Below are 144,179 nucleotides of genomic sequence, written 5' to 3'. Positions count from 1 at the left end.
CAATCTACAAATGAAGAGTGATCCTGGAAGAGCTGGGGCACATGCTGGTGACCTCGACAACTGCAAGACACCCTTGTCCCTGATTCTCAGCCACTTCTGACATTGATATCAAGACACAGTAGTCTGAACCAGAGTGTGACCCACACCCCACCAACAAAATGAGAAGAAGGTGCAAAAGGCGCACCTCCAGGACTGGAACAGCAGCCCCTCAGGTGTAGAAAGTGTGCCTACAAAAACCACTCTACTGTGGTTAGCACATCTTGCTGCTATTGAGGATGCACACAGAAGCACACAGATACTGGAATATAAATTTTGATCATTTTTGTGGTCATTTCAGTGGTTATTTGGTCATTAAATTGCCTTTCTGGCCACTAGCACACCATGTGTGATTTTCTTTTTGGCCATTCATCCAAAAAAATTAAATAAAGTAAAGTAAAAATAAATCACTGTTACTGTTACTGGTACTGCCCTGCAATGATGATAAAAAAAAAAATATAGGTTTCATCATTCATATGCTGAAAAAATGTGAACTTTATTGCTATTTCCCCCCCCCAAATGTAGGGAAAATAGCAATAATCTGACTGGTATTCAAAGGGTATAATTTCTGAATTTGAATTATATTTTGATTTTCATGACTAGGACCAGTGTTAATTTAAAAAATCAAGTCAATGAAAGTAGAAAAATATTTTAATATATATTAATTTTATAGCATTTTGTAAACATAAAAAGGGGGTGGCCATTTTTGGCCACGAACAAGCTGAGAGGGAGTTTTTTTGTTTTTCTGTCACTGCACAAAAAATAATGATGCATATATAATCATTGATACTTTTAATTATTGCTATGCATCTAACCTCCATCATGCAAGCAAGCAAGCAAGCAATTTATTTATATAGCACTTTCGGATCAGCCCCCAGCTGAACACAAAGTGCTGTACACTTGACATGCCAGAGTGATACATTGAACATGTTAAAAAATAAGAAAAATAATAATATTACCAAAAAAAAAAATAATAATAATAATAATATATATAATAATTATATATATATATATATATATATATATATATATATATATATATATATATATATAAAAAATGATTATTAAAATGACATTAAAATAAATAAAATTAGCACAAATAGCAAAGACAATAATAAAATAGTATAAAAAATGATGATGAGAATTACATTTAAAACAATAAAATCAGCACATTAGATCAAAACAATAAAATCAATAAAATTGGGTCAGACTGTGTCATATGCCAAGGAATAAAAATGGGTTTTAAGATGTGTTTTAAAATCATGGTTAGGAAATAAATCAGTTTGCATGTATTATTTAGAAAAAAATGGGGATTTAATGCTTTTATCCCTTTGTAAATCATTATATTATGTGATTTACCTGGTATTTAAAGGGTTAAAATTCTGAATTTGAATGAAATTTTGATTTTCATGAACAGCACTGATGCTAATCTAAAAAACCAAGTCAATGAAAGTGGAAATTTTTCTTAATATATATGACTTTTATAGCATTTTGTAAACATAAACAGGGGGTGGCCATTTTTGGCCACGAACAAGCTGAGAGGGAGTTTTTATGTTTTTCCGTCACTGCACAAAAAAACAAAGATGCATAGACCTCATTGATACTGTTAATTATTGCTATGCATCTAACCTCCACCATGGTTAGAAAATACATCAGATGGCATGTATTATTTGGGAAAAAATTGGGGTTTTATGATTTTTTCCATTTATGAGTTCCTAGGATTATGTGCTCTAACTGGTATTTAAAGGGTTAAAATTCTGAATTTGAATGAAATTTTGATTTTCATGAACAGCACTGCTGCCAATTTAAAAAATTAAGTCAATGAAACTGGAAATTATTTTTAATATATATTAATTTTATAGCATTTTGTAAATGTAAACAAGGGGTGACCATTTTTGGCCACGAACAAGCTGAGAGGGAGTTTTTATGTTTTTACTCTCCCTGCACAAAAATAACAATGCATTATAATCAATGTTGATGTGAATTAATTACATGTCCCAGACTCTACTATTAATAATACAAGAAATTCCAGTAGCACTGCAATTACATAAAATTGTGAGATTTGAGGTTGTCTCCCAGCTAGTGCAGTGGACAAACAAACTGGTGTTTAAAGGGTTAAAAATTTAAAAAGTCATAATTATTTTATATTTATGAAAAGAACTGAAGTTACTTAAAAGCTTTATGCAGAAAAAAATGGCAAAAAAACCATAAAAATAATAAAAATTACAGACCTAATCTGTTGGCCACTTTTGGCCACGAACAAGCTGAAAGGGTAGTGATTTTGAACAAACCCAGAGGGTTAAATGGTTGAGTAAATACTTGAGGCCAGCCATTCCCCAAGTCAAGACTGCTGTGGCTCACTAAGAAATTAGAACATCCCGTGGGACTCACCCAATCTTAAATCTTTACTCTAATCAAAATGCAATGGAAAATGGTATAATTCTTTAAAAATTTTATTTAAAAAACATAAATAATGCAGGCTGTTGGCTCTAAACTACCTAGTCATATACAAAGTGTTAAGGTCAGTGAGTGACTCACCTCCCAGTGGGACTCAAACTACAATACAAGAGCAATAAATTTAGGTCAAGGTGATGAGTAATAACACAAACTAACCACCTCCTACTATAAGTTTGAAATTACCTTTTATATAAAATAACTAAAAACTAAATAATTTATATAAATATATGTGACTTAGAAATTCAGTTTGAAATAGAAAGCATCCTGTTATGACTAAGGCCCACCCACAGTGCCTCTGTGCCTTTGTGACTAACCCACACTTTGGGAATCGCTGCTTTAGGCAATATAGTGTACATTTGCCGTAATGTAATGTGATTGTGATCTTATACAATGGTTAGGACCATATGTATTACCCCACCTTTGTTCTTTCTCTCATCAAACAAACAAGCCCATTATTTTAATTATAAAGGTCTTATCAGTCTATATGTGATTCCTTTTTATCTGTGAACTTGGTGATGAAATTAAATCTTTTTAGTTTAGGTACGACCATATTCGTATTAAATATTTATATTTTAAATATGTGCATTAAATGTTTTAACTGTTGCTCCTTTACAAACACAACTGACAAAAAGGAAAGACATCTGGTAAGAGGTTTGCATTTGGCACATGTCAAATTTACACACATATAAAATGGTAAACACCCTGTAAGACTGGACAGACAAAAGCTGCTCATTGCCCTTCCTATTACAGCTGCATGAAAGATGCAATTCATACAAATATCACCCACAAAGTAAGCTTTAATCAAGGATTTTCTCTCCTATGAAAATAATCAGCCTATATACATTAATGTTAAAATACCCCAGCCACAGAAACCTCCTATAGAGGACTGGATAAGAAGATGGAGAATTAATTGCTCTTATCTTTACTGCAAATGGAGCTTTGTAAGGACCTGTGTCTTCATGCATTTCATGGCACAAATAACTTCAGTGTTTTTGAATGCAAACATATTTATCCATGAATTCAAATGTATTTGGACATACGTGTAAATGGTAAATGGACAGGTTATTATATAGCACTTTTCTACTCCATATAAGAACTCCATCCCTCATACAGTCATTCATACAAGCAGTTTTTCTATTCACCCACTGATGACTGCATCAGGTGTTGCAGCCTGGTTTAGGGGTACAGGAGGGGAACATGTCCTCAGAATTGCAACTTCCTTACACTTGTCTCCTCTTTAAACTAGAATATGCAGAAGACGAACTATAAAACGCGCATCTTACAGATACACCCACTCAAAATTGCTGCTTTCAGCCCGAGGTCAGCCGGCTGACAGTTAACTGACAGCCAGCTGTCAGCAGACAGTCAGCCACTGGGAGTCCCCCTTAATTCCCTTGGGGTGTATCTACTTTCCATTATAAACCTTCTTTCACTCAGTTGCAGAGTGCCACCAAGAGATGGCGCTCTCTTCAACAGTGGCAGTTAGCTATAGATGATTTTCTCAGTATTATCCTAGGGTCTTTGCCTTATAGTCTAATAAATAGATACTATTTAAAAGAAAATTAAATACCGAAAAATGATATTCTTGCAGACAAGCTTCCTCATAGATCCCAAACCAGATCTGGAGGTTGTGTCTGACACTGGTAGAACTTACATTTTTATTTAGCCTGTTGTTTGTTACTTTCTCAGAACACAGTTTTACAGTATGCTTTTTCTCCTTTGTTGCTGATAGCAAACATAGGCACACACACACACACACACACACACACACACACACACACACACACACACACACACACATTTATTTTGTTTTGTTTTTTGTTTTTTCCCAGGAAATTGAGAGACAAAGCTCCAGGACCCCAATTGTTTTCATTTATTCTTCTTTTCAGTTTTGCTGATAATGTGCTTCTTCATTCATGATTCATTGAAATCTTAAATGTTACCTGCTCCCGTATTTTTGCCGAGTTTCATCTCAGCAAAATTCCTGAGAAGTTAAAGGACAATTATGCTCAAATTCAACACAAAATGCATTAAAAATGAACACTCTACCCTTACCCCATGTGTGTATGTAAGTCATCGTGTGCCCTGCTGTGTGCTCTGTTTTCTGTCTAGTGTCTTACTGTCAACTTCTTGGTTCATGGTTCATGCCAGAGTTTTGTGTTTTTGTCAGGGCTAGAGGGTCAGACTCAAGCGCAGGCAGCGGGTCACGTTCACAGTCTTAACTTTATTGAACACCAGGTGCTATTTGCAAAGTGAGGGATTTGGGGTAGGGCTCCAGCGGGTCCACGGGTTGATAGGGAAAGGGACGGGTGCTCCACACTCGCGGGTCTCAGCCACTCCTCACACTCCACTCTCACTCACTCACGCTTAATCCTCCAAACTGTGGGGAACGGGAAGGGTCCGGGAATCTGAAGACAGGAAGGGAAGCAATCACTAAAAGGCGCACAATATTGGACACGAATCTATAAGCTGGAATTCTGACTAACGTGGTAGTTCGATATTCCAGCGACGGGAGGCTCTGAGCTGCTGCCTTTAGTAGTGACCAGAAACAGTGGCCGTTTCTCAATTCTCAAGTACGCGAGTACGTACTCGCGTTCTCGGCGAGTACGTACTGGCTGAGAACGCACGGGAGTACGGACTCGCCGAGAACGCGAGCACGGACTCGCGATTTGTACATTTGGAACACCAGCGTACGTGATGATGTCACAGGTCCGGAGTTTCTACTGCCGTCCCCTCTTAATTTAACTGTGAGTAACATGTTATGAAGCTTAACTTTAATCACAGCCAAACCGGTTTACTCAGGAACAAATAAAACACTGAAATAAACCAAACATTAACATTTAGAAGTGATCTAAATGACTTGTATATCATTTTTAACCTCAGTAGTGAAACCTCTATTAATAAATAGTGTACATGTACATACGTGTACATACCTTAATAAAAACAAGCAGGTGAGATGTTAGAACGCTTTTATTTTTATTTTAGTGGACACTCAATACTATAGACAGCTGCTGGGGTTTCTTTAACCTGAGTAGTGAGAAGACCGCGAGCGGGGGGGGGGGGGTTGAAAACGATGTGCCAGGAGTCCGCTGTTCTGGACGAAATGCATTCTGGGATATTTAGCTGTACCAAGTCCACACAAGTCACCACCGATGCATGCTCGATAAAACGGGCGGAGCGAGAACACATCCGGGACTTTTTCGCGTTCTCGGCTTGATGCGTACTTCGAATTGGAACAGTACTTGGTCTCCGACTGATGACGTATCACGAGTACACGAGAACGCAAGTACGCACAAGTACGCATATTGAGAAAGGCCCAGAGATGAGCTACAGGTGAGTGATTAGTGGCAGGTGTGCATGCCAAAGGCAGGAGCCCGAGGAGAGCTCCGCCCCGGCTGAGTGATGCAGGAGCAGGAGGGAGGAGAAACGAGAACAAAACAAAAACACATGTAGCCTGGCAGGGCTGGCCGGGCAGACACGGGGACCATGACAGTTTTGTGTTTTAATTTGTAACTCCCAGCAATAAAACGATTTCCAAGTTTACATTTTGCCTCCAATATCCAGCACCTGGGTCCTCATTCAGCCTGCCACGCAGCCAGCACTTGACCTTAAAACCTATTAGAGCGATTAGAGCATTACAGGTACTGCGCTGCAGTGGTTTGTATCATATCTATCTAATAGACTCCAATTTGTTCATGTAAATAGAGAGTTCTCTTCACACACTAAGGTTAATATGGAGTTCCACAGGGTTCAGTGCTAGGACGAACTCTGTTTACATTATACATGCTTCACTTAGGCAGTATCATTAGAAGGCATAGTATACATTTTCACTGCTATGCAGATGACACCCAGCTCTATCTGTCCATGAAGCCAGATAACACACACCAATTAGTTAAACTGCAGGAATGTCTTAAAGACATAAAGACCTGGATGGCCTTGGAGTCATTTTTGACCAGGATATGTCCTTCAATGCACATAACAAACAAATATGTAAAAATTCTTTCTTCCATTTGCGCAACATCTCTAAAATTAGAAATATCCTGTCTCAGAGTGACGCTGAAAAACTAGTTCATGCATTTATAACTTCCAGGCTGGACTACTGTAATTCATTATTATCAGGAAGTCCTAAAAACTCCCTGAAAAGCCTTCAGTTAATCCAAAATGCTGCAGCAAGAGTACTCTATTAGAGCACTTGGCTCTCACACTGCAGGCTTACTTGTTGTTCCTAGAGTATTTAAAAGTAGAATGGGAGGCAGAGCCTTCAGTTTTCAGGCCCCTCTTCTGTGGAACCAGCTTCCAGTTTGGATTCAGGAGACAGACACTATCTCTACTTCTAAGATTAGGCTTCAAACTTTCCTTTTTGCTAAAGCATATAGTTAGGGCTGGACCAGGTGACCCTGAATCCTCCCTTAGTTATCCTGCAATAGACGTAGGCTGCTGGGGGATTCCCATGATGCATTGAGTTTTTCCTTTTCAGTCACCTTTCTCACTCACTATGTGTTAATAGACCTCTCTGCATTGAATCATACTTGTTATTAATCTCTGTCTCTCTTCCACAGCATGTCTTTATCCTGTCTTCCTTCTCTCCCCCCACAGCCGTAGTGCTACGGCTGTGGGGGGAGAGAAGTTCCGGCAGAACCAGGCTCAGGGAGGGGCGGGGCCATCTGCTCCGCCCCTCCCTGAGCCTGGTTCTGCCGGAAGTTTCTTTCTGTTAAAAGGGAGTTTTTCCTTCCCAGTGTCGCCAAAGTGCTTGCTCATAGGGGGATTGTTGGGTTTTTCTCTCTGTATGTATTATTGTAGGGTTTACCTTACAATATTAAGTGCCTTGAGGTGACTGTTGTTGTGATTTGGCGCTATATAAATAAAATTGGATTGAATTAAGATAAGATAAGATAAGATAAGATAACCTTTATTAGTCCCACACGTGGGAAATTTGTTTTGTCACAGCAGGAAGTGGACAGTGCAAAAGTTATGAAGCAAAAATTAGGATAAAATAAAATAAGAATAAATACAGTACACAACTGTACAGAATAGAATAAAATAGAATACTATATACACTAGAATAAAATGGAATAAAATATACAATAAGATAAAAATGCTATATACAACTGAGTAAAAATACAACGATGCCAGAAAGATTATTGCACATTTGTGTTATTGCACATTTGTGGATGTGTGTGTTTGATCAGTTAAAGTCTTTGTTGTGGAGTCTGACAGCAGTGGGGAGGAAAGACCTGCGAAATCTCTCCGTCCCACACCGTGGGTGCCGCAGTCTCCCACTGAAGGAGCTGCTCACTGCTGTCACAGTCTCATGCATGGGGTGGGAGATGTTGTCCAACAGGGATGACAGCTTAGCCACCATTCTCCTGTCACTCACAACCTCCACTGGGTCCAGAGGGCATCCTAGAACAGAGCTGGCCCTTCGGATCAGCCTGTTCAGTCTCTTCCTGTCCCCAGCAGAGATGCTGCCACCCCAGCAGACCACACCGTAAAAGATGGCTGAGGCCACCACAGAGTCATAGAAGGTCTTCAGGAGTGGGCCCTCCACTCCAAACGACCTGAGTCTCCGCAGCAGGTACAGTCTGCTCTGCCCTTTCCTGTAGAGGGCGTCTGAGTTATGAGTCCAGTCCAGTTTGCTGTTCAGATGAACACCAAGGTACCTGTAGCTGTCCACAGCCTCAATGTCCATACCTTGGATGTTCAGTGGTTGCAGTGGAGGATGTTTGTGCCTGCGGAAGTCTACCACCAGCTCCTTTGTTTTACTGGCATTGATCTGGAGGTAGTTCAGCTGGCACCAGTCCACAAAGTCCTGAGTCAGTCCTCTGTACTCCTTGTCGTCCCCATCAGTGATGAGGCCGACTATAGCAGAGTCATCAGAGAACTTCTGCAGGAAGCACTGGGTGGAGTTGTGGGAGAAGTCTGCAGTGTAGATGGTGAAGAGGAACGGAGCCAGAACCGTTCCCTGTGGGGCCCCCGTACTGCAGACGACCCTGTCCGACACACAGCCCTGAGTCTTCACATACTGTGGTCGGTCGGTGAGGTAGTCCAAAATCCAGGTAGTGAGGTGATGGTCCACTCCAGAGTTCTCCAGCTTGTCCTTCAGAACCGAGGGAAGAATAGTGTTGAAGGCACTGGAGAAATCAAAGAACATGATTCTCACAGTGCTTCCAGCGGTCTCCAGGTGAGCGAGGGAGCGATGTAGGAGGTGAATGACGGCATCATCCGCTCCAATGCCAGGCTGGTAGGCAAACTGAAGTGGGTCCAGTGATGAGCTCACAAGGCGCCGAAGCTGAGCCAGGACCAGCCGCTCCAGGGTCTTCATCAGGTGGGATGTCAGAGCCACCGGCCTGTAGCTGTTGAGGTCCTTGGGGCGTGAAGTCTTTGGCACTGGTACAACACAGGAGGTTTTCCAGAGCTGTGGGACTCTTCCCAGCCTCAGGCTCAGGTTGAAGAGGTGCTCCATCACCCCACACAGTTGGTCCGCGCAGGACCTGACGCCCCTCGAGCTGATGCCATCTGGGCCCGCTGCCTTCTTGCAATTAATCCTCCTCAGTTCCCTCCTAACCTGGGTGGTTGAGAGAGTCAGGTTGGAGCCTTGTGTTGATTGTGTATTGGATGCTATTGTTGGGGGTGGGGAGGAGTGAGCAGGGTGAATAGAGGAGGTGTGAAGTGTCTGAGGTGTCAGAGGTGGAACAGCAGCAGTGGGGGTGGGTGAGTCTGCAGCCGATGTTGGAGACTGCCTCATGGCTGAATCAAATCTGTTGAAGAAATGATTCAGTTCATTTGCCCACCTCACATCCCTCCCAGGCAGAGAGTTCTGATGTTTGTGGCCTGAGATGGTTCTGAGGCCTCTCCAGACTTCACCAACGTTGTTTTGCTGAAGCTGGTTCTCCATCTTCTGCCTGTAGCTGTCCTTCCCATTCCTTATCAGTCCCCTCAACTCTCTCTGCACCCTTTTCAACTCCTCTTTGTCTTTGGATTTGAAGGCCCTCCTCTTCTGCTTGAGGACGGCTTTAATTTCTGGGGTAATCCAAGGTTTGTTGTTGGAGAAACACCGTACAGTCTTGGTAGGTACGGTGTTATCCACACAGAAATTAATATAGTCAGTAATGCATGTGGTAAGGCTGTCGATGTCCTCTCCGTGGTCGTCAAGGATCACCTCCCACACAGTCGACTCAAAACAATCCTTAAGAGCCTCCTCGCTCTCCTCCGACCATCTCTGCACTGTGCGGGTGGCTGGTGGCTCCCTGCGCACTAAGGGCTCATACACAGGGACAAGGTGCACCAGGTTGTGATCAGATCTGCCCAGTGGAGGGAGAGGTGATGAACTGTATGCCTCTTCAGCATTGGCATATAGTAAGTCCAGTGTTTTATTGTCTCTGGTTGGGCAGGTCACATACTGGGTGAAGGTGGGCAGTGTGGAGTCCAGTGAGGCATGATTGAAGTCCCCTGATATTATGAGGAGGGCTCTCGGAGATTGTGTTTGCAGTCTGCTGACCACTGAGTGGAGAGTGTCACAGGCTGCATCCGCGTTGGCCGAGGGGGGGACATACGCTGTTATCGCGATAACATGCGAGAATTCCCGGGGCAGGTAGTACGGACGCATGCTAACGGCTAACAGCTCAATGTCTCTGCTGCAGAGTTGTTCTTTCACAGTAATGTGCCCAGGGTTACACCATCTGTCATTCACAAACACTGCCAGTCCCCCTCCTTTCCTCTTACCGCTCTCTCTCGTCCTGTCCGCTCGCAGCAGCTGGAATCCCGGTAGTGTCACGCTCGTGTCCGGAGTTAGCGGTGTTAGCCACGACTCCGTTAGCATCATGATGCTACATTGCCGGTACTCCCTCTGTGACCAGGTTAGCGACGTGAGCTCATCCATTTTATTGTGCAAAGACCGTACATTTCCAATAATTACAGAAGGAAGAGATGGTCGATAACGTCTCCTTCTCGGCCGACGGCGCTCCTTCCCAGCACGACACCCCCGTCTTTTCCTCCTCAGCTCGCTGGGAATGTCGAGTCTGTCCGCCAGCAGTACTGCTGTGGGACGCAGCGCTAACAGCTGATCCTTACTGTAAACAAAGGATCCCTGCTCTGGGTCCCCACACACGGGTGAAAAAAGTAGAAAAAAACTAAGAAAAACGACCAGAACTAGCACAAGCACAGAATTGAATTAAAACTTAAACATTTACCTTTAGTCCTTCACAAAGGGTTAGAAAGGAAATGTCCACAATTTAGACTTTTTTAATGCAGAAATTTTTAGTGAGGCAATTCAGCAAAAAGCAGACTCAGTTGATTGTCTTGATTCATGTTCAATCATCCAAGTAAGGAAATCCTAAAAAGTGAACTCATCCAGGGGACTCATTAAGTCTCAGCTGAATGCAAGGTTTCCCCAACTTTATAAACAATACATTTGCATAATGGCTGAATATACAAATGAGTGATGAAACATTTCTCCCATTGAAATCGCTTTGTCCAGATGAAAAGAATCAACTTTTTGGAACTCATTTGATTTATTAGAGTTATTTGATTCTGCAAAAGTTGAATCAAATAATAATAAAAACAAATCCTATCATCAAATCACTTAAATTTGTTCTAGACTTTGGAAGGACAGAGATTGGAACAAAGTACATCCAGGCCCAACAATGGACTTATCTCTGTGTTCTGTGTTGATAATAATCCAATAGGAAAGCATTATCCCTTGGAAATTCAATCCTTCAGGAATACTGTGGAAATCCAAATCTTCTCAAAGTTACCGACCACAGGGAAGTTGTAATCCAGCAGGAGGACAAAGGAAATCCCAATCCTCCTCCTTTGTAAGTTGTATTTAACATGATTTGTCAATAATTCCATCACATTTGAACATTCGGTCACATATGAATACACTCCACTTCAGGTTTTATTCAGTAATTGCAATTCCTCTTAAGGTATATCTATTATTAGCTCATTCTTACAGGAATATCCATTTCAGCATAATCTTAAACTTTGATCAGTATTAAGCATAAGTAACTATCAGCAAAATCACATATGAATTATAGTTCTGTGTTCAACAATTACAACACATAATAGCATTTCTGTTATTGAGAATCATGTATAACGATGAGTTGGCAACACATTTGTCATCTTTGACGTTCCTGTAGCCACACACAGACAGTAATCTGCCAAGGTCAAAGCTAGATCATGTCTATATACACAGAATCCAGACATTAGAGTAATCTTCATTACTCAACTCATTTCTCTTTTTCATTTACTATTAGTAAAACCACATATAGATAAACTCTGTAATAGCACTCTATTATTTTAAAATGTAAAGGCTGGATCTAAAGTCCTTGTACCCTCTCTCAGATGTAATGAAAAGTAAGCCAAGGAGACTTCACTCTCTCTCTATCCCACCTCTCCCAACAGTGGGGAGAGAGACGTTCAGCAAAGGGCTCCAGGTCAGACTCAAACCTGCTGCTTTCCAACATAACTCGAGTAACTAGAACATGAAAAAAATCAATAGATATTTTTATCTGTAAATCATGATTTAAAAACTGCAGGTTGTATTTGAATAAACTCCACATTTTTATGTTTTGATAACTTTAGGAGCCTTCTGTTTCTTCATGAATTTTGGCTTTTGTGATTTCTTGTGTTTTTGTGACTCTATTGTGCTCTAGTTTGGTTTTTGCATATTAGAATGATTGATAGTTTCCTTTAGGATTTATTATACCCTCTGTTATCTTTTTTGTAATACCTAATTATCTCCTTTTCTGCTCTCCAGTCATTTCCTGTGTCTGTCTCTGTGTCCTCTCCCCGTGGTTGTCTGGCTGTCCCAGTCTATGCATGTATGTATGTATGTATGTATGTATGTATGTGATGTATCACATACATACATACATGTATCAGTAAACTATTTGGCTATTTTATCTATCTAAACTATTTTATCTTTTTCCAGAAGACTTCATTGTATGTTTGCAGACTGTTTGGCTTCTGTTTTTGCTCTTTTAAACTTACTCTTTAAACTAACAGGCAGTAAAGTTTGCTGGTTGCAAACTGACCGAGCAACAGAGGCCAAATACCATCTGCTACCCAAACTGCACTATGCTCACACTGCTAAAATAGGCCATAGGCCTCTTGGTTGGATCCTGAGGTGACAGGGGCCAGCATCAACCTGTAAACCCTCAACATTGCAAGGCTGGTTCAGATAGGCAGAAAACACTGCATGGCATTTTACTAGTCTGAGTAATATCACATGAAACAGGTGTGTTTGCATTCAGATCAAACTGACTGTGATTTCAAGTCAGGCTTATGTACTTGTGTTAACAATGAAAATTTTATACTGAAGACCTCTCACAGATAACCAGGACCATCCATCACCAGACAAAATCCCAGTGAAAGCAGTGAGCATAAAGATTCAGAATTTTGCAATGTTCTCATAGTATGTCACAGGCGACATTAAAATGGTACATTTTGACCTTTGTTTTAAGCCATTTCAACAGTGGGGCCTCTGTTTGTTTTTTTCTGTTGCTGCTTTTTTTGTTGGTTTTGTTTTTTAGCAGCCAGTTGTGGCCTAACAGTTATTATTTATTTGTTTTAGTTAACTCAGAAAGATCAATTGGAGAAACAGACTCTAAATGAATATCAATGGTACTGAAAGTAGCTGTAGATAATGTTACATCTGTGAGAGGATTATGAGTAATTTTTTCTCTCATGGTTAAAATTTTATTTCTGAAGAAGTTCATGAAGTCATTACTGGGAGTGGTTGGTTTAGCAGTGCTCTTACTTTTTGTCAGCCTGGCTACAGTGCTGAAGAGAAACCTAGGTTTGTTCTTATTTTCTTCAATCAGTGATGAATAGTAAGATGTTCTAGCGTTACGGAGGGCTTTCTTATAAAGCAACAAACTATTTTTCCAGGCTAAATGATGATCTTCTAAATTTGTGATGTGCCATTTCCTCTCCAGCTTTCTTCATCCTTACCCCTAAATGTTTGCAGCCCTCCCTGAGCCTGGTTCTGCCGGAGGTTTATTCCTGTTAAAAGGGAGTTTTCACTTACCACTGTCGCCAAAGTGCTTGCTCATAGGAGGGTCATCAGATTGTTGGGGTTTCTCTGTTTTCTCTCAATTATTGTAGGGTTTGTTTTGTTTTTTTTTAACAATATATATAGCACCTTGAGGCAACTCTTATTTTGATTTTGTGCTAAATGAATCAAACTGAATTGAACTGGTTTGCAAAAAGTGGGATAGTCTAAAGAACTTGTTTAGCACAGAACTACTGTGCTAAACAAGTGAAGAGAGTGTGTTGTGGAATGAATAGAGTTCTCCGAGGAGCTGATGAAGAAAATGAGAATGGATGGAGGAGAGCTCAAAATTAGAGGTCAGAAGACTATTTAACCAGTTTGTTTAGCACAATTTTTAAAAGTGAGAATGCCCGAGGAATGAAGAAGAACTGATTTTCAAGAAAGGTTATGTGCATAGCTGTAGTAACTACAGAGGGATAAATCTGATGAGCCATGCCATGAAGCTATGAGAAATAGTTGTTGAAGAGAGATGACCATCAGTGAGCAGCAGTATGGTTTTATGCCGAGAAACGTCAAATCTGTAGTGCTCACATTGGAATGGAAATCCCATAGTTTTCCTCATCTCAGGGTTAACAAGCTCAGTTTTCCCTGAAGTTGTTTTCTGGAATGGGGCCCAGCAGTGACATTTGGCAGTCTGTATTTAGAGTGTCCACATGTCACTCATTGCAAGCTACACTGCATGTTACAATCTCTGTTAGTTTTTTGTTTTGAGTATCAGAAGTTATGTCCATCCTCTGTCCCATTGTCGCCCATAAATGATTAGGTGTTTGACATTAAAACACACTGTTACGCCTTGTTTTGCATTTTGTGTGCATAACACACACATCTTTATTTTTATTCAACCTCCATTCTGTTGCAACAAATACTCACAGCACAGCAGCGCCAAATAAGGATTAATCAACTGAATGAATAAATAACTGAAGGACTTGATTTTAAGATTGTGATAACCCTCTCCTCTCTATGGTGGCCCCTAGAGACAAAGCACGTACAAACTCCAAAACACTTACAAATTCCAAAGCACTTACAAAATCCAAAACACATGCAAACTCCAAAACACGTACAAAATCCAAAACACATGCAAACTCCAAAACACTTACTGTTAAGTCAAATTGTTGAATGCTGCCATTGTGTTTCTTAAATTTGTAAAGTCTTAGTTCAAACTATAGGATCAAGACATTCCTTTGTCCCCCTCCCCAGCCTCTCGAGGTTCTGGGAGGAGGCTGTAGTGTTTTATCACAAGCACATCCCTTGTGAAGATTCTGTTTGATGTTTAGTAAGCTTCCTGCTTTTATGACCCTTTTGGTGAGCAGGAGGTCACACAAACGCACCCCCATGACACACACACACAAGTTCTTGCACATACATACATACACACACACACACATAGTGCCTTGTCTTAGAACCATTGGGGGGTTTTACGGTGGGAGGTGCTTGTGTTGTGTTGTATTGTGTATTGTAACTGTTTTTCCAATAAAAGGCACCGAGCAGAGGCCGGAGTCGGGGTCATTTTGTGGTAGGATCGAAGTGCGTTCCTGAGATACCAACGAGGCCTCCCTTGCGCAAGTAAATCGATCGACAGCTGTTGCCTTGTTTTTTCCTTCACGGGAATAAGTCCCGGGGTCAGCGGGGTCTGAGTTTAGACCCGACACTTACAAACTCCAAAACACGTACAAAATACAAAACACATGCAAACTCCAAAACACTTACAAAATACAAAACACGTACAAAATCCAAAACACATGCAAACTCCAATACACAACGGAAGTGCTCCAGGACGCCAGGGGCAGTGTTGAGCTTTTGTTACCTAGTAACTACACAAGCCAGGAAGTACCAATGACCGGATTTGGTGTGTGGTAGTAACGGGTACATGAACTTTTTTTTTTTCAATTATTTGAATATATATGAGTGTGGCTGTTCTATCTTTGCAGTAGTGATGGTAAATTTGATTCTTTTTACTGAATTGAGTTTTAATGAGTCACTCACCAAAGTGAATCGGGTTTTTTGAGTCATTTGATTCACTGAGTCAGTTGACCAGAGAGTGCAAAAAATGTACATTTTCACTCAAACTTAATTTGTTTCTCTTTTCATGTATATCCTACTGCTAAGATGAGTGATTCTAAAAGAAAACAACTATTTTATAGAGCAAAAAAGAGCAAAAAAATTTCTAAAGGGAACATTTATTTTGTTTATTTTTATTTTATTAGTATTTTCCTTGAATGTGTCAAATATATATTTTCTCATCTAAATGTCCACTGAGCTGTGAGCCAGGGGGCAGTAATGCGCCTTAACATTGGTTGCCAACCAAGAAGAAGAAGAAGAAGCTGTGAGCCAGGAGGGAGGGGGTGAGTGAGTGAGTGATTCGTTCGCTCTATGATTCAGCACAGGAGGGAGGGGGTTAGCGAGTCCTGAGTGATTTGCTTACCGTACGATTCAGCACAGGAAGGGAGGAGGTGAGTAGCCAAATGTGCTGTTAGCATGTTAGCAGAGCAATGCTACTGTGAACCGAGGAGCTATTGTCTTGATGTGAGCTTCTACTCAGGGTTTTTTCTCCCAGTTCAGAGCAGAAATGTTTTTGTTAAGATACTGGATGTTGTGTTTTTCTCCATAATTTTAATTATTAGCTAGATATATTGCTGCTAACAGCAACAGGGATGAGTCAGTGAGTCAGTTGGGCTTGTGAATCATGATTCATGAGTCAGTAAAGTGATTCTCGAGTATTGAACGATTCGTTCATGATTCGCGCATCACTACTTTGCAGGTGTTTTCCGCCGGTATCCAACTCCATGGCTGTATCCCAATTCAGGGTCTGCAGCCTTAAAGGCCGCATTTTAAGGCCGATTGCGTCACAGCGACGCCACGAAGTAGTGATGGTAAATTTGATTCTTTTTACTGAATCGAGTTTTAATGAGTCACTCACCAAAGTGAATCGGGTTTTTTGAGTCATTTGATTCACTGAGTCAGTTGACCAGAGAGTGCAAAAAATGTACATTTTCACTCAAACTTAATTTCTTTTCTCTTTTCATGTAAATCCTACTGCTAAGATGAGTGATTCTAAAAGAAAACAACAATTTTATAAAGCAAAAAAGAGCAAAAAAATGTCTAAAGGGAACATTTATCTTGTTTATTTTTATTTTATTAGTATTTTCCTTAAATGTGTCAAGTATATATTTTCTCATCTAAATGTCCACTGAGCCGTGAGCCAGGGGGCAGTAATGCGCCTTAACATTGGTTGCCAACCAAGAAGAAGAAGCTGTGAGCCCGGAGGGAGGGGGTGAGTGAGTGAGTGATTCGTTCGCTCTATGATTCAGCACAGGAGGGAGGGGGTTAGCGAGTCCTGAGTGACTCGCTGGCGCTACGATTCAGCACAGGAGGGAGGGGGTGAGCGAGTCCTGAGTGACTCGCTGGCTCTATGATTCGGCACAGGAGGGAGGGGGTTAGCGAGTCCTGAGTGACTCGCTGGCTCTATGATTCAGCACAGGAGGGAGGGGGTTAGCGAGTCCTGAGTGACTCGCTGGCTCTATGATTCAGCACAGGAGGGAGGGGTTAGCGAGTACTGAGTGACTCGCTGGCTCTACGATTCAGCACAGGAGGGAGGGGGTTAGCGAGTCCTGAGTGACTCGCTGGCTCTACGATTCAGCACAGGAAAGGAGGGGGTGAGTAGCTCAAATGTGCTGTTAGCATGTTAGCAGAGCGATGCTACTGTGAACCGAGGAGCTATTGTCTTGATGTGAGCTTCTACTCAGGGTTTTTTCTTCCAGTTCAGAGCAGAAATGTTTTTGTTAAGATACTGGATGTTGTGTTTTTCTCCACAATTTTAATTATAAGCTAGATATATTGCTGCTAACAGCAACAGGGATGAGTCAGTGAGTCAGTTGGGCTTGTGAATCATGATTCATGAGTCAGTAAAGTGATTCTCGAGTATTGAACGATTCGTTCATGATTCGCGCATCACTAGCACGAAGGCTGTCCCAATTCAAAGGCTGCTCGAATTGTGGCCCTCAAATGCATCCTTCATTTCCCTGAATTTTAAGGATGGGTCAGTGTAGCCTTCATGGCCCAACATATCCCAGACTTCATAGCGCGGCAGTGGTGTGGATAATTTTGCCGAAAAAATCGGCGGAAGTGGGGCGGCCGAAGAGTAAACTTTCAAAAGTAAGTACTGAATATTATGTCACTTATTTATGCGCAAATTTTTAATAATGATGAACATTAAAACATTACTGTTGACCACATGTCGGCAAAGTTATGGGCCATTAGCGATGTTTGTACTAACTTGGTTTTAAAGCCTTTACTTCAAAATATACGTTGTTCAATAGTCGGCCTTAATCTTACAGAGAATGTGATGATTTATGGATTATTAAAGTCAGTCATATATCCACAAACACAACAAGCTGAAAGTCAGTGAATGCTGCTCGGTTTGCAGTCCTGAATATCACGGCACAAGCAGGATTCACTGCACTGTTAATGTTCGCTATGTTATATTGCTGCCTCTGTTCGGTGGTGTCGAGCCAAATGGACTTTAACGTGTGTTTGAACGAGTTGACGGTTCACTCGTTGAGCTGAAAGAAAGATGCTTTAATCACAGGAGTCACACATGTGTCCACTGCACCATCTGGGAACTCTTCTTGTTTAGCACTCGTAATAACACAAACACTAAATCCTCCTTCTCTTGTGCTGTTTTGTAGCAGTGTATACACCTGAGACTGTCACCTGTCTGTCTGTCCTGCACTCTCTCTCTGTTTCTTTCTCTCTGATTGTGTTATAAAAGTATGAACATGTATTTATAAGTTACACTTGTGTTTGAATCCTGCAGCTTATCACACATTTGATTTCCATGTGTGACAACTGCAAGTGTCCAGAGTGAGGACAGACTGAGGGACCCACTGCTGCACATCATCTGTGAGGCTTTGCACCCCTGATGATCCACCAGGACAAACTCAGCAGTGTGTGAGGAAGAGGAGGAGGAAGAGCCAGCAGCAGCTGACAGATGGAGAGAATAGACAGACTGTTCCCTGTTTGTGAAGGACTGCTAGAAAAGTTTAAAATAACTAATTGTCTGTCCTGAATCAGTCTCATTAGGTAATGTTCAAATAATTTGATCATTCCAGTGTTTTCAGTGTGGGAGAAAGTACTCAGGGCCTTCAAGTTAAACACTATGAAAGGCAGCAACAAGTTTAATATTCAGAAACCTAAAGTATGTATCAGCAGCAGAATGGAGCTAAAAATAAATGTTTGTTTCAGTTCTATGAAGCTTTGAGTATTTTGGATTAGTAGTACTGCTGTGTTTGTTGCATCATATTGCTGTAATTGTTTCTATGCTGTATATATTTTGAGGTAAGTTGATCTATAGTGTTACATCATATTCTATAAGGATGTTATGTGTTTGTATACTTTCTGCCCAGTTTGACCTATTTAGCAGAAGTCAGCCTGTTTAAGGCTCTGATATCTATTCTGTATGACTTAAAGCAGTTATGACATGGTCTGATTTTCTCACCCAATAAAGGAATATTTCATATATCAGTCTACTCTTCATTTTATCAGAAACAGTTATCACAGCTCGTACATTTTCTTTTTACACATATATGTAAGCATTGAGCCAAATTTAGTAATGCCAACATACTGAAGGAACAACATTTGTCTCTTATATATAATACATCACTGTCAAAGATACTTGTCTTTGAGTGAAGATTTAAGGTGATAGGACATATAAATAACTGCAACTTGAATCTTTACTGAAGCTCAGTATTTGACACAGAGTTCATGTTCACTGCTGTAATAGCTAATAATGATTAATATAATAACTATAATATTGGCCATATTATATTTACATTACCAAAGTGATATGACTTTAGTCTCATGAACAACATTAGCTAATTATTTACTAGCTAATCTTAAATGACTGTTCAGTACAGAAATGAAGCCCAAAAATCATGTTTTACAGTCCTGTGGTCTCAGCCTCAGATACTTATCAAATCACACAAAGCTCATGTAGAAACAAACAAACAAATGAACAAAATATGTTCTCCTTCATTTCTGTCAAACAAAGCTGTATGACACGTTTCCAGCGGTTAGTATCATGGTTGCTAGGCAACCTGGGCAGCGCGACGGAGACTAGACCGTCCCATTTCAGAAGCCTACAAGCCTCGCACTTCCGGCCTTAGCGGTCTTTGAGTACGCGGCCCTTGTGGACCATTAAGGCTGCGTACTTTAAGGCTGCAGACCCAGAATTGGGATACAGCCCATGTGTTTGCAACAAACTTGTCGTTTATTTTGCAAATCGAGCTCAACACTGCCCCTAGCGTCCTGGAGCACTTCCGTTGTGTTTTGGAGTTTGCATGTGTTTTGGATTTTGTAAGTGCTTTGGAGTTTGCATGTGTTTTGGATTTTGTAAGCGCTTTGGAATTTGTAAGTGTTTTGGAGTTTGTACATGCTTTGTCTCTAGGGGCCACCGTACCTCTCCGCCTTGCTGTCTGTTGATTTCTTACATTCCCCCAGCAAATCGTTTGCTTGCCTTTTGATCTACTATCAAAAGGTCAACAGGGTTACAAAGCTCTTTTTTACTGCCTTGCATGGAGGATTATGTAGATTGGGCTGTTGCAGCCAAGCATGGCATTGACAACAGCTGAGCCCAGTATGCCATTCCAGTATCCTGGAAAAGTTCACACAAAAATGACAAAAGTAACAGTACATCTTAAGTTAGTTAAACTGCCGGAATGTCTTCAACATATTAAGACCTGGATGACCTCTAACTTTCTGCTTGTAAATTAAGACAAAATTGAGGTAATCGTACTTAAAATTCTAGAAAATTCCTAGAAATATGTCCTTCAGTGCACATATTCCACAAATGGAAGAAAGCAGTCCTACATATTTGTGAAATATCTCTAAAATGAGAAATATCCTGTCTCAGAGTGACGCTGAAAAACTAATTCATGCATTTATTACTTCTAGGCTGGACTACTGTAATTTGGTGTCTTGATGCATGCTCAATCCTCCAGGTAAGTAAATCCCAAAAGGTTGATTCTGTTCATCTGGATGTAGCGTTTTCAGTGGGAGAAACATTTCGTCACTCATCCAAGTGACTTCTTCAGTCTCAGCTGACTGCAGGTTTCCCCAACCTTATAAACAGTACATTTGCACAATAACTGAAACCAGCCCACTGAACAAACAATGGGCTCTGAGGTCAGTTCCTCATTAATGTGCAAATTGTCCTGACAACTGATCAATGACCACCGATCAACGATCACGAATCACTGGCCGCGAATCGAGGAGCTGCTGCACTGAGTATTTCCTCTTCAGTCATCTTTCTCATTCACTGTGTTAATAGACCTCTATGCATTGAATCATTACTCATACATCATTCAAGAAGGTTCAAGATTCAAGATTCTTTATTTGTCACATGAATAGTCATGCAAGTACAACACACAGTGAAATGTGTCCTGAACTGCTGCATGACTGTGCAAAAACATAAACAATAAGTAAATTTAAATTAAAAAAAAACTTAAAATGTACATTGTGCAAATGGAATGCTAAAGTGCTTTGTGCCATATTAGCAATGTATTAACAGAGCAATTCAAGTAGAATAAACAAAATGACCAAAGTGATGTAAACAGTAATTTAACAGAGTGATGTGAACTGAATGACCAGAGTAATAATTACTTGTTATTAATCTCTTGCTCTCTTCCACAGCATGTCTTTTGTCCTGTCTTCCACCCACACTGGATGTGGCAGATGGCCGCCCCTCCCTTCTGCTGGAGGTTTCTTCCTGTTAAAAGGGAGTTTTTCCTTCCCACTGTTGCGAATGTGCTTGCTCATAGGGGGTCATATGCAGGGATGGGTACAATGTTCCCTCTAAGCTGCACACGTGTGCAATTGCGCACTGTTGGCACGGTCTCTGCGCAGAGAAAATCTGTGTTGCGCACACAAAAAGAATTCTAACCTGAATTGAAATTAAAGTAAATATGTGCCGACACCGGTGTTTTAGCTAGCAAAGCGGTGTGGCTGATGTGGAGTGAAGCCACGTTAATGACAACGTGTACAACCATTGGAGATGTGAGCAGGACAGACGGAACAATTGACGGAAAAAGTGTGGACTTCATACCAGTTTTTAAATTGTGTTGATAGGCCACGTAAAACCAGAGTTATGATAAAAATATATGCAATGTTTGGTTTTCTTCCTGAATACTATCGTTGTTTATATTTACTGGAGAAACGGTAAAAACTGTGTTTTATAAGGAAAACGCTCGAAAGCACTCTCCGCCTGTGAGCAAAGACGAAACCAAAACACCCCACCCTTTCCTATTGGTGGAAAAATGTACCATGTCGACCAATCAAAACATGGCATTTAGTTGTTAAGAAACGGGAAGAAGTTTTAGGAGTGACGGCGTGTTTTTGAGATGTGAGAGATTTGCAACGTTTAGCTCAAATCTTGTGTAGTTAGTGTGTAGTCTAGTCAATAGTTTTGTTGTGTGTGTCAGAACAATGAGGCGACTGCTGAGTGTTACAGGTGTTACAGGAGTGATACATCTCCTGTTGTCAGGCCTGCAGGTATCAGGCTGTTGTTCTCCTTTATCTCATAGTGGACACAAATTATTTTTTGGAGTGGCACAAATAATTTGTGTGGCATCAGATTTGATGTAGAACAGCTGATTGTTCTGTAAATAGTTTGAAATGTTTATTTAAAAAAACGCCTTGGCTGCATTTTTAGGTAAACAGCTGCAAAAAACTTTGTTGTTTGCATAACTCAGTTACTTTTTTGAAGACGTAACTATATAATTAATTGCCCAACATTGGTCTTTATATACTGTATTTTGCAGACAGAGAGTTACAGGACTCTCTCCCAGACCACAGACTCATACTCATAATACAAGTCAGAGCTTTATTTAAAAAAAAAAAAAAAAAAAGAAAGTTGTGTTTTCAAAATTGGAGTTCAAGTTATTTTTACTTCCAATAGTGTTAACATACTACACAGGTCATGAACAAGAGATTTTTTTTTAAATTTTCATTGTAAGTGAGCTAAAGCAGTTAATTAAAAGTAGTCTAACATAAATGCTGTAATTTGATTATTTTAATAAACCATGTAACTTGGATGGATTCGATGCTGGCGTGACCACAGTGCACACGTCTAATGTCGCTCACAGTGGTCCAAGGGACCGCTCAGGGAGTTTGTGTGTTCGCTCAGACACATGAAAAATTAGAGGGAACATTGGATGGGTATTGATAAGATTTTCACGATTCCGATTCCACTTTCGATTCTGTTTAACGATTTGATTCTTTATCGATTCTCTTATCGATTCTTTTTAAAAAGGAGAATACTAAGGTCGATTAGCTTAGAACTTTGTTTTATATCTTCTCTTTGAACAAGATAGAAATTTAGGAGGAACATGGCCTTACAAACCCAACAGTGAAATCTTAAGAGATCCACAGCCTATGGCTCTTCAATAGGGTGTCACAGGGACCCTGGGGAAAAAAATTGTAAATGTAAAATAATAAAATAAATATTGTTCTGTAGCAATAACAAAGTATAACATAAATTATTCTGTAGCAATTACACAAGAATATCCAGTAATGTCCCTGCCTACAATTAAACACATTCACTTATCGAAAATTGGGGGCATCTGCTGTGGCAAATGGGTGCAAGCCTTTTACCACAAACTCTGCTCGGTGACATTCGTCTATCCTGGCCTGAAAGGAGACGCTACCGGTAGACTGCAGCGAGAAATGCCAGCATCTGAGCCAGCCAGACTCTGTCTGTCTCTCTCATCATGGTCACCTAAATGCAGCGCACAGTAATGGCAGGTTTTGTAATAAGGCAGATCGCGCTAACATAATATGCACTGTTAGTTGATTATTTACCTGCCGCATTAACGGGAGAGGACGTGCAAACGTTACCGCTGCTGCTGGGTTGAGATTCACGAGTCCGGAGCGGAATTAAAAACACGACATTCATTTAAGGTCATCGCGTGTTTTGTGAGCAAATGCTTTTGCATATTCGTAGTGTTTCCTCCCTTAAATGAAATAGCTACATTGCAAGTATTGAAAGTTGCCCTGTTGTCATCCGTTCTCGTAAAGTATGACCAAACTTTTGAGCGTTTGAGCTGCCATGTTTCCTGCCAGGTAAATGACGCTCCGCAACGTGGTGACGTCATTCGGGGCGACTGGAATCGATAAGGGAATCGTTTGCAAAAATGGCAAACAATTCCAAGGAATTGAAACAGTGGGAACCGGTTCTCAACAAGAACCGGTTTTCGATACCCATCCCTAGTCATATGGGGGTATTGTTGGGCTTTTCTCTATGTATTATTGTAGGGTCTGCCCTGCCCTGAGGCGACTGTTCTTGTAATTTGTTTTTGTGATTTGTAAATAAAATTGAATTATAAAAATTATAAAACATATTTCAAATTTGTTATGGAAAATTATAATAAAAGGAGCAGGTTGTTCCAAACTTCAAATTACTGAGTGGATAATAAAAGATTCAAAGCTTTCTGCTCTGAAGTCAAAATCAACAATGTAATAGGATTTTAGGATTGTTTTTGTTTTGTTGATTCATTTTTTTTTATTAACCTCTGCTTTATCGATGTCATTAATCTAGTATTTAGTAAAGTGTTAATAACTGAATCCACTGCTTCTTTAGTGCTGTGTGAGATTGCACTTCAGAGTCACTGTCTGGAGAGGTGTACTTGAAGAAAGTGGGGTGATGACCCTAAGATGGGCCTTATTTAAATGAAGCTGCTACACAATGTGTAGCAGTGCAGGTTTTGTAGAATACACTCTGCTCATAGAGAGTCAAACCAGTGCGATGGATATGTCTTTTACCTTAGTGTATTGTGTTCTGACAATAGTGTATAGAGCTATTAAGTTATATAGAAAGGATAGCATCATATATGTGTTTTGTACCTTATTCCACACACAGTTAGATGTTGTAAGTTAGATGTAGACAGGCAGACCCCGGCACCATGAGACACTGGAGAAGAAGAGACCCCTCTCTGGGGAGTGAGGGCGGGGCCTCCAGGATTTACTTGGAAGGTAAATCTTCATGTGACTTATAAGTGAAGAACAGCTCTCTCTCTCTCTCTCTGGAAGGTGGGTGTGGGGGGTTTCAAGGATGCGCTGAAGGTATAGGTCCCCATGTGATGTGGCGGTAATAAAAACTGATTTTAAAGACGCTTACTCTCCCATATTGGCTTCTCTTCATTGACTCTCTGTTAAAATCCTGTTAAATCTAGAATCGAATTTAAAATCTTTCTCCTCACATACATGGTCTTGAATAATTGGACCGGATCTTTTCTTAAAGACCTCATACTGTATCACCCCAATAGAGCACATTGGAATTTCAATTTTGATAAAGCTTATAGTTAGGGCTAAATCAGGTGACCCTCAATCCAACCTTAGCCATGCTGCGAATTTAGACTGTTCGGGGCTTCCCATGATGCACAGTGTTTCTCCTTCTCTCACGCCTTTTCACTCACCATGTGTTTCTACACTGCTCTGCATTTAATTATGGGTTATTATTAATCTCTGGCTCTCTTCCACATCATGTCTTTTGTCCTTTCTCCCTCTCCTCACCCCCAACTGGTCACAGCAGATGGCTACCCCTCCTTGAGCCTGGTTCTGCTGTAGGTTTCTTCCGGTTAAAATGGAGTTTTCACCAAAGTGCTTGCTCATAGGGGGTCATCTGATTGTTGGGGCTTCTCTGTATTATTGTAGGGTTTTTACCTTGCAATATTAAGCACCTTGAGGCAACTGTTGTTGTGGTTTTTCTGCTATATAAGTAACATGTAATTGAATGGAATAGTCCAGCCGAGAAGTAATAAATACACGAACTAGTTTTTCAGCATCACTGTGAGACAGGATGATTCAGATTTTAGAGATCTTGCGTAAATGACAAAAGCAGTCTGTGACCAAAGGACCCAACATGTGCACAATATTGCCGGGTTGGTGACATTTTATTTACAGTGTTTTCCTGCTCACCTCCCAACTAATACAAAGTGATATCCCCATGCAGTCTGGTGAAATGGCCTGATGAGGTCCATACCAATGCGTTCAAATAGGACTTCCATTAATGGTAACAGGTGCAAAGACTCACCAGTGAAGACTACCCAGAGTATCACACACTGATTCCCACCATTGTGGCCCTTCTCCAATTAAATGCTTCAAAGTATTTCAAAAAATGGATACAAGGGCAGCAGAAATGTCACCTGTCCAAACGCCAGAAAGACCTGGATCCACTGTTTTATTGCTGTTAATGTAGAAAGAGTCTCTGGTTTTAGATTTCTGTTACTCAAAAGAACCAAAGAGACACAGAACAATTTAATAAACCAGCTTTTAAACAGTATTCAAATGAGTGATGTTATGGTGAATGATGCAGCATCAGCCCATTAGAATGTGCTGGATCTCTGTCAGCTGGCTGAACTCTTCATCTTGTGGCAGGGAACCTTGGCTGGATAGAACTACACCACTGGAAGGCAAAACCACATGACAGCCAGCATCTGAAGCACACACGATAAGGTTTCATTACCATAAATTTATTTTGCTCTTTTGAGGCAGCTGCTAAAACAAAAGGGCACTTGATTACTTTTTCCTTGATCAGTGTAGCATTCAATGCATCTGATTTGAAAGGGGGAGGGGAACCAGGACAATGAAATCCCTCCCAGGGAGAAGGGGGTAGCTGACATGCATACAAGGCAGGGAGGTTTGGATTCCTGAGGTGGGATCAGCCTGTCTCGTCTTCACAATAGACCCGTGAGAAAAGACAGATGCACAAAAGAGCTGAACGTGGCAGTCCATCCACTTGACCAGCTGACGTCCCCAGAGATGACGAGTTGGTTGCTTAGTCCGCCGCCTTCACAAAAGCTTCCTTCAGCATTGTACTCAATATTTGACAAAGTTGACACATCTGTTTATACTAGGAGTGAGCATAAACAGAGGAACATTTTTTTTAAAGTGGCAATAAGTTTTAAGTAGTTTTTTAAACAGCTCAAACTGCAATCTTTCCGCATCAGCACAAATGTCAAAGGTTTTTTAAATTGTCTTTTCACTCACTTTGGCCATTTGTTTGTAAGCAAGGTCTGGGGTAGTTTTACATTTGTTGGTAGAATGTAAAGTACCGAAAAATCAACTGTTCCATTTGATTTTAGGGTAGAGTGTTCAGAAAAAGAAAGGAGAAATACTGACTCATTTCAAACTAACAGTGCCTGGACCAAAGCTTCTACAGGGGCTAACATTCAGTACCAACATGGAGGCAAAACCCATTCAAATATTGTAGCAGTGTTGAGCTTTATTTCTACAGAATCAAATAAAATCTGCACATGAGGAAAAATAACAAAAACAAAAGCAAAAAATAACAATTTCAATAAAATAAGTGTTTATCTCCAATTGAGATTTTGGAGGTGTAAGGAAAATGCTCGCTGTTGAAATTTTCCATACATTTTGTTTAATTTCAGGTGAAGTTAATCAATATGATAAAATAACAGATGAATGGTGAGCCATGGTTGGAGAGAAATATTTTTGTTTTATTTTCATTCAAAGGTCTGAATAAATATCTTATTTAGAAGCAGCCTCTTGGTGCAAGTGTGTAACCTTTTAACCTCTTAGCTCTGTCTTAGTGAGCAGCACTGATTGGTTGCATGAGAGAGCTCTGATTAGGGACAACTCTCTTATGCATCTAATAATTTGAAGGCTTGGTTGATCCAAATATGAATTCAGAGTGAGGGGCAAACCCAGCTGTGTGGCTATGTCTTAATAAAACCAGACATCATATCTGGGGTTCTTATTTGTTGTATTATCTCTGTGCTTTGATAAATGAGGATTAGCATTTTGCACAGAGCTGCTCCTGAATGGAGAAACAGCAGCACAGCAGGAAGCAGAAGGCCGGGAAACTGGGGATTACAAGAGGCTTTCTGCTCCCTAATTTGCTTTTAAAAGAGTCTTACCTTTGTTCTATTAGGTTCAGTTAGGATGTGCTGGAAGCTCGAGATTAGCACAGAGAATCGAGTTTGTGACAAAGCCGATTAGCTGCTGAAACAGGGCCAACGATGCTTTTGTTTAGAGAAACTGTTCCTGTCAGGCAGAGAAATATTTCCTTTTCTGAATTTAGAAGCTAATGTAAATATAAATGTTGGTGCTATGATATCCCTTAATGCACAGCAGCTAGAACAAGTTTTAGTTGTAAAGATAGGTGGAGGTTTGGAGCTCTCAAAATGAGAGATACAAACAGCTGTTTGAGCCCTTTACATGCTAAACTGTGACAAAATCTGAAATCAGCCAAATTCAACTGCAGCTGGGTGCCGGTTGTCTACTGCCATCTGCTGGAGGATATATATCACTGCTGGTCAGAGGTTACAATTTATAAAACAAATTAAACAGCTGTTATTCAAATACAGCACCGGTCCACAACAGTAGTAGTGCTTTATGTAATAGGTAAACAACTATACTATTCATTAGACAATGTTCTGTCGTGTCTTAACCTCCTTGCTGTGATATTTCTTTGTTTGAATGCTGGCTGGGGCTTTTCTGCGTGGCACTATGGGTTTCAGCACACAGTCCAATTTAACATAATTTCTAACCAAGAAATTAGGTTAGAGAGTCATTATAAATTGGCTATAAATATAAATGTGAGGGAGACAAAGTAGAATAGCAGTAGAGTAAAACATTATTGCATGGATTTTAAACTAAAGAGGTTAGATTAGTTGGTAAGAAAATCAGATTAACTAAAGACAGGATGACTGGTCTAGGGAGCACACTGCCCTCTAGTTGAGCTTCCACACATGGTGAAGAACTATAAACTTATTGGTTAGTAGATTATTTCTTCATTGTAACAATGCTTCTTGGCAAGAAATCTTATATTGTTGGAAAGCCTTTTTATTTCCCCTTAAAAGGTACAATATTTGTGGGTTGGCCAAAGGTTGAGTATTTGGGTATGAAATACTTGTCAAATCAATGCTAATGTCAATGAGCTGTGAATGGCAACCCATTCTTCAACCGGCATTTGTCGCAAATCAGCCATTGTGGTTGCTGTTGGTCATTCTGGTATGACGTATTTATGGAGTTGAGGTTAGGGATGCAGGCAAGCCCTTCCATCTTCTGCTCTTCCAAATTCTGGAGGTAGTGTCTGATAAACCCTGCTCTGTGGGGCCAAGTGTTATCATCTTGGAGGATAGGGTTCGGTTGCACACTGTGGGGATATGGGATTGCCGCTGGTTGCTGAATCTCATCTTAAATTAAATACATTTCCTGACTTCAGATGACCTAAAAGGAAAGAAAGGAAGGAGGGAAGAAAAGAAAGCGGGACAGGACTCAGCATCTTAACTTCTCTGAGCTGTCCAAAGCTCTCCCTATGTGTTCTTAATAATTTTGTTTTCTTTCTAAATGTATTTCAGATATCTGCTGTCAGGCTTAGCTCCTTGACAAACTATGACTGGAGTTTGGTCTGCTTTAAATCATTAAGCTTTACTCATCGCCCTCATTGGAGAAATGGAGCTTGGATTTGTTTTCTAGGCAGCGCTGGAGCAGCTGCTGAGGTAGTGATGCTCATTCAGGTGGGCTGTACTTGTAGGATTTTGAATGTATCTCAGGGTTGGACATGAAACTGCAGGTTACTGGACCGTCGTGGACAACTGTACACCTAAACAACTGATGTGAATACAAGGCTTTTTAAGAACTAGCCCAAGAAACACACAGGTGTATGTGTCATAGTCAAAAGTTGACTAAAAAAGGCAAAGAAAATGAGTTCATAATTAAAAACTGTAATTTAATTTCATAGTCATTTCTGCCAGTGGGGTGTTCACTAGTTGCAATTCGACTTATATAGTGCCTCACAATATTTTCTTGGAAAACAAATTATATTTAAAATGGAATGAATAAAGTATTAATGTTTAAACTATTTGTGCATATGTTTGCCACCATCTTCATCTCTCTTTTTTAATCAAAATTTCCATCATCTTTTTTTTCAGGGTGATTGCTGCAAATATCAGACTATTTAGATACACACAAACACCTAATGACCTATACAAGACTGAGAAAAAAGAAAAAAAGTTCCTTATGTTATCAAACATTTCACAGCTGTGATGAATAAAACCCTATATGACACACAAAAATGAACAGACAAAATCCAGATTTTTTTTTTCCTTTATTGCCATTGTGCATGAACTTTGACACTACTGGTTACACAAAGAGGAGCTGATGAACACTCTGACCTGCCAGTGGTGTGCTCTGGTCATTGCTGGTTTTGTATCAGTTGATGGCTTTAACAACAAACTTCTTGCTGATTCAGCCTTCATGCTCAAAACCAAAGGAATGTGAGATGAGACATTTGTGTCAAAGAACGAAAAGACAACACCTTTTCTTTTTAAATTTTTTTCCTATTATTGCACACATCTAGGTTACCAATGCCAAGTATATGTGGAACATTGGGAAAGCTAAAATTCTTGGTAAGGTGCTGAAATGTCTTTAGAAACCACGACATTGAACCTCCTTAAAAGCCTTGTATATACAAAATAACGTATATACAAAAGGAGTGTCAATACAGGGATTCAACAAATATACCAGTTATCCAAAGAAATGAGTAAGATGAAAATGCACTGGTTATTTACACTTGGCCATGTTCATGTCTGTTTGTAACATTGCACAGAAAACATGAAATGCTATGGTACTGTAGTTTGGTGGTAGCATCAGGGTGCCTACAGCATCCCATAATAATAATAATAACAGTGAAAACGTGGCCGGCCAGTGTAATGCTTTCTCTATGCATCATACAGCAGAAGGCGCTCTTGTAGCTGCAACCAAAGGTCTGAGTACAGAAACAAAGATCAAACATAATTTAGGAATCAATCACCTCTCATGCTCATATCTCATGGAATGGATTTCATTAGAACAATAAGTTTCGAAGCTTACCAGAGTGCAGAGTGGAGGGAAAGGTTGTACAAATATTCATTTTCAACTTGCACAAGAACTGTGTCATCCCAGACCAGGCGTCATGAATAGTGAAAATCAGACTTTGATCTGTCAGTCACAATTTACCTGGATTTATATATTTATTTACGCTTTTTTCTTAATTTTGGCCACCTGGGGGCAACAAAACACCTTACTTGTTAAGGGCAAAAGCTGCCTGTCACTGGCATGTTTTGTAGCTCTTGACCTACACTTGGAAAGATTGTCAGAATTAGAACAATGCAGACCCCGTGGAAACATGCTTACCTGCAGTCCATCAACACGCCAAAAGCATGCTGCTTCTGGAAAACAGTGCTATGCATAGGTCAGTTGCTGCTTGTTTGAAAGCTTGGATTGAACTATAAATGAAGATACTACAGAGCTCACTCAGAGGAAAAACTACTTTCCAGGTTTTGGGAGTCACTGTAGCGATCCAAAAGAATGCTGCTGTCACTTCTACAGAGCGATAAAAACAGTAAGGTCACATAGCTCATGCCTGAAAAGGGCTGACGTCTTTTGGAAGTGAAGCAATCAGCAACCCATAATCATTAAGAGATATAGCTCCATACATTTAACACTGCCTCCATGTGGCGGCTGACAACTGGAACATCTCCAGAGCTCTGAATTCCCTATTTAGACATTCAGTAGATGTGGTCCACTATTTAAAGTTCTCTCTGTCTTGATCTGACAAACACAAGTCCAATAATCATTCTCTCCTGGTTTTATCCAGCTTTTTATCATCTCTGTGTCCTATGGAGTAGTGAGGTCTGTCACTTAACAGCAAGCTTGCTGTGTCAAACCTCCAGGCATGACTGAATATATTCTAAAATGTGGAAAACTAAACTTTAAAAAAAAGTTGTGGTAATGCATCTGGGTTATAAATAAAAACAAGTTTATGCTGCTCACAATATTTTGAGTGGAAACCGCAATTACCCTTTCAGCAGCGGTCCATCTGCCAATCCAGTGCCAGTTTTATTTCCTCAAAGACAGGTTGCATTTGAACATTTTCCTCATACTTTCATGTAGTGTTACTGCATTCTCATTGCTTTTGCTCCACCATCAGCCAATCACATTATCATTAAGCTTAAATAACAGGCAAGCTCAACCCCACCAGTACATCCACAACAACACATAGCAGAGGTCACAACAGCCTTCACTATTTGCAGCCATGAGCTCAGGTCTAGTCACTGAACAGAAAAGAGTGATTCGTATATGAATGAAAATGTGAGGGAATAAATGTCAGGGAATCTGTTCTGCTTTTTATGGACATACATTCCAAATTACCTGAGTATAGACTCCGATTGTGAAATACCTGAAGCAAGATCTGACACCGTGTAACCATTTGAGGCCATTTTCTCCTTTTCCTTTTCTTCCAACGTTTTCCTTGTTGCATTTAAGACAAAGCTCAACAACATGACCTGGACAGTGTAAACATAATCCTGTTCTTGTTGTCTTTCCTGTTCCATTTATAACACAGCCATAGAGTTTTAAACAAAGACTTTTCTTTCTTTTTATAGAGCTATATATGGATATACATGTTTAAAGAGCTTATTCATACTGTGAATGTTGAAACAGAACACAACACATCATTTCATCAGAAATACACTACCAGCTTAAAATGCATGCCCCTCCCCGATCCATAGTGTTCCACTCCTCACTACGCCTGCATATGAACCCTTGAACTGTCAGGTCTCTTCCTGCCAACAGCAGCTCACTTATTATGCAGGACAGGAGGTTGAGGCAGCAAATCATATTGGTTGTGGTGGATATTCTGGACACTGTTGCTACGCCATGCAAAGATAGAAGGGCAACGGAGACAGTGGGCACAGAGAGACAGAGACCCCCTGGTGGAGCAGAAGGTGGTGTTGGTGAGAAAGTCAGTGGTGGTGCTCGATGGTTGCAAGTGTACATCCCAGAGACAGAGGCCAGCTCTGCTCAGGTCTAGCTGATGGCCGGGCTGTCTGTCTGGGACTCTGATGTCTCTGAGGGTGAAGCAGGCTCCTCTGGGGGGTCATCTGTGCTGGTGCTCGTGGACACCTGAGTAGGGACACCATAGAATGACGTGGTTCCGTGTGGGTCAGAGCCAGAACCTGCTTCCCTGCTGTCCTCGTCTTCCTCGGGCTCTGACGCAAGGGTGAGTTGTAAAGAGCCAGGGAGTTTGACGGGACAGAAAGCTGAACCCGTTGGGATGAAATTCACTTTGTTTTTGTCAGGGCAGGAGAAGAGGGGTGCCGATGTGGACTGCCTGGAGCTGCACAAAAACATGTTCAGCGGAATTAAAGGGGGCAGCAGAGTACTGAGGAAATTCAGTATAAGTATCAAAGCATCTATACCTCATTTCCTCAAAAGCTTTAATCTTCTCACAGCCCTCTGGTGGTTCCCGCTTGAACATATAGCTGTTGTTGGGTTTGGGTGAGGAGGCAAACTTTGGCAGCGGTGAGCTGCTTCCATTGTCTGAAAACAGAAATATGATGCTTTTATCTTTTTTGGGATTGATTAGTAAAGACTATTCTCTGCAGTCATCTGCTCAAATGACACAGATCCACTGTGAATGCATATTTTATATAATAACTGATTAAAATTTCGATTTCTACCAAAACTCCTGAGATATTATGACATTGGTGAGCAACTTCAAGTGTCTCCTCTTAGCTTTTCAGGAGAACACAGATACTTACAGAATACAGTTCAAAGACATGTTAGGCTAATGGGTGATTCTAAATTCTCCATGGATGGTACATAAAGTGCTGAAAGTGTATAAATTAAAACACTCTACACTGAATATAAAATTGCTTAAATATGTCTGAAACTCTTTGAGGGGTCAGTAAGAAAATAAAAGCACTGCATAAATATAGGTCCATTTCCAGCACATATTTGCCCTTTTTGTGCCATGTCAATTTTGTACTGGTTTCTTTCAAAAATATTAAGATGAAAACCAGATATTTCATAAAATCAACATTTCTTAAACGGGCACAAAGGACAAGATATATACATTACAAACAAATATAAAACATCAGTATTAGACCACATTCTGAAACATGCACAAATAGGAAGCAAAAAGCACATTGAGAAGTACCCTCTGAGGATCTACTAGATGATGTGAATACAGCACTACGTACAATACCTGCTGCAACCATTTCCGAGAATAACCAGCTGATCTACACTAGGGCAGCAGTGATCAGTTAGATGCATGGCTACAAGATGAACAGCCACAAGCAGCAGTACCCTCCATGGGGAAGGAGACTAGAGGCCAAGATCAAGGTAGCATGGAAGGAGGTTAGCCAAGTATCGGAGCTGCAGAAAGGGCCAATGAAGAAGGTGCCTAAGAAGTACAGCAAGCTGTCCATACGTTGGCCTTGGAAACTGCCAAGCAAAAACTCACAGCCTTGGCCAGCTGCTTGAGGAAATACACTAGAGAGATAGAAGGCAGGAGAATAAACCAGCTGTTCTTCACAGAACCAGCCAAGGTGTACTCTCAGTGTCAAGGGAACGATATAACAATATGGAGACGGCGCAATTCTGGAAGAGCATATGGGAGAAGGACGCAACCCATAACAGCAATGCTCGGTGGCTAGTGGATCTAAGAGCAGACCACCGCAACCTTCCTGAACAGGGTCCAGTAACCACCACAGTGACACACATCCAAGAAAGGGTCTCTAGTAGGAAGAGTTGGACAGCATCCGACATGGTTCACGCCTACTGGCTGAAGGAGCTGACTGCACTCCCTGAGCATTCTAACAGTACAAATGAACCAGCTGCTAGTCCATGAGAGACATCCCGAATGGCTAACCAAAGGCCGGACAGTCCTGATCCCGAAGGATCCCCAGAAGGGACTGGTCCCATCCAACTACCAGCCAATAACCTGCCTCAGCACCACATGGAAGCTCCTGTAAGGCATCATAGCAGCTAAGATGAACAGGCACATGGCTCAGTACATGAGTGGGGCACAGAAAGGAATCGGTAAGAGTACCAGAGGAACGAAACACCAGCTACTGGAAGACAGAGCAGTCACCTGAGACTGTAAGACCAAACTGACAAATCTGTGCACTGCCTGGATTGATTACAAGAAGGACTATGACTTGATGCCTCACACCTGGATCCTGGAATGCCGAGAATTTTATAAGATCAACAGGACCCTAAGAGCCTTCATTGGGAACTGAATGGGGATGTGGAGTACAACACTAGAGGCCAAGAGGTCAAGCCTATAGCACAAGTCTCCATCAAGTGCAGGAACCTACCAAGGAGATGCTCTATCCCCACTGCTCTTCTGCATAGGCCTGAACCCCCTCCGTTAAATTACTGACAAGACTGGCTATGGATACCGACTATGGAACGGAGCAATAGTCAGCCACCTCCTCTACATTGGTATGACATCAAGCTACAGTGGCTTGTGAAAGTATTCGGCCCCCTTGAACTTTTCCACATTTTGTCACATTACAGCCACAAACATGAATCAATTTTATTGGAAAATTGAAAGACCTGAAAGACCAATACAAAGTGGTGTACACGTGAGAAGTGGAATGAAAATCATACATGATTCCAAACATTTTTTACAAATAAATAACTGAAAAGTGGGGTGTGCGTAATTATTCAATAATTTGTAGAAGCACCTTTTGCTGCAATTACAGCTGCCAGTCTTTTAGGGTATGTCTCTACCAGCTTTGCACATCTACAGACTGAAATCCTTGCCCATTCTTCTTTGCAAAACAGCTCCAGCTCAGTCAGATTAGATGGACAGCATTTGTGAACAGCAGTTTTCAGATCTTGCCACAGATTCTCGATTGGATTTAGATCTGGACTTTGACTGGGCCATTCTAACACATGGATATGTTTTGTTTTAAACCATTCCATTGTTGCCCTGGCTTTATGTTTAGGGTCGTTGTCCTGCTGGAAGGTGAACCTCCGCCCCAGTCTCAAGTCTTTTGCAGACTCCAAGAGGTTTTCTTCCAAGATTGCCCTGTATTTGGCTCCATCCATCTTCCCATCAACTCTGACCAGCTTCCCTGTCCCTGCTGAAGAGAAGCACCCCCAGAGCATGATGCTGCCACCACCATATTTGACAGTGGGGATGGTGTGTTCAGAGTGATGTGCAGTGTTAGTTTTCCACCACACATAGCGTTTTGCATTTTGGCCAAAAAGTTCCATTTTGGTCTCATCTGACCGGAGCACCTTCTTCCACATGTTTGCTGTGTCCCCCACATGGCTTGTGGCAAACTGCAAACGGGACTTCTTATGGTTTTCTGTTAACAATGGCTTTCTTCTTGCCACTCTTCCATAAATGTTATGTGCAACACATAACGTGACGTCAAAATCCATCAGCACTGTTAGACGTCTTTAATGGTCAAGACACATGTGAAGCAGAGAGTAGTAGCTCCTTTATGTAGATCACATGTGTCAAACTCAAGGCCCGCGGGCCACATATGGCCCGGCGGACATTTATATCTGGCCCACGAGATCATTTTATATAGATTTATTATTATTGTTATGCATGGCCCGGCGATATGAGGCGCTAATAACACACAAACTACAGATCCCATAATGCAGCGCTGCAGCCTCCTTGCCGAATGCTAGGCTAGCTGAGAACATTCCCGCGTCAATCAAGTCAAACTTCTGTTATTGCGAAGCTAGCCCCTCACAATGGCGAAGAGAAAAGTTGATTCTGAAAACAGAGCCTTTCAGCACCGGTGGGAGACTGAATATATGTTTACAAACATTGCCGGTAAACCCGTGCGTCTTACTAGTGGAGCTAACGTGGCTGTAATTAAGGTATTTAATTTAAGACGGTAGTACGGGACAAAACATCAGGATAAGCTGAAAAACCTAAATGCAGAGCAGAAACGACAGAAAGTAGAAGAGCTAAAGAAGAATCTGACATTTCAGCAGATGTTTTTCACCAGAGCAAAATCACAAAGTGAAGCTGTTGTGAAAGCAAGTTTTACTGTAGCAGAGGAGATAGCCAAGTCAGCCTGGCCATTTACCGAGGGAGAGTTTCTGAAGAGCTGCATGATGAAGGTGTGCGACGTCTTGTGTCCAGACAAAACGCAGATTTTGGCAAATGTGAGCACTATGTCAAAGTGTAACCGACATGAAACTGCCCTGGGACAAACTTGTTGGACTTACAACAGATGGAGCGCTGGTGTTGTGCGGTGAAAAAAAGTGGACTAGTCGGCAGGATGCGAGTAAAGATGCAGGAGAACTGTACCGGTGAGTTAACAGCATATCACTCACTGCATCATACACCAGGAAATGCTGTGTGGTAAAGTCCTAAAAATGGAGCATGTAATGAGCACCGTGACGCAAACCGTAAATTTGATCCGAACTAAAGGTTTAAATCACCGTCAATTTCGGTCTTTTATGTGGGAAATAGATTCAGAGTTTGTCGACATTCCTCATCATACAGAGGTCCGTTGGCTGAGTTGGGATAAAAATTCTCAATAGAGTTTTTGAGCTCAGCAAGGAAATCTGTCAGTTCATGGACATGGCATGTATGATGCGGTGAAGGCATTTCAAGTGAAGTTATCACTAATGCACCAGTGCAACGTGCCTCACTTTCCCTGTTGCCAAGTAATGTTGAACCAAGTCAGCGCACTTTGCTGATAAACTGAGCGCACTGAGTTCGCTCGGCGCTTTGGTGACTTTGAAGCACAAAATGAGAATTTCGAGCTGCTTCACAACCCATTTACAGTTGACGTGGAAACTGCACCTGCACAGATTCAGATGGAGCTGCATTCTAATGGGACACTCAAGGGAAAGTACGACACTGAATGGCCCGCAGAGTTTATTAGTTCCATTCCTGAAAGCAATGCCCAGCTCCGTCTACATGCGGCTCCAACCTTGTTGATGCTTTCATTTATTTTTTCTGGGGTTTTTGGCAGCATGTTCATATTTCTAACTTGCATAATTTTGACAGGATATATTTTTATGGAGAGCAAAATATTTAAAGTTAAAGTTTATTTTTTTAAGTTTATTTATTCTGGAATTATATTCCTGTCTGTTTTTATTCATATTTATGTTTAAAAAACATTGTTTTAGTGTGTTCAATAAATGTTTATCTTGTTTGGCCCACGACCTAAAGTGTGCCTTGAGGTTTGGCCCCCTGTGCAATTGAGTTTGTCACCCATGACGTAGATTATGTTGAGCAAACCTCCAACATGATTCACATGGTAAATAATGATCCGTGGAGCATCAGTCAATGGTCTTTAAGGTTCTCGGCCATCACCTGCTTGTTATTGAAAAAACCTTTTTCAACAGAGGCTTGACCACTGAACAGACCAAGGCGAGTTTTACTGGTGGTGGGGAAAGTCTGGTTTGTTGGATAAATGTTCACGGTAAAATTAATCCAACCTTCCACTTTGTGGGCTGAAGTTCCTGAAGGAATCTGGCCACTTTTATGACCACAACATGATTTTTGCGTCAAACTTTCTCAGAATTTCATCAAAGCATTTTTGTTTGATGTGGCAAACTTCCACAAGGAGAATAGTGGCAAGTTGTCAGGCACTTAACACTTTGTTCTTGAGGAGCACCCTTGGATCCAAAACTGGCAGGCTTCTCACAAGAGGATATTTAAGTGTTGCCTTTTCAAAGAGCTTGGTGACCATCGTCAACAACAACAGCTTGCAGCTGTGCCTGAACACTAGCCTCAGCATCTATATTCTTTCCTCTAGTGCTCAATCTGTGACAAATCTAACTCTCAGTTTGGTGACATTTATGTGGTTGACTGGACCAGCATATTCAATTTAAATAAACTTTATAGGGTGTTGAGAGAGGTGAGGTAGAGAAAGACTGAAATTCCCCGTCATCACATCTGAGGGGGTAAAAGCTCTTAACGTCCAGCCCTATGTGTTAAAAATGCTCTGTGTTTTTCACAGATAAGAGCAGGTTCACCCTGAGCACATGTAACAGACATGCAAAGGTCTGGAGAAGCCACGGAGAACAGAATGTTGCCCGTAACAAAGCTCTGTGTGACTGGTATGTCGGTGGGTCAGTGATGGTATGGGGCAGCATATGGATGGAGGGATGGATAAACCTTTACAGGCTTGGCAACAGCACTTTGACTGCTATTATATTGGGATGACATCTCTGGACCCATTGTCAGACCCTACATGCTAGTGCAGTTGGTTCTGGTGCACGACAATGTCCGGGCTCATGTGGTCAGAATATGCAGGTAGTTCCTGGAGGATGAAAGACTGGCTTCCATGCTCCGCTAACCTAAATGAAGAAGAAGACCACTGGCACATTATGTTTTGGTCTATCTGACGCCATCGAATTGCAGAACATCTCAGTCCAGAAACCCGGTGACGCCCTGGGTCATATCTGGGAGGAGATCCCCCCCCAGGACACCATTTGTTGACTCATTAGGAGTATGCCCCCATGCATACAAGCACATGAAGGCCATACAAACTGCTGACAACAATTTGAGTTTCTGCAATGAAATTTCACCAAATTTTGAATTCACACCTCTATAGGTTTAAGTTTCCATTATCATCAAAAGATGTTACATAGCCAATATAGGCTATGGTCTACATTTGATTTACTCCATTCCTTTGCAATACTGCAGAGTTTTAGTGATCTCCTCCAGGATCTGGTCAGGATAGAAACAAATCCATTGACCCCAGCAGCTACTTTTTGTGGACACTTCAGTAGGACCTTAGCGTTGCTTACCTTTATCTCGGTCATATAGTAGATCATCTGTGGAGTAAGGACTGCCATCATGTGATCCCAGTGGGCAGGCTGGCGAGGGGGATGGTGACAGGCTAGAGCAGCTGCTGGACCGGCCAGGAGCTGAGGGGGTCTGGGTGTCCACACTGCGGGTGCTGCTGCTGCGCTGCTGTGGAGGGAAAGGTGCTCGTCGCCCATCAGGAACCTCCAGGGACTGCAGAGAAAACAATATAAGATTCAAAGCTCAGTCAAGAGATGGCAGTGACACAAGTCACAGGTTTACTAAAATACCATGCTGAAAATGGAAACTGAGCCCCACCTTAAGTTCCTCCTTATCTCCATTGTCTTTAATGAAGACCTTCTCCAGCTCATGGTTGATGCCTTCCATGCTGCTGGGCACCCTGGAGATCGAGGGCTTTGGCACAGTGATGTTGGACAGTGGCATCTGGGCAGACTTCGACATGGAAAACTGCTGCAGCGAGCACACAAACACACACACGAACCTTCTTGAGGCACACACACTACTCCAGCTTCACTATAGCCACTTCTCAGCTCCGTAATGTCCCTTTTCCACTAGTACCTACTTGGCTTGACTTAATTCAATTTTAGGGTTTTGTATTAGGTGGGATTACCTGGTACCAGGTACTGTCTGAATAACGGTTCGGCCAGGGTTCCAAGCAAGCAACCCATTTATGAAACCCGGCAACAGGGGAAATGGCTGTACAAAACCCAACACCACAGTCCCTCTATATCAGGGGTTCTTAACCTTTGTTACCTCGGGGCCCAACTTTTCCACTACAAAGTGGCTCGGAGCCCACTCAGATATTAACACTGTATTGAATAAACTGATGTTGCTCATCAATTTATTCAGTACAGGTGATTTATATTTAATAACTAAATCAAATGTACTTCATTTTAACAGCTAAAACCTTGTCAAATAAGCATGATGATGCAATGTAAGAATCACAAAGACATTTATTTATTATGTGCAAGTGAACCTGCACATAAAACAAAATGCCAAACAGGTTAACAATACATGGAACAAATCAAACTTCAAGTAGAAACTGAAAGATTCAAGTCAGGCTTAATAACACAAAAATAATGAATAATTCAATTTTAGTCCAGCAAAAGAGACCAGAAAAAAAATGGGAAAATAGAAATTGGATAAATAATGTGTTGATAAAATAAATACATTCAAAATAATTTTCTAATTAAATGAATAAGTAAACAGTTTTAAAACTTAAATAAAGTGCAAATGAAAATATAGCCTTATAACCTATGAGTGAATCTGAAAGTTTCTTCAGCAGTAAACCTTTTTTCATTGGCAGAACCAGAAGTTACTCTTTATATTTGAGACAAATGAACAACAACAAACAGTCACAACAGCCCATTTTTATGTTCACCTCTTAATGAGACACTTGAGCCTGCCTCTGAGACCTAATCAGATCCAGTCTGGGTGAAATGGGGGAAAGGCTCACTCTCAGAGTAGCTTCCAGTGTTGCTCTGAGTTCGTTTTGGGCTTTGGTCTTGGTTGTGGCCAAGCTGTGGGAAGCTGTACTGTAATTGAGGTCTATATGACAAACACCCAGAGACTGAGCAGTAGGTATAGCATTGACTTGACATTGTCCATTGTTGTGTTGCATATAACAAAAGACACAAATGATACAAATAATGTCACTGGACTTTTGGCCACATTGCTAGAATAACCCCAAGCACACTGAGGTAATGGAAAACGGCTGAAACAGAGTGAAGTCGAGTCGAGCCGAGCAGGGCTTTCGTACCGTTTCCAACAATACCTACTCAATTTGGCTCAACGTGGCTCGACTCATTTTCTATTACAATCAAGTGCCACCTAATGTGCGTGGGGTCATTATAGCAACGTGGCCAAATGTCCTGTTACATCATTTGTATGTGACACAGATGACAAAACAAAGGAGGATGTCGAGGCAATGACATTGCTGTTGCTTGGTCTGTGGTTTTTTGTCAGCCTCAGGGACCACAGTGTTGTTTTTTGTGCAGCCATTTGTTTTGTTGTCCGGCGGTTTTGATTTTCGTGAAGGTGAGTGATGCCACTGACTAGCCAATCGGTGGCATGCAGTCTGACAAGGTCACATTTGCGGATATGTTTCACTTGTCTTTATGTACATTTTAACCGGATTTATTTCCTAACTTCTTTATTTTTTACATTCATTTAATGTATGGTCATTACAGGACACTTGGCTCATAAAATCAAAGTCTGCTTGAGAAGGTTATCAGAGATACCTGAGAGTGGATGACTGAGGTGAAGATGTGGCTGATGGTACTAGTCAGGGCAGAGTGCTGATGCTGTAATGTACTTGGAAGAGTCAGCCTTTACTGAGGTGTTCTTCTTTGCTGTGCTGGAGCTTTGCACTCTGCTGGAATTACAAAGGAAAACACAGAAGCTGTGAGAGCAGACACCATGAAATGGTGACATACAACAGTCGCAAATTTGAACACGATGTGACCTTGCACAGTAGTTACAGACTGAAACCACACAGCCAGACAAATCTCTTTACATTCACCTCAGTCAGCCACTCATCACTTCCCTTTCTGTAGTGAGCAAAGCTCCAAAATGAAGTAATATGCCAGCACTAGTCCACCAAGTAGAGCAGGGCGATATGGCCAAAAATATTTATCATGATATATATTTGAAAATTTGCGATAACGATATAACTGACGATATAATTGATGCGAGACAAAATACAACTCCACAACTTTACTAGCGCAAAATAAAACCCCATCCATTTATTTTCACTTAAACAAGCAGCTGTTTATTATGTACATTAAACCTATATAAAAATTTAACAGTGCAAATGCAAATTCCTAGCTGAAAGTTTAACCAAAAGGCATTTCCAGTAGAAATGGGCTGACATATCCTGAGCATAACCATGTATAATATCCACTGAAGCTAAAAAGAGGTGCTTTGCAACATGAAACTGCAGTGTGCCAAATAAAAAAGTCAAATACGTATTTTTCGGACCATAAAGTGCACGGGGTTATAAGACACATTAAGCGAAATAAAGCAGTCAGATAAATCAAACTTTATTCAACTCATTCTTCTTGCTTCCTCCACTTCTGTACCATTGATTCATTAATGCTGTATTCTATCACAGCTGCTCTATTCCCATGTTGTTGCAGTATATTAATGACTAACCTTCTATTGTGGATGGATTATCTCAGTTGTTCTCCTGACTGAAGTTTGGTCCGTTTACAGCATCCTGCCATGCGATTGCATTTGTCTCTAACCATCAGGAACCTTCACGTTAATATTTATCGAGTGGAAAAGTGTTAGCATTCATCCTCCAGCTTTAAACTGTTTATAACTGTTTATGTTATACTAACATAGCTGTGTCACTAGCGATCACGTAGCACATCATTACATACCAGCTAGCCCAACTTCAGTAACCTTACAAACGTCACTGCTGTTTAGTTTCCTGTCTTCATTTATGTTGGAAGTGATAGCAGAGCTGTACGTTTGAATTTTTTCAGAAATCTCTCAGTCAGAACATGGTATATCTGCTTAGGTAACTAGCAAAACTAGCGAGCTAACTTTCGCTAACTTCCTGCTAACTTCTAACTCCGTTAAAATGTAAATCTTCATGGATGCCTGGATGTCAAACTTCATAGTTACACCTGGTAAAGCAGCAACGCTGATCATTTTATTAAAGATGAAAGAATTTAGACAGTTTTTAACTCTCAGTGATGCTGCAGTGATCGTTTGACTTTGGGACCTGAAGCAGACGGAGTTTAGGACCCAGATTACTCCCAGATTTACGAGCACCTTAGTCCGACAAATACAGCAATAATGACGGCCGCTTGCATGTTCTACAAAAAAAAAAAAAGTGCTTTGGTGGGTATCTGACGGATAAACACCAAACCAGTTCCACATCACTGAAGTTGCAGCATTTTTACAAACTAATTCTGGTTCATCCGTTTCACTCAACGATCCGCTTTCTCCCTTCTCATTCTCCGTCGCTGCCATGCTTTTTCGGCATGTGCGTATGAAAACAAAGGCACTGCGCATGCGCGTTTTACCCATATTCTATCGCGAAATTCCATTTTCTTATCGTTGCCTAACATTGTACCGGTATTACCGTGAACGGTATAATATGGCCCAGCCCTACCACCAAGTCATGTAATTCAGTATCAGATGGATTAGTAGTCTAACATGTGATAATTTTATCAGAAATCAGCTTCTATAGAAAGCTAAACTCAGTCACCACAGAGAAAATCTGAAAATGTGATGGGGGCTTAAATGTTTGAGTTTTAAATGCATTTTAGTTATTTTTTTAACAGTTTCAACAGACTTACCCCACAGTCAGTCATACTAAAGTAATTAACTCAGAGATTAAACAATTAAATGACAGGAAAGTTTCTGTTTTTCAATTACAATAGACTTTTTTTTTTCAATGAGCAACTCGAAATTTTTCTGAAATGTTGCACATTTATTCCTTACAATTTAAACTCAAAAAGAGTTGTGCTGACAGATTTTTTTGACAGAAAGGGCAGTTACACTGGTTCAACCAACTTAAGATTAAAGTGGGTTATATGTAGCCCACAATGTAAAACGAGTTTGATGTTCCTGGTTTAGAGACTATATGACAGTGAGTCTTCTCTCATGAATAGCTTTTTAAAAAGGGCAATAAGGCTTGTAGACATTTGTGATTTGCTCAATTTCTCAATTTCAGCTTCATATTAAAGCTTATAGCTGATAGTTCTGCCTATCAAAGTAAGGACCGTTTCCTTTCAAGCGTTTAGTATCATACCTCTTTGAACTCGTCAGCACTGCCTCAGGATGCAGAGCAAATTGAATGGTCTTCTTTCGCGTTTCGTCACTCCAACATCCAGGTGTCTGAACGCACCAACACAGCAGCAGATTAATAGCTGTTAACTTAAAACTGTTTTCCCTACAACACCTCAATGAGTGTGTGTTATGAAATTGTTCTGACTAGCAATAACTCTCAACATCTTAGTCAAGACGTGCAATAAATAAGTAAACCTGCCTTTTCCTAAACTATAATGAATTGATCTCTTCTGGGGATAACAGATTCATAGAACATATGAAGTGTGTGGGCTCACCTGTGTGGATTTATCTTTCATATAAGATGAGTAGTGCACATGTGGATCTCAAGGTCACCGTCCAGTTATAGTGTCCAGAGAGTAAGTCCACAGAATAAAACCTAAGCTCAAAATAAAAAAGTAAAACTCATTAAAATCTCTGTAAAACATTAAAATGATATTACAGATGATTATTTGCTATCCATATTTGTTCCACTGTGCAACATGTGTTGCATTATAGTATGAAGACTTCTTGTATCTGTGCTTGCAGAGGAATTATCCATGATGCCAGAGGTAATTACATGGTCACAGCTGCTCCAAGACAAACAAATCAAATCAAACTAAAAAAATTTTTAAAATACATTTCAATACAGGAAACAAATCACCAGGCCTTTATCAATGTGCTCCAACCCATTTAGACTAAAGTTAGTCAGCCTTCAATTTTTTCTCTGAATTAAACACAGAGAAGTGTTAAAGAAACAACAAAGTTTCTTAGTAAGAAACAAAGTATCAGTGTCATCTGATGAATGCAAGCCAAACAAGCCAGGCGCATCACAAGCATTGACTTTGCCACAGTTTTTTTCTTTTTTAACTCCTGTTGCGTGGGTGCTTGTGAATGTGTGTCCATCTATGTCCACATCTCTGGGATTTCAAGAAAAACACGATGTGAAAAGAACCATAACAACACAGTAATTACAGCTTTTACCATCACTGTCATAAGGTTTATGACATTTTACTTACAAGTGAAAACCCTGAAAACTGAGGTGCTTGTCACAGGAACAGCTGTAGTTGAGGATGTGAGTGATTCGCCAACTAAGAGAGTAAACTAACCATTGTTATTAAATTACATGCCATTTTTTTCATTTTTTGGTTACACAACCACCCATCACTACTCATGACAGCCTATGCTGCTGCAAATGTATAAACATACTGGGAAAACTATTAAGGTACTTGACGTTTTTTTGTTGCAACTGTGTGGTACCTAAATGAGCTGTGGGCCACTGCTGACACTGTCATCCCATGTGAGGGCCACTTTAGCGTTCAAGTAGTAAAAAAAACAAAACAAAACAAACAAAAAAAAAAAACACGAAAACACCCACAAATATTTCTGAAAATGTAATGTTTTGTTTGTTTTTTTAAATTTCAAATATTGTATAACAAGACAAAACAGCAAACGTGAACGCAAATGTTTTTCTCACTCTTAACTAACTGAAGCCTTTCATTAAACTACCAAATAAACACATTGGTCCACTCTTTCTGACACGTGGCAGCACTTCTGCTATAACTGTGTTTGTATTTAACAAAATAAAAATGCAGACATAAGTGTATGCATTAGTTTTTGACTCTCTCACTGAAGTTTGAGACCCCTGGTCTAGAGCGACTCATTTTCAGTTATACTTTCTTCCAGTAGCAGAGCACTTTATTTTCAGTTGCTTATGTGAGCAAAGACACTGTAACTTACTGTTAAGTTGCAGGGGAAGTTGCAGAGTTTAATCATCCATCCATTCTCTTCCGTTTATCCTTATCAGGGTCACGGGGAGCTGGAGCCTATCCCAGCCACAGGTCGCCAGCCTGATGCAGGGCTAACACAGAGAGAAAGACAACCATTCATGCTCACATTCACACCCATGTTCAATTTATATTCACCAAATAACCTAACCCATCTAACGCCACGTCTTTGGGAAGAAACCAGAGTACCCGGAGAGAAGCCACACCAACACAGAGAGAACATACAGTCTCCACACGGCCAGGTGGTAGAGTTGAACTCAGGACCTTCTTGCTGTAAAGCAACAGTGCTAATCACTGTGCCACTGTGAGTTTCTTTTATTTCCACTGAACAAAAGCTGATTTTTACTTGTATATGTTTTCATAGCTCTTAGAAATAAAAACAGAACTGGCAAAAAATAAAAAATAAAATTAAAAAAAATTGCAATTGGTACATCTCCCGCTATTGTGAATGCCAACTTTAAGTCATTAAATGTATGTTGAATGTTAAAGCATTATTTATGACATTACAAATATTTGTAATACATACAAGAATATTTAATATCTCCCATGCAGCTTGTATTATTGTTAAATATGAAGGTAGGATTTTAATGAGAAATCCAACCCAATAATCTTTGTCTTTGGCTCCTCCTGCTGGAGCACTGAACCAATGTCATTAACCTGGAGAAAGTAAGCAAAAAACAAAAACCTTATGAAGTAAGAAAACTTAACTTCATCTTTATTACCACAACAAATACATATATTTGCTCAGACAGTCATAAACTTCTACTATGTGTCACTGCAACAACTTGAGCAGCTCATGTTTCCTGGTTTAGCTGTTGGGCCGGCTGTTTGTTGTTTGGGGTCAGGAAAACTGTCACTTTAATGTTGCGGATTCTTCTGTAGACTTTTTAGGTTTTTATTCAGCATCCTTTGAGTACCAAGTCTCTTTGTTATCACGTCTGACTATTGAAGTTTCTCAGGTGACATCATTCACACATTGCTCAAGAGTTGTCTGCCATAGTAGATATGAAAAATGTGTAATTCTCAATTCGTTAGGTAAAATTAGCTGCATAGATGCTGTCACATCAAAAACCTCATGATTGCCTTAGTCAGTAAGATTGCAGTTGCCTGTAGCCTACGTGGAAGACACCGACTTGTCTACAAAAACTTGCGAAGTAGGGCTGGGCCATATCATACCGTTCACGGTAATACCAGTATAATGTTGGGCAACGATAAGAAAATGAAACTTCGCGATAGAATATGGGTAAAACGCGCATGCGCAGTGCCTTTGTTTTCATACGCACATGGCTGAAAAAGCATGGCGGCGACGGAGAAAGAGAAGGGTGAAAGCAGATTGTTAAATGAAACGGATGAACCAGAATTGGTTTGTAAAAATGCTTCAACTTCAGTGGTGTGGAACTGGTTTAGCTTTCGTCAGTCAGATACACAACAAAGCACTATTTTTGGTAGAGCATGCTAGCGGGCTTTCGTTATTACCGTGTTTTTTGGAAAATACGGCACACTTAAAATCAATCCTTTGATTTTTCTGAAAATCAACAGTGCCCCTTATAATCCTGTGTGCCTTATGTATGAATTCTGGTTGTGTTTACTGACCTTGAAATGATTTTATGTGCTACACGGCGCTCGAAAATCTGTCAAATGTTTTAGTACGACTTTGCTAAACTACGAACCCGCACCGCTTGATGGATTGTCGGAGCCATTACGGCTATCGTAGGCAGGAGCCTTGCAGAGTGATACGTACTGTGCTACAACATAATATTACCGTATTGTGTGTGTATAACCTCTTTTTAAGTTTTGTGGATATTATACATGGTTATGCTTAGGATATGTCTGCCAATTTCCACTGGAAATGCCTTTTGGTTAAACTGGCAGCAAGGAATTTGCATTTGCACTGTTAAATTTTTATATAACTTTAATGCACATAAAAACAGCTGCTTGTTTAAGTGAAAATACATTGATGTTTTGGGGGTTTTTTTGCACTAATAAAGTTGTGGAGTTGTAAAGTATTTTGTCTAGTGTCAATTATATCGTCAGTTATATCGTTATTGCAAATTTTCAAATGTATATCGTGATAAATACTTTTGGTCATATCGCCCTGCTCTATTGCGAAGTACCAACAGTAGTAAAACCTTAACAAGTGCAATAGAACCTGAAAGAGAATGTTTGATGAAAAATATCAGTGACTCGCACAATATGCTAGAGACCAATGACAAGGAGATTTTTACGAACTGATCAGCCAAAACTGCAAAAATCTCTTTCTCTAGGCATCTAGATCAGTGGTCCCCAACCCCCGGGGCATGGACCGGTACCGGGCCGGGAGAGTTGAGGCTCGGGTGTCAAATTTATGGTTTTCAGGGTTTTTATCGTTAACTCGGTTTCCCTGGGTCTTTTCCCGTGTTGTAGTTGTGCGTCTTATTTTGAAAGAAATATTTACGCGTTACCATAGCAACCAGAGAGCATTAAGGGGCAGAGAGGAGGATGTTACTCTTAATGCTGTTGGCGCATTTCAGGAGGACGCTGCTAATAAAGTTACACAATTACACAGTAAATTTGCGTTTATTATTATATTTACAAAATACCACAGTTTTTGTCTTGGTCATATCATTTTATTTTGTTGTATTTATCCGCCACACCTTAAAGGCTGGTCTGTGAAAATATTGTCTGAAATTAAACTGGGCCGTGGCGCGAAAAAGGTTGGACCGCTGATCAAGATCATGTGTTCATGTCAGTCATGTCTTCACTCAACTATAAGAAAATGGTAAAAATAAATCATTAATGGCTATGCAATACGCAATAACTTTTTTGTACTCTAAAATGGCTTATGACGTTTGAACTAAAGCAGACTGTTCAGTTCAGTTGTCATAAAATGTGGATTGATCAAAACCACAGCCGTTGTTTTACATTTTGTAAGCGTTGTGGTCAGGTATCACCATAAAGCAGATAATGAAAATGTGGTGTGATATTCTGTTCTTTTTAACTGAAATTTGGAACTGGGCGATATGGGACATAAACTTATCCTGATCACTTTTTCATATCAGTCAATACTAATATGTAATACTGTATCACTACAGGTAAGTACAGGTAAGCCATCTGGGTCTTTCTTTTCTAGGTATTGGCTAATGAGTGAATGACACTCAGCTAATAAAGTTAAAAATATTTATTGAAACAAAAACAACACCACACAGCCATTTGGGATGGGGTACCGATATCCGGTGCCATTATGGCACCGGTTCTGACATAAACAGTAGTAACCAGACCGAAAAGCAGTGCACATTTCGGTGCTTTATTTCAGTGCTTTTTTTTCCTGAGATGTCATACACTTTGGATTCTAGCCAACCATTTTACCTTTCCAAGGATAGTAGGCGGGCCCAGGTACATACGTTCTTTTAGAGCAGAGCTACAGATTAAAAATGCCCAAGGCGAAGCGGTCAAAAGTCTGGCTGTACTTCACAGCAAAAGATCTCAGCAGCCTGCAACAAGTGCTTTAAGGTGATACTGTGCAAAGGAGGTAAAACCTCGAATCTGATGAAACACCTGGCGATGCATAGCGTTTTTTTAAAAGCCAAGAAATGTACCATATTTGATAGCTTGCTGCAAGACCTCACACCGAGCACATCTACTGCGGGTGTGGTGCCTGTTATCGGAACCGGAGTTAGCAACATCCCACCAAGAACCCGAAGAGTAGAGTCCTGGCCCTAGCCATGCCAGTGTAGCAGAAATGATGACGGATGATGATGGCAGCAGCAGCCGTTCTTCTCTGCGCGAGTAGCTTAATGTTGTTCCTGTGTAATTTACGTTGAGTAGGCTAACCACGTTACTAAATTAATGCATGTAAGGTGAACTAGCAAACACCGTCGTAGTTACATGCGGCTGTCTTCTTGTTTGATAGAGTGATACCATATATGCCCTACAGCTGCAAAAAAGGCTAACATTGTTATCTTTTTACAGAAAAAACAGCTAAACATGAGAGGTTTTAGGACAAAGTTTGTATTTTCCATTGTTTAAGCACCGGTTCCAACCAAAGGAGGTATGTTGTATCAACAGAAAAGGCTAACTTGGTTAGCATTTTGCAGAAAAAAAGAGACTGCTAAAAATAAAAACATAAGAGGTTTTTGGACAAAGTTTGTGTTCTCCATTCTTTAAGCACTGGTTCGAGTACCGTTTAAGCACCGGCACCGTTTCAAAAGTACCGGTTTGGCACCGGTATCAGATAAAACCTAAACGATACCCATCCCTAGTACCCAGATGGTGTATTGCTTCAGATCTGAAAAGCTTGTAATGTAGCTACAGAACCTGATAGCTACGGCTGATCCTGAATCCTGACTTGCCACATGTGGATGAATTTGTCTCAGACTTCAATAATAACAAACTTGACCTGCACAAGGGAGTGACTATTTCTGCATTAGTTTAGATTAACTTAAGGTTAGTGCACAAAGAGCTTCATGGAATGCACACATATACAGAGCGAGTAAATAAAACACTGAACATGCCTAAGTAAATATATTTTTAAAAGTGCTATTAACATGAAATTCTCACCAGATGTTGGTAACAACCCATCCAATCCACACGTGCAAAGAACAAACCACAGACATCCATAAATTATATGTAACAGTGAGAAATGACACAGCAAAAAGCTATTCAACGCGCTTACTGAAATGTATTTAAAACATTGTACAAAAACCTTTGTCGGTGATGACAGCTTTAAGATGCATCCTGTATTGCTCAGGTGTGGTTTTGGCCCATTGTTCTACACCAAGGGTGGGCAACTCCAGGCCTCAAGGGCCAGTGCCCTGCAGGTTTTAGATCTCACCCTGGGTCAACACACCTGAATCAAATGATGAGTTCATTCATTGGAGAACTTCAAGACATGTTGAGGTCATTTAGCCATTTAAATCAGCTGTGTTGGATTAAGGACACATCTAAAACCTGCAGGACACCGGCCCTCGAGGCCTGGAGTTGCCCACCCCACAAAGTCTTCAAATCTTGAAGGTTTGATGGCCCCCTTCTATGAACTCTAAGCCTTAGTTCCAGTTCCGTATGCTAAAAAACAGCCCCATGCCATGTTATTCCCATTTCCAAACTTCACTGTTTCTATGGTGTTTTGGGGGTAATGTGCAGTCAGATTTGGTCTCATCTGACCAGGCTATATTCTCCCAGAATTTCACAGGCTTGTCTAAATCTTGTTCTGTGAACTTTAAATGTACTTGTGAGCATGCTTTTTCTTCAGCATTGGAGTCCTGCGTGGTGAGCGCGGCTCAGTGCTTTACTTGTTGTTTGCTTTGAAACAATTGTACCTGCTAATTCCAGGTCTTTCTGTCTCTCTCCACAACTGTTCCTTGGCTCTTGGACAACTCCTTTGACCATTTTTTTCACTCCTCTGAAACCTTGCAAGGAGCACCAAGTCGTGTTCAGTTTATCATAAAATGATGTTCTTTCCACTTCTGGATTATGATCCCAACAGCCCTTACTGGAACGGTCAGTATTTTAAAAATTCCTGTGTAGAAGATGTCATCAATATATTTTGCAACAATAAGGCTGTGAGAGAGCTCATTGGTTTTACCCATCATGAGACATTTCTTGAGACACCTTGGTAATGGGACCGCTTTTTACAGACCATCGGTTGGGACTGAACCAGCTGATATTAGTTTGCACTAAGTGGCAGGATTGCTTTTTGACTACTGATAGATGTCATCTTGTGTGATGACTTTGAATGTCCTTTTGCACCTTACTCTCTTCGTGTGTTCAATACTTTTTCCCTGTGTCATTTCTCATGGTTACACATAATTTATGGAGATTTATGGTTTGATTTCTTTGCATGTATGGATTGGATGGGTTGTTACTAACATCCGGTGAAAATTTCATGTAAATAGCACCTTTAGAAATACATTTACGTAGAAAATTGGTCATGTGTTGAATACTTATTTTACCCACTGTGTTTGTGTTTACATTAATATATTTGAACTACATAAAAAAATAATATAATTTGTTAATGACTCTTGTTTTAAGCTTCTGGTACCCCATGTGCTGACAAATGCTCTCAATTGCTGACAACCAGGTGCTAATCAGTACTGCAGTCCTTTGCTATACAGCCGTCCTTTGAACGCCACAGGAGTCAGTTTGTGACAGTGGGATGGTGGGGCGGTGGCATCTCCTGCACTGGAAAATCGAGGCTTGGTCATTATTGTCAATCTCAATGCAGCAACATAGGAAGAAAGGGATTCTGCAACCAGTGGCATTCCTATATCTTCACAGTTTGGACCGAACTCCAAGACGACAACACATTTCCAGAATTTGGGAATGGAGAGGATTGAACGGCCTGCTTGCAGTTCTGACCTAAACCCTACCGAACACTTCCGGATATAATGATGAAATGTAAAAACTATGAAAAATTTCGTACAGGCCAGGAATTGTGTTAGTCTATGCCAACACCAATATCTCTCTGCAATATACACCACTGGTTACTAATTGCCCAGGGGTCATTTGATTTCCTTTAATCACAGAAGTAGCTAAAAATTATTTTAAAAACAAAATAAACAAAACACCCCAAAAATGTAAGTAATAACTAGAGCAATAGCTAAACAATGTCACTAAAGAAATAATGATTGTTTATGGCATATTTAGTGCCCCAGACAAAACACCCTGGATTTCAGCAGTGATATTTACGTCAAGTGTAGATAACATCATGTAATAACCCACTCCAGAGAGATTAGCCAGGCTAACTGAAATAATCATGGCATGTTTCATGTGTCTGTGTTGCACATGAGACTGATAAATACTGGCGTGTACGGACAGACAGAGACGTGGATGATATTCTTCTGTGTGCATGCAGTCTGAGAGACTAGCCTACTTGCTCATAGTTTCCGTTTGTCTCTTAGGCCCCAATTACCAAAAGACCTAAACACAGTCAGCTGACAACATATTTTATTTCCCTTCCACTGGCAGCAAACAGGTACATTTAGCAAATGAATAAAAAACTGTTTGATGTAAATCTGGATAACCATCGATAACACTCAGATCAGAGAGTCGTGTTTATCTTCGACAGAGCAGCTGCATCATCGCCACCACACTGGAGTCTACAGCCTGACGTCGTTACCTCGTCACAGTGTACTGTAGAAATCCTGTTTATCAGCTAATATCAAGTTATTGATTTTACTGTAAGTAGTTGCTATACAGTGCCCCAACAATAAAACTGAACGCATGGGCGGAGCTGAAATAATATTTAACTTCGGATGATAACAATCCAACTATGGCGAACATATGGCGATGATGTACCTCTTTGCTATTTCTAGCATCCAGCATCAGATAGGTCGACTGCATTACGACACACATAGAGCGCTAGCAACTAGCCTAGCATAGCTCCCGAGTGTGGTGAGCTCTGACTTAGCTACAAGGGGGATGGTGCGCTAAACTACAGCTAGCTATTGAAATGTGTTATAATAAATGCTATACTGGCTTTAAACAAACACTTCTGGCCTTTGTCTGAATTATGACAATGAAATCTTGAATTTGGCGCAAGTCCATTTCACATGAAATTAAGTAATTTATGAGTTGCTTCGACTGTTTGTTCCCTTTCCTCGGTATTTTGAGTCACCAAAACACAACGCGGCCCCTGCTTTTCGAACAGCATGAAAAATTAAGTATTTTATTTTCTCCGGTACTGAACAGGGGCCTACACATAGGCCGAACGCGAGGGTGGAACGTAACTATTAGGAAACAGGTTGGGTCTTTTTTTAATCAAAGGACGCATTTGTTCATTTATCGTCGAAACCATTCTATTGCCCGATTTGTCAAGCTACTTTGGTTTGGCGGTCGCTCAGTAGGTGACTGAACACCACTTAGCATAGCACGAAGCTAAACGATGATGGGTGCATTTAGGATAAACTTCATTTGCTAGACAGGAAGCGGTTACCTTTGGGAACAGGCAAGCTCCTGCTGTACAGCGGTGACACTCTCTGCCTGTGGACCAGGTTGCCGTCCGAGTCACTTCCACCCGGGTTGGCGGGACTGGAGCAACTGGACGTCGTAGGTCCTATGTTGCTCCCGGCTAGAGGAAGAGGGGGAGGAAGCGGAGCGGGTTGAGTTGTGTTGAATTCTACGCAGAAGCCGGTACGGTACCGTGACGCGGAGCGGCTGCACGCGAATCGTGGCGGTGGAGGTGTTACTGCTGCAGATAGAGATGAGGCTGTGGGAGAGACGCCGAGTTTATTCCGCTGTTGTCGCTGGGACGAACTCGCTGCTGGCTGACCTGACTACCAGCAGTTACTTCATTAGATTGTTTGTGATGTTAACATGGCGAACGTGAACAGTTCTTTTTAGAAGCTCACATTTTCACTAACGGAATTGCTTTTAACACAGTAGACAAAAGCTGTCTATGAAGTACACTTTGCCTTTCAGGTTACGAAAAATTCTCAACTTCACTTGACACGTCATGATTTCCACTTGTGCGCTGATTCTGAATAAAAATATTCTTTGGCCGAATACAAACTCATGTTGCCACGCTTGCATATTTATTTGCACCTTAAAGTCAAACTAGTCCTCCCCCCAAACCAACCACTCTTCAATACAGCAACAAGTTACCTATCACTTCATATTTTTTACGTGACGCCAGAGCCACTGAGGCACGCCCACCTGGAGGACAAAACGGTACTGCGGTCCTTTGCCCTCCCGGCTTTGATCGCTTCGAGTTTAACTCGAAGATGCCACATAGTTGCTGTGCTATTGGATGCATAGCCCAACGTTTATTTACAGCTGTCAGAAGCGTGTAGACTCTAAGGGTCTCAAATTGAAATGAGCTGTGGGCCACTGCTGGCACTGTCATCTCATGTGAGAGCTACTTTAGGGTTGAAGTAGTACAGACAAACAAGAAAACACCCACAAATAATTCTGGAAATGTAGTGTTTTGTTTGTTTTTTGTTTTTAAATTTTAAATATTGTATAACAAGACAAAACTGCAAATGTGAACACACATTTTTTTCTCACTCTTAACTAACTGAAGCCTTTTATTGGTACTTAAATCTGTACTTGGTACTTTCTTTCTGGCCAGACATGTGGCAGCACCTCTGCTATCATTTTGCTCATATTTAACAAAAATAAAAATGCAGACATAAGTGTACACATTAGTTTTTGACTGCTAGTGAAAATTGTTTTCTTTACAAATAACTCTCTCACTAAACTAACACAACCAATCCCTCAACATGTTTGTACTCTCTGCTCATATTGCCTTCATATTAAATATTTTTTTGCTTTTTAAAGAAAGCATTTTAACATTGAACTCAACAACAAACAAATCCTCCCTAACAAAAAAAAGTAACTTCGTGGGCCAAACTCCATTATATCTCTTCATGTCAATATACGTAGGGATTTAAGTAGGGATGACGTGGGCCACAAGTGGCCCCCGGGGCGTGAGTTTGAGACCCTTGGCGTAGAGTATGGCACTTACATGTGAACACACACATGAACTCTGCCTTACAGGCTAAATCGCACCAGTCTGTGCTTCTGCACAGGGACCCAGGCTGTGACGTAGCACTTACCTTTGCTTTAATGATGGGGAAATTCTTGTTGTTCACCTCCCACATGGTGGCATTATTTACCCATCCACATAAAAAATGCAGCTGTCCGTATTTTGAAAGCTTTCACTCTGTCAACAGGGTAATATGAGGGATTGTCTACAAGATACACGTAGATGTCACCGGACTGGAGCTGTGTGAGACATGTATCCACTTTTGGGGATTAAAATAAAGCTGCTGTGATAGAATGTGGGCCACAAGTTACCAGAATGCATAGTTTCTCTTCATATCTTCCTTTTGCCTCCATGGATGGATGATCCAAGTAGTCATTTAATACAAAAGTTATGTAGATGGATATATGAGGGGTTGTACAAGCCAAACTTTAGTCCCTCACTCTCACACATACATTCTTCTTTTACATCCATATATCTGGATCCTCACATACTATCTTGCAAATATATTAACACTACCTATTTTACACACACACACACACACATACAGTATTTATCATTTACTCTTACAGACATACGTTTTGACTCTCACATATATGCATTTTCTAAGCAGGAAGTCACTATTAAACCAGACAGTAATATACACTTGGAACATTTGTTTGACTAATCCAGACCTGACCAGAAGAACTAAGCAAATAAGCTATTCAAAATCATTCAGTTTTCTTTACTAGCATTGTTTTTAATTTGGGGAGTAAGTAACAATGGAAATGCCATACGATTTTTTAAATAATGTATTAGAATGTATTGAGCAAATTCAAAGAGAGACTACAGATTCTTTGTTCTTCAGAAGAACTAGTTGATCACATTCAAACCTTTTCTGGAATTTCTTTTTTCAGAACCGGTAGAATACTTATGCACTTTCACCACAAGGAGGGTAATCCTCTCTTCAGATGTGTCAGGTCATAGTCAACAATGCAGGAATGGATAACCCAGATATGAATGGTATTTGTAAAAGTGACTGTGGTACTGGTGAATACAGAGCACTATCAGTTGGAGACAATGTTGTTATACTTGATGACGAAGATGATGGCAGTCACAGTATTGTATTGCAACCTTGTTCATTTTCTTGAGAGAAAATCCTAAAATACATATTACATTAACAAAAGAGACACATTTACATCAGAAGAAGAAGGACCACAAAGGATATTTAATTTATGGTAGTTGTGATTGTGCACAGATTTTTGTTAGTCTAGTATCATTAGAAATGTTGTCACCGATTTAAACTCAAAGACAGTTTAAAGTTATCGTCCATTTCATGCATGTTGCCAGTTTGGATATTATTTTAAGACATTTATCAGTATAATTATATGAGCTCCAAACCTTTGTCTTTACATTTACAAGCACATTTCATTTTAAAATACAGTGTTAAATGACTCAGAAATCAAATACTACCTAAGTTCTAAAGTTTTTTGAATATGTAGAACTCAATAAGAAACAAAGAAATCAGTGGTCATTTTACCAACTTATGTGGCCTTTTTGACACATTAACAAGACTAAAACTGACACCATGAGTGTTAATACAATCAGTAAATACATTAAACAGTGGAATTTGTATCAAATAGAATCAAGAGGTGTATGAACAATGTTAAAGCAGAATACCAGAGAACAAAAACAACAAACAAACAAGCAAGAAAAGAAAAAACAACTTACATTTTGATTCACTGAAAAAAAAAATGCATTGATTTTGTTTTGCTTTTTGTTTTTTAAATCAAATCTAAAAAAATTGGAACATGCTTAGTTTAATCTCAGAACTAAGGTTCTCAGAAAATGTTATTGTCATCATCTCACTACAAGATTCTGGAACAAGTAAAATGCAGGAGTAAGGATGTCCTCACAGTAAAGAGGGTATCCTCAACACAGAAACAAAATGACATAGGAAATTTGATTTGTATACATTTCGCTTTAAGTTAAAGCCTGATTTGAGTGCAAGAGGAAAATCATGGTTAGTTGCACTAATATACAGTATTGGACCTGACTTGTGTAATATAATATCACTGTTAAGATCTCTTTTAGAAAGAAATGCTTTGCCCTGCAAATCTTAACCACATTCTCATTAGTTTGGCATTCAATTTATGACCATTTGCCTGCTTGTAGAAAAATAACCTACAGTAACATTTAAGCAAACAGTTGGAGCAACTGTCAAAAATGTCATTAAAAACAAAACAAAAAACACGTACTTTTAACTTAAGACTATCAATATTAACTTCTATCAATATCTCTGTTTCTACACTCATTTTATAAGAGTGTGTGATGTTTGTTGTATATTTGCTGCTATGACAACTCAGTTTCCCTCTGGGATTAATAAAGTTTCTCTGATTCTGATTGACACAACACGTCAAACCCTACATGCAACTTCTGCTTCTGTTCGGTATCTCTCCAGAAAGGAATGAAAACTTCTTTAGCATGCCTTCTATTACTCCCAACTTGAGAAAGGTGAAGAGGCTGTCAAGAAGGTCAGCTGTGAGGATTGAAGGGGGTCAAAGGTCTCTGGGTGAGCTTAGATTGTGTCCAGCACACTGAGTGTTCGTCCATCCTGAAATCTGAATCATAATCAGAATGACCTTTTAAAGTATTTTTATTGGTGTATGAACGTATTTTAAAATTTGCTATTTACATCTTTTTTTAAAAAAAGAACTGATAATATATAAAAGAAGTGTATATCCCAATCTACATTTTTCATGTGATGTAGTCACCTGTGGAGGCAGTCCTCTAGCTATACACAAAGAACTATCTCACCAAATCCCAGAAAACAAGGCAGTCTGCATGGGTTTGAGTTACTCATCAAATAAATATGTACTTGTTCCTTTGAGAGGAACCGATTGAAATAAACAAATGAAAATAAATAAAATGTTACAGAGGTCACAGTTCATGATATTTAAAAGTTGCAGTTTGCCATTTAGCCCTCTTGAACATTGTAATTGCTATTGCATATAAGATTGGAATATGATGGCAAGAGAAGTAAAAACACATAAATAGCACTCTTATAAAATACCTTTTAAAATATCTGCAAAACATGCATGAAACAGAAATGACGATTTAAATCCAATGAGGCTTGAGTAAAAATAGGCAAATCAAATAAAACTAAATGCTCCAGTTCCATGGCTAAAAATGTTTCCAACCTTTTTTTCTTGTACAAAAACTTTAAAAAACTAAAATTTAAAGCTATTCTTTCCCACGTTTTTTTTTTTTTTTTTTTAATTTTTATTCATTTATTTATTTTCTGGGCTTTTAAAACAAATATTTTAGATATTATCCGTCTCTTCTACAGTGTTGTAGATATTGACCCATTTACAACAGAGCTGGACTGATGTCTTCTAGCAAGGGGACATCGATCCAAACTTTATCCAGAAAAATTAAATAAGAACAACAAAAAGATTAAAACCAAGCTTTAGTTAAGGCTAATGTTACCACAGGCAGATTCATGTTAGTGGCATTGTGGGTTACATAAGTCATGACTGACTGAGAATCACTGAGAATCTCGGTCTCTGAGATTAAACGTGAACAACACGGGGAGCTCAAATTCCAAAAGCCAACAGAAATTAAGTGTAACAAAGTATTTCAGTATAACATAAAATAATCCAATAAAGGGAAATGAAACTTAAAAAAGTGAAAAATGAAGATATGTATAAAGCAAATTAATTAGAAGAAATGAATATTGTGATTTAATGCAGTTAGAAAAGATTCTTTTCTTATGACAAAGCAGGAATCAGGGAGAGAAAGTGTTGACAGGCAGGGATGAAAAATGATACTAATCAAACGTCTCAGTGTCAGAAGCAGATAGACCCGGACCTGGGTCAACCTTCTCCTTGAGCACAAAGGCTGGAGCAAAATGACAGACAAGCACCATCAGCACCGTCAGACTTACATCCAAGGGCAGATTTTGGTAAAAATTCCACAGCTTCACCTCAACCCCACTCTAAACCTGAAAAACAAGCTTCAACATCAACCAATCTCCCCCAGCTAGCACAATAGAGGAACTGCTCTGATTTTAATGCAGACTTTGAAGCTACTTCCTTTTCTTCCAGGAATGAATGAACCACAACACTCATTATTCCTGAAGTGGAATTTAAACCAACAGAAACTAAAATAAAGACTGATTATTTTAAAGTGGAGACACACCACCTCATCAGGAGTCAATGGCAGGTGGTCAGAAAATGGCCTCACCCTCAGCCTTACAGGGGGACCAGCAGCATATACAAATGCCAAAATCACGCTGTATAGCAACTTCACCAGCCTATGGCTACAGAGATTAAGGATTTTGGAGAGACAGACAGTTGCAGAAGGTGGAGGAAGAATGAATGAAGTCTGTTTTTAGTGTGGGCCACAAATCATTGGGTTAAAGGTTGTCCTGAAAAGCACAACACTCAGGCCGAGTGACTCGGGGCAGAACTTGAGAAAGGGAAGGGTCCTCAGCATAGCAACAAAAGGTAAAAAATGAAAATAAGACACAGACACACACACAGATAGGGAATGCATTAACAAGCCTACTAACACAGAGACACACAGAAGCAATGCAGGTTTAAACGTTCCAAGGATTTCTTAGAGGCTGACTCCGAAATGTATAAAGATGCCACAGTTCTGTCTCAAGGGATCCCTGATAAGTATAAACACGCACTCAAATTGCTGCAGGATTCACATTCTTTGGACATACGATAGAAACCAACAAAAACAGTAAATTACATCTATTATAACCAGCAAAGATTTACTAGATTCTCTTCAGTTGCATGATTGCACGGTGGCACGGTGGTTAGCACTGTTCTCAGGTTCGAGTCCACCATCTCGTGGCTCAAGAGTTGGCAGTTCGTCTTGTAATCGGAAGGTTGCTACTTCGAGCCCCGGCTCGGACAGTCTCGGTAGTTGTGTCCTTGGGCAAGACACTTCACCTACTGCCTACTGGTGTTGGCCAGAGGGGCCGATGGCGCGATATGGAAGTCTGCCCCAGGGCAGCTGTGGCTACAACTGTAGCTTGCCTCCACCAGTGTGTGAATGTGAGAGTGAATGAATAGTGGAATTGTAAAGCGCTTTGAGGGTCTCGAAAAGTGCTAAATGCAATCCATTATTATTATCTCACCGGGCCTTTCTGTGTGGAATTTGCATGTTCCCCTGTGTTTGTGTGGGTTGTCTACAGATAGTCCAGCTTCCTCTCACAGTCCAAAGACAGGCAATTAGTGGGGTGGGGTTAATTGATGATTCTTAAATGCCCAAGAGGTGAATGCAAGTGTGAATGGTTACCTGTCTCTCTGTGTATGCCCTGTGTCAGATTACCACACCTGTCCAGGATGTACCCTGCCGCTCACTCTATGGCAGCTGGGATAAGCTTCATGACCCTCATAAGGGCAAATGGAACGAATGAATGGATGGACTAGACATTCACTTGAAGCTCTGTGACAACAAATGCATCCAACTAATCTCCACAACATGGCAGAACAGAAAGGCATGTTGCTAGCTGAACAAGGAGATGTGTGTGTGATGTTTGGTGATACATGTTGTACCGTCTTCCATTCATGGCTCACAAGACGTTTTATAGAGTAAAATATGTACCAGGTCGGGAAAGGCATAAGTAAAAGGATGCACATTTAACAGAATGGACCTGAGCTTTTATTGAGTGCAGTGGCAAAGGCTGTGAATATACTTCTTATACTCTTGTTTTTAATAATTTTGCAAGAATTTTAAGCAAACCTTTTTCCCTTTGCCATTATGTTGTGTTTTTTGCAATGTAGCTATCAAGTTCCAGGTCGAGAAAGATTAGGTCCCACTTTAGCTATAGCATCCAGACCAACAAATACATACTCAATTTGAGTCAAAGACAGCAATTCCCAAGTCTCATACTAAAATCAAACAAGTAAGCAGGTCAGTATGAAGACGGGTAAAGTTCTAAGTTTATTTTTGAAACTATGACATTCCCCAAAGAAAGCAATACAAAGAGTAGCAATAAAATGTCCAGATATTTAAAAAAAGGAGACAAAATAACTATACGGACACAAGGTAAACAATGCTCAACAACAATTTATCGGTGAAAAAAAAATGTCCCCAGTCACAATCAAGGCCACACATTACCAACAGATTCCTCGAGGAATAGGATGGGCCAAAAAAAGAAAGAAAATATACAGACATTCCATCTCAGCAAACCTCAACTTAAGAGGTCAACCTAACCATTGCTACACACACACAGCACACACACACACACACACACACACACACACACACACACACACACACACAAGCCCATTCAGCTATCTTAGTGAGGACCTTCATTGACATAATGGTTTCCTTAGCCCCTTACCCTAACCCTAACCGTTAAAAATGAATGCCTAACCCTGACACTAAAACCACATTTTGAGCCTCAAAAAGGCCTTAAAATTTGTCAGGACCGGTGTGTGTGTCCTCACAAGTGACTGTTGGTTCTCAAAAGTATAGTAGAATGCAGATTTCGGTACTCACAAAGATAGCTAGACAGGAACACACACACACAGTGACGGAGTGCCACTAGTAACTGGTTAAAAAGCTTACAGGATGTTGAAATTACATCCATTGTAGAAACCCATCTGTGAATTCAGCATATTGATAATTTAATATGAATTTACCTAAAGGTAAAGTTTGAGTGTCACCCATGACTTGCATGAATCTTCATGACATCTGAAGTACAAGTATCAATATATTAATGCTGATTACAGCAGTGAATGTTTAAATGCAAAAAGTGGGATACAATTAACCCATGTATAGGTCACAAGATGCTCACAAGATGTTTTGCAGAGTAAAATGTGCACTAGCTCAGGAAAGGCAAGGTACCATTAGCATGTACATTTACTGGATTAAAAATACTGGGGGCTGCCAGTGCTACTTCTCAGCTTCCTAGTAAAAATATCCATGATAATGAAAATCCCAAGAGAGTTTCAGAAAAGTTGACCTCTGACCTTGAGGTTAAGGTCACAGAGACTCAATCTGAGACTTTTATTAGATGAATCCATGGTATGAATTTGAATTTCCCAGGTGACTTCCTTCTGGAGTTTTAGAAAACTTGACCTCTGACCTTAAGGTCAAGATCACTGAGAGCTTGACCTTAATGTCTTGAAAGTCATTCAAGATTTTTTAGTAACTGCACCTAGGGTATGAATTTCAAAATCTGTTCAAGTGACCAAGTTACTAACCAAGTCAGTGCCTTTTCAACCAAGTTCAACATCCTCACATGACGAGGGTTTACATTTCATAGTGTTCGAATTGTTGGCAAACAGACAAATACAAAAATGAGTTTTTTCTTGGAGGGAAAATCGAATTCATAACTTAGGCCATTTTTGTAACTGGGGCCACCATGCAGATGTGCAACCCCCCCCCCCCCCAAAAAAAAAACAACAACAACAACAACAACAACAAAAAACTTGACATGTTAACCTCCTAAGACCCGAACTCTTCCACGGCATGCATTTTTAATTTCTCTTTGATATTTGGGCATATTGGGGCCCGATGAATGTAAAAACAAAGAATTACCAGATTTTTTTTTTTACCTTATTTTTGTTTTTAAGAAAAATAAGGGCCACATATGAGGATATTCATTTAAAATTTCGATAGAACAGTAGCAGTATAATGTCCTCGTAAGTGGATATCAGGCCCTTGTAGAGCAAAATTGAGTATTTTGGTCTAAATAACCCAAAATGTGATGTCCACATATGTGGATGCCAGGTCCTAGGAGGTTAAAAATGGTGATGAGGAAAAATAGGGACATTAGTCTTGTGAAGCAAGAAGGCAGTTCTGGACATATCCAAAGATAATTTACTTAACTGGATGTTAAAGGCTGGATCCAGTGCCAGAAAACACACCAAGCAGCTGGCACTGGCCTGGAACCACAGAGTTGCTGAACACTAAGCTGGAATCAATGACATCAGTTGTTATGGGGATGTAAATTTACCAGTGACGTGGATTCTGCTACTATGTAACATTCAGTTCTTTCTTTATGGCACAGGAACCAGTAACAGTGGGTTTAGGTCTCAGAGCAGATGTGCTGAGACCTGAATCCAAAGTGTATCTTGATCTTTACAGAATGTCAGTCCTCACTTAGACTGTCACATATTGTCAGGCAGTTGTGCAGGAACTCTGCACATGCAATATGGTGCGAACATTCGCATTAACAGCAGCCGTTCTATTTCCATTGCAGTGGAATCCAGGCTAAAGATATAAGGTATGTAGCTATGGATCTACAGCAACCGTGAATGGGACCAAGCTGTCTGCTGCATGTCTGTTTGTTGTCTGCCTATATAATGACTTTTACATAGTTATAGACAGCAGCAGTCTGTTTTATGAGAGACTGCTGGTTTCTCAAAAATTGTGGTGGCTCTGATTTTTAAGGAATCTGTTTTGAGCCCCAGCCAGCAGGTGGCCTGGTAATGGATGCTTGGAGGTACCCACTTTATGTTATGGTTTTTCTTCCTGAAGAAGAAAAACCATAACGAAGAAATGTCCTACAGCAGCGGCTCCAACAGTCGGAATGAGCCAATGTGCCTCAAACAGATTCTCTGGTACAAAAGAAAAGAAACAAATAAAATTAGAAAAAGAAAAACAGCAGTATAGCAAAAAAAAAAAAAACCCAAACTGTTTGCTTTACTGGTTATGCAGTACAGCAAACTGCATAAACATGCACTGACCAACAAAATGGTCATTGCATGTTTATAAGGAAAACAAAATAGACAGAATCTCTTCATTTTAGAGCAGAAATTGCAACATCTTATTGTGGTGGAGGTGTTTGTATGTCGTGATCCTAGGAGCTATGTGGTTGGGCCAATTTGCCATGATACGGTTTCCCAATTGTTCCTGGGTGAGGAGACCGATAAAGAGCAATTCAGAAACCATTGGTTTCTTTGTTGTCTTAGCAAAGAAACCAAGGAACAAGTCTACACTTGGGGGGAGAGGTTTCTGGGCTCTCACCCTGAAGCCAGGCCCGGGGAGTGGCCGCTGGCTGGACCTTAGCCCGTGGGGCTGGAAACAGCTACATGGAGGTGAAAAAAACATGATCTTAACTGCTCAAAGGGATAGGTGAAGCACCAACAATGGGGCCAGAGTTGTAATAACCTGGAATTTTCATTTTGCTAATAAAAGTAACCCTATACTTGATTATATCTACAGAGTGTAACTTGAAAAAATGTCTTACCATGTTTTAGGCAATCACAACCTAAACTGTGCATCTGCGTTTAAATTAAGCAGCTTGCCAGTTAGCATTCACACCATGAGCAACACACAGAGTTTAAGAAAGCCTTTCATTTCCTATAAAACTGTGACCTTTTTGGGATCAACAGTACAATCTGACCATATATTCATTATATTTCAGTAGCCCTACATTTAAATTAATTTAATTTTGTGTCATTTAGATGAGGTTTGATTTGTTCTCTTCAATATGTTATAAAGTCAGCTATGGCAGCCTACCAGCTCTGTTCCCCATAGTGTGAACTATGGAATATTGCAGTTCAAAGAGACTAGGCGTTGTGAAGAATAGAATTCTCTAAAGTGAAGTCGTATTGAAAGCTGGCTAGATTATAATTTATGTCCCGGGACAGCAATATATCAGGGATGAGGGGGAATCCTGCCTGCATGGCCAGGACATGAGGAGCCAAAGTGAAGGGGACATCCCCGAGGAGATCTGGAAGAGTTGAATGTGCTTCCACTGCTGGAGGTCTCATCGTTGTCCCCATGTTGTGTGAAGTTGCTGGGAACTTTGTGTCATACTGCGGATCTGGAGTTGAGCAGGATGACTATGAAGAAAAGGAGAAATGTTCCTTGTGAGTGTACAATGTTGAAACCAGTTTTGTGCAACATACTGCCCGAATTCTGCCCTGAAGTTCAATTCATGTCTTATTCTGCTGGATAAGATTTAAATTACTGGGTTGTGTCAGACATTTGTGTTAATGTGGAGGCTCTGAATAGATGCATCTCACAGTTTTCTGTACAGTGTGACAATGGGGCAAATGGCGCAAACAGTAATTCACAAACATGCAGTTACAAGTATAATTAGTGTCTAAAGCAAAGTGCCTAATTAGACATAAAGTAGTCAATGCTAAAGTAGTGAGGCTTGGGAAGTAAATGTGAAATGATCAGAAGGCGAGCGGTGAGGCTTCTGCTTAAGCTCAGTGTTAAAGAGCTTGAAGAGTGATCGTGGCATGCTGCTCACCTTTGATGGTTGCACTATGACATTTGTTGAGGGCTGTGTGACGTTCATGGTTTGCAGCTTCTGCCTCTGTTCTTCAACTGTCTCGGCTGGAGATCAAACAGGACAGACAGCTTAATGTTTACTAGAAACAAATACTGAAGAAACAAGAAGAAATGAGGCTTCTCACCCAAAAATATATATATATATTCTATTCATTAATAAATATTTATTTACCTCATTTTCAAGATGCATGTAAACATGAAACATCATAATCAGCAAACACAATTAACAGCTATGGTATCAATTATAAAACAAACAAATTAATTAATTAATTAAAAAATTAAATCATACATTGCCTCGTTCTTGAGTTAACGCGTTCAGAAGATTTTCAGAAAACTTGACCTCTGATTTTGAGGTAACAAATAAGGGAATTCAGAATTTGATGGCAGCAAGAAGTCTTAAAAGTTGGCAAAACTGGGAGACCAGTGTATAGCATACAATCATGTTACAGGTCAGTAACATGATTGGGTACAAAAAGACCGTCACAGAAAAGTAAAGCTAGACAGAGATCCACCAATCTTCAAAAAACTACAATAAAGAGAAGCCAAAAGACAAATATGGCCTCTGTGTCTAGTCCCTGTCAGTGCTCTTGCTGTATCATTTTAAATTAACTAAAGGTTGCTCAGAGAGTTTATAAGGAGAGTTTTTCTTTAAAAACCAACAAACAAAAAAAGAATTACAGTAGTCCAAGCTAGAGGTAAAAATGCATGAACAGGATGATATTGTGCAAATGGAAGAAAGCAGTCCTACAAATTTGTTTAATAAGCAAATTAAAGGACTTATCCTGGTCAAAAACAACTCCAAGATGTCGCATAGTGTTACTAGAAGCCAAGGCAATGCAATACCTGGTTAGACACTGTGTTTCTGAGATTTTTAGGTCTAAATACAGTAACCTCAGTTTTATCTGAATTTATAATTTATAAATTATAAATTACTTCTAATTTATAAATTTATAATTTATAAATTAGAAGTCATCCTCTCTTTGTCTTTAAGACATTCATGCAGTGTAACTAATTGGTATATGTCATCTGAATCTGGATCCTTAGCTGGGAGAAACTGGCACTAACAGCAGCATTTCTTTGTTTATCAAATGTGAAGCTGCTGTCAAAAATCACCCGCAGGTTTTGGAATTTTCCAAAGGGCCAACTTTGGAAAAGACTGAAATCCCCCTGGCCGCCTTTACTATCAAAGCTGAGGGGATAAAAATGTGATGAAAGTGGTCAGAGTGCTAAAACAGAGCTAAGCAGATCATGATTATTCGTAATCAAAGACAAATAAAAAATACAAGTCTGATCAATTTGTTAGTAGAGAAATGTAGTCTGAGTAGAGGAAATGTCTATTCTAGTTGTCTAGACTTTGTGTGTATAGACTTGATCCATCATCAGCCCTTTTTACTCATGTCTGAGTTTGAGATGATAAGAACTGTGTGGCCAACCCATCATTATATTTTGGAACAAGAAAAACAGTGTTAAATGTTGGAAGGGTTAAACACAGAATTATGATTCATATGTGAATTTGCTGATAGTTAATTAGGCTCAGTACTGATCAGCACATAATCAGTTAAATATAAAGATGTTTGAGTTTGGCTAAAATGATGAATAAGAATAAAAGTAAGAAAATAAAATAATGATTTTTTGAGACACGCCTAACTCAGGCCTAACTGACAGCCTGTGTAGAAACAGCCTTGAGAGATGTGAGAGTGGCTGTGTGTGTGTGTGTGTGTGTGTGTGTGTGTGTGTGTGTGTGTGTGTGTGTGTGTGTGTGTGTGTGTGTGTGTGTGTGTGTGTGAGAGAGAGAGAAAGAGTGAATGAGAGCACATACAGGACACAACACTCTGATCTCTGAATGTCTGACTTTTAAAGTGTATGATTTAGTGAAAGGGGGATTGTACTCAGTATATTGTATTGAGTAAATTGTGGTTAACAAACACAGATTTTTAAAGCATTTAGACATAAAGGGAGTATGCTAAAGAACGTGCTAATAAAATCTGAACTGAATGAAATGTGAAGTAAAGCTTATTGATGTGTGACTGAATGATCAAATGTAATTAAATTTTCCATGTTAACAGAGAGAGATAGAGAGAGAGATAAGGTGGGGCTGAAGATTAGTGAATCTTATGTAAACAACTGATGGGCTAAATAGATATTAGAGAGAGAGAGAGAGAGAGAAGGGTGGGGCGAGTGGGGCACATATCAAGTATAAACTGGGATGCCTGGAGGCATTGTGGGTCAATCCCCGGAGCCCTGCGAGATGAGCAGTTCAAAGGACTGGATTCCAGAAGTTTACCGTTGGAGATTCCAACAAAGGCGCCATGGGGAGTTTGTCCACGGTGGACTCACAGATTGCATTTGGCCCTATTTCATTATTATGATCATCATCATCAGGGTTGGATTATAATTCTGAGAAGGATTTGAACTTCCATTGTTTTCTAAGTGGAAGTTGCAGCTTCTCAAGACTTCCAAGCTGTTACCTGCTTTGTTACCATCTTTGAGAAGATGTGGAATCTATCAAGGAATCCTGGTTTACTGATTATTCCCATTAACACAGAGCAATGAGGTGGAACACATCTTCAGTGCTGGAAGTGGCCACCACACCACCAACCTCTCTCCCCTCAAAGATAAGAGCAAAACATGCATATAACCTTAGAGTGAGTTAATTAAATTAATAGAATTTAAGTGATTTGATTATTTTTTTAATGTTTTTTTTATTTTATTGCTCCTGCCCAGCTGCTTTAATAAAATCTTCTGCAATTAAAGTCTAAACTGTCGACATTCCCTTTTTGACCCTTTGTGAAACAATAAAGGTATAAATCTAAGTATTAATCTATATTAGTCCAAATAGCTCTAATACGCTGCTCAAGCCTTTCCAAGTAATATTTTCTCTTGGGGCCTGTTGTATAGGCCTCTAAAACCAACTCAGATTAACAAGTGCCACAATCGACACGGGAGCTGCAATAACAGGTGTTACTTATAAGATCTGACCTGCAAGGCTACTCTGGTTTGTTCATATCAGGCCAAGCAGGGAAGACACTTGGACGTCAAGGGAGTCAGGCTGAACAAGTGGCCTCAGCCACATTGACTCCAGAAACCTGCATTATCTGGGTAAGGATAATAGGATCAGGGATTAGACTTTTTAATGAGACAGCTGGAATCAACTTTCTGTATAGGGGTTTTGTGGGTCTACTGATCAACAGGGGATGACATTTAAAAGAGGAGTGAGTGTCAGGAAGGCTAAAAGGTACCACTTCTGTTTTTTCTCTTCTTTTTTTTTTTAACTAATGGAGTATTAAGAGTTAAAAAGAGTATTGGACTTAAAAATGGATCCTTGGGGGATCCCACAAGTGAGGGGAGCAGGTGTTGAAGAAAAGTCAATTAACCTGACAGAAAGCTTCTGCCTGTTAAATAACATCTAAACCATCAAAAGCAGTGACTCAACACAGCTCTCTAGTCTAGAGATTAGGATAACTGTCTCAGCACTTAGGTCTAAAAGCGTGAGAATCGCCCAAGTCGGCAATTAATAAACGACCATGAAAAACTTTTAAAAGTGCTTATGCTGTGCTATGATGTGGTTTGAAACCAGACTGAAATGTGACACTATTAGCTTTCAGAAAAGCCTAAAGCTAGTGGAAGACAACTTTGTATAGCACCTTAGAGAGAAAGAGCAATTTAGAGATCGATCTAAAATTCAAAAGAACTGTGCGATCAAGATTCATTTCTTTTGAGACGGCTCTACTGTGGTATTTTTAAAATCAGTCGTAACAGTCCCTGTAGAAAGACAGGTGAGTGACAGCTCACAGAGGCTATAAATGTTAGATGGAAGCTGCCAGCTTTACAATCTGTTTTTAAAAACAGATGTTAGACCTCCATCATGACCAGTTTCCGATTAAAAATGACAGGGTGGACAAGCTCAGAGAATGGGCTTAATTCACGAGAATTAAGCAAAGTTTTAGTATGAATAGAATATCCAAGTCCCAGGAGATGAAGAAATCATGAAAGATGAAGGTCTTGTTAGCTAGCATGCTTTGTTAAGCACAGCCAGCCTAATCAAGACTGGGTCAGAGACTGGCTGGGAAGCCGAATGGTAATTCTGTTGGTCCACTTCTGTGTAGACGAGACACACAGTGCCTCAAGATGTGTTAAACATCAAGTACAGAAGTTTGGAAAAAAAAGAGCCAAAATGTTTACAAATCAGAATGAGATGCAGAGACAGTGGCTGCAGTGACAGATTTTTTTAAATTATAACTTCAGTCTTCTCTGCAGGTGGCTGAAAGAACAATAGCACAAGGAAGGGTATCCCGCAGTTCAGTTGTTCCATTTGTCTGTGAGGCTACTCTTTGTTCACTGGTGACAGTAAACGGCTACAACAGGGGTCTCAAACTCACAGCCTGGGGGCCACTTGCGGCCCACGTCATCCCTACTTGTATATTGACATGAAGAAATATAATGCAGTTTGGCCCTTGAAGTGACTTTTTTTGCTAGGGAGGATTTGTTTGTTGTTAAATGCAATGTTAAAATAGGTTCTTTAAAAAGCAAAACATTATTTAATATGAAGGCAATATGAGCAGAGAGTACAAACATGCTGTGTTCGTTCAGTGAGAGGGTCAAAAACTAATGTGTACACTTATGTTTGCATTTTTATTTTGTTAAATACGAACACAGTTATAGCAGAAGTGCTGCCACGTGTCAGAAAGAGAGGACCAATGTGTTTATGTGGTAGTTTAATGAAAGGCTTCAGTTAGTTAAGAGTGAGAATGTGCGTTCACATTTGCAGTTTTGTCTTGTTATGCAATATTTAAAATGTTAAAAAACAAACAAAACATGACATTTTTGGAAATATTTGTGGGTGTTTTCTTGTTTGTTTGTTTTTTGTACCACTTGAACAGTGGCCCTCACAAGAGTCAGTGCCAGCAGTGGCTCACAGCTCATTTAAGTTTGAGACACCAGTCAGTAAAACTGTGTGTAGGCTCTACATAAGAGCAATGCACAACACCACTGGTCTTTTGTCATGCAGTACATGCTACAGGGTATGAGGATGGTTGAAAGGAACAAAACACACAACTCCAACCACATTCTGGAGTTGTGAGTTCATTTTAACATTACAGTGCTTCCTGTTAGAGGTGCATACCTGTATGCGAATGTACAGATAACCATACATCACTAAGAAAAACTCTTAAAAATTACACACAATGGGTCATACTACTTGTAAACTTCAGCTTTATATATAGTTTCATTTTAACATGTTCCTTACCAACAATAACAAATCCTCCATCTACTTCCTTGTCTGGGGTTGACTTCTTTGAGTCCTTACGCAGTCCAAACAAGCCCCACATGATAATCCTGTGTAAAAAAAAACCACCCAAAAACAGAAGAAGCAACAGGTTAGATGAAGAGCCAGTGCATTATACGTTTCGCATTCATTCATTTTATCATGCTTACTGTCGAGAAAGCGTAACAACAGACTGATTCACTCAAAGTTCAAATGTCAGTAAACAGAAACAGCAACCTTCAGGGCTGAAGGTTTGCTGGGATATTTCTGTTATCTGAAGGTTAGTTTTGTAGACGCTTCAGAGAACCCTTAGGAATGTTCTCAGGTTTTTACATAACCTGAGAAAAGTTTTAGGATTGTGTTTTAGTTTCTTGTGTGGTATGCAAATACAAGTGATAAATGTAATAATGTCATGAAAAAATATATCCATGTCTTTGAATGACTCAGTTAACTGAGGAGACAGTTTCCCCCTTTTTCTTTGTTTGAAATCACTGAATTTGCTACTAGACATTTAAATCTGTAAGTTCTACCACTTCTACCACAGTCAGGTAGTGTACCAATTTTTAGTCTAGAAAAAGAGTCTCCCAGCACACCCTCAAAATATGTTTGGATATGCCAGGTCTGGAATTCCAACATGTGAGTTCACAGGCATTACCTTCAGAACAACAAGGGTAACATTTTAAGGGAAAACTGCTTAAATTTAACTATTTTTGGTGCTGCTAATTTAACAAGTTGATGATTCTGTCATGTGTTCCTTACTTTGTGTGTTTTGGTGCAGTCCTGGAGGTGTACCTATCTGTGACTTTTACCAGTGTGAGAGCAGCAGCACAGGATCCTTAATATTTGTTTAAAGATAAATGTCTCTCTGTTGGCACCTATGAATTCCAGCAAACAAATAGCACTACAGAGTACACTATTTGCACTTGTAAAAAAATGTATTTCTCATCCCAGTTTAATGGTCGTCTTCTTCTTTTGGCTGCTACCTCTTTTAGGGATTTTAACAACAGATCATCTGCCTCTATCTCACTCTATACCCAGCATCCTCTGCTGTCACACCAACCTGTGACCACCCATTCCAACGTTAAGAAAAACAATTTTTCTTTTTCATTTAGCCTCTGAAACTGGATTCAAACTGAAAACCTTCAGTTGATCTACCTTTTAGGCTATACCTGTTACTTGTAGCTGTCCACCCTAACACAGCAGGCTTTAAAACTGGCTCTGATCCAAAAAGCAGAATCCATTCTTATTGGAATGCAACCAATATTGTTCTTTTTTTTTTCTACTTTGAAGTCAAATGGTCTGCTATTGAAGAGGTCTGACTATGTATCCCACACATATCAGGTATATCACTGTTTACAAAGGATCTCAAGGAGCCACGTGACAGGAAGAACACGACATAGAAATGAGTCCCTCAGCAAGTCATCTAAAAATACTTCCTCATAAAGACATCTACTACACCACACCGTAACTTCACGACGATACATATATATATATATATATATATATATATATATATACACATATATATATGTATATGTATATATATATGTGTATATATATACACACATATATATATATATATATATATATATATATATATATATATATATATATGTATATGTGTGTATATATATATATATATGTATATATATGTATATGTGTGTATATATATATATATATATATATATATATATATATATATATATATATATATATATATATATATATATACACACATACATATATACATATACATTCATTCGGTATATCATCTCCAATGTGTGGAATCCCATTTTGAATGACACATCTCTTTAACTTCACAGAAGTCTGCTAACGACTTGTGAAATGTGTATTCTGCTGAGATCTCACTACATATTTACAGTCTCGGTGCTCTACAGGACTATTGCCTGATATTCTCAACAGTGGAGTTTCGCTAAAAAAAACGTTCACAGAACGTCCTTGTTTGTTGAGACTTCACATCTTTGTTCTGAAAACCGACGATAAACGTCAAATCCGTTCTACACCTAATTTAGTCAAAGAAAAAGCCAAGGCGAACGACGTTGAATCACTTTAAACAAACGGGCGTATTTAAGGTTTTCATGGGCATATGAATGTAGAAATGTATCACAACTTATTAGTGATACATTTCTTTTAAAGTGACCCTAGTCACTGTCTACCCTTCGGTCGTGTTTTGAGAGCCCAAACAACAGTCATGGCTCTATAGAAAATGAAAATGGCACTCTTACTATTCTTTCTTGTCGAATTCAGAAAGCCTTAATAAAGTCAGTTCTTGTTCCTTTAGTGTTTACTTCCAGTTATTGGTGCCACTCGTTTAGTTCCTGTTCGTGTTACCTTCGCTCAGCATTACAAAAAATATCAGAATATTCAACCATATTTTCGCCCTTTAGGATCACCCGAGTTATTATGACGGTGAATTCACTGACCTTAAAGCGGTCCTTGTCCACGTAGAAATTATCAGTGTTCTTTTTTTGTAAAATTCGTGCTGTCAGCAATATGTAGCGGAATGGTTCGTTGTCGTTTCCGCGGAAGAAAATGTTAGAGCACAACGGATATGGCTTGGAAAAATGAGAGGCGCTTGTTTTGCATTCCCCTTTGGCCGTAATTTCAAGTCCCGCGTTTTTTCATGTAAATGTGGGTAAGCCGCCCGCCTGAGCTGCGCCTCTGTACTAAAGCTCAGGACTACGCGTTTCCCGCGCTGTGTTGCGCTGTCGAAGGTCCAGGAACGTGAAAGAAGCTAACTGTAAAGATGGCAAGTCTACTGGACGCTTCTAAACCAAGAATAAACTGCTCTATGCTGTCACAGCACATTGGCAGAGGTGTCTGCTTCGTTGGGCGCGTTGAAAAGGTGGGTTTTGGCTAGTGCTAGTTAAACTATTTTTAACAATATGGATTGTTTTGGTTTAAAAAATTTATAAATATGGATTAACCTACACCTGCAAATATGCACTAGCCCACTCTGTTAACAGCAAGGACATAAAGTATTAGTTTTGCTTTTCTTGACCAGGTTCACCCAACAGGAAAAACGTTCAGTGTGTCTGATGGAGAAGGAAAGAGCGCCACGGTAGAATTGAACGAACCTGTGAGTACTGCCATAATTTATGGTATCACTTTACTTACAGGTTTCAGGGTGACCGGTGGTGGTGGTACGAAATATGTGGTACAACTGGTCTGTGGACCACTCTTGTTTGCTTGTACCGTTGTTGTTGGTCATATTCTCCGCGTTGGAGCTTCGCTCGCCGCCGCAACGTCATCACACAGTCACTTCTATTTATGCCTGCCCGCACAGGGAGTCGCTGCAGTATTCTGAAAGACGTGTCGGATAAGCTCAACTATACAGCTGTGACTGTAATTATGAGGGGAGATTTCAGTTTTAATGATAAATTCCTAGATAGATTTCCTCCCAAATACAGCACTCATAACTTTATTCTGTCATAGTTATGTAGTTAGTCACAGTATGTTTCTTTCTGTGGTCAACACTACACATTTAATCAGTGATGGGAATAAGAGCGTAACAAGTAATGGCATTACTTTTTTCAGTAACGAGTAATTTAACTAATTACTATTTCTATTGTTACAACACCGTTACTAACAAGAACATGTGGGGCGGATGTGTTACTATTTTTCAACACACAGACAGTTGAAGCTGTCTTCTTCTTAAGGGGTGCTGCTGATTGGCTGAGGAAGAATAAAGCAGTCGTGGTAAACCAATCGCATGACCAATTTAAGACAAAGCAACAAGGTGATATATACTAGTTTTTAAATTGTGTTAAAAGGCCACGTAAAACCAGAGTCATGAGAAGAAGAAAAATATGCGCGGTGTTTTTTCCTGAATACTATCGTCACGTTTACTGTCTAAGGAAACTGCTAGCAAGCACTCTCTGCTAACGACCAAAAAAAAAGAAACCAAAACAAAAAACACCCTTTTTCCTATTGGTGGAAAAATGTACCACGTTGACCAAAATGATATGGCAACATGGCATGTGGTTGTTTAGGAATCGGGGGGAAGTTTTAGGAGTGATGGTGAGAGAGAGCGAGTTTTGAGATGTGAGAGATTTGTGACGTTTAGCATGTTTGGAGTGTGCTGTCTTGTGTAGTAAGGCTGCCACGACTAGTCGACTATCAAAATCGTCAACGACTAATTTAATAGTCGACGCGTTGTATTGAAGCTTTCTAAGATCCTGAAAGACGCAGGAATAAGCAGTAGGATTTAAGAGTGTAATAACAGACTGAAACAGAAGATGGCAGCACTGCATGTACAAGGATGCCAGCTGCCATTAAACGCCGAAGAAGAAGAAGCAGTCTTTGGTATCATAGCTGTGTCCAAATTTAGGGGCCACATCCTGTCCAGGGTTCGTACGGGTGCTTGAAATCCTGGAAAGTGCTTGAATTCTAATGTCCTCTTTTCAAGGTTTGGAAAGTGCTTGAATTTCAGATGTGGTGCTTAAAAGTGCTTGAAAATGTAACTGTATTTCATTCACAATAAATAGCTATCTGATTGAAATGTTTTCTTATCAGATAGAGAAATAAAATGAGTCGCAAAAAGCAAAAGCAAAATTTCCCCGCCTGGGCTGCTTTGCGTCTGTTTCAATATGTGACCCCGCCCCTCCCTTGGACAGTCGGGGATGAGTGCGCTAACATACCTGTAGGTTGCTGTTTTAATGCTTTTAATGTTTTTAATGATGGAAAACAACAATGGCGGAGTTTGCGCTCTCCGGTCGCATGATAGGTAAGTTCTAGTAAATAATTTTCTAGTACGTGTACGTTACACATGCTATTTTTTTTTTAAAAAAAAAATTATGATTATTATTTTGCTAGCTATCAAACTCGCTGGGGAAATAATTGAAATGCACTGAGTGTGATGCAGTATGGCAGCGCTATTATGGAATATGCTGTGAACTTAGCTAACATTACTTAGCAGTAATATGAGTTAATTTACTCAAGTGAAAGCTTTAAACATTAGCCCGATACATAACTAGCTAACTTAAGGCTTTCTGATTAACCCTCTGGGGTCAACGGACCCAGAGTCTCCATTTTAACTTGGGTCGAATGTGCGGATTTCAAAATATATACCAGTTTTTAAATTGTGTTGATTGGTCACGTAAAGCCGATGTTTTGGGGGGGGTGGTCTGAATACAACAGTGGCGTTTACTCCGGGAAGAAACGGTAAAAACGGCGTTTTTTATGGAGAGCGCTAGCAAACACTCTTTCCCTATTGGTGGAAAAATGTACCATGTCGACCAATCAAAAAATTATACGGCAACATGTGGTATTTGGTTGTTTGGGAAGAGAGAGAGCGAGTGAGCGAAAGAGAGAGAGAGTTTTGATACGTGAGAGATTTGTGACGTTTATCGTGTTTGGAATCTCAAGTTAGTGTGTTGTGTTGTGTAGTTAGTGTGTAGTGTAGTCGTTTTGTTTTGTTTTGTGTGTCAATTCTACTAGTGAATGTCACAGTTGCTGCAAAAAAGCCACCAAAGGCAGATTGCAGTTTAAACGCTGAGTGACACACCTGCTGTCAGACCTGCAGGTTTATCCCTGTGCTGTTCTCATCTGTGTTATAGTGACACAAACTATTTTTTGGAGTTGCATAAATAATTTGTGTGCCTTCTTATTTGATGCAGAGCACCTGATTGTTCTGTAAATAGTTTTGAATGGTTATATAAAAAACATCTGAGCCTTGGCTGCATTTTTAGGTAAATAGTACCATATAACTTTGTTGTTTGCAAAACTTGTTCATATTTTTTAAAAATGTCCAATTTCTATTTGCATTTCAAGTTATGAAAATGATTCCTTAAACATGCTTGTGGTTTTTACAGTCAAAAATATCATTTTCTACTTGTATTTTAAATTTTGTCTGAATTTAGATAAATTGTGCTGACGCATTATGTCAAAATGAGAAAATAACAGATTGGCAAGATAAACAGTTTTTAAAGGTGAAATATAGAGGCCAAATCAAAAGTAGTCAAAAACGGCCAATTATACCCTGGACCCCAGAGGGTTAGAGGCTAAAAGCAAAGTTGTCACCAAGTACTGTTTATATTTGTGTGTATTGCTGCAGCTTTTTTGAGTATTAATTTTGTGCCTTTGGGTGAAAGAATGGTAATATGAGTGATCCATATGGTCACAAAGAATAGCCACTTGTTTCTGTTCTACCAAGGTTCCCCGGCTTTCATTCAAAATGTGTTTATCGCCACCTACACATTAAACTACTTAAACAGTCAGTGCTGTTCTCCATGCCTGTCTGACTTGATGTTATTAGCACAAACACTTTAAAGGTGATCATTTAGGAATTCAGCAATAATACAGACAGCAATGTAGTTAGCAATAAAACAGTTCTATTGGGAAATAACTTAAAAAACAAACAAACATCTGTCTCCTATTTTTTTTGTCACACAGGAAAGAAGCATCAATATCTAGACTTATTTCTTTATTTTTCGTTTTTCATTTTTTTTTCAACAGGAGAAGAATATCTCTAACAAGTTGATTTGTTCACATTTTCACATCTTAATTTTTAAGTGAAATGTGCATTTTGAGTTGATACACTATGTATATAAGGTGACCGTTCCTTTTGCAGTATTTTTGTGTGGTGCGTTCTTCTATGTCCTAACAAAAGGGGAGCTAAGGTGTCTTTTCACATGGTCTTACTGAGGTGATGCGAATTGAAACATGCATTCTTTTTTTTTTGGTGGGGGGGTGCTGGAAAAGCTTAAAAACGGATCTTGAAAGTGCTTAAAAAGTGCTTGAATTTGACCCTGAAAAAAGCGTATGAACCCTGCCTGTCCACATTTGTAGGCCGATTACGTTACAGCAACGCAATGAAGGCTGTCCAAATTCGAAGACTCCTCCAACTGCAGCCGACAAATGCGTCCTTCATTTCCCCAGATTTGAAGGGTCGGGCGTATCCTTCGTGGCCCAACCTATCCCAGAATTCATAGCGCAGCCCAGCCAATTCCAGTTTCCAACAATGGTGGCAGGTACTTAGTTTTAATATTACGCTTATTACTCTTTCTTGGTCACAAAATAAACTTTTAACATATTTTCAGGCGAGAAGGTAGCTGTGTAAACTTCAAATATCTTCTTGGTTTATCGAGACATCACATATTTGTAAAAGTGTGCCGACATTTTCGGAGACATCTGTCACCCACCTGCTCGATAGCTAGCCGGGGGTTCAAGGCTCACTAGAGCCGGTGAGAACAGTGGACTCCCGGCACATCATTTTCAGATCCCCGCCGTCTTTCGCTACTCAGGTTAAACATGATATAGAAGTCACTTAGATAACTTAAAGATGTTATTGTTTGTCTTTTTTCAGTGTTTTATTTGTTCCTGAGTAAATCGGTTTGGCTGAGATTAAAGTTATAGTTTTTACACAGCTGAATAAACGTCAAGCAGACAACTGATTATCAGAAGTGTGAGATGGTAGAATTTACTCCAATGTCCTGTTAAATTTTAGGGAGCAAAGAGCAGACGACTGAGTTTATTAAACCACCAACACAATCTGCAAATTTCATTAAAATGTAATAAACTATCATCTTGTCTTTATTTTTAGTTAGCACATACCATAAACACTTTAAGCTGTAAGCTAATGATAGTTATACAAGAGCAGACGCATGCTGGTGCAATAAGCTGTATGTTTTACGTCCAATGGATGCATGATCTGATTAGTTGACTATCAAAATAATCGTTTGTGGCAGCCCTAGTGTGTAGTATAGTGGATAGTTTTGTTGTGTGTGTCAGAACATTGAGGCGACTGCTGAATGTCACAGTTGCCACCAAAAAGCCACCAAAGGCAGATTACAGTGTAAACGCTGTCTCCAGGTGGAAAACAGAAGGAGTGATACACCTCCTGCTGTCAGGCTTGCAGGTATCAGGCTTGTGATGTTCTCCTTTATCTTATAGTGGACAGAAATTATATTTTGAAGAGGCACAAATAATTTATGTCCCATCTTATTTGATGCAGAACACCTGATTGTTCTGAATAGTTTGAAATGGTTATTAAAAAAATGCATTGGCTGCATTTTTAGGTAAATAGCTGCATTTAACTTTGTTGTTTGCAAGAACTGTGCATAGGTTTTTAAAATGTACAATTTCTGTTTACATTTCAAGTTATGAAAATGATTTGTTAAACAGTAAAAAACGTAACTCTTTTCTACTCGGATTTTATGTTTTTAAGTCTGATTTTTAGATTATTGTGTTAATACAGTATGCCAAAATGGAAAAACTAACTGTAAATTCAGACATGTGAGGTTGTGCTGAAAAGAATGATACCAAACAAGCCAAGATAAACAGTTTTTAAAGGTGAAATTTAGAGGTAAAATGAAAAGTAGTCAAAAACAGCCAATTATACCCTGGACCCCAGAGGGTTAAACTTTTGTTTTAGAGTAACGCTATAGTTACTTTACCAAGTAATTAGTTACTTTTAGAATATAGTAACTGAGTTACTAATTCAGTTACTTTTTTGAAGAAGTAACTGTAACTAATTACCTTTTCAAAGTAACTTGCCCAACACTGCATTTAACAAACAAAGAGCATATCAATAAAAAAAGCAAGAATTCACGAGACAAAATAAAAGAACTGAAATTAAAAAGGGTGCTCTTTTGTGCTTATAACTAGTGCTGCCACAAACGATTATTTTGATAGTCGACTAGTCACAGATTATTTTTGCGATTAGTCGACTAATCAGATCATGCATCCATTGAACGTAAAACTTACAGCTTATTGCACCAGCAGCATCTGCTCTTATATAACTATCATTAGCTTACAGCTTTAGTGTTTGAGGTATGTGCTAACTAAAAATAAAGACAAGATGATAGTTTATTAAATTTAAATGAAATTTGCAGATTGTTTCGGTGGAGTTTAATAAACTCAGCTGTCTGTTCCTTGCTCTCTAAAATATAACAGGACAACGGAGTATATTCTTGAGCATCTCACACTTCTGATAATCAGTTGTCTGCTTGATGTTTATTCAGCTGTGTAAAAACTATAACTTTAATCTCAGCCAAACCGATTTACTCAGGAACAAATAAAACACTGAAAAAAGACAAACAATAACATATTTAAGTTATCTAAGTGACTTCTATATCATGTTTAACCTGAGTAGCGAAAGACGGCGGTGGGTTTGAAAACGATTTGCCAGGAGTCCGGTGTTCTCAGCGGCTCTAGTGAGCCTTGAACCCCGGCTAGCTATCCAGCTAGTGGGTAACAGACGTCTCCGAAAACGTCGGAGCGCTTTTGAAAATATGTGGTGTCTTGATAAACTGAGCAGATATTTGAAGTTTACACAGTTACATTCTCACCTGAAAATATGTTAAAAGTTTATTGTGTGACCCAGAAAGAATAATAAGAGTAACATTAAAACTAACTAGCTGCCGCCTTTGTTGGAAACTGAGCAGGGCTGCGATGGGCCGCGCTATGAATTCTGGGACACAGTTTCTTCTTCTTTGGGGTTTAACGGCAGCTGGCATCCTTGTACATGCAGTGCTGCCATCTTCTGTTTCAGTCCGTTATTACACTCTTAAATCCTACTACTTATTCCTGCGTCTTTTGGGATCTTACAAAGCTTCAAACAGTCTACAGGGGTCACTTTGGGCTGCAACAGTGAGTTTTCTGTTAAGAAACCTACTCTAACAGGGGAAAGAAGTATGTCCTATTTCAGGCAAGAATGAAATTCAGTTAGAGCATTAAGGCTTAAGAGGATTAAGGATTAATGGACAAATGAGTACAGACCAAGCCTTGATTGCTTCAGATGTAGTTTTGCTTTATTATATTAATCTGCCTACATCTAGATTGTTTTAAAAGTATATTAAAATATAAATAAATTTAACTGAATTGAAAGGCTTGAGCAGAGATTGTTAACTTTCAATAAACACAGGGGGGATTAAAATATTAATGCAAAATGAAGGTGGAGTGTTGGCAAAATGGCTGGTTAAAATTTCATTCAGAAACTTTCAATAACTGTTTGTTTCTTTTCTTAGCTTGAAGAAGAGCTGAGTGGCATTGTGGAGGTCATTGGTATGGTGTCCAGCAAAGGAGTAATAACCACCATGACATACAACATCCTACGAGAGGACAAAGGCATTCCCTTTGGTACGTCTCTCTAGACTGATTGAGTAAAGTTTTGTTCCTGATCTGTGACTTACAGTGTGCTGTGTCTGCTTATCCCACAGATTTGGAGCTGTATAATGAAGCCCTGAAGGTCATTCACGACTTTCCTCAGTACTACCCGTTTGAAGTTGCTGCAAGTGGATGAAGATTGGCTTCATTGTTTTTGTGTCTCATTTTACATGTTGGAGAGAATAGTGTGGTACAAAATATTTGCATTAAAATGAAAACCTTCGTTAATCACATGTCATTGAAGGTTCTTTTTTCTTCTTTTTTTATGATAAACTGTAAAATAAGTGGGTAATACTTTATGTACTCAAATATAAACAAATTTAAAAGACACAATAGAGTGACAGCAACAGCAGAATTTCATGTCCACAGTGGCACAGACTGGAATTTACAGCACTGACACTTGAATGGGAAGTGGTCAGCCGGCTAATTTTACTCTTGTCAGTTTCAGCTAGTTTCACATTATGTTTAGCTGAGCTTTCAAACCAATCGGAGAGTAGAATACGTTACACTTCATAATTCATTTGTAATACATTTTCTTGGCAGCACAAGAACTAAGAGTCATGAAAAGGTTAAATGTAGAGACAAAATATAGAAGCTGAATGGCTTAACAAACCCAGTGGCTAACAGGAAAAGAAATTGCGTCGAGGTAATTTTATTGGAAAGGAGGAGTGGAATAGTCATTTTAAATGTTTTGCTTCTGCGATACATTTAGTCTCCGTTTTAGCAAAGTTCTGTAATGCTCTACATTCCTTATTACTAAATTACTGTTGTAACAAATTTCCAAAGCTAGGATAAATAAAATCTTTTTTTATTTATTTATTTTATAGAAGGATCTACACTACTAACACCCCCCCCCCACCACCACCACCACCACCACCACCACCACCACCAACAGCAGCCAAAAACAGTAAACACTTCTGTTATGAGCGTACTTGGCAGCAGAGGACAGTATAATCAGAGAATTTACCCTGAACAGAGAAGTGTTACAGAGGCATGGGCTAAAAGTACCTAAAAATAACGTGTTCTGTTATGTTGAAAAATATTTTTTGGGTGCAACAAATGATGGGAGCATAGAAACTAAAGTGAAGACCTGTAATATAAACACATATTGGTTGTTTGGGTGCAGAACAACTGTTCTCTGAACAGTTCTAATAATGGATTGCATTTATAGTGCTTTTCGAGGCCCTCAAAGCGCTTTACAATTCCACTATTCATTCACTCTCACTGCCATATCGTGCCATCGGCCCCTCTGGCCAACACCAGTAGGTGGTAGGTGAAGTGTCTTGCCCAAGGACACAATGACTAAGACAGACAGAGAGCACCTTTCTAAAACCCAAGGTCACCTTACAAAGAGAAAAAGATATCAATAAAACAGTACATTAAAATACAAAAAACAAAAAGAAACCCCTAAATAAACACGATTTGACAGCAAGTAAGATCTGTATTAACCCTGGAGAACCCATGGGGTCAGAGCCGACCCCATTGGTTTTCTAGGGAAACCATGGGGTCAAATTTGACCCCATGGGTTCTCCAGGGTTAAAGCGAGTAGGGCAGTTTAAACAGGTGTATATATATATATAAATAAAAATTCCCCGCTCGCCCCTGCGGGCGGTCAATCCTTCAAGCTCAGGTCCTGTACCAGAGACCTGGGAGCTTGAGGGTATATATGTGTGTACATATATATATATATATATATATATATATACATTTCTTAAGACTGAAGGAAGTGAGTTCCAGAGCCGAGGAGCAGAGCGACGGAAAGCTCTGTTCCCCATAGTGATGACACGAGCAGAAGGAACAACAAGATGAGTGGCAGACGAAGATCTGAGAGAGCAGGAAACAGTGGTGATATGAAGCAGATCACAGAGATGAGGGGCAAGGTTATGGATGCACTTACATATGAGATCTAAGATTTTAAAGTTTATCCTAGCTTTTATGGGCAACCAGTGAAGCTGTTGAAGAAATGGGATAATATGGTCTCTTAAGGGAGTACGAGTTATGACCCGAGCTGCAGAATTCTGAAGAAGTTGAATTTTATGGAGGGACTTATTGGGGAGACCAAATAAGAGGGAGTTGCAATAATCGATCCGGGAAGTAATAAGACTATGGATGAGGATGGCAGCAGCATGGGGAGTAAGGAAGGGACGAAGTCGGTTAATGTTACGTAAGTGATAGTATGCAGAAAGGGTTATGTAATTGATGTTAATGAAATGAGAGCGTACTGTCAAATATGACACCCAAACTCAAACCCATAAGTATTTGGACAGCGATTCAGATTTTTGTAGTTTTGACAATCAAGTCAAAATTGGTTAAAATGTGGTTGTGGTTGAAATATTTTAGCATTAACATCATATGATGTTCCGGCTTTGACAGCACTTTGAGTCAGCTTTTTGGCATCAGGCACACGCACAGAAAACCTACAACCTGGACTTCATGCAGGGGCGAGTGGCAAGGTGATGTTTGACTCTGTGTCTTCTGCTTCACCCTGTAATCTCTTTCTCCTTTAACCCACAATTCAAATCATCCCAAAGGACTCACATAGAGTTGTTAAGAAGGACATTTGTAACTAGTAATATTTAAGAAGAGTAAAGTTCATCTGCATATTTTAATACAACTTCTGGAGACTTACTGTAGATTTTTCTCTGTGTAAAACAAACAGTGGTGGATGAAAGACCTACAAAATTTGCTTTTCTTCATGAGTTTGTTCATCAGGTTCTTTGGTGAAGGACTCCTGCAAGCTTTTGTCCCAGTAAAGGTTTTAATGGTGATCACAGGAAGTTTGCTAGAAGCACGTTTTTCTTCCACTCAGCCTGAGCTCACGTCTCTGTAACGGCTCCTCCTCTTTGCTGCGTGTAAATAGACTCCAGCTCCATGTTAAACTGTGCCAGAGTCATCATCACTGCTGCTGTTGTGTTATTAATGTTTTTGTTTAAAACTGGCAGCTGCATGGCCAAATTTTGTCAGACTTTCTGTTCACACGCTTTTGGGTCAGGTGGTGGGGGAGGATGCTGGACAGACCTGGCACACCCAAATGTATTGTGAGGGTGTGCTGGGAATGCCTAGCAGAGGCCCCAGTTCAGGAAATCTTCAACTTCCACCTCCGAAAGAAGTTCAACAGGGAGGGAGTGAGGGAGGCTTAGGACATTGAGTCAGAATGGACAATGTTTTGCACCTCCATACCTGAGGCTCTCAACCTCCCTTTGATCTACGTCCCTACCCAGACCTATGGGCATATGCTTTGGGTAGTGATTGAAAGAACAAGACTGCGGATACAAGCAGCAGAAATGTTCCTTCACCTAAGGGTGACTGGCTTCTGGCTGGCTCAGAGTAGAGCTGCTGCACGTCCACGTCAAAAAGAGCCAGTTGAGGTGGGCACCTCCCAGTTGAGGTTTTCCAGGCATGTTCCACCGGGAGGAGGCCCCAGAGACCCAGGACACGCTGGAGTTCCCCTGGGTAAACTGGAGCAGGTGGCTGGGGACAGGGAGGTCTGGATTCTTTGCTTAGGCTGCTCTCCCTGTGACCTGGCTGCAGATAAGTGGAAGAAAATGGATGGATGGAATTATTGTTTGTTTGTATTAAATTTACAGTATTTTTTTTGGCAACAGTGTATTAATGCAGCTTGATTGTCATTCTTTTTTCCTTTTTTTTTGTTTTTTCCTTTTCTGAAAATGATCATGGGAAGCTGCAATAATGCTCCCCAGGAGCCAGAGGCAGACAGATCCAGGAGATCCGGGTCATCCGCAGCCCCCAGGACTACTGAAAACATAACAGTACATCTCAGCAACAACTGCACATCTAATCCCAGCAGGAAAATGAGGGAGGGCACCCACGGCCAAATTGTGTGAGAGAGATAACAAGGAGCCGACCAGAGGCCAGCCGCCCTGGCACAACCTGAGAACAGGGCACCAGGTGCTCAAATAACCACCCAGCGTCCAGCAGCACCCAAACCACCACTGGACCTTCGTCCCGGGCAGGGTGTATGAAACAGGGATGCAGGAAGACACACCCCCCCCCCCCCCCCCCCCCACGCCACTCATTGTTGAAAGTGATATCTTGAGTGGGTCTGTTGGTGAGTGTGAGTGTATAAAGTGTACTGGATGAGTATGACAGTGTGCTATTAAAGTTGGGGGGGAGGGGTCGTTGACATGAGATGTGTCGCAGTAAATGTGTTGTTTGAGCTAGAGACTTTACTTGTGACTTAACTATAAATACTTTTAATACTGATCATATCAAATACAGAGTTATGGGAAACTTAAACTTAGTTTCAAAATAATTAAATATGACAGCACGGTGGTTAGCACTGTTGCCGCACAGCAAGAAGGTCCTGAGTTCAATTCCAATATCAGGCCGGGGTCTTTCTGTGTGGAGTTTGCATGTTCTCCCCGTGTTTGCGTGGGTTCCCTCCGGGTACTCCGGCTTCCTCCCACCGTCCAAAGACATGCAGCTTGTGGGGATAGGTTAATTGGATAATCCAAATTGCCACTAGGTGTGAATGTGAGTGTGAATGGTTGTCTGTCCCTGTGTGTTAGCCCTGCGACAGACTGGTGACCTGTCCAGGGTGTACCCCGCCTCTCGCCCTATGACAGCTGGGATAGGCTCCAGCGCCCCCCGCGACCCTGAAAAGGATAAGCGGAAGCGAATGGATGGATGGATGGATCTTGGTTTAAGGTTATTGCTATTTTAAATTGTGTAACATATAAATAGAAAATTTTAATTAGATAATATTTAAAATATTATTAAATAACCCCAGCTAAAATATGGTGCTATACATGGTCCAAAACTGGGCTGATTTAACTGCATCATAAGAAGTGTTTTTACTAATTTTTTAAATCATACTTACATACAGTGTTCATATTTATTAAGTGTTGTACTAGAAGTCTCTTAAGTTCAAAGATAATAAAACGTAATATGATTAAGTTGCATTCAATTTGTATCAAGCAAATGTAAAAATCTTAATGTCTTGATGCATGATCAATCATCCAGGTCAGTAAATCCCAAAGGTTGATTCTGTTCATCTGGACGTTTTCAGTGGGAGAAATGTTTCGTCACTCATCCAAGTGACTTCTTCAGAATATTATGTAACCGCAAATTATGTTTTTTTAAATTTAGTTGAACTTCAAATGTTTATGTCAGTGGATAAACATTTAGTATTGGCCACTCATAAATCATGTTATTCCTAGTACTGTGTATTCACTAAGGACTAAGTCTGATTTGCTCAATTAAAGACTCAGAATGCTAGTGTGCATTATATAATTATTCATAGGTTTCAGACACATACCCGACTCACTACCCTACCCTAAAGTAATGTTTTTTTCATCTATCCATGGAGGAAAAATTAAGATATGAAGAGAAATTTTGGGGACTTGTGATCCATATTCTGGTCTGGCAGCTGTATTTAAATCCCTGAAAGAGGTGACTTTTACTTACAGTTCTGCAGTGTGTTTAAAACAGCTGCATTTCACTGGACAGCAATGGGTTAAAATAATCGTGTGTGATCTTACAGGACAGAAGTATTTGTCAGAACAAATTATTTGTTGTGTACAGTTGAGTACTCGTCCACATAATGAAATTACCATTAAAATATGATAGCTGATGATATGGTTTTTGTTTTGTTTGTTTTTTGCATTCTTGGTTTATTGCAATGAATAAAGATCAGTAAGTAACAGCTTCCAGAACAATGAAAGGCCAAGGCTGGACTAGTAGAAGTGTCAGTCAGGTTTTATCTGACAGCAAGATAATGACCCAAAACATAAGTCCAAGCTATGCTGGAACTGCATCAGGAAAAAAAGAACAAGACGGTAAGCTTGAAAGTATGGAGTGGCCATCACAGTCTCCAGACTTAAACCCCCATTGAGCTGGTTTGGGATGAACTGGACATAAGAATGAAAGCAAAGCAACCTACAAGGTCCACATTTATGGGAACTTCTGCAACAGATTTGGGAAAAACTTTCTAAAGAATATTTGATTTCTATTGTAGAAAGAATGCCACGGGTGTGTTCAGTTGTTATATCTGCAAGAGGTGGCTACTTTGACGAGTCAAAAGTTTAGAATATATTTTGGTCTATAAATTGATTCCATTACTTCTTTTTTGAACTCGAATTGCTTATTGTTTATTGCTTATTCTTTTCATTTCAGAGTGCAATGAGACATTAAACTGCATAATTTTCAATAAAAACTTAGCAGTAGAGTATGTGTGTACATGTCCCCAAATTTCAGTTATATGAGAGATTTATAATTGTGAGGAAGATTTTTACCTTTTTAAGCCTTTGGTTTGATAATAGAGACACTGAGGACAATCTGATGATATTTACTCAGTGAAAACTCTAACTCCTCGAAATGTATCGCAATCAAATTAATTTCCAAGTCTTTGAGGCTAAGTTCCTTCAAATCCAGCTGTCAAGTGATATTCAACTCTATTCAACTTTTTTTGATCTCTGTTTAGCAAGAACTGCAGTGGATTGAAGAGGCTGATAGAAAAGCTAAACACAGTCACTACAGTGATTTTAATGAGAGTCATTTGGAGGAAACTGAAAAATAATCATGTCTTTTGTATCTCTAGCCAGGAATTCAAAGAGAGGCATATTTTGTAAATTGAAGATGGGACCTAAACTATATGTCATCCATGTTTGTACGTAGACATAAAAGCTTAAATGCCCAAAACTGAAATAACAACAAGAAAAATAATTTCTGGGACTTGATCAAATGAGAATAAATAATGTTTTTTTGGACTGCCTATAAAGAAACGTACACACACACACAAATCATCAAATTACAGAAAGATGATAAGAGTTTTCTCATAGCAGACTTTTCATGATACAACAAAGAATCAGCCACACTGGCTGCTGATCTTGCTTGCTTCTCTCTTTCATAATCAAACGTGAATTTTTTTTAAGTTTTCATTTTGATGAAATAATTTTTTTTTTTAAGTTAAGAGATGAAAATACTTTCCAATAAAAAGTTTTTTCGGCTGAAATAGTCTACTGTACCCAGGAGGGGGCGAAAATGCGCCAGTCAACTACTTTGTTGACTAAACGAAGAAGACCAATTTCCGGACTTGAGTTGAATAATTGTACTTGGGAATGTTGTGGTCTGGTACTGTGTGCTGTGTATCGCGGTTGTCCTTTATTTATTTATTTGTTTAATCCTGCCGTGTTAGATACGGTTTCTGTGCACTTGATGGCGGTGTGCGCTCACGTCTCCAGAGTCCGTTCACTTTACAAGAGAATTTTGGTCCTGCACCGCTTCCTGCCCATAGAGCTCCGAGTCCTTGGTGACCAATATGTGAAGGACGAGTTTAGTAGACATAAGAGTGCAGAACCCAAGGAGGTCAAGAGCTTCATGACAGAGTGGGAGGTAAGGTGGGTCACGGCGGTCAAGCCAGCCGCGGCTAGACTTTTGATGCACTATATTTCAGATATTACGGTACAGGTGTCTTCTTTATCCTGCAGATTTTCACCATTTTACTGCATAGTCCAACAGACATTTGGTTATATTTGCAATTAGAATAAATCATTAAGAAGAGACAGAAAATGACATAATATGAAATAATTTGTCTTCTCACAGAACGTGTATTTAAAAAAAATAAAATAAAAGGCTGAAATGCCATTTTTGAACTGCAGTTACCAGAATACGGTGCTATAACTATTTCACTTACTCGGGGTGATCTCCTCTCGACCTCTGGTGACTTATGACCTGTGACCTTGAGCTCAAGGATCTCAAGCATAGCAAAAAATGCATCATGAATATCCGTTACTGCTTAAGAACATTTAAATACATGTCATTTGACTAATATTACTGCTTTTCCTCATTTTCCTACACCACTGGATGCTGTTTTAGCAATGATTTGATGGTTAGTAGTTATTTAGCGTGATTTAAATTAGATCCTAATCCAAAGAAACAATAAAAAATATATGAAACATTTCTCACTGATTCAAAAAGGAAGACAGGATTTCAGATCATTTGAATATAGTTATTCTCAATAAAGATTTATTCCATTCATGTTAATGTATATATTTCACTTCATGGCAATAAAAATAGCAGCCACAATGTTTAATAAGTGTGTGGGAGAGCAGATGCTGAATGCTCAAACCTGATGCAATCTATGTTTGTTTCCTTCATCCCCAATCTCCCTTGCAGAACTACAAGAACACTCTGCAGACTCAGGTTCTGGAGTCAGTTGGGGAAAGATACAACTCAGTAAAGTTTGGAGACAACTTGTCACAGAAAAAGCTCAATGAATTCCAGGATGAACAGATCGGCCAACTGTATGAACTCATGGTGGAAGCCACCAAATCCAAAAGACAGTTTGACATACAAGAGGACAGGAAGTGAAGCTGCAGGCCAGAGAGCGGTGCTTGGACAGAAAGAAAAAAACAAACAACATATGATTATGATGAATTTAAACCTGTGAGTGCTTTAGGTAAAGGGTGGTGCTCACAGTAGTCTTTTAAGAATATTTGATTACGTTAAAATGCTGTGTATTAATTCTGTGTTGCTTTGTGTGACCCTTTTTTTTGGTGCAAATAAAAGTGATGTCATGCTCCTCCTGAAGTACATTAGCACACTATAAATATAAGCATAATGGTCATTTCACATCCAGTCGTATCACAGTACGGCTGTTCAGTGACCGTTTGCATTTTGCCCTGCATTTCTTCAGCAGTTTTTGCCCTTTAAAATCTCTAGACAGCTCTTAATGTCTGCCACGTAAATGTGATCCAGCATGTTTAGAGTAGGGTCATCTACTCATTGGAGGGTCAGTGTTTTAGTCCTCAATTGTCCTTGGGCAAAATACTGAATCCTAAATTCTTCCCAGTTCATCTTTCAGAGTTGTGAGTGTGAATGTTAGATTTTTCACAAGTGCTAAAAGGGATAGAATAAAGTGATGTATTAAAGTCTATTTGTGTGAATATGAAAATGTGGCTTGTAGGATCAAATTCTTTGAGTGCTTAGTAAGACTAGAAAAATGCTATATAAATATTACTACATTTGCTGTAGCACTATTAATTTAGTTGCACTAGGTTTGTCTTTATCCAAATTGGTATCTCTAATAGAAACTAAGCAGTTTTCTTGTTTATCTCTTAAATATTTTGAACATCTGTGACACAGCACAGAAAAAGCAACCCAAGGATGTAGACTGAGACAGCCAAGCAATCAAGACAAGCGTAACTTTTTAATCCCAAAAAGTTGATTCTGTTCATCTGGAGGTTTTCAGTGAGAGAAATGTTTCCTCACTTATCCAAGTGAATTCTTTAGTCTCAGCTGACTGCAGGTTTCCCCAGCTTTATAAAACATACCTTTGCACAATTACTGAAACTATCACCACTGGCGAACAATGGGCTGTGAGATCAGTTTTTACTCCAAGGTTCCTCACAGTGTTACTGGAAGCCAAGGTAATGCCATTCAGAGTAAGCATCTGGTTAGATGTTATATTTGTAACATTTTTATGGCCGAGTACAATAACCTCAGTTTTATCTGAATTTAGAAGCAGAAAATTAGAGGCCATCCAGGTCTTTCCTGCATTTTAACTAATTGGTGTATTTTATCTGGCTTCATGAATAGATAAAGTTAGGTGTCACCTGCATAGCACGAAATGTAATGCTATGGCTTCTGATGATACTGCCTAAGGAAAACATTTATTATGTAAACAGAATTGGTTCTAGCACTGAACCCTGTGGAACTCTATAATTAACATTAGTGTGTGAAGAAGACTCTCCATTTACATGAACAAATCTATTAGGTAGATATGATTCAAACCACTGCAGTGCAGTACCTGTAATACCTACAGCGTGCTCTAATTGCTCTGATAGGATATTATGGTCAACAGTATTGAACGCTGCACTGAGGTCTAGCAGGACAAGCACAGAGATGAGTCCACTGTCAGAGGCCATAAGATCATTTGTAACCTTCACTAAAGCTGTTTCTGTGCTGTGATGAGCTCTGAAACCTGACTGAAACTCTTCAAATAAGCCATTCCTCTGCAGATGATCTGTTAGCTATTTTACAACTACCCTTTCATAATTTTTGAGATGAAAAGAAGGTTGGAGAGTGGCCTATAATTAGCTAATGGTCAACTGATGGCCTTTTAAGTAATGGTTTAACTACTGCCAGCTGAAGACCTGTGGTACATAGCCTATTAATAAAGATCGGTTGATCATATTTAAGATTGAAACATTAGTTAATGGCAGGACTTCTTTGTGCAGTCTTGCAGGAATGGAGTCTAAAAGACACAGTGATGGTTTGGGGCAGGTGTGTCAAACTCAGTTACACACTTTAGGTCGGATATAAATGTATGCCTGGCTGGATGTGGCCTGCGGGCCTTGAGTTTGACACATTTGGTTTAGAAGAAGTTATTGCTAATTCAGAAAGATCAATTGAAGACAAGAAGAGTCTAAATAAATGTCAGTAGTATTGAAAGAAGCTGTACATAATGTTACCCCTGGGAGATGGCTATGAGAACTTTCTCTAAATGTTAAATACTATTTATCATGCAGCCGTAGAACGAACTCATTATACACATAAAACAAAATCTATACGTGACTCGGATCTTTACACATACCTAAAAGACAAAATGCAGCAGCAAAATCAGTCGACACACACAGCAGTAGGCCTCTCTTCATAAGATAACATAAGAAGAACTTTATTTATCCCAAGGGAAATTCTTTTGTCATACACATGCTCAATGCAGCAAGAGAGACAGAGGAACAGAGGAATAAGATATACAATATATACAATAAGAATATATTAGTAGTATACAGTAATATACAGTAGGATAGTGCAAAATATAATATCAAATAACTCTAACAAAGTAACAATATAACTATATCCTGAAAAATAAATAGTTTAGCTATCAGTGCAGGTGATTCTAAAAAGTGACATAGTATATTGTGCAACTGAATTAAAGAGAGTAGCAGCGTATGATGAGGAGATGAAACAAACAATCGATAAAATACTGTTGGGTGATATTGCACGGTCTGAATGGGAACAGAATAACTTTGGTATTAATCCTCAGGAAAATCACCTACAGAGTGAGGAAGAGTTGTACAGTCCTATTGCCACCCGTACGAAGGATTTCCTGTGGCGGTCAGTTCTGCATTTCGGGGCAATGAGTCTTTTGCTGCGTGTACTCCGATAGTCCATCATGGAGGCGTGCATGGGGTGAGAGGGGTTGTCCATGATACAAAGAAGCTTTTTTTAGCATTCATCCCAGTTAAGCACAAGTGAAAAACACATAAATGGGTGGTATAATCGATAGATGGCAGTTTTGATTGCTGTTTTTCTCATTCAAAGTAATCAAAAGCACTTTGGGGACCTTTAGCCTCAAGAACTAATACTTAGTAAAGCAAAATACACCAAATGTAAGGAGCTACAGAGAATGTGCCTTACCAGTGTGGAGTCCATGCAATCTGGCTGGGAACCCCCACACATGCAACATGCTTAATAGCAGTGTCCCACTGGAAACAACAGTGACATGTGGACCCTTAGTATTAAAAAAAATTCTATTTAAATAGTAAAAAATAAAATCTATACAATGCAGTTTTGAGAAAGTTCACCGTGACTCACTCAGTACATTATATCTCAGCTACACCTGCCGTCCTGAATCCTCCGGACTCTGAAAAGAACAAGGATAGGACATCTTGGCTTCTCACTTCACCTCTCCACCAAACATTCACCTGGATGCATGCTTCCAGAATCACTGCTCTTAAAATTTCAAAAGTAAGAAAATCTGCCATGTTTACTCCTTAAAAAAATATCCTCCTAACTTACCTGTTCAAATTCAGTGGAGTAATACGCTTCTCCTCTCTTACAGAGATCAATCCTCTGTGATTACCTGTGTCCAGTGTTAAATATAATCTTTATTCTGATTAATCAGCTATTGTGTGTATGACACAATATGACAATATATAATAATAGAACAACACTAAATGGAATATGTAAGCAACACAAAAAAATGGCAATAATGTTAATAGCTGTCATTGCCACTATTATCGTCTTTTCTTTTAGCATAGCTATTTGTAGAAAAATTAATAATTCAAATATTGGATTGTGTTAAGGATTATAATAACAACCAGCAACAACAATAATGGCATTGGTAACAAGCCAAGAAGAAAGAACAGGATGAGTGATTAATATTAATAGTGGATAACTGATTTAAGTTAAATATTAGATATTCCAGAAAATGTTTCCACCAGGCTTTTGTTGTATGTCTGACCAAGTAATATATGATGGGTGAAGATGGATCCATTTGAGTATGTACTGCAATTGATTTGCCAAAGAATAATGGCAAAAATGAGTTCTAGGACTCTTTGTGTTTTTGGTTTTTGTATAGTTGCCAGTTTTACTCATGGGTGTCTTGTTTTTCAAGTAGAATGTTGAGATGACTGAATCTAGAGGAGCGAACCAGCTCATTGCTGGATGGGTCGTAATTATAGAAAATAAGTACAGCGTAGGCTTGTAGTCAAGACCGCCTAAACCGAGACCAAGACAAGACCAAGACCGAGACCAAGACCGAGACCAAGTCGAGACGAGACCAAGACAGAGACAAAAAGTCTTTAAACTGCAGCCAGATGCTGCTTTGTTTACGGGTGTCAGGCATATTCATGTGTTATTGCGATGCACTCGCACAGCCCTCCTCACCGCTGTCTACTGTCTCACTCACTTACTGAGAGGACAGACGCATGCTCCACTTGACTGTCGTGTCTCTCACCCTCTCTGTTTTTCACATAATGATATTATCCTATATCCTCGCATGTGATTGGCCACAATATGGAGGGATTGGAGCATAGCTGAGCCACTGTGTGAGAGCTGAGCAGCGAAAGGAAATTAAGTGAGGAGCCGGCTCTCGCTCAATGGGAGTCGACTCTTCTGATTCACTACAAAGCACTCTCTAAGCACGGCTCTTAGAGCTGATGCTTTTGAAATGACTGAAAGATTTATTAGGCTGTGTTTTGAGTTTTGTTCAAAAAAGAATGACTTCATATAGGAAAAAAATATATATCACATATGCAGGACACCTTAAACTAGTTTTTTAATTAAGCAGCAAGGCAGAACAAAATCAAGGCCGTATCAAGACACAGGGACTAAACCCCGATTCAACCAGACCCAGAACTGATCCAGAATTGAAACAGGACTACAACAGTTCAAAATCAGGACTACTAAGGACTTAACCAAGACAGAACCAGAATCAAAACTAGATGATAGTAGCACTAAAAATCATCATAGACCTGCACTCGCCTCTGTCAGTGCGCCCCAGGGCAGCTGTGGCTACAATGTAGCTTGCCATCACCAGTGTGTGAATGTGTGTGTGAATGGGTGGATGACTGAATGTAGTGTAAAGCGCTTTGGGGTCCTTAGGCACTAAGTAAAGCGCTATACAAATACAGGCCATTTACCATTTACCACTACACTTATTTTTCAATTCTACTAAAGTACACTATTTAGATTCAGAAAAGTTTATATAATTATTTAGCCTTGTTGTGCAAACAAGCCTGCATAACTTAATAAATATAGAATTTGAAAAGTAACAAATGGTATCTAAAAAGATACACTAGGTCAGTGGTTCCCAAACTTTTTTTGCTAGGCCCCCCTTTGTTTTACAAGAAAATATTGCTGCCCCCCCCCCCCCCCCTCCTGCGCACGCACGCGCACAAACACATCCTCCAACCACACACACCCATATTTTGCTCCATTGCGGTTTATTTCACACCTCAAACATTTAGTAAACAATTAAGCAAATACAAGTAAACTGCAATAAATTACAGGTAGTAATAAAATAAACTACTAACTCTGTTACGCTACGTCCACACCTACACGGGTATTTTTGAAAACGCAGCTGTTTCTATGCCTTTGGACCTTTCGTCCACACGTAAACGGCGTTTCAAATCACCGAAAACTGAGATTTTTTTAAAATGCCGTTTTTTGCGTTTACATGTGGACGAGGAATACAGAGTTCGTCACGCAACGTCAAAGGTATGTGCCTTTTTTCACGTCACGCTGTGGGCCACGTTTCTGTTTACATGAGATGAATTGCAGAATGGCAGATAGAGACAAAATACTGTTAATCTGACTATCTGCAGGTTTTACACGCTTACATATACACATGCAGTTACTGTCCCTCCGTTTAGAAAGGCAGAGGCATCACGGTGTGATTATTTTACGTGTAGTTGTTTTTTTCCTGTGTAATAATATTCAACAATACATTTGAATATTGTTGAATATTATTGCTACATACATGCTATCAATACATTTTTCAAAAAATGCCTCTCTGTGCAAAATGGGTTCAAAAACATAAACAACTGTGGGATACTGTTTGTCCGTGATTTGAACCGGGGGACAAATCGTGGCAGGATCAGCCTGATATTATTTGTATCCCGCTGTAACTTTACTGTATAAAGAGCTAACATCTCCAAAATGTCAGGAGTAGTTAGTCATTACAACAAGTATTTGGGAACTAAAAATCAAGAATGTGGGATACTGTTTGTCCGTGATTTGAAGAGCCCAGCACTGCTCCCGACGCAGGGAAAACCAATTCTGCAGGGGAGACCTACCTCGGCACTTGTGCAGGTGAAGCCAAAGGGCAGATATGCTTCATCATATTTTCTAGTCTTTGGCTTAGAATGAAGTTGGTTTGGAAACATATTCAGCAATGCTTCATCTCCTGCTTTGCGTTTGTGTGGGCGCCCCGTGCTAGCAGTGTCCAAGCGTTTTTTCCCCCCCTCTTCATACCGCGCCCCCCCTGCAATGGCTCTGCGCCCTCCGGGCCCCACACTTTGGGAAGGTCTGCACTAGGTAATAGATACATGTTCTGATGAGTTTTGGCAAACAACCATTTGACTAACATGTCTGTCTCACCTGGCTCTTGTTCCATCTCCCTCTCTGCTCCTCTCTCTCCCTCTTTGTACTGACAATCAAGCCAAACACCAACATCATCAAATATACAGTTGAAACCAGATATTTACATACTCTTCAGATAAAACACAAACACTTTTTTAATTGTAACATCAAATCAGACTAAATGTTTATTTTTTTTAGATTGATAAATATAAAAAATATATTTGTTAAATTTAAGAGTAAAGAGATCAATTATATATATTTCTTAATTCTAAATGACACCCAAATTGTATTCAAAATTGAGCCACACTTATGGAGGTTCACAATTCTTTTCCTGGTGTTTTGGTTGATTTCTCTTGATTTTAACATGTCAAAGAAACAGGCTCTGTGTTTTGGGGGTGCCTTATATGCATCCACAGGTGTGCCACCAATTTACTCACATGGACTCTACTAACCTATCAGAAGCTTCTTAAGCTCAGAATGGAATCGTCTGGAGTTTTCTTATTAATTAACATTAAACTTAGTATATATATACTCCTAAATTTGATGAAAGTGATAAAAAAATAGACAGCTCTCTCTCTCTCTCTTTATTCTGACATTTAACTAATTCAAAAGATATTTCAATATTTATTTATCTAAAACAAAACAAGTTTACTCTAAATTCATGTTTAACAGTAAAAAGTGTTTTTTCCCTAAAGTGTATGTAAATATCTGGTTTCAACTGTGAATATACAGCTGTGTATTGAAATTCCTCTTGTTTTGCATAGAAATATACTGAACAACATACAAAGCATAATATATAAATATATAATTGTCAGAAGAACAGAGCTCGGATCATACCAAAATTAGGGGGAATTTACGACTGTGCGCTATGTGCTTCAAATATTGTGTGTAGTTTTTGTTTTATACAGTTGTCAGTCAGGCATCTAACTATGAAACAAATTACACTCCAAAAGACCCCGGGCTTCTGAAAAAATGACCCGGGCTTAAGCTCAGTAAGGCACCCCCCGCTCCGCCGATGGTTGACTCCAAATCTCCCGACCACTATGTCGATCTGAGAAAGCAAGACCGAGACAGCGAGACCAAGACAAGAGCAAGACCAAAGTCCGTCGAGACCAAGACAAGACCAAGACCACGTAAAAGTGGTCTCGAGAGCAACACCGGTCTCGAGACATCCAACTCTAGTACAGCGGTCCCTCGCTATAACGCGGTTTACCTTTCGCGGCCTCACTGTTTCGCAGATTTTTTTTTCTTCCATTTTTTTTAACAGTGTCCTGATTGGCTGTAGACCATTGTCAACCAACCTTGTGCTGTGTCTCCTGTATAGTACAGAATGCTTGTCAAATTTACATAAATCTTTGATGCTAGCAGTGTGACTCTAAAGTGCTGTACTGTATGTTTGTAAGTTTTCTCCCCAACAAACGCAACACATGTCGATGAAACGTTTTGCACTGTCAAAGGCAACCGCGGGTGCCTTTGGTTTCATTCTACAATACTGGACTTATTTTTCTACGAAGGTTTGAACTTTGAGAGTATTTAAACAAGAAAAGTGTGAAAATGTTCCTGCCTGTCTGAGAAAAGTGTGTAGTGAGGGGTTTTACAGACTTAAAACATCTATAATAATTGTAAAAAATAAAGTTGGCTACTTCGCGGATTTCACTTATCGCAGGTTATTTTTGGAACATAACTCCCACGATAAACGAAGGACCTCTGTAGTTTACATTTGGAAGTACAGACATTTTGAGTAATGCCCGTAATCAATAGTGGTAGGGCCCAACCAGCGTTTAAGGACATTATTTAATGTTTTAAGTAATGGTGTGAATGTCAGATAAACCAACTCAAACAGCCTGGGGGAAAGATGTAAATTGTCATGGCCATTAATCAATTGACATTGATCAATGGTCACTGATCAGTGGTTGCTGATCAATGGTCATGACAGTTTGCATATTAATGATCAGGAAACTTGTTTGTCAGTGGTGCTCGTTTAGTCATCATGCAAATGTACTGTGTAATTGGGAAAACCTGTATTGAGCTAAGACTGAAGAAGTCACTTGGATGAGTGATGAGTCGATGAGTACTGGAAGGGCAAGGGTGGGGTTTGAAGGGATTTTTGTCTGGGTCGTGGAACATTGGACCAGGTCTGGATTCAAAAATCAAAGACTTATTTCTGACATATAAAATGGCGATTTCACTAATTTTCAAATCTATTTTCTTACTGCATTTCTCTTTCCTGTTAGCGCATGGATTAGCTATCTCATAAGTAAGTGTATTCGCTTTGGGATTAACCACAGGATTAGCTCTTGGATGAGATAACTGATTAACTATTAGATTAGTATTTCCGTGACTCTTCTGGTCCTTCAAAAAGCAATGCAAACTAGCCACAGAGGAGTCAGGAACTCTCTGATTGATAATTTTACACTACTAAGAAGTGTGTGCTTGTACAAGGAGCATTCAGCCTTGGCGTTACACTCTGCCCAACACTGATATCTGAAGAATATAAAGGAACTCAAGCTGAACTTCTGAGTATGTGCCTCTGGATTCAACCTGACCACCATGTTGGCTAAAATGGCTAACGCTAGCATCACTACATGTAGTCACCCACTCTTTGAAGATCATTTTCTCAAATATAACTCAGGAAACGAGTAAAAGTACACATGTGAGGAAGTTACAAACATCCTTCTTAATAACTGTACATGACTCCTTTGGAGTGATTTGAATTGTGGGTTAAAGGAGAAAGAGATTAAGAGGTAAAAGCAGAGGACACAGTAAGTGAGGGTGTGTCTCCTGTTTGAAGTCCAGGTGGCAGGTTTTTCTGTGTGCATGCTTGATGCCAAAAAGCTCACTCAAAGTGATGTGAAAGCTGTAACGTCCTCCATTACTATGGTATAGAACAGATATGGGTGTGTCCTCATTTCCCAGAGAAGTTCAAGTTCTTGTCAACAAACACACACAATAATGTAAATGGATACATCGCCTAAACATCATCTGGGATTAAATAACCTAAATTTTTGTACTCTGTGATAATCATTTCTACATAATTTACTGTATACATCTGTTACGTTCCCCTAAAAATGTCCAGGGGATGAGGGAAGGTAATAAAAAGTGTCCGGGTCGAAAAAAGGAGACAGGGAGGCAAAATGGTTAAATTAAAGAGTTTTATTAATGCTTCTATTAGTAACTGAACCAAAAGAACTGAACTACAGAATTTAAGGCCTTATAGGCCTATAGAGCATACAGAAAAACATTTCACTAGTTGTTGGGTCTGTGCTTCCACAGGCCCCGCTGGTTTAGAAACGTATTCCCGTTAACGACAAGGAAGCAAGACAATCGGCGATCGATCGATTTTACTTGCGCAAGGGAAGGATCTCAGAGCAGCTCTTCTGCCCTCTGTCAGACCACTTCGACCCCGGCCTCCGCTTGCCGCCTTTTATTGAAAACAGTTACAGTACACACAAGCACCACCCATTGTAAAACCCTCCTATGGTTATAAAAGATAAGGTACCATGTGTGTATGTGTAAGCACGTGTGTGTATGTGTGTGTGTGTGTGTATGCCTGTGCGAGAATGTGTGTGTTTGTGTTTGGGGGTGCGTTTGTGTGACCTCCTGCTCACCAAAAGGGTCATAAAGGCAGGAAGTTTACTAAACAAGAAAACAGAACCCTCACATAGGATGTGCCCCTATAAAACATTACAGCCTCCCCCACCAACAGGCTGGGGAGGGTAATAGAAACAAAAGAATGTCTTTGATCCTATAGTTTGAACTAAGACTTACAAATTTAAGTAACACAATGACAACATTTAACAATTTGACTCCAACACTAGTTACTTCTATTTCTGTAAGTAGTTTGAAAATCAGGTTTTTTAAAATCTGGGATTCGAAAATGGCTTTTGAAGTTTTTATTGTGAATTTAAATCTTTTTTGTGATTTCCATTTTTGATTTGAAATATTAATTAATAGATAACAATTACATTTGAATTAGTGGTATAATTTTAAATTATATTATTAAATAATGACCATAGTCCTGTTTAAATAAATAAAAGAATTACATGATCTGTAAATGAATTTACAAATGCATGTTTTATTGCACAATTCATTACTGGAGCACAATATGCATTATTTTGATGCATGTGACCCTGTATTAATATTTCACACACACACACACACACACACACACACACACACACACACACACACACACACACACACAAACAGTACACTGTGACAAAAATGTATATATTTATATAATCTTTATATATCCACTATATTACCAAAATTATTTACTGTTAGCTAAAAGTGTTGGATACATTTTTTTCTAACTCTTCCTTTAAGAAAAGAATCAATAGAACATCATGAGACTATAGATGAAACTGATATCAAAAGTAAAAATAACTCTGCAGAAAAATCTTCCACACCATTGCTGAATGGAAAATTGCTGCTGCATATGTTTAAGATTGAGCTCATTTCAAATATTTTCATTGATTTGTAGTGGTAGTCCTGTGAGGACCAGGTGTCCGCCATCAACACTGGCCTACATCTAGAAGTATATTAAAATATACTTGATGAAACTCAAGGCCAATATTTTCTAATTCCATGTTCTGTACATGGAATTGTACATGATGATGAAGGTGATTAGCAAGTCAAAATTAATTTCTTACAATACGATTTTGCTTTTCATTTGATGTATTTTATTAATAGATTAAAAGGGATCTTTAACAAAGATTTCACAAAATGTCATTACTAAGTTAAATGAATGATAAAATTATTTTCATTACAATTCATTGTTTGGATTCATGCATAGAAAGCCTTCAGCTTGACCACACTATCAGAGAGCGGTGTTGTGTTTGCTTTCAATTGCCATCCCCAACAAGCTAGCTCCTCTTTGCAAGTTGTGTGGCTTTACTGCTTTGGTACACTGTAAAGACGTAAATGCTCATCAATTGAGTTTTGTCATGACAGCTCTTCTAGTCCAAAGAAACATAATATAGACATGTTAAGAAAGTTGAACACTTTTTCAGATTTTCATTGGACATGTAGTTGTAAAGCAGTTTGGTTGACAGTTCTTGACCTTATCCCAGTTGTGAAAGGTGGTACATCTTTTTCCACTCAGTGGTAACCACCACTCTGCTGCTGAATAACTGAAAGCTTTCAAGGATAATTAAGGCCACACAACAGTGTGTAATGAGTTTAGTTTTTTTCTTGTGAATATCTTCAGTTATTTACTGTCATACATGGAAATGCAAAATATTATATTTTGGTAGTGTGGGATGCGTTTGAAATTTTACAGCTCATTTTACCTTTCAATGTCTGCTTCTTATCTAAGTTTTTTTAAGGAAGAAAGTTTAAAAGGACAGCCCCTCTGTTTTTATATATGTTTTTATTCTTTATGGAATAAAAGAAGCTTCCACTGAAATGAGTCGAGCTAGACAAGGATCCCCCTCCTTTTCTTTTAATAAATCACTATGAATAAAACTGAGCTGCAATTATAAGTATGTTCTGTTCTCAGAAGCTCATTAATCCCATTCACCTGCTTCTCAATGTTGAGCTATTTTTAGATAAGTCACACCCCAACCTATACACGTCTAGATATAATGAAGGGATAGATTGGATTTAGTTTGTTTATTATTCTGTTACATGTAACTTTTACGGGGAAGATTTCTTTTTCACACTTGGTTACCAATACGCTTGTGTAATGTGTGATTTTGTGAACATTTACTAAAAGTCATTGAAACCAGAAAATTTTCTGTACATTTCTCAGATCTGTGCATCAATATAATTCTGTCTCAGAGATCTGCAGATAATTCATTGTACATTTGTATGACATGCACTGTCAACTATGGGACCAAATCATATCCAGTCAGCTGAATTTACCACATGTGGACTCCAATCAAGTTGTAGAAAAAGATGACAGGTGATCAGTGAAAACAGGCTGCACCAGAGCTCAATTTTATGGCAAAGGCTGTGAAAACTCATCTATGTATTTTTTGTTTTTATGTTTAATAAATTTACAAGAATTTCCAGCAAACCTTTTTCACTCTGTCAGTATGGGGTATTGTGTGCAGAATCACAAAATATGGATGCTGTGAACACTTTCTGGATTCATATCTATATCAAATATCATCATTATAGTTTTCTTGATGTTAAGTGCTACAACTAACTCCTTTATTTTACAGACATTTTGACTTTTATACGAAGGTGTCAGTGATCTGTTTTGGTTGCTCAATAAAGGCTCCTATAGTTTCCTACACAAACATATTGTGTAAAAAACACTGCCTTATATCCCTAAGAGTAAGAAGAACGCAGAGCAATAGGTGGTGGGTACAGTGGTTTGAATTACATCTGTTCTATCAATGCATCTGCAGCTACAGGACTCTCTTCCACCACTCTGATCCTCACACAAGTGGGCGACTGCTGACACAGTGGGATTAAAAGTGTAATGGAGAATTTTTCACCTTCAGTAACTACCAATTTCAATAACACAATATTGCCAGTGTAACCTTGAAGCGTGCTATTCCTGCATAGTCAACATGTCAAACTTATATTCAATGAACAAATCCCTGAACGCTGTCATGTTATAAAGACCACATAACCTTGGTTCTTGCTTTGGAAATTTTTAAAGAAAGAACTTTGTGTCAGAAACAAACTATTCAGTCAAAGGTACTTCTAAGTTGTTTTCAAAGTAAAAATATATTAAATTCCGCTGAGATTACATGTAGAAATAAGCTTTAATAAAACAAGATGGAAAATCAAAGACACAAAATGATGAAACTCAAGGCCGAACATTTATTTACTGAAAATATTTTTTATTGAAAGAAATGTTGATGACTTTATCACAAAAACAGTCACCTTAAGGGACTTCATATTTTAAGGTAAAGAGCTTTGCAGTATGGATCTTGTAGAAAATATGGATGTTCTGCTTAGAGCCATGATTAGTGCCTCTGGGCTGTCTTTCAGTCCAGTTCTGTCCAGCCACTTGGGGGGATTTCTCAATATCACCTACTGATATTGTATTCTCCTAGCTTTTATCTAAATGCCTGCCTCACACAAATATCATTATTGCCTCACATAACTGTACAAGATCAACAGGACCCTAAGAGCCTTCATTTAATCAGGAATCCAATGGAGATGTGGCCAGCAACACTAGAGGCCAGCTTCAAGCCACTTCCACAAGTTCCCATCAACTTCGGGATTTGATGATGGAGAAGCTAGATAATTAACAAGAGTGTCTATGGATGGCATCAAGCTGTATGCCAGGAGTGAACAAGACATCAACTCACTGATCCACACTACTAGGATCTACAGCAAAGACCTTGGAATGTCATTCGGACTAGAGGAGTGTAGTTGGATGTTAACAAAGAGAGGGAAGGTAGTCAGAAGTGGGGGGATTGCACTGCCAGAAGGCAACATTGCAGATATTGAGGACAGCTACAAGTGACTGAGAATCCCACAGGCAAATGGGACTATGAAGAGGCAAAGCTGCAACCACCAAATATCTGGAGAGGGTAAGGGAAGTCCTGAGGAGTAGGTGAATGGGATGAACAAGATCTGCCTGGATACTAAGCTGGCCAAAGGAGGAGATGGAAGCCCCTGACATCAAGACAAGGAAGTTCCCTACCATGCATGGAGTGCATCACTCCAAATCACACCAAAGCATCCCAAGACTGTATGCTAAGCACAAGGAAGGAGGCTGGGGCTAGTGAGTGTCAGAACCCCTATTGAGATGAAACAAAGATCCATGAGTACATTGGGAAGATGGCCCCAACTGATCATGTCCTTAGTGAATACCTCAGACAGCAGAGACCTGAGAAAGAAGAAGAGCAATCATGGAAGCACAGGCGCCAACACGGTATGCACCACTGACAGATAGAAGAATGGCTTACATCGAGAAATCCTACCAATGGGTGCACAAAGCTGGACTGATAGACAGCACATAGGCACTAATCATGGCCACCAGGAATGAGCTGTAACCACAAAATCAATAGAGACAGGGTGCAAGATGCAGCAGATAGGGCATACATGGGACGCCTTAACCAAGTGGCTGGCGTAGTGTGCAGGAACATCTGTGCTAGTCACAGATGATGACTAGCACATCATCTGTGCTGATGAAGTGCTGATGTCAAAATGGGATAAGCCCCCCAGGGTTGAGAATGCCTGAGCTAAGATACTGTGGGACTTCTAGATATAGATGGACAAACTCATGATGGATATAGAAGTGGTGGACAAGCAGAGTAAGTGGATCCAAGGCGAGGGCGCTAAGCAAATACAGTGTGCACAAAATGATGGTTTAATAAAACTGGTGAGTTACCTACCTAATGAAAGTGGTTGTTAATCTCAGATACCATCAGCATCCTGCTATCGAAGGATAAATGTAGATTTTGTAAAATGAAAATTCTACATAGACCTTAACCCCGTCAGGCAGATCATTAACAAGACTGCCGACCTATACCGACTACGGAAATGGTGCAATTATAAGCCACCTCCTCTGCATGGATGACATCAGGGTGTATGCCAGGACTGAACAAGACATTGACTCACTAATCCACACCACTAGGATCTGCAGCAATGACATCGGAACTAATAATAATTCACATTAGCAGTAATGACATCTGGTTACGTCATATGGAGGTCACAAAAATTCATACTCAATCGGTATTGTCAAAACAATGCCAGACTCTGTAGTTTTCTCAGGTCTCATCCCCAATCAGACCTGGAATGACATGTTCTTGTTAACCTCTTAAACCCAGGGGTTTTCTGCTTGAAAAAAAAGACATGCTTAAAATGAATTGATTATTTCTCTGCAATTAAACTCTGTAAACTATCTTGGTATCAAAATAAAGCTAACACCTGTAAGACTTAATCATAGGTGTAAGCATCACAGCAGATGCCAATGTGTCGAAGTTACTGAAAATATGCAACAGTAGACCAAAAACTGATGAAAACCATGAATCGGCAAACTTCAAAACCCACTGTGTTAAACGACCTACAGTAGCAACATTCGATGTTACTAATCAGATTTATTTTATAAAACAGTAGCTATTGCATGCAATAAACTGTATGCTTTACAGATGAAAGTCACAGGAAATAGAGAATACTTTGTTTTTCTATTAATGTTACATGTTTATACCAACAAATATGAGCTCCTGTCAGAGTAAGCAGTTTTGATTAGCCAACGTCTAAATTGTTCAAGACTTGTGCAATTAAAAACAACACCCCCCAAACAAACAAACAAACAAGCAAACAAAAAAACACACTACTATCCAGACTCCATGTTGTTACAATATTTATGAATGCATTGTTTGATTGTTAGCTGCACCCCTTTGAAGGGCTCTGTAATTCCTCTGAGCAGCTCCGGCAGCTTCCTTCAACAGGCATTATGGCTCCAGAAGGTATTAGATGGGTGGAAGGATGACTTAAGTAGCATATTGTCCACTTGTGCCATGATCACATCTATCCTATAAATGCCGTTGCACAACTGAGTCCATTTTAAGATACACTAAACAATGACTAAAATGTTGTATTAACTGATTTCTTCCTTTCTGATTTATTTTGGTGTATTACATTCAAATACTTCATAAAATGTAAATAGAACCTAAGTAAATGTAAAATTTGATCCTTTTACAATCTTTTTATAATTTAACTGATTAAAAGAAGAAACATTTTAGATTGAGTCCTTCATTTATTTAAGGGTTGCAAAGTTTTTAAAGCCTGACCACTCTTCATTAACTGCCTCTCAGTCAAAAGTGCTGAAAACAAGAATCATATGGCATATTATTGCTTAATTAATGACACAATTATCTGTGCATGCAATTTACATAGACAACAAGGGAAGTTCATGATGGGTTAGACTGACTCACTGAATTCCAGCTTTTATACCAACTTTATAGAAACCAAGTTTTGGGAAATCAGCCAAACATCTCACACAACACCTGGTTATACCTTTTGAATTCAGCTGGCAAACCCAGCAGTGAGCTTAAGTAATGCTTGGGTCATGCTTGTTCATGAATCTGTGTTGGAATTTGCTGTCCTGTGATGTTTGGCTGCTGAATACTTTGTCTTAGCACCTTTACAACGTCTGTGCAACTAATAAGCTAGTTAAAAGTGAACTTATTTAAACCAGTCCAGCTCCAAGTAACAATAAGAAAGGTGTCATAACCATTGAGCAGGACTCAAAGGCGAGACTCAGGTTGCCAGTTCAGTGAATTTATTTACAGTGAAGTGCAGGTACTATTTACAGTGTCTATCAAATAGGGAAAACAATCCAGAGCCTCTATATACAATAATGCAAACAGGTGGTCTGGTAGAGTTATCCTCAAAGCACAACCATGACACAGACTCCTTTCCAAACTCTCTCAACAGAATCCTTCACAAGACAAACGGATCAGGCTCCTGGATGGAAGAGAGAATAAACATGTAAGCAGACAGAGGTGAATATTAACCATAACCAGTTTAACACTCAAGCCATGACTGTAGGAGCATCCTCTGTATTTAAAGTGTGCCAGCTGAGCACCAAATGAGAAACAGGTGAGCTGATTACTGATTGATTAATTACTAATTAAAGCCCTTGAAAATGTGACTGTCTCTCTCTTGAAAATCTCTGTTGATAGTGATTTAATAATTGATCAACATATTGACTTACTTTTCCTTAAAGACAGCTGGTTACAGCAGGATGATCATGTTAGTGTGACTTGCAGGTGATGATTAATTTAAACTAACTTTCAGTATCCTGGAAGGACAGGCTGTGGGCGGGGAGTGGCACTCAACCTTAGACCCAGACAGAATTTTTATTCATTTAAAAGCCTAACTCTAAGCCTCACCGAAATCTCTGATTTCTCAGACTTTGTCTGATTTAATGATCAGTTCAGACAAAATAATTATGCTTTTAACATCCATGTAGTTGCTGAAAATGACAACCTCAACACTGGATGTAATCTCTTATTAGACTCACTTGGATTCTCTCCAAATGTAAAAAAGCCAACCCCCACTTTCATTACACTCTGGGTTTTGTTCCGACAGACAGCATAGAAACTGAACGTTTAACAGTATTCCCTGAAAACCTTTTTTTATCTGATCATTTCCCAATTTTACAACAGTAGGGAATACATGTCATTACAGTAAATAACAGTATTGATAGGTCTATGTGGCACAGGCCTACTGCTGGAACGCCAAGACAATTCTACTACAACAGGGCCAGACTGGCCCTGGCCTGGTTGAATTTCTTGAAGGACATTGGGCTAATCCAATGAAATCTCTCAGCCCTCTTCGGCTCGTCCCCCCCTCCCCTTTTTAACTAAGGTTATCAAATTTTGCCACTTGAGCTGACCGGAGTTGGAGAGGAGTGGCTATGGACAATCCAAATGGGGGCGCAGGAAAGCTCAACGAAAAAAAGTAAAAAGCCCTTTAGGTGGATGCAGTGAAATGCACAAAACTTACCTATATGTTTGCCACCACAAGTTCTGCAGCAGCTGGTGCAGGGCTGGAGGGGGAGGAGGCAGAATCAGCGATTCAGGGAGATATGTCGGAGGTGGGAGATCGACTCTACTTGTGGCCCAAATATCAATGTAAAGAAATATAATGCAATTTGGTCATTGAAGTGACTTTTTTGTTAGGAAGGATTTGTTTGTTGTTGAATTCAGTGTTAAAATAAGTTCTTTAAAAAGTAAAACATTATTTAATATGAAGGCAATATGAGCAGAGAGTACAAACATGCTGAGGGATTGGCTGTGTTCGTTCAGTGAGAGAGTCAAAAACTAATGTGTACACTTATGTCTGCATTTTTATTTTGTTAAATATGAACACAGTGATAGCAGAAGTGCTGCCACGTGTCAGAAAGAGAGGACCAGTGTGTTTATTTGGTAGTTCAATGAAAGGCTTCAGTTAGCTAAGAGTGAGAAAAATAATTTGCATTCACATTTGTAATTTTGTCTTGCTATATTTGAAATTTAAAAAAACAAACAAAACATGACATTTTTGGAAATATTTGTGGGTGTTTTATTGTTTGTTTGGTTTTTTTTGTACTACTTGAACACTAAAGTGGCCCTCACATGAGATGACAGTGTCAGCAGTGGCCCACGGCTCATTTAAGTGTGACGCCCCTGATGTAGGGAGTGCAAAGAGCTGGAGCGTGTATGTGTGTGTGAGAGCAAGTCGGGGGTGGGGAGTTTTTGTGCACAAATTGTGCATATGAGAGAGAAAACTGCTTTTATAGCCTTCATTTTTAAATGATGTTTTGAGAAGATTTGGTGTCCAACTTAGTGGCATTTTAGCTTCGCCTAAAGTTACAGTTTGCAGGTGTTACAGCTTACAGTTATTATTAACATAAGCACTTGGTCATCTGATTATTGTTTTTTTTTTCTTTCTTCTGTGTTGTTGTGATATATACAGTAAATAAAATTTAATTGACTTGAACTGAATCTGTCTTCTGCTTATTCAATTCAGGGTCGCATTGGGGGAGGGGGGGGGGGGGGGGGGGGGGGTTGGAAGCTACCCCAGCTGCCACAGGCCAAAGGCACAGTGCATCCTGCTCATGGTGCCAATTTATCTCAGGGTTGGTATAAAAGCCACTGAACTATTTGAATACTAGTTATTTATAACACCTAGCATGTAAAGCTTCTTTCTAAACTTGAGCGGTTTCAGATGCTTTTTTTTTTTTTTTTTTTTTTAAACTCTGAGTTCTCTGATTGCAGGGTTGAGGTGCTTTTAACCTCTTGAAAGTACTTCTGCTTCTTGTCTTCCCCACATGACAACATTTAATGCCTTTAATATCATTCACTGTACCTTAGGGCAAATCAGGACACAAAAGGACAAACACTTGCCTTCCTTTAAGTACATTCTAGAGAAGAAGCTGAAAAACAATCATCTGTCAAAGTGTGTTCAGTAGAGCATTGTTTGTTGAGAGCAAACACTGCATCTGTGGTATCATGTTGGTTGCTCCCATAGCATAGGCAGCGCTACACTGACTATAAATGGTTCAGCATAGACACACAGACAGAGAGGTAGTGTTTAAAGTTGAGGACTGTTAATTATCATTGTTAACTACGTCACTGATCATTTACAGTATTTCCAAGAGTCTGGCAGTCTTTTGCTAGAATAGAATAGAATAGAATAGAATAGAATAGAATAGAATATCCTTTATTGTTCTTTCGTGAGAAAATTCAGGTGTTACAGCAGCAAAGTGACAGACAGATGGGGCATGCAGATTCACACAAATGTAAAGAAAAAAGAAAAAACAAAAAAATAATAGACTCCGCAGGGCAACTTTACAACATAAGAAAAAAAACCCTGTGCATTATTAAAAATAACCTACTCAGATTCAAAGAAATGAGCTGAGTGAGATCATTAAAAAAAAAGATGTACAAAAAGTGCTGTATATCTGTGCTTCAAAACAACAATGACAGGCTATTTACAGAAAATTGGAAAAACTGTGCAACAGCAGGGATGTAAACAACTTATTGTGTTTGTTGGGAGCAGTGATGGCTATAAAGTCTAACAGCTGCTGGGAGGAAGGACCTGTGATAACGCTCCTTTATGAACCTAGGATCCAGCAGCCTGCAACAGCTTTGTGCATGGGGTGGGAGACATTGTCCAAGAGTGATGTATTGCCAGAGTTCTTCTCTTTCCTACCACCTGCACCAGGTCGAGGAGGCATCCTAAAACAGAGCTGGCCTTCCTGATGAGCTTATAGAATCACTTTCTCTCAGCTGTAGATAAGCTGGTGTTCCAACATATAACACCACAGAAGATGGTACAGTTTTTAAATTTAATGTTGCTGAAACAACAAAGTAATAAAAAAATAAATCTATCTGATCGAGAAATCACTCATCTTTGGAAAAAGAGAGTTTATTACAGAGAAATGGCTCTTTCCAAAATAAAAGCTATACTATACGCTTCTTCGGGGTTATATTCTCAGCAGCATATTAAACATATCAGGTCCCCATAAGAAGAATCATGTGCTAACGGCTGTCTAAATGACTCGGGTAAAGTCTGTAGCATGCGTGCTTGTTGTTTTTGTCTGCTTCCACTTGTCTTTGCACTAGGATGATGTCGGAGTAAATGTGCAGTCATATTCATTGTGTTCCCACTAGTGTTGTCAGCGTTAATCTCGTTGAAATGACAATAACGCCACAACACGGCAAATCTCCGTTAACGAGCTACCGCGGATCGCCCCGTGCGTGGGGCTGGACGGCGTCAACACGTTAACGAGCTAACTGCGCTAACGCACTAGTTCCCACCAATGTAATTGAGCATTGCCTGGCACATCCGACATACTGTTTTACTTTTGTCCATGACGCGCTTACCTTCAGGGTCATACGTCACATGAAGACCAAAATAGTTCCAAACGCCAGTTCTGAATGAGGGTGGGGGAGGTTTAGTTTGCCATGTTGCAACTAGCTTAACTTCTGTCTCGCTAGCTTGCGCTGCGCTCAGTGGATCTGTGCTCGACAGTGCAGCCTAGGCGGATAAGTCGAACGCAGATTCACTGAGCGGTCAACACAGACAGCATCGTCAGAAGAAAGTTGATAAAATAAATTAAAAATTTTGTATTGTTCGATACATATGCGTACCGAACCGAAAGCACTGTATCGAACGGTTCAATATCGATACGAGTATTGTTGCACCCCTACAGACTGGGTAGTTGATGGAGAAGTCTGCAGTGTTTATGGTGAACAGGAAAGCTACTAGCACAGTTCCCTGCTGGGCCCCTGTACTGCACTCCAGCCTGTCAGAGCCACAGCCCTGTGTCATTTATACAGTGCCAAATCATAACAATGGTTGCCTCAAGGCACTCCTAACAGCTCTAGCTTGTCCCTCAGAAGTCCAGGCTGGATAGTGTTAAAGAACTGCAGAAATCAAAGAACATAATTCTCACAGTGCTTCCAGGCTTCTCCAGGTGGGTCAGACCTTGGTACAGGAGGTAGATGATGTCATCATCCACCCTGATGCCAGGCTGGTAAATGGCCTGCATTTGTATAGCGCTTTACTCAGTCCCTAAGGTCCCCAAAGCGCTTTACACTACATTCAGTCATTCACACACACACTGGCAATGGCAAGCTACATTGTAGCCACAGCTTCCCTGGGGCGCACTGACAGAGGCGAGGCTGCCGGACACTGGCGCCACCGGGCCCTCTGACCACCACCAGTAGGCAAACATGGGGTTAGTATCTTGCCCAAGGATATTTGGCATGCAGCCAGGAGGCAGCCTGGGATCGAACCACCGACCTTCTGATTAGTGGCTGACCTGCTCTGCCACCTGAGCTACAGCCACCCCCTGTATCCCAAAAAACCACACTTTAATTTTAATGACATTAAGTACTTTAATGGTCTCTCTTTGTCAAGAAACACTAGATTAAAAGCATTACCATACTGCATGCCAGAACTACACAAACAGGCCTAAAAGTATTTTGATGTAGACGAACTGCAACGGATCCAACGAAGACCTCAACAGGGAGCGGAGATGATTTAGGACCAGCCTCTCGAGGGTCTTCATCAGACATCAGACGGTCATTGTTACCGGCCTGTAGCTGTGCAGGTCCTTTGGATATGTGGACTTTGGTACAGGTACCACACAGGAGGTCTTTCCCCAGCTTCAGGACCATGTTGAACATGTTGAACATGTATCTGTGCAGCATCTCAGGAGCCTGGAGCTGATGCCATCTGGACCTGCACCCTTTCACACCTTGATCATTCCAACCTCACGTGTTGAAAGGGACAGGATGATGGTGAGGGAGGGGGCCTGTAGGATGGAGTCTTTTGAAGCCTCTTCAAAATCCCACCGATGTTGTTCTGCAGCAGTTGGTCCTCCATCTTCTTCCTGTAGATCTTTTTAGTTCCATCCCCAATCTTCTTCTTGGTTTCTTCTGCAGAGCTCTTGGTTCCTCCTTATTTCCTGATCTAAAGACTCTCTTCTTCTCCTCGAGGAGAGTCTTTTTTCATGGCTAATCCAGGGCTTGTTACTGCAGAGGGGCACAGTGTTAATGAAGTTAATGTAGTCTGGGATGCAGTCTGTTATACTGTGAATGTCCTTGCCCGTGAGGAGCACAAAGCTCTTTCCACACAGTGGAGCTAAAGCAGTCCCTCGGAGCTTCTTCAGTCTCTTCAGACCATCTCTTCACTTTGCATGTCACAGCTGGTTCTCTGCGTACAAGGGGTGTATACATAGGCTGGGGATGAAGCAGGTTGTGATCTGAGTCCCCAGGGGGAGTTAGAGGTGATGAACTGTATGCCTCCTTGGTCTTGGCATACATTAAGTCCAGCATTTTATTGTATTTGGTGTGGCAGAGACATGATTCAAATTCCCAGAGATCAGAAAAGGGCCTGGGCGTGCTGCATTTGGAGATACCCTCCTCTTTTCTTACCGCTCTCCTTGGTTCTGTCAGCTCAGAGTAGATGAAAACCATGTGTCTGGAGTTAGCGTGGTTAGCCATGTCTCAGACAGGATAATTAAGCTGCTCTCTCAAAAAGCCCTCGGGTAAGGGCTGCAAATTGATTGATTGATTGATTGATTGTACTTTATTGATCCCAAAGGAAATTGGGTTAAGGCTGCCGGCCTAACTAGCGCCAACACAAACATCACATGGGGAAGACAGGTCAGAGAGGTAGAACAATGGAGATACACAATATGAGGAAAGACGAGGAGAAAAAAGAACTCCACCAGGCTGAGCTCCTGAAGGCAAATCAGTTTGAGAATAGAAAAAAAACCCACCTCAGCACATAGACTTGAATCATTACATCTCACAACATAAAAAGACATAAGTACATCGGAGGGGGAGCGGTGGGGTTCATCCACTTTGTTGTGAAGGGAGCTCATATTCCCAATGATAATGGACGGAGTGATGGGTCTGTACCTTCTCCTCAAGTTTCGATGTTGTCACGGTCCGAGTAAGTGGAGGGTATGTCGTCGGAGCTGGTAGCATTCATCCTCGGCCCACCCTGAGGTGGAAGTCAGGCAATCTCCCTCACATGGGACTCATCAGTTGTAATCAGGAGGTTCCCAGTGTTCCCTGAGAAACTTCCTGTGTCTAATCCCCGACATCTCACTGATACTCCACACATTCCCCTTTGTAGTATATATTAGTGTAAATAGTTGTAGTAATATCTTATAGGGTTGTTAAAGGTTTGGGTGTTTATAAATCACATTGTTGTCACTGAACAAATCACATGTGAAGTCATTGCTGAGTTTACTGAATCTGCTTTTGGGTCCTTTCCCTCGAGCCAGCCTCCGGGCCGCCCTGTGACAGACGTGGGTCCCACGTCTCTTTCTACCCAAGGAAACATGCAGCACGGAGAGCTACCAGCTGATCTCTGGTGTAAACAACTGAAGCATGGCTGCTCACACGGTCTCTGAGTACAAGGACCATAAAAAAGAAAACAACAACAACAACAACAACAACAATCTTTATTTATAGAGCACATTTAAAAACCAACGGTATGCCAAAGTGCTTAACATAAAACAAGGAAATAACACAAGTATAATCGGGTCATAAAACTGTAAAAATGTAAAATTATGTTCACAGGAAAATGCCACCAATACACAATGGCGATATGACATACACAGCACAAATAAAGCATAATAGAAAAATTAATAGAATAAATCTATGCAAACAAAGCCAGCATTAACCGGTAGAAAAGGCAAGATTAAACAAATACGTTTTAAGCCGTGATTTAAAAGATTGAATAGAATCAGACGCCCGGATGCCAATCAGAAGGTTGTTCCACAACTCTGGTGCAGCCAGGGCAAACGCCCGGTCACCTCTAGACTTTAGCCGAGATCTAGGCTGCACCAACAGTAACTGTGAAGATGATCTTAACAAAAACAAAGTGGTCCAGATTGAGAAAAAGCTCCAGTCCAGTGTGTGTACAAGCGAACCAGAAGAAACAGAAATGCACAGTTTGTCCAAAAAAAAAAAAAAACAATTAAAAATTGAAACTCAGTATTGAGTAGGAGCTGCTGTAACAGTCTGCCTGCTCCCCTGGCTCTGGAAGTAGATAATATAAATGTTAATGTATCTTTAACGCTTGCTTGCTCTTAGGGGCGCCAAGTGTGCCCACAGAAAAGAAGGTCCAAAGGGTATCCAGACACTTCTCATGCAGGATCAGCCAGACTTTATTCAGACAGCTGGAATTTTATTTTACTTTTAGCCTAACACTGGGTCAATATAAACATGATTCAGTTTAAATAAATCACTGGAATTTGCAGATATTAAAAATTGATACATTGAAGCTAATTGGGACTGTTATTGGAAATCTGTGGCTGCTGCACTACTAGTTACAGCAGTAACCTAAATAACTAGTAACTCAATGAGCGATGACAGAAGCTAAAATTTGTGTCATATCATCATTGAAATAGTAACCACTCTATTACCTTTGCACAGTAACTTTAGGCTAGCACTACAATAACAGTAAACACATAGTAATATCTACAAATGCATCTCAGAGTCGTTACATGAACATAGGTATTACACACACATTAACATTTCTGAGTGCTTACTCACTGACTTATTAAAATCACTGTATAAATGTGTGTGTCCATTTCTCCTTACCTGTAAACCAGGGGTTTCAAAACACAAGCCCTGGGGGGCAGAATCAGACAGGATTTATCAGGGATTAAATGTTGTTCAACTCCTTTACACTGATAGAAAGGGGAGTTTCAGTGATCTAGCTCCCTGATATAAACCCTGACCTCTGATGTAAACACTGCTATATCCACCAGAAGTCAGCAAGAATGGATTCTGGAGTTTTCCCATACTTCTGTTAGTAACATTCTATGAGAGGTTTGGTTTACGTTTGTTTAAACTGGGAGTATCACTTTAGCATCAATTAACTTTTGAAAAGGTAACACATTATCCTCCATTTTATTGTAGATGCTCTTTTTTGTGTTTTACAACACAGCTTCATTCTGTGTTATCTGGGAAACCAGGTTGAATATGTTCACATCACTAATAAAAAAATGCTAAAATGATGCTCCCAGTTTAAACAAACTTACACCAAACCTCTGTACATGTTCAGGAGCAGGTTGAATGTGCAGCACCCATTAACCATAGTCCTTTAACAAAGTGAAAGGAGACCTGTCACAGGGAAAATGCTAACACTTTAGGACCTTTGAAATGATGTTGAACTGATGAAACAACATCAAGCCAGAGTGAAAATCTCACAGATAGAAAATCTTTTTTATTTCTGCCTTATCAAAAACTAAAGAGCCAGATTACACCTGACAGCTAAGACAGCTTTACAAAATGTGATGCAAAGCAAAATGAAGCACAAAAGTGTCACATGCATTAAGTGATACTATACTGTGTACTCTGACCAGCAACAGGTTGTTTTTTACTAAAAGATAAAGGCTGGTCTGGCAATGTGATGGAAAGGCTTAAAGTGGTTTATATATGCTTGATATAATCATGATAGTGGCAGAAATTACACTGCCAGTTTGAGGCTAAAGATGCTGTATCCCAAAAAACCACACTTTAATTTTAATGACATTAAGTACTTTAATGGTCTCTCTTTGTCAAGAAACACTAGATTAAAAGCATTACCATACTGCATGCCAGAACTACACAAACAGGCCTAAAAGTATTTTGATGTGAATTCCTGTAGGAGGATATGATTTAATGAGGTTTTCATATCATTGTCTCTCTAAAGATGATTATTGAAAACAGCAATCCATTTAAGAGCTCTAAGGCTCGTGGTTAGAAAACAGATGATAACTCGCTGAGATCATGATCAAAAACATTTGTACTTGCTGTTATCATGAATACACATGTGGCATAGACTGATGTCCTGTACACTTGATTTACACATGTCTCTGAAAGATGGTTTTCTTAGTCTAGTCTAGTTTATTTTGTTTTACACAAAGAATGTCCCCATGTTTAGTGTGAAGTTTACAGCTAACATTTCTTCTGCTCAAACTGAGTTTAGTGGTTTGTGAAGTGGAAAAGTGGGCACATTGCTGAACACTTGTTTTGGTGACATCACCTCCATTCTGCCAGCTTTAAATGTGTATGTTACATTTATTCAATTTAAAGAAGTGTATGATAGAGTTAGCTTTTAGTGATCAATGGTGGTGAATGTGATGTGAGTGTTAGTATTCATCTTACTCATGAGTTTCTTTTAAAAGACATACAAGTGGATTCTGAATTCAAAAAGAGATGTCTCTTATGAATGTATTTTTAATTGACAAACTGTGCATAGCCTATCTAACTAATTAGGTATATGTATTTTCTTTACGGTCAGTGCTTAGAGACACTACATATAACTCAAAGTCACATAGACCAAATGATCCGACGGCCATCATAACGACCCACAAAATGATAAATACACGATTGACGAGAACAATAATTTCCGTTGTTAGGTGATAAACTTTTATGAGTAGTAAAAGCTGTCACAATGCCGTCATCTCCACCGCCCTCCCACCTAGAGCTCCTTCACCTCTTTAAGAGATCATTTGCAGACTAAACTGTAACGTCAGCCTGGGTTTGATTAGTATACATGTGCTGGTGCCTTCTGATAAAATCAACATTCAATGAGGAAATTAACTTTTTTTAATGTCAACATACAGGAGACTATACCCCAGGAGTTACAGGTCTACATAATATTTGACAACTGTCTTTGTAGAGCTCCCATTGAAGAGCCACTCACTTATGACTACCAATTTATCTACTGAAAAGCCATTTCCTCTTGATACTGATAGAGGCCACTTTATCAAACATACGGTTAATATAAATGATGACGAAGATCTAAGCTGCAAACCCAAACGCTCAAAGTACTTAAATCAGTTAAGTAATGTAAACTTATTTTTTTTAAAACTGCCCTACTAACTCAATGGAGTCCTTGTCTTTTGTCAGTTGCTCACTGGTTCTTTCACTAACAAATAATTTTATTTTTTTTCCTTTGTTATTTTTTTTGTTGCTTTTATTTCTTTTTGAAACATTTAAAAAACAATTTAACTTAAAAATAATGAATTTACTGCAATAAATTTATTGGGTCTTTTAAAAAATCTGCCTTAACTACAAGCTTTAAAAACAATCAACTGGACATTTTTATTTAAGTTGTTAATTTAGTTTTTTTTTTTAATTATCTTTGATATCTTTATAATAATTAAATAATTTAATTAATAATTAAAGATATCTTTAATTGTCTTATTTAATTTAGTCTTCTTATTAAAGACTTTATTAGTGAGGTCATTTCCTGTCAAATATGGAGGTCCACCCACTTATCTACAGTTGTTTGATTTTGAAATGTGAGCAGGCGAAATTGAAGACTGATTGAAAAGCCAGAAACACCAGCAGTAAGGTAGCTCTGAATTAATCGCTGTTGACCAGCATTGTTTGCATCACGGTAAGTATTTTAATTTTCTTTAAATTTTTCTCTTTTTTTTCCCAAGCCATTTTAGATGGTCAGCAATTCTCATTCAGTGGTACCATTAGCTAACTGTTAATAAGCTAACAGCTAATAGGCTAGCGCAGCCAATTCACAAAGTTAGCTGACTGAGTTCACAGTGGTAGCTAGGATAGACTGCTACGTTTTCAAACTATAGACACTGTGCTATTCTGAAGTATTTGATTTTTTTTCTTTATTAAAACAGACATCATAATGAAGTTTTTCAAATTCAAGGGGAGTTAATAAAGCCCAGAAGTAATTGTTATGTAAGTGGCATGTTAAAGAAAAGAGAAGGTAACCTTCAGTGATATGACCATGTAGAGAAATGGCTGAAGTTTTTAAGAGGAATATGTTGCTGCATGTCAGCCTTAGCCATAGCAAAGATGCTGGCAGGTCAAAACTTGGAGTATCCCGTACATTTGTATGGAGGAAGAAATATCACTGTATGGAGAAGAGCCATAACTGTAACTTCATCATAGTTCAATTCATTTTGAACTAAGTATTTTTGCTGTATTGTACTTTTTTTCCCAATGCAGGTGTACTTGTAGGTCCAACTTCAAAGAGGCTGATACAGAGCACGCTCAGCACATTCTATGCCAAACCTGACAGAGATTTTGAGTTCACTTTGTTTACATTTTTTGCTTTCCTCTTTCTTTACTCCTGCCTTTCAGCTCAATCTTGAAAATCCTTTGCCCACTAAATCCACTATGCCTCCTCTGCACATATCCAAACCATCTCTCTATTTATCTCTTGGGTTCGGTGGCCTCAGAACTAATTACTCACTAGAACACAAATTGTCCATTTTTACCTTAATATGTAACTTGTTCTCAAAACAACTTTGTTTGGAGCTACCTGGTTCTGCCTCATCCTCGCTGGCCATGCTGGAATTCTCTGTGCCTGTATCCACGTGGTGACTGTAAGCGCCATTTATAGTTTATAGTTACTTCATGATTTTAGTTGAGGTAATTTGTTTGAGGCATATTCTAAAAGTTGATGTTTAAGAATAATGTATTTTGTCATCATTTCAGTTTATTGTGAAAGGTTTATCTGGAAAACAAACAAGTGGACGGTGGAGCCACACGATGGGTTTACCGTCGTTGTTGCTAACGACAACGGTAAAAACAGTCGCTTGTCCGTCCGTAGTGTGGTTATTTTAAATATAAGAGAAAGAGAGAACTTTAAAAATGAATATAGCCACTACAGTGACCATCAAAACGATGGAAAAATATTGCTGTAAACAGGTTATTTTTCGACACCAAGAAACAAACGATAGCGTAATATGAAACAATAGACGTTTTCATATCGTCATCCGATATATATCTTTATATCGAACAGCCCTATATAAAAGTATTATGATGATTTGTAGAATGTTCTGGGTCAAAACTACTATAAACCACCTTTCTGATGGAGATTTCTGGTGAGATGATTTGTCATAAAAACATTTTGTGAATTAGCTGATTAATTTGTGATTGCTCTCTTTTTCATTTAGGACAAGTCTGTTGAGACAGATGAGATGAGATAATGCAGCGGCCTTTATTATAATAATTCATGACCACCACCCAGTTCACTATCAGCCAGTGAAAGTCCTTCAAAGTGACTTTGTGAAGGTCTCCCAAGAACTGCTGATGAACTTCTTGGTTATATTTGGAGTAATGCAGAACTGATGAGTTAGACCAGTAACTCTCAAAGTGTGTCGCGCGCCACACTGGTGGGCGCAGTGTTATGACAGGTGGGGTGCAAGTTACCTGGCAGAAAAGTCATGCGGAGCTAATGTTTAACATCAGAATCACTTTTACGGCAGAACAAAGAACTTTGCCGCAATTACGTTAATAATATGCTCATCTGCTGCTGCCCCAGGTTTGGATGGTTGTCAAAATGGAGAGATATCTGACAGTTACCAAATGAAAAACATGCGTTGCATCTGAGACAAGCAAGGCAAATGCTGATGATAAGCCAAAAAGGACATATGATGAAGTGTATCTTGCTCTTGGTTTCACTGTGAATATGGTAGGACATGAGGAGAGACCTGAGTGTATTTTATGTTTGAAAACTCTGGCAGCTGACAGTATGAGGCTCAACGAATTAAGAAGACACTTTGAGACATTACACCCCAGTGACATCCATAAGCCACTTGATTTCTTTCAAAGAAAACTTGGAGAATACCGTCAGGAGGAAAAATGCTTTGTAAAATCTGCATCAGTAAACAGCAAAGCACTAATGGCATCATACAAAGTAGCATGTCAGAGTCTCTGTGTGACGATTTGTTGTTTTGTACGTGTCCCAAGAAGAGCGACGCTGATGAGCTCTTTATGTTTCTTGACTGTTATCTTACAGAACATGGCCTTAAATGGGAGAATTGTGTAAGCATTTGTACGGATGGTGCACAAACTATGGCAGAGAAAGAAGGGGTTGCAGGCACTTCTCAAGAGAGTCTCACCAAATGTGCAATGGACGCACTGCATAAACAGAGAAGCGCTCGCATTGAGGCAGATTAACCCTGAACTCAACACTGTTAACCGACGTTGTTGCCATCATGGTGAATTTCATTAAAAAAAGACCCCTTAAAGCGTGACTGTTACACCACTTTGTGAGGAGATGGGAGCCGAACATGTAGCTGTTTTATTTCACAGTGAGGCACGGTGGTTTTCGCAGGGTAAAGTGCTGACACAAATCCCTGAGAGCATTTTTTCAGAAATACTTTCCAAACAACAGTGCTCAATATGACTGGGTGAGAGATCCATTTAATGCATCCACACCTCCTGATTTTACTTCTGCTGAAAAAGACCAGTTCATCAAGACAACCTCTAACACTGAGTGAATTCTGGCTTGGTGTGGAGAGGGAGCATCCACTCATAGAACAGAAAGCTGTGTGTATTCTGCTTCTGTTTGCCACATCCTATCTCAGTGAGATGGTGTTTTCTGCTGTTGCCTCACTGAAAACAAAGTATAGATGTAGGTTGAACATTGAACATGACTTGAGAGTGGCAGTATCAAGCCTGCAGCCACGGTTTGAAAAGCTCTGCAGTCAAAAACAGGCTCACTGCAGCCACTAAGAGTGAAAAGTATTAAACTCTCACAGAATTTTTCTTAGACTTAACTTAATTTTTCCATTTCTGACTAAGTTCACATTCTGTTTAACTTGTTGCTTTTGAATTGGTGCAGACTAATGAAGCAGTGTGGGTACCTGGTGAAGCTCCCCAAGAAAGGCGACCTATCCCAATGTGGCAACTGGCGAGGAATTATGCTGCTGTCCATACCAAGCAAGGTGTTGACCAGAATCATCTTAGAGAGACTGAAGGAGGCATTGGACAAGAGACTGAGATGAGAGCAGGCAGGATTTAAACAAGACAGATCATGTACAGACCACATTGCCACTCTGCGCATCACCATCGAGCAGTCTATCGAATGGCAGTCTCCCTTGTACACAATCTTCGTCGACTTTGAAAAAGCCTTCGACAGCGTCGACAGGGAGACCATGTGGAAACTGATGCAGCACTACGGAATTCCGTAGAAGCTCATCAACATCATCCAACAGCTTTATGAAGACTCGTCCTGCCAGATCATCCACAATGGAAAACTGACCGGCCAACCCCTTCGCAGTGAAAACCGGAGTGAGGCAAGGCTGCATGCTGTCACTGACAATCTTCCTGATCGTCATGGACTGGATCATGAGAAGAACCACAGAGGGCAGCAACACCGGTATCCAGTGGACCCTCACCAAACAGCTGGAGGACCTGGATTTTGCAGACGACATCAGCCTTCTGTCCCATAAGCAGCAACATGCACAGTCCAAGCTTACCCGGCACAGTCCAAGCTTACCCGGTTCGCTGAGGAGGCAGAAAAGATCGGCCTGAAGATCAGTGTCAGAAAAACTAAGGTGATGCGGTTGAACAACCGACAAGAACATCCACTGCAGCTACAGGGAGAAGACTTGGTGGAAACCAACCGCTTCGTCTACCTAGGAAGCATAGTCAACAGCGATGGCGGCGCAGATGAAGACGTTAGGAGCCGGATCAACAAAGAAAGGCTTGCATTCAACACCCTGCGACCCATCTGGAACTCCAAAGCCTTATCTCAGCGCAGCAAGATCTGCATCTTCAACAGCAATGTGAAAGCAGTCCTTCTGTATGGGTCCGAGACGTGGTGGGTGACCAAGACCACTACCAGCAAGATACAGATTTTCATCAACAAGTGCTTACGACACATCCCCAACATCAGATGGCCTGAGAAGATCTCAAACACAGACCTGTGTAAGAGAACCAGCCAGAACCCGGTCGGTCAAGACATCAAGAAGAGAAAATGGGGCTGGATAGGCCACACGCTTCGAAAACCACTCGACAACGTCGCAAGGCAAGCACTGACAGACAAACAGACGTGGAGAAGATCTGTCAAGAGCGAAGTGAAGGCCGCCGGAATGACGTGGACCCAGCTAAAGAGAGCAGCCCAGAACAGAGTCCGTTGGCGTGGTGTTGTTGCGGACCTATGCTCCCCCAGGAGTCAACAGAAAATTGAATGAAGCAGTGTAGTGACAAAAGTTACAAATAGTTGTTTGAAATGAAAGTTGTTTGTTTAAAAAAAAAATTACTGAATAATTTATTGTGAATTGCAATATTTGATATATGAGGGATGACTTCTGAACACTGCTCCAGCTCAAGATGCTGTAGGTCCGCTTAGTAACACTCTGGGTCTGTATGGAGGACCACAAGAGCCACGCGCATCGAAATAAAAATTTCTGTGCTTTAATAATGAATTGTAGAATAAATTCTGCAATTGTAAATTCATTTTTGAATTCCAATTTAATAGACTGCAGTTCAAAATCCTTTTTCCAATTGCATTTCAAAATCCTTTTTCCAATTGCACTTTAATAAACTGCATTTTAAAATCCTTTTTTCAGTTGCACTTTAATAAACTGCAGTTCAAAATCCTTTTTCCACTTGCAATTTAATAAACTGCAGTTCAAAACCCTTTTTCCACCTGCAATTTAATAAACTGCAGTTCAAAATCCTTTTTCCACTTGCAGTTCAAAATCCTTTTTCCACTTGCAATTTAATAAACTGCAGTTCAAAATCCATTTCCCTTTCCTGTTCGCTCCGGGATTAGCTGCTGGATTAGCTCCTGGATTAGCTGCTGGATTAGCTCTTCGATTAACAACTTGCTGGAGGCTATTCAAATTAGCCACACCGTGGGATGTAAGGAGCTCTCTGATTGGTTGGTCAGACACAGGCTGTCTGCCAGCCTGGATTTTTCTAGCTCATAGCTTCTCCCTGCTACGAAGCGTGTGTGCTTGTACAAAGGCCGTTCAGCGTCGGGATTTACACTCGGCTCGACACGGATATGTGAAGAATGAAGGGACCCTGCAGCGAAACGGAGAGCCAACCTCTGACTGAGTGCCTGTCTACACAGTCTGACCACCTGTTGAAGGTAAGGTGCTAACGTGGCTAACGCTAGCATCACCGCACGTAGCCCCGTTATTTTAAGATCATCTTAGCTAATGAAAGTTTTACGTCGCAGCTGTACGAGCTCGCTACGTGTTTTGTAAGCTGCTGTGCTCTTCACAAATAAAGCTGGAAGCAGCTCAGACTGTTAGAACCAGCACTGAGGCCTGTTACATTTATACAGTGTTAGAGCAATGGCTGCAACCTACAGCCTTTAAACTAGCGATTACAATGCTGACAGTAAACTCGTCAGTCCAGATGTTACCACATTACTCTATGGTACTTAGAGTTAAAACAACTGAGACAGGCTGATTAAAATAACAGCTGTCAGTTCTCTCATTCCTTATATCAAGACTGGAGATCACACTGCTGATTTCAGTTCATTTAATATGTGAGTGCACAGATTCATTCTCAACTGGACATAAATGATGATCAAAGGTTGTATATATGATGAATTCATCAAATCCCAGCCTCTAACACAGTGCGCTGAATCTTAGCTTTGAATGTCCAGTATATTCTAATCAGTGCAATGTAAGCATTCACTGAACCTATAGTATCTACACCTGTGTGGCAAATGTGTGGTAAAGACACAGATAATGAAATTTAATTATTAATACAATATACATCATGAGAAACAAAAGCTGAAATTGATTCAGTTTAGTACTTTTCTCTGTATGCTCTGTGATTATAAAGGCCTTAAATTCTGTGATATATACTGTAAATGATTTTCACAGAGGTCTTAAAGTACTTAAATCACTGCTGATAGTCTGGTTGTTTATATTTTCACATGTTTTTGTGTCTGTAGGGCTGTTTGATGACGATTTGGACTCCTCTGGGAGATGAGGACACACCCACATCTGTTCCATACTGCAGCCATTGATGGTGTTACGGCTCTGAGGCAGCTGTGGGCCATCAGACGCACACACTGGAAAACCAGCACCTGGACTACATGCAGGAGAGATGGCCTCAGTGATGGACTCTGCATCCTCTACTTTACCTCTAATCTCTTTCTTCTTTAACACACAATTAAAATCACTCCAAAAGAGTGTAAACTTACTGAGGAAGTCTCTAACTTGTACACATTTGTACTTTTACTTGTTTTATGAGTTATTTTTAAGAAGAGTAAAGTTATTCACATAAAGTTGTTATTCTTCTGTATTTATTCTTTTGTATGATGTACCACAGTCATACTGAACTTTACAGACCTGGTGAATTGGAGAAAACAAAGATCACACACACACACACACATATATATATATATATCATTCAGCTTCAGCAGTATTTCTATTCATCTTATGAATTCCAGTCTAATGTCAATTCACTGAGTTCAGTTTTGGTCTTAAACTCCAGAGAATACCACCTGGTTCAACAATCTTTTTATCTGATTATTGGCAGAAAACATTCTTCTGAAAGAAGAAAACATTTTGGGCTCAATTTCAGCCTCAGGCAAAATTGAGCCCAAAGAAACAACAACAAAGTTTAGTTCCTCTGGATTTTCCATGGAAAATTGTTTTATCACTCATCCAGGTGACTTCTCCAGTGTCACGGATGAGTGATGAATGTATCTCCCACTGGAAACCATTGTGTCCAGTTAAAGTCAATCGACTTTTTTTAAGGAGAGTTGTTAGATGCTGTGCTCATGAGGACAATGGGTTTTAACTTGCAGCACAACACAAAGCTGCTATACTGGATCAACGATCAAAACACTTAATTGAGCAGAATTAAGGCAAAATGTAATATCCTCATATGATGACACATCACACATGATCCAGCATTGTTCTAAGAATGCAAACTTTCTTATTGGAAGTTTCCACAGCTGCCAGAAAGGGACAGATTTCTGGCTGGTCTTAATGAGTGGTCATTGCTCTCTCGTTTTCTCTGGAATTGCTGCACAGAGGATGTAACACCCATGATAAGCACTGAGGTTTGTGTCCTTGTCAGAAATCAGCAATACTCAGCTTCCAGGTAAGGAAAAGTGGAACCAGAAGATATTCAAATGCATCTCTCCACAGCTGCTGATGAATTCTACAAAAAACAAAGTTTGTTAAAAACATTTGCAGGTGAATCACCACTGATTTATCAGTGACATCCATTTACTCAAAAATTACTGACAAGTGGATAACTAGGATATATATATATATATATATATATATAATTTCAAAAATGTCCTGTACAAAATGGAACTGTATATGACAAATGTGGTGTGGTGCTTGTGGAACTTTTAACAAGGACCCTACAAAACTTTACAGTACTCATGCTGCCAAACTTTTGACAGCTAGGTGTGCAGTAGGGCTGGGTATCGTCACTGATTTCTAGAATCGATTCATTTCCGATTCACAAGGTCCCGAATCGATTCGATCCACGATTCGATTCAATTCAATTTGAATCTGGGAAATTTTGACAGTCAGAAATATTATAATTCAGATCAGTACATTGACATATTTTTGTATCTATAAAAAGGAAGCTGACACACGCAAGACTTTATCAAAGGTGTGAGCGTCACAGCAGATGCCTTTGTGTCAAAGTAGCTGAAGATAAAACAGAAAAACATGAAGGTGGTTTTCCTGGCCTGGGATTTTATAAAAATATGTATCTGCAGTACATCAAAAACGAAAGAAAACCATTAATCAACATATGAACGTTACCTCTGACGTTACAGCGGTTTTATTAGACACACGGCTAAGCGTTTTGCATTTTGCATAATTTTAAAAAGTTTAAATTTGTTCAGTATTGAACGGCAGAAATTAGGTTTTCTTTTTGGAAGTATGTAAAACGAAAAAAAAAAAAATAGCGGCCGACAGCGCTGTAAACAACAGTAGTGTTGTGCGTAACAAGCAAGCGAATAATGCAGAAAACAGTACAGAGAGAGAGACAGAGCTGTGCATGAAGTGTGATTTTATCGTGGGTGAAGCAAAACAGTTCCTTTTCACCTCAATACTTAACGCTTTTTGCCAGCCGTTTTTTAGGGGACGGTTGGCAACTCTAATAATTAACCTTATGAACAAAATAAAGTTCAACATCAGTAACATCATAGCACCCACCCAGCTGTATAGAAACTCCGTCATGCTAGCTGGTACCCAGTACAAAAAAGTCAGCATAACGAAAATAAACTACACCTAAACTTGGTTTATATCTGACCCAGATAGACTGCAGGTCATAACTTCTTACCTGAAGTTCAGTTCACCTGACACTCGGACTGGCGGCCGCCTCGGGTCTCTGCTCCTCTTGCCTCACCTTTCCCTCATCCACCTGCTGGCCTCCCACCACTTGCTAATGTTACTGAATCTCTGGAAGCTCCGTGATAGCCACCACACGAAGTAACGAATAACGAGCCTATCTAAATCCCAGTAACGATTAACGCGTTCCTGATTTTGGCATAATAACTAGTTACCGTGCTCGTTACCAGAACAATAACGTAGTTACTGTAACGCGTTACTTAATAACGCGTTAGTCCCAACACTGATGATCAGCAGTAGCATCACATATGATGTGGCAGTAATGAAAATAAAATCAGTAAACAGACTCAATGTGCCTAATTTTTTTTTATTCTTTTAGTGGAGATATCATCTGAATTTCAGGAGCGGGACCACTCCTCCTTCACGCCCCCTCTGGCCTCAGGCTATAAAAACCCCCCTTCTCCAATACCCGCTGTTCTAATTTTCATGCGAACACTCCTCGTTGCCAGACGCCTCGCAAATTCTAAGAGCTTGATTCCTACTCACCCTTCGGCTCATCACCATGAATTCCCCGTCGCTCAGCCCATCGGACCAAGACCTCATTCCTTCTCCGCCTGATTTTCCCCTGGCAGTTCGGGATCTGCAACTGATCTTCCTAGTGGAGTCGCCGCGGAGTGCCCTATTACAGCCGTCCCGTCCGGCGCGCCTTCCAGCAGCCGCCCTCGCCGCGCAGCCATCAGTTCTGCCATTCGCATTCCCCGGAACTCCTCTCTCCACTCCATTCAACAATACAGCGGCTCCAGTCGCTCCCCTCCCCCGCAATACTCCAACCTCCGATCTGCTAGAGCAGCGGTCCCCAACCTTTTTTGCGCCACGGACCGGTTTATGCCCGACAATATTTTCACGGACCGGCCTTTAAGGTGTCGCGGATAAATACAACAAAATAAAACTAGTACCGGTACCGATAAAAAGAAGATTTATTCATAACACACGTGAAAAGACCCAGGAAAACCGAGTTAACAATAAAAACGATAACAAAATAACACTGAAAACCGATAAAAACCCTGAAAACCATACATTTCACACCTGAGCCTCAACTCTCGCGGCCCGGTACCAAACGACTCACGGACCGGTACCAGTCCGAGGCCCGGGGGTTGGGGACCGCTGTGCTAGAGGACGATCCCCTCCCAGTAAAAGTTCTCGGCAAAACTCTACTCCAGATCGCCCTGAGGCGCGTCTCCAGCCCCGCGGAGCTTCCCGGAAACACGATTGATCTCAGCGTTCAACTCCGAGGTCGCGTCGCCGTTCCCGCGCTCCGGTGAGGTCTCCCGAAGCTTCTCTGCCCACGAATATCTCCGACTGGACTGTCGCCCGTCTCCAACGAGTCCTGAAAGAGAGAGGCATTCACTTTCGTCGATCCGATTACAAGGCTACATTATTCCGTTTCTTCTTAACAACTCAGCACTCCCGCTCTCATTCACCGCACACAGTTAATTCTCTTCCGGGCACTGATGAAGCTAGCGCTTCCATTAACAACGCTTCCTTGCTCCTTTCAGCCTCACCCAGCCAGCTACAGCCGCAGCTCTCCACCACTCCGTATGCTCCCTCCTCAGCTGCTCCTCCCACTCAGCGTGACACTCGTCTAGGGTTGCCAGTTCTGCGTGCCCCTATCCCCCCTTCGCAGCTCGCCCCAACAAACCCTCTTGGCACCGAGTTGCCATGCCCTCAGCCACATATTCCTCCATTGCTAAACTCTGCCACCAACCTCGGCACCGGGATGCCAGGTTTTCAGCCACCTTTTCCTCCTCTGCTAAACACCACAGGCAACCTCAGCTAGGTTCTAGATGCTAGGTTCTCAGCCACTCATTCCTCCTCTGTTAAACGCCACAGCTAACACCTGCACAGTGTTGCCAGGTCCTCTCACCTCCGCTACTTCCCACTGTATTCCAGCTAACATTCCTACAACCAGCCGTCCGACTGCTCCTACCTCCTACCCAGCAGCCTTTTCTCCTCCCATTGGTGAAGTTCGGAGCTGCACATGGACTAGCCTTTCGCCCAGGCTCCATTTCTCCAAGCTAACACCGCCCAGTTTTCGCTGGCCACAGCAATTCCTCCTCCCAACCCACCGGCCCCAAAGCCTTCTCCTGTATCTGCTAACCTTCACCAACTAATCACCGCCGGTAAATATGTAGATTTAGCTGAGCTCATTCTTCCTCCTCTCAGGCAACCTGCTGATCATGGCCACGATGGTCCCATTGTTATACGTGGCGCGGCCCCTTCTCAGTCAAAGAGCTCACCCCGGTCAAGTTTGCTCTAGCCTTCTCGTTATACAGAGACGTCCTCTGCACCGCTTTTCCCTCCCGAAGACAAGAGTTCGACTCCTACCTGACCATTATTCTCGACCTCGCGTTATGATTTGGTGGCACCGGATTCTATCAGTACCACATCCAGTTTGCTTCTCAGGCAGCTGCTCGCCTTCAGCAGTTTAACCAAGACACCTTCTGGGGCAGTCTCGATCAGGAAATCTACTGCCACGTCTTCGCCGCCTGTTCTTCTCTCTCCTGCAAGTCGTGCGCCTCGTCACCTCCCGCTTCCACCTGCATAGTCCCAGCCCAAAACGATACACAGCCTTCGCTCCGTCCTTCTGTTCTGTCCCGCTTGACCCCAGCTCCCATACCAGAACCTTCTAAACCCACAATCTCCACCCCCAGCATGCCTTTGCCTCACAGTTCAGACAGGCGGGGCAGACCCATCACGCACCTCGGAGGCCGTACCATTTGCAATAACTTCAACGACTCCAGCTGTTCCTTGTCTCAATGCCGCCATCTTCACTGCTGCTCCTTTTGCAGCGGCGGCCATTCCCGGCCCGCATTCCCCCGCAACCCCACCAAGCCATGACTAGCTCTGTCAGCCTCCACACCCATCCACATTCCGGCACTAGAAGACGCCTTATAAATTTTTTTTTAAAAAAATCACCCTAACCCAGACTTTGTCAACTTCTTAGTAAAAGGTTTCTCAGAAGGCTCCACCCAGGGATCGTCGCCCAGCCATCGGTTTCTTGCACTCGCAAAGACCTGCAGCCAAAAACAAAAAACAAAAACAAGAGAAATAAAGAAAGAAAAAAAAAGTGAGATAAAAGAGAGACAGAAAAGAAGAAAGAGAAAAGGAAAAAAAAATAGATGGTTCACCTCCTTGATGACTTCCAGTCATCCCCCCTCCCACGTCACCACCAGCTCACGGATTATCAACTCCGAGGTCAGTCTTCTCCGAACTCGGCGTCCCTTTGTCGGAAGAGAAAACGGGGGGACCTTCAACATTCATGGAGTTCCTCGGGATAGCCCTCGACACTGAACGTTTCCAGGCCTCCCTGCCCATCGAAAAGCTCAATCGCATCACCCTTCTCCTCCAAACTTTCTCCTTGCTCTCACTTGTTCCAAACGACAGCTGCTCTCTCCATTGGGACACTTAAACCTATCTCTCACTTGCTTTCACGCGCTGCATCCAAACCGTCACTCCTTGACTCCGCCATGCTGGATAGCTCTTCCATGGCCGAACTGCGTCTCTGGCAACTTCTGCTCGCTAACTGGAATGGCATCACCTTCATCTACAACGATCAGCTGTCACACCCCGACGGCGTTCAGCTCTTCACAGATGCCGCCCTTTCTGCCGGCTTTGGGGGCTATTACGGCCAAAGACATTCAGAGCCTTGGCGCCCTACGCCGAGGCAGCTCCGACCCCAGTTCCTCCATTTTCAGCCACGACGTTCGAGATCTAAACCCCGGCAATCCAGAACTCATCAGCATCTCCCAAGAAGCGATTTTAAATAGCCTCGTTGCAAGCACATTGTCCTCCTATTGGACCGCTTGGAACCTGTTCCGTTCATTGCATCATAACTTCAACCTGCCCTTCCCGTCTTTTGACATCACAACAGTTTCCAGCTTCATAGCCATGCCTTCCGGTTCCTGAGCATCAAAATTCCCTCCATAAAGACATACCTCAGCGGCATCAATTTTTTTGCCAAACTGCTCACAGGTTCACCATGCTCAACCACTACGTCATCCCAGATATCACTACTCATCAAAGGTCTCCAGCGTCAGTCACCTGCCACGACCCTACACCGCTTACCCCTAACTTCAGATCTTCTACATCGCTGCATCTCTACCCTCCAGCTGAAGTATAGTGACGACTTCCTGGCATGCACACTCGAAGCCATGTTCCTGCTTGCCTTCTTTGGCTTTACGCCGTTCCGAATTCATCTCCTCATCCTCGAAGTTCCATCCGACTCTTCACCCGTGTTTGAGTGACATCCACCCAGTCTCCGAAGACTGCCTCATTTTCACCCTCAAACGAAGCAAAACCAATCAATCGGGAAGCCCCACGCCTATATACTACTTCAAAATAAACTCACCTTTAAGACCCTTTGAATCACTAACCCATTACCTCGACCTCAGAAAATCTCAGCACACCTTAGATCCTCTGTCATCACCGAATCTGGCCATGCCCCAACCAGGACATGGTTCCTCTCACACTTTCGCCAAGTGCTCTCGTCTTCCGGGATTCCTCCAAAGCTCTTCTCTGGCCATCCTTTCCTCACCGGCGCCGTGACTTCTGCCTCCCGCAAAGGAATCCCCGACCACTTAATCAAGCTCCTGGGTCGATGGTCATCACAAGCCTACCTGTTATACACTCACAACAATCTCCAAAACCTCCGTAATCCTCACCTTGAGTCTGTAGGAGACATTCGTGTGACAGGACAGCCCTGTCACTTACTAGCATCAGTACTGAGGTTCTGGACGTGCAATGTGATTAAAGAACATATCTACAAAGTTTTGAAGTTATGAGGTGTTGAAATGTATTTTTATCTTTAAGGCTAATACCTCATAATTACCATCACACATTTGTTTTATCCGTTGCACACAGTTATGTATTGGAGAGTAGTTTTGCATGTAGTCTGTTACTCAGATACCAACAGACACAACACCAATACCCCCCTCTTAGGAATTTGAGCGAGGGACCGAAAGCGAGACAGATACAGAGAGAGCAAGATAGAATGACAGATGCAGAGAGAGACAAACAGACACACAAGCTGTGCAGACCGAAGGTAAACAAACATGGAGACATGACACACTTAACATGGAAGATACAAAAGGATGAAACACATGATGAGACTAAGGGAAGAGAAAGTACACTAATGACCTTAAAGTCATTTATGACTAAACTGGAGACCTCAAATATTAAATCAATAGAAAATTATAATGAAAAGCATTTTTTTTTTACATCTATCCATCTATATTTTCTTAACTGGTTGTCCAATTCATGATTCCTACAGGGTGGACCCTATACCAGCTATCATAGGAAAAATAATTAATTTTGACTTTGTATTAAAGATTTCTGAAAATTTTAATCTTCAGTTGTTGTATGTACAGGTGGATATCGTTCAGAAAGGAGAAAGCTTTGGTGTGCTATCATATTAGTTGGGATGACCCTGCGAAAATATGCTGACTGTTAGGTTGAAATTGTTAAATGTTGTCATTGTTTTACTTAAATTTGTAAGCCTTGTTGTATGATCAAAGACATTCTTCTGTGTCCATCCTGCTCCCCGGCCTACATCTATGTGGGGGAGGTAATTGGCTGTAGTGTTTAACTGTAGGGACATCCTATGTGAAGATTCTCTGTCCTTATTTAGTGAGGATGTTTCACTTCCTGCCCTTTATTTACCTGTGCTTGTGTATGGTGAGACTGTTAAAAAGGGGTTGAGCCATATACATCGTGAGGGGAGATGACTACACTTGTAGTCAAGATCGCCTAAACCAAGACCAAGACAATACCAATACCAGAGGGTATCAAGACCAAGACAACACCAAGACCAAGACCAAGACAGACCGAGTCAAGGTCAAGACAAAGTCGAGATGAGACCGAGACCAAGACAAAAAACAAAAAAAGTCTTTAAACTGCAGCCAGATGCTGCTTCATTTACGGGTGTCAGGCATATTTATGTGTTTTTGCGATGCACTCGCACAGCCCTCCTCACCGCTGTCTACTGTCTCACTCACTTACTGAGAGGACAGACACATGCTCCACTTGACTGTCGCGTCTCTCACCCTCTCTGTTTTTCACATAATGATATTACCCTATATCCTCGCATGTGATTGGCCACAATATGGAGGGACTGGAGCATAGCTGAGCCACTGTGTGAGAGCTGAGCAGCGAAAGGAAATTAAGTGAGGAGCCGGTTCTTGCTCAATGGCTTCTGACTCTTCTGATTCACTACAAAGCACTCTCTAAGCACGGCTCTTAGAGCTGATGCTTTTGTGCATGACACATTATCGAACGTTACGTTGGGTGTCATGGATACTGTTGACTCCAAATCTCCCGACCACTATGTCGATCTGAGACAGCAAGACCAAGACAAGAACGAGGGATCCGAGACCAAGACAAGACCAAGACCACGTAAAAGTGGTCTCGAGACCAAGACCGGTCTCGAGATATCCAACTCTAGAGATGACCCTTTGTGATCAGCAGGAAGTCACACAAAAACACCCACATCCACACACACTCACTCACGTGCATATACATACACACGCATACACGTACATACACACACATACATGGTCGTACACACATACAGACACACACTCAGTGCCTTATTTTTATGACACACCACAGGGGGGTTTTACATTGGGTGTGGAGTGGTCTGACACCGAGGGCAGAGGTGTTGCCAAGGGCTCCCCTTGCTAGCAAGTAAAAACCGGTTAAAGCTGTTTGTCTTGCTTTCTTCATGGGTTATGAGTCTCTGAACTAGCGGGCTTGCTGAAGAGCAGACCCAACACTAACAGTCTGAGGAAGTGTTTGGACACTTGCCCACAATTAAAAAACACAATTTACAAACTGAAAAGAAAAGAAACTTGTGAATTCTAATTTAGTATTGTTTTGTATTGTACCATATTGTTAAAGCTCATTTTTTAAGAGTTAGAAATAGTTTCATGTTTTTGTTTTTAAAAACGCTTATGAAAACAACTCAACTTACATTATTAAACACTCATATGAATCTATGCCTGGAAAACTTTGATTGTCTGTATCAGTAATTTCAAATAAGAAGGTAGAAAAGTACTTCTCACTGTATCATTTTTATATAATCTAAAAAAAGATAGTTGAACTATCATGGTCTTTTCTACTCTTTCTGAGCTCTTCAAAGCACACACAACTTGTCTCATTCACACCTACACTCTTTTTCTATGGAAATGCTTTCTACCTAACATTCACATGCATTCATACTTTGATTGAGGCATTGAAGAGCAACTTGGCTGGATTTTTGGCAAGGAGCAGACGGGGATTAAACCCAACCTTCTGATTAGTAGGTGACCTGCTCTACTACCTGGGGAGCCCGTTCTCACTCCCGAGGCGTAACATCCCGACGTTTTGTCACGTCCCGCGGCGTTCCTGAGGAACGCGAAAGGTGACCTTCCACGTTGTTATGGTGCACGGCGGGTTCCAGCCCTGTATTGCAGCCCTAAACCTAACCTTATCCCTAAGCCTAACCATAACCTTATTCCTAACCTTAACCAGCACTTTAATGACGTGAAATAGTGTTTTCCCAAGCGATTTTAAGGGAAAAAGCGAAGATGTGTATATTGAGTCCAAACGGTTCTCGTGTCCGCAGTTTTCCGATGTCGTCACATAGGAACGCGTTGGGTGCCCGAAAACGTAATATGTTGACGATTTGTCACCTAGCGTAAAATGTTACGCTTTGGGAGTGAGAACGTGTTGACCTGGGCTACATCCAACCTCGTTTCCTCCTCTGCCCAAACACAACTGAGTTAATCAACCACTTGTTCCTGACGATCTCGTCAAGAAACCACTTCTTAAGGTAATAGCTAAGGATTGTTCTTTGCTGGATTGTTGAACTGCTCAGTTAGTTGAAACCCTGGCTCTTGTGGCTCTGTGTGTTTTGCGCTGCACCTGGGTGTTTTCTGTGCCCAAATCCCTGGAGACCCTTCCCTGGTGTGGTAAGCCTAACCCTGACCTGAGAGAGAGTGTGATCGGTAAATATGGGATGTGTGGATTTCCTTCCTCCCTAGACCCCCCCGGAGCACTATTTTCCTTGTGTCATTGTGGTTGTTGTAAACATATCAATTCACTGTAACTAAGCACACTGAACTGTGATCTCCTGAGTCCTGCACTTGGTATCCATAAACACAGGAAAAAGTCATACTCAGTCTCCAAGAATGTCCCTAGCTCTCACTTTCTCCTCCAGTGACAGTGCCTGACAGAAATGGCTGCAGGCCATGAATGGAATGGACTTCAACCCATGCAAGTCACGCTCTCCTCTGCCTCTCCTGGCACAAAAGAAGGCTACCAGTGGTTGAGTGTCTTTACTGCGGCCACAAGAGCTATTTCACTGATTTATGTCCTGTCTGGCCAAAAGACAACATTTGTCAGTAATGATAGGGGTACAGATGGGTGAGAACAAAAAAGATTCCTCTCTACCACTTCTCATGATCCCCGCTGAAATGTCTTTAAACTCCCACTATCATTCACTCCAAGCATTAGCTGATTCAGGAGCCGAATACAGCTTCATTGATCCCTCCCTATCTTAAACATTAGAGATCCCTCTCTCCAAGGTTTTACAAGTCAGAAGCCTAGATGGGAAAAGATTCCCCGACATCACACATAAGACTCAATCTGTCTCTCTCATTCTCTCTAGCAACCACACTGAGGACATATGTTTCTATGTGTTCAAAGCATTTGGTCCAAGGTCAACCCTGGTTATCATTTCGTAACCAATGTATTGGTTGGGATAAAAATTGCATTTAAGTCCACAATGTTACTAACACTACTTAAGATTTAAAAAAAAAAAAAACATTGCTCACCTTCAGATGCTCCGCCCACATCTACAGATCTCCTGTGTATCATGAGGCTGAGGTTTTCTGTGAGTGTCTGGCTTTGTCTCCTCCTCCTTTTAGACCTTACAATTGTGTTACTGTCCTTACCGGTGCACCTCTCCCAACCAGCAGATTATACAGTTTGTTTAAGAGCGAACGTAAGGCCATCGATAACTGACTCACTGGTCGCAGGCATCATTCGGCCATCTTCGAGTATCTGGTATACTTCGAGTATCTGGTACTTCCCTTTGGGCTAACAATTGCTTCTGCTGTCTTTCAGGACCTGGTAAATGACGTCCTCTGGGATGTCATTAACCACTTTGTGTTCGTCGACTTAGACGACATCCTGATCTTCTCACAGTCACTCCAAGAACATGAGTTTCATGTTAGGCAAGACCTGCAGCACCTCCTTGAGAATAAACTGTTTGTTAAATGTGAATTCTATGTTGACACTATTTCTTTCCCTGGTTACATTGTAGAGAAAGGACACCTCAAACTGGATACAGCAAAAGTGTTTGGCCTGTCCCTGATGTTGATTGGTAGCCCCACAAAACTCCTACACAGGACGTTGATTTCAGCTCTCTGATTTAAAAAAAAAAAAAAAAGGGTCTTAACCCCTGATCCTATCAGTCTTATCCAGCAGATAAGACTGAGAAGAAGTCTTATCTGCTGAGAAGAACCCTGCATTATCCAGAAGATAATGCAGGGTTCTAGAGCTGATGTGGGTGAGGAGATTCACCCAGCCTGACTCCCTTGATGTGCAGGTCTCTTCCCTGTTTGCACTGGTATGAAAAAACCTGAGTAGCCTTGCCAACAAAGGTTTTTTGGTTTTGTTTCTTTTCATCTATAAGCTTATTACTGTCTTTATATTGCAAATGTGAAGAGACTTTTTGGTTTATAACTTGGGTTGTCCTACCTTGGTTGTCATGGTCAATGGTCTTGTCCCAGGGTTTTAAGTTGCTTTGGAGTTCTAGTTTTTGATTATTGTTTTGTTAATGTTTTTATTCATGTTTATACTATGGTTACTATTGCCTTGTGTAGCTATCCAGTTTTGTAATGTTGATTTTTTTCTTCTTCTTTCAAGCCTTGATTTTTACTCTTTATAAATGTTTTGATTTCTCCAACAATGAAGAGAAAGTCATTAAGACAAAAAAGAAGCATCAATCATATTGATACAATCAAATGTCATACTGACAACGGAAAGTGGTAGTTTCAACTCTGAGTACAAATTTAAAGTAAAGCGCAAATCAACACTCAAAAGTGATTGCCCCCTGTGCTGTTTTTGCTCTGTCCTCTTTGATTGTTGGGCATGGAAAGGCAAAGGCATGAAAAATACAGCAGTGCATGTTTACAAGTTTATAGTCCTGGGAGCATTTCTCTGGATTTATCAGTACACTTAAAGCAGGGGTCTCAAACTCGTGGCCTGGGGGCCACTTGCGGTCCACATGAAGAAATATAATGCAATTTGGCCCTTGAAGTTACTTTTTTGTTAGGGAGGATTTGTTTATTGTTGAGTGCAATTATAAAATAAGTTCTTTATTTAATATGAAGGCAACATGAGCAGAGAGTACAAACATGTTGAGGATTGGCTGTGTTAGTTCAGTGAGAGAGTCAGAAACTAATGTGTACAGTTATGTCTGCATTTTTATTTTGTTAAATATGAACAAGGTGAAAGCAGAAGTGCTGCCACATACCAGAAAGAGCGCACCAATGTGTTTATTTGGTAGTTCAATGAAAGGCTTCAGTTAGTTAAGAGTGAGGGGAAAAAATTGCATTTATGTTTGCAGTTTTGTCTTGTTATCCAATATTTGAAAAAACAAACAAAACACTACATTTTTGTAAATATTTCTGTTTTCTTGTTTGTTTGTTGTTGTTGGTTTTTTTGTACTAGTAAAAACACTATAAAGTTCCCCTCCAGTGAGATGACAGTGCCAGCAGTGGCCCACAGCTCATTTAACTTTGAGACCCCTGACTTAAAGAGATTTGCAGCAGCTGACAGTCACAGCTGGCATTTCCTACCTGGACCATACTGATTGAAATTCCTTTTAAAGAGAGCCTTCAGATATTTTGAATGAATGACAGTTATTTTTGAATCCCCAAATAACTTCCAAAATGAGTAATTCTTTTGTTCCCGTATTTGGAAGGGCATACGAGGGAGTACAAACTGAACTCCAGCAGATGTCACATCGTGTGACTCATTGTTGTAGCATCCAAGAAAATTAAAACCTCAACAACCTTCAAACATGAATGGATAAGTGTGTACAACACACACTGTGTGTGTCCACTTATGGGAGATGTTTAAAAAATGTTTTTATCTGTTCCAGTGGGACCCACATCTCTTTTTTTGTTTTTTTGCCCAATGACACGTTCATTGTATTGTGTACTTGACATTTATCAGGTAACAATAGCTAACTGAAGTTGACAGTGTGAAGTACAGATGACAACTGTGCACAGATTTGTTCAAACGCCTCTCACTATGGACATAAACCGCACACCTGGTCCCTAATGGCCAAGTACTTCACTTTACAGCATTTCATGCTAACAAAAGCTATGGCTTGTGGATGTTTTCTGCTGTTTGGGAGAAAGTATTAGTGTATAAATGTCCATGGGTGGAGAGTAGTCGATCACATTTACAGCCTACAGTGGAGACAAAAGGTTCTCCTTCCTGTTATTCTTAGGCAAAATGCCATGAAATGCCAAGATCTGAGAGAATGACCCTCCCTCCATATTCCTTGCAGGTAAACTTTACATCACCTTATAATAATATAATAATAGTGTTTATTACCAGTAAACTGCTTTCTTTACACAAAATGTCTAACTGTGTCCAAATGTTTAAAATTATATCCACTTTGAGAGAGTGTCCCTGTGCTTACAGAAATACATTACCTGAGTGAGTCTTTTTTTTCCCACCTCAATTTAGGTATACAGAACTGAGATAGGTGGAAGTGAGTCATTGTTTAAAGAAAAATGTGAGTCATAAGAACTGTTATGATGCATAAACATGAAGGAAGGTAAGCAAGAATGAAAATAATTTAAAGGCTGCCAGAGATTCAGGGACCAAAGGAACTGTGAAAATTAGCAGCAAATAAAAAAAAAAGTAGGTGCAGTGTTAGCAACAAGATGGGTGTTATTCTGAACTGTACATGTGCAAAACGAGCTAAGTCAGAAGTAACAGATCTCAGTTTAACTACTTGGATTCCGTAAATACTGTTTACTACATACAACACATGGTCTGTAGATTGAAGAAATTCAAATCAGTTTTGTTTATCCTTTAAAAGAAGGTGCTCAAAGTAGAAATTATCCTCCTCCACATTTTTGATTACCATATCCCCAAGCTGCCTCCATCTGCAGGTTAAATGGTGTCTCAGTATCTAAAACTGAAGAGCACACTTTGTTGTTGTTTTGGGTTTTTCTTTTAACTAAGCTTCAATTCAGTTGTATTTATACAGTACCAAATCACAACAACAGTCAACTCAAGGCGCTTTATATTGTAAGGTAAACCCTACAAAAATACATACAAAGAAAAACCCAACAATCATATGACCCCCTATGAGCAAGCACTTTGGCGACAGTGGGAAGGAAAAACTCCCTTTTAACAGGAAGAAACCTCCGACAGAACCAGGCTCAGGGAGGGGCGGGGCCATCTGATGTGACTGGTTGGGGTGAGAGAAGGAAGACAGGATAAAGACATGCTGTGGAAGAGAGACAGAGATTAATAACAAGGATGATTTAATACAGAGAGGTCTATTAACACATAGTGAGTGAGAAAGGTGACTGAAGAAGAAACACTCAATGCATCATGGGAATCCCCCAGCAGCCTACACCTATTGCAGGATAACTAAGGGAGGATTCAGGGTCACCTGGTCCAACCCTAACTATATGCTTTAGCAAAAAGGAAAGTTTGGAGCCTAACCTTAAAAGTAGAGATAGTGTCTGTCTCCTGAATCCAAACTGGAAGCTGGTTCCACAGAAGAGGGGCCTGAAAACTGAAGGCTCTGCCTCCCATTCTACTTTTAAATACTCTAGGAACAACAAGTAAGCCTGCAGTGTGAGAGCGAAGTGCTCTAATAGGGTGATATGGTACTACAAGGTCATTAAGATAAGATGGGGCCTGATTATTTAAGACCTTGTATGTGAGGAGCAGGATTTTGAATTCAATTCTGGACTTAACCCTTTATTGACCGGCCCTTCAAATTTACCTGTAAAATGGGCCCGCCGGTGGGCCCATGGTCAATAAAGGGTTAAACAAAACTAATTGAGAGGCGGTCGATTACAACTATGTGCCCACCCCAGCAGAGGGAAAATTTAAGCCCTGGATGGAGCTCCCACAGTCAAGGGCAGGAGTGCCAGGGGATCAGAGGCAGCGGGCAGCCAACCCCAACTGAGACTAACCTTGGTTTTATTTTAAAACCTCTTAAAGAGTAGTTGTAAAACAGCTAACTGATCATCTACAGAGTAATGGTTTATTTGAAGAGTTTCAGTCAGGTTTATAGTTAGGGCTGCATTAGGTGAGGCTGAATCCTCCTCTTAGTTATGCTCCAATAGGTGTAGGCTGCATTATGAGGTCATTAACCCTCTGGGGTCGCTGGACGCGCCGGCGCGTCAAAATCACATGACCAATTTAAGACGACACAGCTACAAGATGCAGCACGTCAGAGTCTCCATTTCAACTTGGGTCGAAAGACTTCAAACTACATACCAGTTTTTGAATTGTGTCGATGGGCCACGTAAAACCAGAGTTATGATAAAATATACAAGCGATGTTTTTTTCTGAACAAAACAGTGGTGTTTACAGCGGGAAGAACGGGAAGAACGGTAAAAACGGCGTTTTCTACAGACAGCGCTAGCGTACACTCTCCCTTTGCGAGTGAAAAAAGAATAACAAAAAATACCCCTTCCCTATTGGTGTTAGAGTTTACCATGTCAGCCAATCAAAAAAATGATATGGCAACATGTGACACTTGGTTGTTTAGGGAGAAAGGGACGGTTTTAGGAGTGACACCTGTGACGGAAAGCGGGCGAGCAAAAGAAAGAGAGAGAGCGAGTTTTCATATGTGAGACATTAGTGACGTTTAGCGTGTTTGGAGGCTATAGTTAGTGTGTTGTGTAGTTATTGTTTTGTATTGTGTGTCAGTTAGACTACTGAATTTCATATTTGCTCTAAAAAAGCCGTCAAAGGCAGATTCCAGTGTAAACGCATGGAAAACTGCACTCATGCACCTCCTGCTGTCAGACCTGCAGGGTTTAGGCCTGTGGTGTTCTCCTCTGTCTTATACTGAACACAAACTACATGTTTTGGACTGGCACAAATAATTTGTGTGCCTTCTTATTTGATCCAGCACACCTGATTGTTCTGTAAATAGATTTAAATGGTTATATAAAAAACGCCTGAGGCCTCTGCTGCATTTTTAGGCAAATAGTACCATATCACTTTGTTGTTTGCAAAACTTGTGCATAATTTTTAGAAATGTACAATTTCTATTTGCATTTCAAGTTATGAAAATGATTCGTTAAACATGTTTGTGGGTTTTACAGTAAAAAATATAACTTTTTCCTACTCGGATTTTGAATTTTTTGTCTGAATTTAGATCAACTGTGCTAATATAGTATGCCAAAATGAAAAAATAACTCAAATTTCAGATATTTGAGGTTGTGCTGAAAATAATGATACCAAACAAGGCAAGGAAAAACATATTTTAAAGGTGAAATATAGAGGTAAAATCAAAAGTAGTCAAAAACGGCCAATTATACCCTGGACCCCAGAGGGTTAAGATAACATGGGGCCTGATTACAGTAAATCGTCCACTCTCTGATCCTATGAGTAATACCCAGTAGGCGGTGCACAGCTTGAATGGAGATGCTATTGTGTCAAAGTAACTGAGGATGGAACTTAAAAAAATACAATTTGTTCTCGCCTAATTTTTTTGTATTTTATAGCATATAACCCCTTTGAAAATATGCTGTGGTAGACAATATACTTCAGAAAGTCATGAATCAACATAATGACAATAAAGACTGATTCTGCTGAAGTGAAACAGTCCAGAGTTAGTAAGGTTTTAGTGAAGACATAGCCAGGCGTTCTAAAATTTGACACAATTTGGCACATCTCATCACACTCTGTGAGAGTTGAAATTTCTTAGATACTGAGCAATAGAAATTATCTAACTTTATTTACATGCCTAAAATACTTGTTTTTTTATTATCTTTTTTAAAAGAATTACTCACACACATGCATAACGGGCCTTGTTTTTGCACAGCAAAAATAGTCTTTGAGACTATCTCTGTAAAACAGCAGAAAACGTGCATTGTGGAAGATGGTGCTAGAGGTGTTACTTGTCCACGTACATGCCTTCGGGTGAACTGTGCTTTGTGTTTACATTATTTTATGTAATTTGTGTGTTTGATGCTGTTTTAACCAAATTTTTGAGAGGAGAGAGGTTGGAGAAGTCAATGGGCATATCCAGGCATAAAGATGCACTTATCTCTGTATTTCCTGTTGATAACGATTAAATTTCAACAACTGTGACATCCAGTCATATTTAATCACCTGATGTCCAGCTACACCTCTCTCTCTCTCTCTCTCTCTCTTTGTGACCTTGCTTCAACATGATTTAAAGCATAGTTTAAACTTTCAAATCACTTAGTCATTCTGACCAAGCACTACAGACCACAGACATCCGGACAGCTCCGGGCTGTCCACCATCTTTACATTTCCTGCTGGTACAACAACCCCAGGACACACACGCACACACACAGACAGACACACACACACGCACACACACACAGACAGACAAACACGCACACACACACACACACACACACACACACACACACACACACACACCACATCACAATACATTTCATTACTCAAACTGCATTTCTCATTCATCATATTAATTAGACTTATACTTTGAATACATCTTTGATTAAGAATAAAGATGATTTACTATTAGCAGAAAAACGCGGATGTTAAGACCTTTTACCCTCTCTCATGTGTAATGAGGGGTAAATTGGGGAGATTTCAATCTCTTTCAATCCCACCTTTATTAACATAAAACACACTATAATGATTAGACCGGGATTAATATTTATAACTAATTAAAATTCATTGTTTATTAACGCATTGGAAAAGGCGAGTGAGAAGAAAGAATCAGGAAAAGATGTTCGTGTGGATACAGATCACCTCAAGACCACTAAAGCCATCCAGTGGTGTTCTGGTTGTGATAGAGCGGCACATTGACATGCAACTTATCGATCGTGATGACAGCTTCTTGGATGATATTTTTCAGATCAGGAACAAGACCTTGCTTCACTCTAGAATCTGAAGTCTGTTCCACTCAATTCAACTGAGTGCATCTCCAGTTCTTTTTGCTTGAAGTGTTCAAAATTGGTCACGATTGATCTGGGTTTGCATCCTTTGCTTTCCTCCCAAGCGGTGGACACAATGGAAGCAGATGGCTTTTACTGTGTCCTCCAGTGAGTCTGAATAAATTATCTCACTGTTTTTCATCGAGTCTTCCTCTGCTTCCTCTGGTATTCCTGTAAAAACTAGGTTTTCTCTTATGCTGCAGGCCTTCTGCTCAATAGGAATTTCTTAGATTTTTTATTTATTATTTTATTTTCTTGCCAGTTCATTCCCTCGTTCAGGGATTTTATTGACTCTCTGGGGGCTTTGTTTTCTTTCTTCTTCTTTTTTCTGCAGTGAGTGTTTCCACCGTTTGGTTGTACTCTACTTATTCCCACAAAGCCTGAAAGTCTTTATGGAGGATTTCTAACTGAGACAGGCATGCATGAAAATTGGACAGTGGACCCCAAAATTATGGAGGACCACAAGAGCCACGCGCATCGAAATAAAAAGTTCTGTGCTTAATTTTAATAAACTGATTTTTAAAATGCTTTTCAAGTCTTCATTTCAAAAAACATTTTCGAATTGCACTTTAATAAACTGCATTTCAAAAACCTTTTTCGAATTGCACTTTAATAAACTGCATTTCAAAATCCTTTTTCGAATTCCACTTTAATAAACTGCATTTCAAAAACCTTTTTCGAATTGCACTTTAATAAACTGCATTTCAAAAAACATTTTCGAATTGCACTTTAATAAACTGCATTTCAAAATCCATTTCCCTTTCCTGTTCGCTCAGGGATTAACATGTGGATTAGCAGTTGGATTAGCAGTTGGATTAACAACTTCATTTTAAAAATCCTGCTGCTATTCAAATTAGCCACACCGTGGGATGTAAGGAGCTCTCTGATTGGTTGGTCAGACACAGGCTGTCTGCCAGCCTGGATTTTTCTAGCTCATAGCTTCGCCCTGCTAAGAAGCGTGTGTGCTTGTACAAAGGCCGTTCAGCCTCGGGATTTACACTCGGCTCGACACGGATATGTGAAGAATGAAGGGACCCTGCAGCGAAACGGAGAGCTCAACATCTGACTGAGTGCCTGTTTTCACAGTCTGACCACCTGTTGAAGGTAACGTGCTAACATGGCTAACGCTAGCATCACCACACGTAGCTCCGTTATTTTAAGATCATTTTAGCGTATGAAAGTTTTACGTCGCAGCTATATGAGCTAGCTACGTGTTTTGTAAGCTGCTGTGCTCTTCACAAATAAAGCTGGAAGCAGCTCAGACTATTAGAACCTGCTCTGAGACCTGTTACATTTATACAGTGTTAGAGCAATGGCTGCAACCTACAGCCTTTAAACTAGCGATTAAAATGCTGACAGTAAACTCGTCAGTCCAGATGTTACCACATTACTCTATGGTACTTAGAGTTAAAACAACTGAGACAGGCTGATTAAAATAACAGCTGTCAGTTCTCTCATTCCTTATATCAAGACTGGAGATCACACTACTGATTTCAGTTCATTTAATATGTGAGTGCACAGATTCATTCTCAACTGGACATAAATGATGATCAAAGGTTGTATATATGATGAATTCATCAAATCCCAGCCTCTAACACAGTGCGCTGAATCTTAGCTTTGAATGTCCAGTATATTCTAATCAGTGCAATTTCAGCATTCACTGAACCTACAGTATCTACACCTGTGTGGCACATGTTGTAAAGATACAGATAATGAAATTTAATTATTAATACAATATACATCATGAGAAACAAAAGCTGAAATTGATTGTTTAGTACTTTTCTCTGTATGCTCTGTGATTATAAAGGCCTTAAATTCTGTGATATATACTATAAATGATTTTCACAGAGGTCTTAAAGTACTTAAATCACTGCTGATAGTCTGGTTGTTTATATTTTCACGTTTTTGTGTCTGTAGGGCTGTTTGATGGCGATTTGGACTCCTCTGGGAGATGAGGACACACCCACATCTGTTCCATACTGCAGCCATGGATGGTGTTACGGCTCTGAGTCAGCTTTAGGCCATTAGATGCACACACTGGAAAACCAGCACCTTCATGCAGGAGAGACGGCCTCAGTGATTTAGGTTCATAAGCTAGTTCAAACATTTCTGGCCTCTTATCACTTAGATTCCTTAAGCTTAAAAGTGAATGCATTTAAAGCAGGAACTGCACACCTAGCTGTCAAAAGTTGGGCAGCATGAGTACTGTAAAGTTTTGTAGGGTCCTTGTTAAAAATTCCACAAGCACCACACCACATTTGTCATATATAGTTCATTTTGTACAGGACATTTTTGAAATTATAAACTATATA

The 144,179-nt window shown here is 40.2% G+C and overlaps 4 protein-coding genes across 5 annotated transcripts; 2 read left to right on the top strand and 2 right to left on the bottom strand.

Moving 5' to 3' along the window:
• Positions 1-29,650: 29,650 nt before the first annotated feature.
• Positions 29,651-45,773, bottom strand: glcci1a (glucocorticoid induced 1a). The gene is made up of 9 exons (XM_065471266.1): positions 45,666-45,773; positions 44,225-44,325; positions 43,912-43,997; positions 41,428-41,520; positions 40,603-40,681; positions 39,444-39,596; positions 39,128-39,338; positions 32,803-32,923; positions 29,651-32,720 (listed from the first exon to the last, which is right to left on the bottom strand). The coding sequence occupies exons 2-9, from the start codon at positions 44,243-44,245 to the stop codon at positions 32,411-32,413; spliced, it is 1,074 nt and encodes a 357-aa protein (XP_065327338.1). The 5' UTR covers positions 44,246-44,325; positions 45,666-45,773; the 3' UTR covers positions 29,651-32,410.
• Positions 45,774-61,106: 15,333 nt separating this feature from the next.
• On the bottom strand, positions 61,107-73,226 carry umad1 (UBAP1-MVB12-associated (UMA) domain containing 1). 2 transcript variants are annotated; one of them, XM_065471417.1, is made up of 4 exons: positions 73,131-73,226; positions 70,669-70,757; positions 65,383-65,468; positions 61,107-64,966 (listed from the first exon to the last, which is right to left on the bottom strand). In XM_065471417.1, the coding sequence occupies exons 2-4, from the start codon at positions 70,748-70,750 to the stop codon at positions 64,691-64,693; spliced, it is 444 nt and encodes a 147-aa protein (XP_065327489.1). In that variant the 5' UTR covers positions 70,751-70,757; positions 73,131-73,226; the 3' UTR covers positions 61,107-64,690. The 2 variants fall into 2 exon arrangements, with proteins under 2 accessions (XP_065327489.1, XP_065327490.1); XM_065471418.1 differs by lacking the exon at positions 73,131-73,226 and adding an exon at positions 72,933-72,981.
• A 209-nt stretch (positions 73,227-73,435) lies between these two features.
• On the top strand, positions 73,436-81,039 carry rpa3 (replication protein A3). Its single transcript, XM_065469943.1, has 4 exons — positions 73,436-73,552; positions 73,712-73,786; positions 80,676-80,787; positions 80,868-81,039. Exons 1-4 carry the CDS (start codon positions 73,454-73,456, stop codon positions 80,948-80,950), a joined length of 369 nt encoding a protein of 122 aa, XP_065326015.1. The 5' UTR covers positions 73,436-73,453; the 3' UTR covers positions 80,951-81,039.
• A 6,824-nt stretch (positions 81,040-87,863) lies between these two features.
• On the top strand, positions 87,864-89,711 carry sdhaf3 (succinate dehydrogenase complex assembly factor 3). The gene is made up of 2 exons (XM_065469941.1): positions 87,864-88,167; positions 88,951-89,711. Exons 1-2 carry the CDS (start codon positions 87,991-87,993, stop codon positions 89,143-89,145), a joined length of 372 nt encoding a protein of 123 aa, XP_065326013.1. The 5' UTR covers positions 87,864-87,990; the 3' UTR covers positions 89,146-89,711.
• Positions 89,712-144,179: the final 54,468 nt, after the last annotated feature.

This window comes from Pelmatolapia mariae, linkage group LG22 (assembly GCF_036321145.2).
Source record: "Pelmatolapia mariae isolate MD_Pm_ZW linkage group LG22, Pm_UMD_F_2, whole genome shotgun sequence".
In the NCBI taxonomy this organism is placed as follows: Eukaryota; Metazoa; Chordata; class Actinopteri; order Cichliformes; family Cichlidae; genus Pelmatolapia; species Pelmatolapia mariae.
The sequence above is the reverse complement of the archived record's forward strand: the minus strand, read 5'-3'. Positions and strand labels throughout refer to the sequence as shown.

What these genes read in the sequence shown, in the direction of transcription:
- rpa3 (XM_065469943.1), top strand. Translation starts at nt 73,454, where the DNA reads ATGGCAAGTCTACTGGACGCTTCTAAACCAAGAATAAACTGCTCTATG. An exon ending in CGGTAGAATTGAACGAACCT is followed by an intron (nt 73,787 to 80,675) that starts GTGAGTACTGCC and finishes TTCTTTTCTTAG; the next exon opens with CTTGAAGAAGAGCTGAGTGG. An exon ending in GGACAAAGGCATTCCCTTTG is followed by an intron (nt 80,788 to 80,867) that starts GTACGTCTCTCT and finishes CTTATCCCACAG; the next exon opens with ATTTGGAGCTGTATAATGAA.
- umad1 (XM_065471417.1), bottom strand. Translation starts at nt 70,750, where the DNA reads ATGTGGGGCTTGTTTGGACTGCGTAAGGACTCAAAGAAGTCAACCCCA. An exon ending in TGGAGGATTTGTTATTGTTG is followed by an intron (nt 65,469 to 70,668) that starts GTAAGGAACATG and finishes TTTGATCTCCAG; the next exon opens with CCGAGACAGTTGAAGAACAG. An exon ending in TCATAGTGCAACCATCAAAG is followed by an intron (nt 64,967 to 65,382) that starts GTGAGCAGCATG and finishes TTTTCTTCATAG; the next exon opens with TCATCCTGCTCAACTCCAGA.
- glcci1a (XM_065471266.1), bottom strand. Translation starts at nt 44,245, where the DNA reads ATGAAAGATAAATCCACACAG. An exon ending in GAGATAAGGAGGAACTTAAG is followed by an intron (nt 39,339 to 39,443) that starts GTGGGGCTCAGT and finishes TTTTCTCTGCAG; the next exon opens with TCCCTGGAGGTTCCTGATGG. An exon ending in AAAGCTTTTGAGGAAATGAG is followed by an intron (nt 32,721 to 32,802) that starts GTATAGATGCTT and finishes GTTTTTGTGCAG; the next exon opens with CTCCAGGCAGTCCACATCGG.
- sdhaf3 (XM_065469941.1), top strand. Translation starts at nt 87,991, where the DNA reads ATGGCGGTGTGCGCTCACGTCTCCAGAGTCCGTTCACTTTACAAGAGA. An exon ending in GCTTCATGACAGAGTGGGAG is followed by an intron (nt 88,168 to 88,950) that starts GTAAGGTGGGTC and finishes TCTCCCTTGCAG; the next exon opens with AACTACAAGAACACTCTGCA.